This window comes from Eptatretus burgeri, chromosome 2 (assembly GCF_056783735.1).
Source record: "Eptatretus burgeri isolate ZD-2024b chromosome 2, Ebu_testis_v1, whole genome shotgun sequence".
Lineage (NCBI taxonomy): Eukaryota > Metazoa > Chordata > Myxini > Myxiniformes > Myxinidae > Eptatretus > Eptatretus burgeri.
Genome location: NC_140962.1, coordinates 153,038,583 through 153,182,761, shown reverse-complemented (window position 1 = coordinate 153,182,761; position 144,179 = coordinate 153,038,583). Strand labels below are relative to the sequence as shown.

At 44.5% G+C, this 144,179-nt stretch overlaps 6 protein-coding genes and 1 long non-coding RNA gene across 9 annotated transcripts in view; 6 read left to right on the top strand and 1 right to left on the bottom strand.

The window, feature by feature from the left end:
- The window catches only part of LOC147033596 (uncharacterized), a 24,230-nt gene extending 13,785 nt beyond the window's left edge, over positions 1-10,445 (top strand). Inside the window, exons 4-5 of the mRNA XM_085851734.1 lie at positions 790-957; positions 1,336-10,445. Coding sequence (XP_085707860.1) covers positions 790-957; positions 1,336-1,510 — 343 coding nt within the window. The 3' untranslated portion in view covers positions 1,511-10,445. The remainder of the gene's footprint in view (positions 1-789; positions 958-1,335) is intronic.
- A 7,110-nt stretch (positions 10,446-17,555) lies between these two features.
- Positions 17,556-32,704, top strand: LOC147033595 (uncharacterized). 2 transcript variants are annotated; one of them, XR_015051676.1, is made up of 3 exons: positions 17,556-17,979; positions 28,986-30,858; positions 32,214-32,704. XR_015051676.1 is itself a non-coding variant. In XM_085857030.1 (2 exons), the coding sequence occupies exons 1-2, from the start codon at positions 17,604-17,606 to the stop codon at positions 29,609-29,611; spliced, it is 1,002 nt and encodes a 333-aa protein (XP_085713156.1). In that variant the 5' UTR covers positions 17,556-17,603; the 3' UTR covers positions 29,612-32,704. The 2 variants fall into 2 exon arrangements, 1 of the variants encoding a protein (XP_085713156.1); XM_085857030.1 differs by having other exon boundaries at positions 28,986-32,704.
- Positions 32,705-43,156: 10,452 nt separating this feature from the next.
- LOC147033594 (uncharacterized) lies at positions 43,157-58,281 on the top strand. The gene is made up of 2 exons (XM_085857057.1): positions 43,157-43,653; positions 56,069-58,281. Exons 1-2 carry the CDS (start codon positions 43,278-43,280, stop codon positions 56,686-56,688), a joined length of 996 nt encoding a protein of 331 aa, XP_085713183.1. The 5' UTR covers positions 43,157-43,277; the 3' UTR covers positions 56,689-58,281.
- Positions 50,006-95,674, bottom strand: LOC147033591 (uncharacterized). Of its 2 annotated transcripts, none has more exons than XR_015051697.1 (4): positions 95,574-95,674; positions 94,019-94,123; positions 91,928-92,035; positions 50,006-50,135 (listed from the first exon to the last, which is right to left on the bottom strand). It is a non-coding gene; the product is annotated as an uncharacterized LOC147033591 (long non-coding RNA). The 2 variants fall into 2 exon arrangements; XR_015051696.1 differs by lacking the exon at positions 50,006-50,135 and adding an exon at positions 79,609-79,908.
- On the top strand, positions 64,471-84,658 carry LOC147033593 (zinc finger BED domain-containing protein 4-like). Its single transcript, XM_085856479.1, has 3 exons — positions 64,471-64,920; positions 76,459-76,625; positions 80,811-84,658. Exons 1-3 carry the CDS (start codon positions 64,545-64,547, stop codon positions 82,656-82,658), a joined length of 2,391 nt encoding a protein of 796 aa, XP_085712605.1. The 5' UTR covers positions 64,471-64,544; the 3' UTR covers positions 82,659-84,658.
- On the top strand, positions 88,631-91,875 carry LOC147033592 (uncharacterized). The gene is made up of 2 exons (XM_085857016.1): positions 88,631-89,579; positions 91,593-91,875. Exons 1-2 carry the CDS (start codon positions 88,631-88,633, stop codon positions 91,664-91,666), a joined length of 1,023 nt encoding a protein of 340 aa, XP_085713142.1. The 3' UTR covers positions 91,667-91,875.
- Positions 95,675-95,883: 209 nt separating the features above from the next.
- Positions 95,884-117,992, top strand: LOC147033590 (uncharacterized). Its single transcript, XM_085857044.1, has 2 exons — positions 95,884-96,294; positions 115,960-117,992. Exons 1-2 carry the CDS (start codon positions 95,916-95,918, stop codon positions 116,574-116,576), a joined length of 996 nt encoding a protein of 331 aa, XP_085713170.1. The 5' UTR covers positions 95,884-95,915; the 3' UTR covers positions 116,577-117,992.
- Positions 117,993-144,179: the final 26,187 nt, after the last annotated feature.

The window sequence follows — 144,179 nt, the reverse complement described above, 5'->3', positions numbered from 1 at the left end:
TACTGGGCTAGCTTCAATCTCTTTCTCACAAACAAACAAACAAACATACACTCTTCAACATACACTTTCCTTACTCGTTTCCACTCCATCCCTATACGAGCAGATTTTTACTTTCCTAAAAACCTTTTAAACTATTCTCTCTTCACTTTTCTATCTATGCAGTTCTTTTTTATTTAAAGCCTGGCCTCGATGAGGACGATATATTCCGTGTTTGGAGCCTTTAACATTAAAACAAGGACAAATGAGTCCAAGAGCCGTGTCTTTAAGGTTTTGTCTTCACCAGAAGAGGAAGAAGAAGAAGAAAGAAAAAAACAACAACAACAACAACAACTTCCAATATTTCATCACGTGCCTTGATTGAGCCAATAGCGACACCCGTCATGGACGATTGACGTTCATGACGAGAAAATAGTGTATTTACGAAATTACAATACATTAAATGGAATAATCTTTAAATAGTAACGTGAACTTTTCGAAACTTTAAAGCAAATGTCCGAATACATTAAAAAAAGTTCATGATAGACGCTCTCAAACGGCACCGTCAATGTGAGGATGTGTACAAGTGTTTAGTATTAAAGGAGAACCGGATCCTGTATATAAAAGAGCCGAGTCCTAAAGGTTTTGTCTTCACAAGAAGAAGAACAACAACAACAACAACGCCGAGCTCTCTTGGAGCCACGTTCGCTACGAGCGAGACGCGGCTAAAAACGTTTCACTTTATGTTGTCAGCTATGTTTTGTGTCGGAGTACCGTCCTTGGCATGCATTTTTTTTTGTTTTTGTTCTTCAGACTCCCAAAATCTGTGAAGGAATTCTTCAGTTCATCCTTCGATGTATTTTGTGAGCAAGTCATCCAACGAGAACTCATCAATAACCAGAAAATTCTTCGTCTCAATGATTTGTTGTTGAAATTCATTCAAATCGCCAATGCAACAGGCTTGGATGCATCTGCATACAGGTATGTGTTGAGACTTTAACCCTCGTCCTCCCAAATATGGCTCACCTTTACATTCAGAGGGTGGCTTGCATTGAGAGACTCCTTATCTCACTGAATATGCTCAAGCAAATGCAAAGTACTGATTTGTATAAAACTAAGGGAGGTAACATGAGTCACCAAAGACCTTTGTGCTGATGTCAATGATGGAGTAGATTGAGTTGAAGAGACAAGCTTGGTACTAATATCATGGAAATTAAGCTGTCAAACATGTGCCATTCAACCTATTAGAATTGCTTCTTGGTTATTATTGATTTTTGTAGATGTCTGTGTTTTTATTGCTTCATGGTAGTGGCATGCATACATATTTTTTTTTTCAATGTTTTTCCCATCTTTTTTCAGGAGCGGAAAGTTGAAGAAGAGGCTCCAAAAACGATATCCTCACCTGTCATTTGTCCCGCACAGGCAACGTTCAAAAAGTGAATTTGTTTTCTGGTGTGGAACGAGTGAGACGAAGAAACTTGAAATGGCAGCAGCAACTTTGTTGTCAGAGTGTTGTCCAGCGACGACAGCTTGACGGAATCTGTTGTGGGTCACGTATGAAGTCCCCCGAACACCTCGTGATACGCACTCGTTGGCAACTCTTTTCCACGCTGCAATGATTCTGCAGGAATTGATCAGAATGAATCGGGCGAACGCGACGGCATTTGTTCCAACAACAATCGACAACGTTCCAGCTTGGATTGTCGGTGACTCAGGTGAACCAACGCTCGACCATCGTGTGGAGGTTCCTGACTCGCATCAATGTAAACTCCTGTCACTATTGCAAGGTGTCATTTACCTCGAGTTGAATGGTCATCGCCAAATTCCAAAATCATTGTGCCTCGGACTGACACGCGGGCATTTGACGGGCTCCTCACGAGGGCTTGGATCTCTTGAATAAGCTCGGCCATTGCGCATCCTACACATCGATAATAAATTATGATGTAGCACTAGCACAGGTTCAGCAGAACATAGGGCTCGTTTCTGTCCCTGTTGGATCCCAAACGTAGACTTTTTTGCTCCGAGTGTGGGACAACATTGACTTCAATGAGGAGACTTTATCGGGGATGGGCGCAATGCCCCCACACCAATGGAATACTCATTCAGAAAGCGACAAGCGAGGATGACGGAATCCTCTGTGAAGAAGCAGAGCACACGGTCAACAAGAAAAGAATAAAAATAACACAACCGGACACAAATTTTCTTGCGTGTACCCTTCCATGAAGATGGTAGGACCACTCGTCTTTGAGCCCAGTGCTCAGCGAGGTACAGATTCCCTTGGTTGCTCCATTCAAGCTGCAAAATGCATTGGCTACGCTTTCTTCATGGTGAAGTTTTGCGACAACGGTAGGCACAGAATTCCAATCCGGACAGGTTTTAATATCCAGCTTCAATTGAACACATCATCGACAGCCTATAAAATTGCGTGTTCACCTGGCCTTGACGCTGCTCGCACAAAAAAAATGGGACACGGTAAACACAGTTCTCGCAAGGAGCATTGAGATGGCTGACAAACTTGAGCTTGACTCGATCGTCGTAGTATTTGACCAAAACACTTACGCAAAGGCACGACTATCAGGTGGAGCGATGTCACTCGTTACAAAGGCTCGTGATTCACTTGGACGAGTTTCATCCTGCGTTGTCGTCCCTATCAATAATTGGTAAATTCTTTGGTTCGGCACAGGATTGTCAGATATCCGAGTGGAATCACAGATTGTGGCTTCCGGATCATTACAATTTAGCTCATTGAGGGAAAGCACTATGATAGAGCAATCTGAGCTCACAAACTGACGGTGGAAGCCCTCGATTGCCTACGACTGAAGGCTTTCGTCGAGTCGATTTCCTTCAGATCACAGTGAACAGTTCATGAAGCTGATGAAACACTTGGTGGAAACCTATCCCAGCACACTCTTCAAGAAGGAGTGTCGTTCCGATTTATCCCTGGAAGTTGCGAATCGATACGACGTTGGGTTGAAGAACCAAACTTGAGAAACCCCACATTTGCGTTTTGCTCTTCAGACACAGAATTTGTCGAGATGCTGTTGAAATTTCTCTGGGCGACGTGGGAATCTGACTTTGAAGGTCATTTGGAAGCTTTGCTGTTCATGATGCCTTGGTAATTTGCTTATGGAGAGACAAATTACTCAAGGTACCTACCTGCTTACTACCTGGAGATGAAAAAGCCTTCCGAATACACATCCAGCTGTCCATGAAAGCATGTCGAAGGATGACCGAACTGTCCAACAACAAGACGGATATGGATTTTTCTGCAACTGGCTGTGACCAGGTTATTGAACAAACGCTAAAGCGTGACTCAAAGATGTCTGGCGGTATCTCTGGTTTCACTCTGAACAGGGGTGGTCCGTCGCTGGATCCTGTCACAAGCTGAATGCTCTGCTATCACCAGAGTCAGTGCGAAACTTTAGCAGGCTGAAGCCACCAAGACAGATATAAGAAAGACCTCGCTTCGTCGACAGTCGTTGATGATGAAAAGGCGATAATGGACTGCATTGAACATGTGGTGTACCTTTCTCCCTCACCTAATGATGAGCTAAACCAGCATTACTTCTGGGACAATCACCCCACCACTTATCAGGGATGATCTGATAAATGCCAAAAGTGTGGGTTAACAGGATTTAGAGAGTTTTATAAATGATCGGTTGTACAGCAACAAGGTTGGCTTCCATGAGCCAATCAAACAGCTGAAGTTGAAAACATTCGCTGACCAAACCATGGTTAAGATGTCGAAAGGCGGCGAGGAAGTGCTGCTCAGAGCTGGACGACATATTCTCAGTCGGATATTGATCATTGCACAGCAGAAATCTGTTGATTTTAAATGTATATGTTGATGATGTTTTCCTTGAGCCTGGTATCCTTCCCTCTTGCAGCTGCTGATGTATCACCGGCAAACACTGAAGGATCCTAACCTCCACCACCTTGAAGGAAAATATCCATCTTCAGTCGAAGAAGTGGTGCCTTCATTTTGGATGGAACGGCCATCATTCATTCCCAATCAACGACTCTGCTTGAACGTTCAGTGACATGAATAAAATGTCTGTCTGTCTGTCTGTCTGTCTGTCTGTCTGTCTGTCTGTCTGTCTGTCTGTCTGTCTGTGTGTCTCTCTCTCTCTCTCTCTCTCTCTCTCTCTCTCTCTCTCTCTCTCTCTCTCTCTCTCTCTCTCTCTCTCTCTCTCTCTCGTAAAAACGACCATTTGAACTGATGTTTGTGGCGTATTGGCATACGCGTGCGGGGCGCAATGCGGAGAGCGTTGTGGGGGCGTGGAGGAGTGGTGTTGGTCGTCACGTGTCCGCAATGCATATAGTTGTTCGCGCCGCTAGAGGCGTGTGGTAGTCTACAGTGGTGTACATCCGGACACGCAATAAACAGAGTTACGGCAACCCTCACGACTCTACGTGCCTCACTGCCCTCCGGACACCACACTTGGCGACGAGTCTGTTTCGGATCGACGCGTGCAGAGTGCCTGGTTTTCCTTGGTATTGACTTTGAGTCTTTGGCCGGAGCAATTGGATTGTAGGGCGCACGGAGCGCCGGGAAAATCAGCGCAGTTCGCGCGGCACGAGTTCGATCACCTGGCGAGGAGCCCAGGGAAGCGCATCGTGAGTTTTTGCGCGCCCGCGGCCACACGCACAGTCTTCGGTGCGGGTCGAGTCCTGCAGCCAGACATCTCGCCGTCGCCTGCGAATTCGCGTCAAGTGAATGGCAGGACGGCTCGAGGATGGTGGAAGGTCAGGGCACGGCGCACGGACGAGTGCCTGTGTTCGTCGGAGACTACTTCGAATTGTTTTAGGAACAATTGGGGTGCTATTTCCATGCGAATGATGTGGTCGACGAGAGCAAACAGAAGTCGATCTTGCTCGCCTCGCTGTCGGCGGAGCATTATCGACTGCTGAGTGATTTGGTGGCACCAGACAAGCCCAGTGATGACGGGCTGTTGTTTCAGGACGTGGTAGAGAAGATGAAAGCCCACATGGCGCCGGAGAAGTCAGTGCAGCTGGTTCGATACCAGTTCGATCACCTCGCGAAGGGTGCGGAGGAGCGCGTCGCAGATTTCGTGGCGCGGATGAAGCATTCGGCCGTGGCTTGCATGTTCACGGCAGAGGAGCGTCCAGCTCGACTCGGAGATCGCTTTATTTTTGGGTTGCAAGATGCGAAGATGGTGTCGGTGATTCTGCGAATGCGAGGTGTCGACATTACATTCCACTCGGCGGTCGAGACTGCTTCAGCTGTCGAGCAGACACTCACAGATGTCCGCGCCATTGCCGGCCAGGGCGTGACGGGTGATTCCAGCTGGGGCATGTCGGGTGACCCCGGGGTCCACGCGATGACCCAGGTTCTCCAGGCCACGCGCACGCCTTTCGGTGCGGGCCGGCGACGCGCGCCGCAGCGCGGCCGCATGGCCAGCGAGATGAACACACAGGGCTGCTGGGGGTGTGGAGGACAGCACCTGCGGCAGGTGTGCCCGTATAAAAACACCATGTGTTTGCATTGTCACAAGGTGGGACATCTGAAGCGTGTGTGTTGAATGGCGGGGGCCGCCGTTAAGGTCTTGGATAGCGAGGTGCGGGACGACCCCAGTGACCTGGAGCGCGGCCTGTAGCCTGGGCATAGCGATCCCGGCGGCCCAGAGCAGGAAATGCAGCCGATGTTGAGCCTATTTTCAATTGGTCCGGAGGTAACAAGACCAATGACAGTGGAGGTCGAGGTGAACGGGGCACCGATCGTGTTTCAAGTTGATACCGGGGCCGCGGTGTCGGTCATGGGCGAACAGACCGCTCGTGGCCTCCGCGGTATTCACCTGATCAAGACGACCTTTTCGCTGTACACGTACACCGGTGAAGCGATTGCACCACTTGCTGTGACAGACGTCTCGGTGGTCTACCAAAGGTCAAAGCGCCCTCCTCTCATTGTTTGTGGTTCGAGGGGAGGGGCCCGCCCTTTTGGGCCGGGACTGGCTGGCTAGCCTCAGGCTAGACTGGTTGGCGCCAGCCAGTGACCTTGGACGTCCCGTGCCGGGCCGATTAGAGGTTCCTGTTTCGGAGTTTGTTCCTCCAGCTGCACCTGTCTCCTTCGAGCCCCGTACCTCCGTTTGGGCCCGGGCCTCCCTCGAGACCCGAGGGCGAGGTCCCGGCGGCAGGAGCCGCGACGATGCAACATGGGTTTCCGTTCATTGCTTCCTGCAACTACGATATACGGTTCTGGAGCAACGGGGGCCATGCCAGCTGCGACGGACTCTCGCGCTTCCGCTGCGCTCATGATACAGTGCACACCCGTGTCGTTCAGGCGATTTCAATGGGGGAGTGGAGCGAGCCGGTCGCATTCAAGAAGTTTGCGGAACGCGAACATCGACAGTGCCCTCTTCGACGTTCAGATGGGGACCGGCACGCAAGTCGCCTCGACATCGTGGCAACCAAGAGGCGCGCGCGCAGCGTGGTTCATAAATTGTTAATTGTTGTGTGTTTGATTCTCGCGGCACGAGTGATTCAGCATGGCATTGTTAAAGCAAATGCCGACAGTCCGCGTGTGAGCAAGATGTGTTTGATTGGGATCAATGCTTTCTTTGATCGGAAGAGTTCGCGGACGATCATTGCGAATAAAGAGGTCTTTCAGATCTCGATCGGCGATGACAGTCCGCAGTTCGCTGCAGCCTCATGTGTTAACGTTATACTGTGGGAACGCGCTGTACGTGAAGGGAAGTTCGCATCTGCGCAGACGATGTTTTTGCTGCTTTATGACGTGGCTGTGCATGCAGTGTACGCTGATCGTCCGTGTGAACGTGCATGGAGATCTCGACTGGATTTGATGCGTGGTTTTGTAAGGGATTGCTGGTATGCAGCCACCTAATTGCCGGTTCGACTTGCACGTGGGACTCCGGCGCTGTTCAGCGTCACCCCTCCCGTTACTCTCGCGGGGGCCGGGCCGTTATCTTCCCAAGGCTGCCCCACCCGCTGCTCTCGCTAGCGACGGCGCCCTCATGTCTGGCGGACTCAGCGTGTTTACCTGTTTCTGTCTGTGGGGGACGAGCAAGCTTGTCAGCCGGGGGCGCGGGTGGTTCGGCTAATCAAGTCACCTCGACCTCGCCGGATGGTGTGTAAGCATGGGCCGCCTGGGGGCGCTTCTGCTGCATAGTGTTACTGTGCTCCCAAACTTTCCTCTTTATATCTTTAACGCGGCCATGGTTATTGTGGTCTGCAGACATCATTGGCTTTGTCGTGCAACTCAGTACTCGAGCACCAGTCCACTGCATTTGGGATTCAACTCACTCGCACCGACACGATATATGTTGTGATGGGGATAGTAGGCTGTATTATGGGCCAGATTATAACGACGGCATTATTGTGACAGGGTGTGCAGATGATGCACGTTTTCTTTTGTGCCGTCTCGTCTGGGTGATTCACAGCCCGACCATCACCCCAGGGTTGGATCGAGCGACGTGGTACTTAGAGGATTTTACGTGGTTGATGTCATTTTATTCCTCTTTATTTTTTATGTCGTAGTATGCTTTGCCTATTATGCTTATCATTATAATTGTCATTTTATAATCATGCTTTTCGGAGGGAGGAATGTGGCGTTTTGGCATACGCGTGCGGGGCGCAATGCAGAGAGCGTTGTGGGGGCGTGGAGGAGTGGTGTTGGTAGTCACGTGTCCGCAATGCATATAGTTGTTTGCGCCGCTAGAGGCGTGTGGTAGTCTACAGTGGTGTTCATCCGGACACGCAATAAACAGAGTTACGGCAACCCTCACGACTCTACGTGCCTCACTGCCCTCCGGACACCAAAATGTTGACCTCTCCGGCATATCTTGAAGTATTCACAGGGCTTGGGCAAAGTTTCGCTCTGCCAACTCATTCGAGGGAGTCGCTTGAATGCTTCACCTGTGAACTGTTTGGGGAGTAGTGTCTGTCCTTCGACCAAGCTCGGTATTGCTTGTTCTGCCTCGGGTCAAATGATGAGTTCAAACTGCCCCCCACTTTGTGATGCTCTGTGTTTCTACAGTCTGTGGTCTAATTAATCAAGCGGCAGTGCACCGGCGGGCCTTACTACAGAGAATTGACACACCCAGTCCTCATGGCCATGGATGCAAGGTGGAGGGAACTACACTAAACCTGGTTTGGATGAAGAAGTATCCCATTCCCCAAACAATGATTCATGGTGTGCATTGTAAATGTGTGAAAACAGGGTGAAAAACAAAACCAATGTTCATGCAAGTGCTACGGCATCCCATGCATTGACGTTTGTGACGGTGCAGATTGCGGTAACATGGACAAGTTGGTGCTTTTGCCAAGCGAATTGCCCGACATCGACCAAAACTAGTCAATCGGTCTCGATACCGTACTTTTGGTCTGCCCAGAGGAGTCAGCCATGGTGTCGGCCACCCGTTGTGTGTGTCGTGGTACCTGCCCCGTGCCCGCATCGCCCTCCCCTCACCTTCACTTTGTGATGAGGTGCGGTGGGTGCGTTTTGATGATCGCGGTCAACGCATGGGCATGCCTTGCTCCGCGGCGGATGCGGTCGCTGCCTGGTACACTTTCTCCACGTGCAGTGCGCCTTGACTGATCCCAGAGGCGGCCAGGAGCCCCTGGGATTTCGACAGAAAGTTTGGCAATTTGTCGAGGTGGTGTGGCATTTTGTGTCCAACGAGCGGTTGCTGAGAGAGACTCGGATGAGATTTGTTACCTGCATAGTCCGTGAGCGTTAGTTGCGGCTGTATGGACATGTGGCTCGTTTTCCTGATGCTGATCCTGCTCACCAGATTCTCTCAGCAAGGGAGTCTCGTGAGTGGAGGATGCCAATGGGCCGACCACGTGCCTCGTGGTTGCAGCAGTTTGACCGGCATCTCAAGGACATGGGGATGGGCCTGGCATCTGCCTGGGGGATGGCCAGAAGGAGGCCCCTGGAGTACCGGTGGAAAGTGGACGCAGTGACGCGCTGCTCTGGCGCATGCTCCCATACCTGACCTGACCTGTGGCAGGGCCTGTGACCGGCGCTCTCCCCCTGTGCCACACTCCGTATTGCGTACTTCGTGTGTGCATTGGAGGGGACCCGGCCACGCCTATCGTGGGGACCTAGCGAGAGCGTTCGCTCGCCACGGGACCGAGGGTAATGAGACGGAAACGGAAGACCGGTTTAGTTGTCTATTTGCATTCGATATTTTTCAGTTCTCCATCTTCAAGAATGAAATTATTTTAAGTTCAATAAACTGAGCAACTGTTTCAATAAAGTTTATTTAAATAAAGTTCAGTTATGGTTTGAGGAAAGTTTACTTACCAACTAAGCAATAAACTTGTAAAAAAGCTGGGTGTGTGCATTTACTTATTTATTTTGTGCAAATTTATAGTTACAAATCAAGTTTACTTTGTTACTCTCTCAGCACATAATTTGTATGAATTTCGATCTTTATAATTGCAGAAACGATCAGGACAAAATCCACCATGAATCTGTGTGTGCTGCAATCCCCCATCAGGGCATATCGATTGAAGGTAAATTATATCACGTTTGGCATGGAATATCACTTGTGCGAGTTCAGATTCATACTCAGTGCATCATTTTCATGAAGGAACACCAATCATAATTTAATTCCCTTCCTGGTGCCACAAAAGTTGATTTCTAAGCATCTTTTGGTTAATGGCCCCGGAAATTAAATATGTGAATACGCGTCCATGCACTTCTCCCCCTGCCCCTCTCTCCCATCTCCTTCCACTCTCTCCTCCCTCCCACACTCTCTCCTTTCTCTCTGCTCTTTCTCTTCTCCCACCTCATCATGCACACTGCACAGGGGAGAGGAGGGAGAGGGCATGGAGAGTCTTACTTCTGCCTTGACTTGATCGACTTGAAAGGGGAGAGTATCACGCACAATGGAGAGGAGGAAGGTAGTGGGTGAGGGGTGGTGGAGGGTGTGGAGCGCATACCTCTGCCACATCATGCCTGATCCACGAGAACGTCTTGGACCCAATCCATGTTTGAAATATCTTGCAATACAGCACTGTATCGTTTTTTTGGCCCGATCTCTCAATGGTGAAGAATCACTTTTAAAATTAAATAATTCTCGTATCCAGATCCGGATCTGGATCTTCACCAAAAATCGAATCAGTTCGTCCTTGTCATACAAAATTTCATCCGAATCCGTCCACAACTTTTTGAGATATCCTGTACACAAACAAACAAACAGACAGAAAGGGGTGAAAACATAACCTCCTTCACCTTCGGTGGCCGAGGTAATCATTTGATTTTGATGCCCCTCCCTGAACTGGGAAACCCCTCGCTGAACGGACAGACTGACGACTGGCAGAGATTATATACATATATTATCGGATGAAATGAATGGAAATATACTTTGCATTTTCAAGTAATATATTCATTGCTATCATTTTCTGTGTAGGATTTCGTTGTATTGTCATGTGAGCAGTACTGTGGCTGGCTGTACCTGTCAACACAGCACAGATTGAGGCCATGCGTCGATCATGCGATCAATTTACATATGCTTGATTCCAGCTCCTCCAAGAGCCTTGATCATGTAAAAAATAAATAAATAAAAAATAAGTACTTTTTTATTTTTTGCAAACTTATTTGTGTTCCGAGCCAATCCGGGCTCCTGGAAATTTTTCTCCAAAATTACCGAGCCAGATCTGAACTGAGTTTTTGCTTCCGAGTCCCAGCACGAGGCACGAGGACATGACCGCTCAACTTGACAGCATTGATTGGGAAGGGAAGATGGTTGACTGTAACTGCATCGAAGCCTGAGACCTCTTCGAAAGTGAGCTACAGCAAGTAATATTGCTGTTCATCCCACAAAAATTAGGAAAAAGACAAGGATAAGTATCAACATGGCAAGGAATCCACTATCCTGAAGCCAGAAAAAAAAGCACATGGCGTGGAGTGAATATGTCACGACAAAGACAAATGCAGCCTATTCGAAATGCAAACACCACCACGTCAAAACATCACACGTCGTCGCTTGAATAGAGATTTCTGAAGAAAGCTTATCCATAATTTGAAAAGAAATCCAAAGGACTTCTGGCAGTATGCAAATAACATACGGCAAGTGAGAAGAGGAATGAGTGACCCAATCAAAGGTGAGGGCACTGTCACTTCTTCTGATGAAGAAAAAGTATTAGTTTTAAATTGGGCCTTCAGCAAGTTTTTCACTGAGAAAAACCTGAACGACATTCCTGATATCAATATCCAGTGTGGTGGCCCGAAGAAAACTGATGTCAAAACAACCCCAGAACAAGTGCAGAATAAACTCTCTCTGCTGAATGCTAATAAATCAACTCGGCCAGATGGTATACATTCCCGAGATTTGAAACAATAGAACCCAAAACAAGGTCAATTACTTCCAATCATCAGCAAAGTCATGGAATCCATTATCACAGTTGATATTAAATCTTTCCTTTCCTCCAACAACCTCATCTCAGATCAACAATTTGGTTTCAGACCAGATCACTCCACCTTGGACATGCTGCTTCAACTCACCCAACAATAGATAGAGGCCCTCAATGTCAGGCATGAGATCAGGGCCATCTCTGGACATATATCAGGTTTTTGATACAGTTTGGCATCCTGCCTTACTCCCCAAACTATCTGCCGATGGCATTCAAGGCCAGCTCCACAAATGGCTTATTGACTTTCTCTACTCTCGAATGCAATGTGTGGCTCTCGATGGAATCCTAAGCCTGGTGTTGGCTTAGTGGTTAGGGTGGCGGATTGGGATCCTAGGGTCCTGAGTTCAAGCCCCGTTGGCCGCTGAAGTAATACACACCAGGAGGTTGACTCAGCCTGTCATCCTTCTGAGGTCGGCAAAATGAGTACCAGTGTACTGGTAAGGGGGACACTGCATCAGCGGCATAGCCACGTCCCAACCAATGATGCAACCAGCAGCCACAGGCTGCACTCAATAGAGAGAATGGAATCCTTTCATCTCCACTGCCAATCAAGGCTGGAGTACCCCAAGGCAGTATTTTGGACACAGCCCTATTCCTGATTTTCATAAATGATCTATTTGACTCTCTGGAAAATCTTCTTTCTTGATTTGCTGATGACTCCACTCTCTGTCATGGCATCCCTCACCCTTCAGACTGGCAGGCTGTAGCCTCTTCCCTCTCTCCAGACCTTGAGAAAATCACAAACGAGTCAAACACTTTGAATATGTTTTTCAATCCTGACTAATCTCACACTCACTATCTCTCTCGGAAAGGACCATCTGGCAAACCGTCCCATCTATATTCTTTAAATCCTCTTGAGGAAGCTCAATCATTCAAACTCCTGGTTCTCACTATCAGCCGCAATCTTTGTTGCTTCATGAAATCCTTCTTCCATGCCGTTTTAAAATAAATATAACTGGGTTCAGGGTTGGATTCTGCTTCGTGTGGTTGCCTCATGTGGTGATTAGGGTGATTTTAGTGTCACTCAATAAGCCGGTTCAAACAGGACCAGGCGTCATTCGTGGCCAAAGGTTGCTCGGCCAAATTAGATTGGTCGTGAGTGCCTATCACGCGGTTCGTTCTACAGTCCCAACAAGTATTGTAATGGGACAAACAGGCCTGAAAACTTGCTCAGAGCTGTGAACTTAGCTGGAGGTTGCGGTCATTTTGAAACGACCCGTGGGACTCCAACTGGGTAACTGGAATGGACCGTGGCTATAACAATATATTTATAATGGTCCCCACAGCCCATTCCACCCCAAGTGCTACCTCTCCTCCTTAACATGATTATTAGTAAATATCGTCATTTTAAACTTACCCTGTGCATTTACAAGCCTCAGATATGACCTTCCCATCAGTGTGAAGAAGCACGAAGGTTTGGGTAGAGTGCACACATCCACAAAACTTCGAGCGTTGCACCGGTTCACGTCCCCAGGAGGTGCAAGGTACCAGCCTTTTGGGCAAGTTCAGAAAGTTTCTCCGAATCCTTTGTTGTGAAAAGGCACACCGCTTTCTCGCAGGTTCGTTTCCAAGTATTTTCGGCTTCTTTTCAAAGCTTCGTGAGCCATTTCAAGTAACAATCGTTGTCTCGCACACACACAGTGTACTTCATGGTGCTTGGAATGTTTTGTGGGGTTTCTGCAAATGTGCATCGAGCATTCTGGGGCAGATTACATCATTTGGAAAGTCTCGTAATGACAGCAGAACATCACTGTGGGTGCATTCCCATAAAACGAGCTCAATTATGCAATATCCTTGAACATTGATGAACAAGAAAGTAGAAGCCATGGAAACCTCACCATCAGCAAGGAACAACTTCCACTTGTGAGCTTTCACCAGTTTGTTGCTCACAAAGCTACTGGTATATATTTGTCTTCCAGTTCGGGCTTACCCCAAGTGTAAGTCGAATCTGCAGCTGATCCTTCCCCCTCAATCAAAGCCAAGTTTTCCGAACAGTATCCATCGTATTTTTCTGTTATATTATTATGCCTCCACTGATGAAGTCGCCATTGGAATTATGTTTTCAGGTTGTCCGTCCATCCGTCTGTCCATCTGTGCTAATTTTCTGTTTTGTCTGCAACCACTTTTTTTTTCACAAAATTTTCAGACAATTTTTCACCAAAGCTGCGACTACTCATGTGGAATGTTTTAATGATAATTATGTCATCGGTCACATTGTATGGCAGCCATGTTGGAAAAAAGGAAAACCTTTGGACCTACCGTATCTCTGAAACCATTCCATGGAAAAAATTCAAACTTGGCACATGTGAAGTACTCCCCATGGAAAACAAGTGTGATTTGTTTTGATGAAGTCATAGGTGGATTCGTTATGACGTCATAATTGCATACGTCGAACGCTTTATGTGATCAGTATGAAAAATTTTGAGGGTCATCTTGGGCTAAATCGTACACGGTGGAGGGGAAATTGATGATGTCATCGGTCACATGGTTTGGAAGCCATATTTTTAACAAAAATCTTCTCCAGAATGGCTTGAGAGATTGATGGGAAACTTCACTCACATGTTGTCCAAGCCTTGGGGATACCAGGGTGTTCACAAATCATTAATAGGTCACGTGGTCTGGCAGCCATATTGGATTGGACGAAAATCTTTCAAAAAATTCTTTCTCTTCAACCGCTAGATCAATCGTGGTGAAATGTCAGTGTTATGATCTCGTAGTCAAGGGGAATATATGTTTTAAATTTCAACCTGATCGGATGTGTGGTCTGGCAGGCAGAATTATTTAATATTTTGAATCGAGGTTCAGGGATTTAAATCTAACTAGGTACAAGTATGTATAATGATGTAGTAATGTGGACAGAGACATACTGTATGTGGAGACGTCGTGATGTTGAAGAGTGCCCATCTAGTTGTCTCTGTGTTGCCATTTGTGTTTTTGCCAAATTTTCGATGTTTAAATCGTACGTTGTTGTGTTGTGTTGTCTAATCCGTTTTTGTGGAGTTCAGGCCTATTCCTGGAATAGCCAGAGAGCAAAACCCATATCGGTTTTGACGTCGCTTCTTATTCCGCTTGTTTCCCCCCCCCCCCCCCAAAGTTACTTGCTTTCTGCCTCTTCAACGTTATCCATTGCCCTCTCCTCGCTTCAATTTTTAAAAAAATAAACAAACAAACAAAATCAGTACCTGAGTAAACTGACTAGTTAAGGTTCAAGGAACCTCAGGGACAGATTGGAAGGTGGTAGGAGAAATTGCAGCAGTTCAGTTTCAGTGTGGCCCATAGAACCGGGAAGGCTCATGGGAATGCCGATGCACTCCCTCGATGACCCTGTCTGGAAGAAGACTGTAAATTCTGAACGAGGCAAGAGGGTAGGGACCAATTGGCAGACCCCTCGCATACGATCCAAGAACGTGCAGCCCAGCTGACAGGGCCAGTTTTTCCACTAAACATTGTGCTTCCATTTTGTGAAGACTCACCACCTGTAAGCCATTGTTGTTCCCCCCCCCCCCCCCCGGCTGAAAATTCACCACCTGTGAGCCATTGTTGTATGACAACCAGAGGGAGGATTGTACATCATGTAAAATGTTTGAGCCCAACCTGTTTGTGATAGTAATTGAATTTGGAACTGTGTAGACACATACGTGCGTCGGATGATTGTGTACAATGCATTAGGTTTCATTATTTTCTTTAATGGGGACATGTATGGGGAATGAGTCTTGGAGCGAATGAAGAGTTCGTTCTAAACATAACATGTAAAGTATATACGTTAAGAGAAAGAGCAAAATGAAGAAGAAGAAACTTTGAAGAAGAAGAAACTTTGTAGGTATCACGTGAACACGATGACGTCAGAGTGGAGGCCGCCATATTTGTCCAGAAAGTAATTGCATTGTGGGTCCAATCGGCAAAATAAAAGGAAAAACAATTTCCATTGACCGATATATTTTGTAGACGAGAAACAAATTAAGACAACTAGGATAACAAACTGAAGATAAAAATTACTTTGCTTTAACCCACGCTTCAGGCAATCCCGGAACACAAATGAAGAAGTATAAACTGTCGACCCACCGTGTTTCGTTCTGTTCTCGGCTTTGCCGATTTCATATTACTAGTGCATGGCCGTACGTGCAAAAAAAACAAACTTTCAAACCACGTGCCAGAAACAACAACCACAAAGGCCGTTCCTTCACTCTCGCGTGGCCGTACGTGCAAAAACAAACAAAAAAAACCTTTCAAACAACCACACAGGCCGTTCCTTCGCTCTCGTAAATGACGACTGGATTGGGGCATTGTGTTTATCGATAAACGCGCATAAGAAATCGAGAAATTATTGTAATACAGTAAGTCATCACTATCCGGAAGTCCGTAAGTTGTAACCCGTAATGGGGAACGTGCTCTAACTTGGCCATAACTTGGGAACCACTTATCCGATTAATTTCAAACCTTGAAAAGGCAAACAAACAGAGATTGCTGTATTTATAGAAAGAAGACAGAAGATAGATAGTGTGGGTGCAAAACGCCAAGCAACGTGTCCTGTCATTGGCAACTGAGGATCTCTTCCCCAATGGCCACGCCTACGCAGCAACGTGTCCTGTCATTGGTAACTAAATGGCGCCCTTTCCCCAACGGTCACACCGACGCAGCAACGTGTCCTGCCATTGGTAACTAAATGGCGCCCTTTCCCCAACGGTCACACCGACGCAGCAACGTGTCCTGCCATTGGTAACTAAATGGCGCCCTTTCCCCATCAGCAACGCCTACGCAGCAAAGTGTCCTGTCATTGGTTTGGTAAATAAATGGCCATAACTTGGGAAGCACTTGTCTCATTAATATCAAACCTTGAAAAGGCACATACTCAGGTCCCCAGCAATACACCTGGAAAGTTTCAATTATATCGGACCAGTGGTTGTCGAGAAACAGCGGTCACAGACAGACAGACACACATATTGCTGGAATTATGGATAGGCCAGTGCATGCCTGTAGGTGCTTGCCCGTACGTGCGTGGCCGTACGTGCAAACAAAAGAAAACTTTCAAACCGTGTGCCAGAAACAACCACACAGGCCGTTCCTTCGCTCTCACGTGCCTGTACGTGCGTGGCCGTACGTGCAAAAAAAACAAAAAACTTTCAAACCGCGAGCCAGAAACGACAACCACACAGGCCGTTCCTTCGCTCTCGCGTTCTCGCGACAACCACACTTCCACACACAGAGTTAATTGAAATCCAAATTAAAATCAAGTTTACCTCCCTGTCTTTGCTTGCCATGACATTCACTGCCATGTAACTGGCACGGCCCGTGACGTCATCGTCGGCCGGCCGCGCACCGGTCTACGCAGCCACGCCTACGCAGCAACGTGTCCTGTCATTGGTTGGTAAATAAATGGCCATAACTTGGGAACCACTTGTCCGATTAATATCAAACCTTGAAAAGGCACATCCTCAGGTCCCCAGCAATATACCTGGCAAGTTTCAATTAGATCGGACCAGTTATTGTCGAGAAACAGCGGTCACAGACACACACACACACACACACACACACACACACACACACACACACACACACACACACACACACACACACACACACACACACACACACCTGGAATTATAGATAGATAAACAAAATGTCGCCACTCAGGGATCCAGAGGTAATTGAGTTAACGGGAGGAGCCTTTTGAAGATTGTCCTACAGAAGAACAACAAGAATCCTAATGAGGTAGCGAATGGTCCGTGAACCCCCGAGGATTTGTTGAGGACACACCGGATCGATCACATGACATTCACACGGAATTTCACCACACACGTCATAAAGGGATGTATTATTCTACATCGTTCGACAATGAATCTCCTGAAAACGGATCACCAAAAAAACAACAACAACAACAACAACAACCCAGTAACCGAGCAACCACAATGTCAATAACCGGAACAGGAAACCCGGAAATCGATTTTTAAATCTCCATCGTACATTGAAGTGTAAATCGTGAAGAAAATGTTGAATTTCCTGTCAGAAAGTGTTTGCTGATCGGAGACGATGATGATGATGATGATGTGTCTGAAAATATCGAAAGAAAATAAATAAATAAAAGAAACGAACTAAACACGTGTTAGTTAGTTAGTAATTTAGTTATTTATTTATTTATTTATTTATTTATTTATTTATTTATTCATTTATTCATTCATTCAATCATTCATTCATTGAATGAATCTAGCGGCACGTGTTCTTGACGGACAATGGACCAGACGAGAGCTCGTGGTGGACCCGGTCCCGTCCCGACATGGATGGAGATCCAGGGTTTACCGGAGGAGTCTCTCCGAGCCACCGTTACGGGTCTCGGGATCGAGATCCTCGGAGCTCTGTGTGCCCGGGCCGAGCCCCCGACCGTGAGGGTTCGACTGTGTTCTTTGTCCGCACGAAAGTTCACCTACACCATGTACGCCGAGCTCTGTCAGTACATGGAGTCGTGTCGTGCGGGGCGAGGATCGGAACGGACCGTCGTGGCCGGACGTGGGAAGACCGCAGAGGGACGACCTGGTGGGGTCGTGCGGATCAAGGTGAAGGAGGAGGAGGGTTCCCTTGGTCCTCCAGAGGGAAGGGACCCGGAGCACGGTGAGTGGTGGAAACATGGACGGGATTGTCATCAAGTGAAGCGTTGAGTCGTGAGGTCATATATCGTTTCTCTGAAAGTTTTTAAAGAGTAAAACAATTCAGAAACCTTCACTCCATTGTGCTCGGGATAAGGACGTGAACGGTGAGTTCAGGTATCATTTACTTGGTGTAAATTTATTTGGAGTGCCATGAAGCACGAGATATTGATTTGGTTTAACATGAGAGGGGTTTTGTTGTTTTTAACGAGGGTTTTAAAAAAGAATGTGAAATGTGTAAAGTACATGTTATGAAGGAGGTTTATAAGTGTAAAATGTGTAAAGTACATGTGATGAAGGAGGTTTATAAGTGTAAAATGTGTAAAGTACATGTTATGAAGGAGGTTTATAAGTGTAAAATGTGTAAAGGGCTGAAGTGCTTAGTGCATGTAAGTGGTCACCACCCCTATTTTAGGGCATACCCTGACTTGAGTGGCATTTTTGAAAGTCACAAAGACGACTACTGGTCATGCAATTTGGTTCATTGCACAGACAGTGTTCCATTGGACCTTAAAATATATAGGTTCATGGGTCTATGATGTATATTACTGAATATACAGGATTTTTATTGAATATACATGTCCAATATTGGCCTTTTTTCTTGTTTCACCTTAAAATATGACATATATATTCGACCATGCAAAACTACAACATCTAAAACATTCTAAATGAAATTTCTCATCTAATCAAAAGGTTGTCACCCACGTCTGAGAAAATCAGCATTTGTGTCGGTCAGTAGTGGATTTGCATGATATATGCACATTCTGGCATATTTTTATTTTTTCTTGTTTTATTGCCCTTTTAGAGCCTGGGAATATGAAATCCCCTTTCAAAATGACTAGTTTATCAATAACTCATATTTATGCGTCTTAAATTATTCAACTTATTACCAATAATAAATAATCAATGTAAAAAAAATTGAGATGATCCGGGTGGATACTTAATTACAGCGGCTTGACCGAACTTTCCAATGGTGTCCGACTGCATGTCACGTTTTAAAAAAAGATGCTTTTATTCTTCTGTGCATCAGATTCTTTTCACTAAAATTTATTTACAAATGTGGCACAGTGATAAAGATATAATAGTATAAAAAATATTGAAAACATGCATGGCTTTGGTTTAGAGTAATTTTGCATTTTTGTCCGACTGCACGTCACACTTTTTAAATTTTATTTAAAAAGAAATTTTAAAAAAATCTATTTCCAGGTATTTAAAAAATATTTTATAAATTTAGAAGGCAGTTAAAACAGTTTTGGAGAATTTAGAGAGCTTTTTGTTACTTCGAGAATTGAATGAATTGAAAATTTACGTCCAAAAATTTGTTCGATAAATCTCTCAATGAGTGCTTTTCAGCATCTGACAGTCACTGAATCGAGCAGTAATAAAAAAGTTATGTATTATTTCTTAATAATCCCAGAAATTGGTATTTTGATTATGAGATTAGTTGCGAGAATAGGTTACATACTATCTTCTTCTTCTTTCGACTACTCCCATTCGGGGTCGCCACAGCGGATCATCCGTATGATCCGCATAGTGATTTGGCACACGTTTTACGCCGGATGCCCTTCCTGACACAACCCTGGTTGCCTCTTACGACACATAGATATGGTACACCTATTTAACCGGGGTATACACCGGCCCAGTATACTGGTACTCATTTCGCCAACCTCGGAAGGATGACAGGCTGAGTCAACCCCCTGGTGTATTAATTCAGTGGCCCAACGGGGCTTGAACTCAGGACCTTTTGGATCCCAAGCCGCTGCCCTAACCACTGTGCCAACACCAGGCTCAATAGGTTACATACTATGACCTTCATTTATTTTGCCAAAAAAGAAAAAAAAAGAAAAATTAGGTAATTTCATTGAAAACTCGCAAAACCATCAGAATAGGTACCCCTTCTTCAAAGTATCATATTTCGCTATATATATATATATATATATATATATATATATATATATATATATATATATATATATATATATATATATATATATATATATGTAATTAAGCTATATGGTTTTTTGTTCTGAACTCAGTAAGACTTGCACTTTCAGGAAAATGTAGCGAGAAGGCAATGGAACAAACTTCATTTTTTGACATTTTTGAAACAGAGTGGTAACTACTTACATGCGCTTAGCCAAAGTACATGTTATGAAGGAGGTGTATAAGTGTAAAATGTGTAAAGTACATGTTATGAAGGAAGTTTATAAGTATGAAATGTTTAAAGTTCATGTTATGAAGGAGGTTTATATGTGTAAAATGTGTAAAGTACTTGTTATGTAGGAGGTTCATAAGTGTCAAATGCGTGAAGGGCTAAGCACATGTAAGTGGTTACCACCCCAATTTTAGGGCATACCCTGACTTGAGTGGCATTTTTGAAAGTCACAAAGACTACTTACTGCTGGTCATGAAATTTGGTTCATTGCACAGACAGTGTTCCATAGCACCTTAAAATATATAGGTTCATGGGTCTATGATGTGTATTACTGAATCTACAGGATTTTTATTGAATATACATGTCCAGTATTGGCCTTTTTTCTTGTTTCACCTTAAAATATGAGATATATTAGACCATGCAAAAATACAACATAAAAAACATTCTATCTGAAATTTCTCATCAAATCAAAAGGTTGTCACCCACCGTCTGAGAAAATCAGCATTTGTGTCAGGCAGTGGTGCATTCGCATGATTTATGCACATTCTGGCATATTTTTATTTTTTCTTGTTTTATTGCCCTTTTAGAGCCTGGGACTATGAAATCCCCTCACAAATGACTAGTTTATCAATAACTCATATTTACGTGTCTTAATTTATTCAACTTATTACCAATAATCAATGTCAAAAAAATTTAGATGATCCGGGTGGATACTTAATTACAGCGGCTTGACCGAACTTTCCAACCCAAATGTCCGACTGCATGTCACGTTTTTAAAAAAATGCTTTAATTCTCTTGTGCATCAGATTATTTTCACTAAAATTTATTTACAAATGGGGCACAGTGATAAAGAGATCATAGTAGAAAAAAATATTGAAAACATGCATGGCTTTGGTTTTGAGTAATTTTGCATTTTTGTCCGACTGAATTTGATTAAAAAATAAATTTTCTTAAAATTTTAAAAAAATATATTTCCAGGTATTTAAAAAATATTTTATAAATTTAGAAGGCAGTTAAAACAGTTTTGGAGAATTTAGACAGCTTTTTGTTACTCCCAGAATTTAATAAATTGAAAATTTATGTCCAAAAATTTGATCGATAAATCTCTCTATGAGTGCCTTTCAGCATCTGACAGTCAGTCACTGAATAGAGCAATAATAAAAAAAGGTATGTATTATTTCTTAATAATCCCAGGAATTGGTATTTTGATTATTAGATTAGTTGCAAGAATAGGTTACATACTATGACCTTCATTTATTTTGCCAAAAAGAAAAAAAAAAAGAAAAATTAGGTAATTTCATTGGAAACTCGAAAAACCATCAGAATAGGTACCCCTTCTTCAAAGTATCATATTTCGGTATATATGTATATATATATATACACATGTGTGTATATGTAATTAAGCTTGATGTTTTTTTTGTTCTGAACTCAGTTAGATTTGAACTTTCAGGAAAATGTAGTGAGAAGGCAATGGAACAAACTTCATTTTTTGACATTTTTGAAACAGAGTGGTAAGTACTTACATGCGCTTAGCCAAAGTACATATTATGAAGGAGGTTTATAAGTGTAAAATGTGTAATGTACATGTTATGAAGGAGGTTTATAAGTGTAAAATGTGTAAAGTACATGTTATGAAGGAAATTTATAAGTGTGAAATGTGTAAAGTACATGTTATAAAGGAGGTTTATAAGTGTAAAATGTGTAAAGTACATTTTATGAAGGCGCTTTATAAGTGTAAAATGTATAAAGTACATTATAAAGGAGGTTTATAAGTGTAAAATGTGTAAAGTACATGTTATGAAGGAGGTGTATAAGTGTAAAATGTTGAAAGTACATGTTATAAAGGAGGTTTATGAGTGGTGAAATGTGTACAGTACTTGTTATGAAGGAGGTTTATAAGTGTAAAATGTGTAAAATACATGTTATGAAGGAGGTGTATAAGTGTAAAATATTGAAAGTACATGTTATAAAGGAGATTTATGAGTGGTAAAATGTGTACAGTACTTGTTATGAAGGAGGTTTATAAGTGTAAAATGTGTAAAGTACATGTTATGACGGAGGTTTATAAGTGTGAAATGTGTGAAGTACATGTTATAAAGGAGGGTTATAAGTGTAAAATGTGTAAAGTACTTGTTATGAAGGAGGTTTATAAGTGTAAAATGTGCAAAAGTACATGTTATGAAGGAGGTTTATAAGTGTAAAATGTGTAAAGGGCTGAAGTGCTTAGTGCATGTAAGTGGTCACCACCCCTATTTTAGGGCATACCCTGACTTGAGTGGCATTTTTGAAAGTCACAAAGACGACTACTCGTCATGAAATTTGGTTCATTGCACAGTGTTCCATAGCACCTTAAAATATATAGGTTCATGGGTCTATGATGTATATTACTGAATCTGCAGGATTTTTATTGAATATACATGTCCAGTCTTGGCCTTTTTTTTTGTTTCACCTTAAAATATGACATATATTAGACCATGCAAAAATACAACATATAAAACATTCTATATGAAATTTCTCATCCAATCAAAAGGTTGTCACCTACCATCTGAGAAAATCAGCATTTGTGTCGGTCAGTGGTGGATTCACATGATATATGCACATTCTGGCATATTTTTATTTTTTCTTATTTTATTGCCCTTTTAGAGCCTGGGACTATGAAATCCCCTCACAAAATGACTAATTTATCAATAACTCATATTTACGTGTCTTAAATTATTCAACTTATTTCCAATAATCGATGTAAAAAAAAATTGAGATGATCCGGGTGGATACTTAATAACAGCGGCTTGACCAAACTTTCCAACTCAAATGTCCGACTGCATGTCACGTTTTAAAATAAAATGCTTTTATTCTTCTGTGCATCAGATTCTTTTCACTAAAATGTATTTACAAATGGGGCACAGTGATAAAGATATAATTTAATAAAAAAAATATTGAAAACGCATGACTTTGGTTATGAAGTCATGTTATGTTATGTTATGAAAACATGTTATGAAGGAGGTTTATAAGTGTGAAATGTGTAAAGTACATGTTATGAGATGGGTGGGCTGTCTGGAAGGTGTGTGGGGTCTTTCGGCGGGGGGGGGGGGGTTCTTTTGGGGCTTTATATTCACTACCGGTCAAAAGTTTTAGAACACCCAGATTTTTCCAGTTTTTACTGAAATTTAAGCAGTTTAATCTTTCAATGTACTCTGAAATTAAAGCATAGAACAAATAAACAATTTCAGATAAAATAGAAATCATAGAATTGTTTTGTTGAACAAAATTTAATCGAAATTTTTGACTCATTAAAGTCGCCACCTTTTGCAGATGTAACAGCCGAGCATACTCGTGGCATTCTTTCTCCAATGGAAATCAAATATTGTTCGGAAAGTTCTTCGCAACACTGTTGCAGAAGTTCCCACAAATGTGTTGCACTTGTAGGTTGCTTTGCTTTCACCCATCTGTCCAGTTCATCCCAAACCAGCTCGATGGGGTTGAAGTCTGGAGACTGTGCTGGCCATTCCATGATTTGAAGCCTACCGTCTGGTTCTTTTCTTCTAAGGTAGTTCTGACATAGCCTGGAGGTATGTTTTGGGTCCTTATCTTGCTGTAGGATGAACCCCTAACCAACTAGGCATAGACCAGAGGGTATTGCATGGTGCTGCAAAATTCTGTGGTAGCCCTTTTGGTTCAGGGTGCCAGTCACTCTGTGCAAGTCACCGACTGGATCCAGCAAAAGAGCCCCAGATCATCACGCATCCTCCTCCATGTTTGACAGTTGGTGTCATACACTAAGGAACCATCCTTTCGCCTACTCGAGGGCGTACATAAACCCTGCATAATGAACCGAAGATTTCAAGTTTTGATTCATCGGTCCATAAGACCTTCTTCCAATTTTCAATAATCCACTGGCGGTGCTTCATGACCTAGGCAAGCCTCTTTTTCTTATTTTGCCATCTTAGCAATGGCTTTCTTACTGCCACTTGACCTGTCAAACATGTAGCTCGAAGTCTTCTCTTCACAGTTGAAACTGAGACTTCCTTACTTTGACCAGTGTTAAGCTGTGCTTGAAGCTGCTGTCCTGTGAGCCACCTATCACACAAGCTGTTGACTGCCAGAAACTTGTCTTCTGATTATGTTGTGGCTTTGGGTCTGCCAGACCTCTTCCTGTCAGAGTTTCCTCCAGTTTCCAAGTGCCTTTTGATGGTGTAGGAAACTGTACTCACTGATACCTTAGCTTACTTTGCAATTTCTCTAAAGGAAAGACCAACACTTTTAAGGGTTATAATGGTCTGTCTGTCTTCCTTTGTAAATTACCTTTTTCTCGCCATTATGAAAGCAATATACTACTTCCTGCAGTGCAATATTGTCCAAATAATGCTTCAGAAGGTGTAGCAACACAGTCTGTTCCAACACTGCTTCTATACAGACAGAGGGTTTGTAACGAATCAACAAAAGTTGGGACACCTGAAGGAATTGTTTGCATCAACTTTCAAGGCTTAATTTACTTCCCCCAGATCATATAAGTTTTATACTTATAAACCTGCAGAACAGCTGCAGTTGCTAACCCATTACTTGTTTCCTGAAAAGGGCCTTTTTTAACAATTCTGAAATTTACATTATTTTTCAGTTTTTGGTAACCTAAACTTTTTTTAAACCTCTGGCAGTTTACCACTTAGCTTTGTATCATTTCAGGTTATTCACTGGACTTGAACTGCTTAAATTTCAGTAAAAACTGAAAAATGGGGGTGTTCTCAAACTTTTTACCAGTGGTGTAGCCTGGTGTTGGCTTCGTAGTTAGGGTGGTGGGCTTGGGATTGAAGGATCCTGAGTTCAAACCCTGCTTGGCCATTGAATTAATACCAGGTTGGGTTGACTCAGCCTGTCATCCTTCCGAGGTCAGCAAAATGAGTGCCAGCATATTGGCAACCTGTGTGGGAGTGGCGACCCGTCCAGTATTGTGCGCAGTGGCCAAGGAGACTGCTTCGGCAGCACTAATGCTCTGCCCAATGGATGGATGGATGGATGGATGAACCCATTGAGGAGTTCGAAGGGCACTCGGTGGAGCGCATACCTCTGCCACGTCATACCTGATCCACGAGAATATATCGGGCCCAATACATTTTTGAGATATCATTCTGTATTTCGTTTTTGGCTCCATCTCTCAATGATGAAGAATCACTTTGAAATTTAAATAATTCTCATATCCAGATCCAGATCCAGATCCGGATCTTCACCAAAATAGAATCCATTCTTTGTCACACACCCAACATGTCCACCAAGTTTTACCCAAATCCGTCCAAAACTTTTTGAGATATCGTGCTATATATTTCCTTTTTGAGCCCTATCTCTCAATGGTAAAGAATCGATTAAAAAAAACTTCTAGAAGTCGGATCCGGATCTTCACCAAAATCGAATCCATTCGTCCTTTGTCACACACCGAACCTGTCCACAAAATTTCATCCGAATCCGTCCACAACTTTTTGAGATATCCTGTACACAGACAAACAGAAAGAGGTGAAAACATAACGTCCTTCACCTTCGGTGCCGGAGGTAATAACACAAGGACGTTAGTAATGGCGATGACATTGAGATGGCAGGATGATTAAATAGTTTAGTTCATGAAATGTTTTGTGTAAAATTCATATATTTCCTCGTTTTTTGTTGTTGTTTTTTTAATGTTCGTTAGTACGTGTGTTCTCATTTTCTTCACAACTTGAACACAAACTACACGCAGAAAAACGGACGAATCTTTGTCTGTTTTGTAAAGAATGACACGAGAAGCTTTTGAGATAACTTTTTGAACAAATGAACGGAGGATTCTCGATGGATGAAGTGAGATCACCCATAGTGGGAATCGACTCCGGATAATTGGATCCGTTAAAAGCAGGTAATCGGCTCGAGTATTTCAGGTTCGATTCCTGGTTCTGATGGAGGGAATCAATTCCAATGGGGTAATCAATCATTTCGCTCAAGCCTACCGCCAACCTTCCCGAACACCCTCCACCATTCCCCACGACACATCTACCCCCTTCGCTCCACAATTTTCCCCTCGCTTCCCTCTTCCCTCCATCTCCCACCCTCCCCCTTTTTCATCGCTCACCAACCCCCCCACCTTTTCCATCATTCAACAAACCGGCCCCGCTCACCACACCGCCCCCTTTTCCACCGCTCACCGAACCGCCCCCCTTTTCAATCGCTCACCGAACCACCCCCCTTTTCAATCGCTCACCGAACCGCCCCCCTTTTCATTCTGGCACTAAACCGCCCCCTTTTCCATCGGTTACAAAACTGCCCCCCTTTTCCATCTGTCACCAAGCTGCCCCCCTTTTCCATCGGTCACCAAACTGCCCCCCTTTTCCATCGCTCACTCACCTGCCCCCATTTTCCATCGCTCACCCACCTGCCCCCCTTTTCCTTCGCTCACCCACCCGCCTCCCCCCTTTGCCAAACTTTTCCAAACAGACAAACCCCCGTCCAGACATAAATACCGCCCGGACACAAACACCGCGCGGACGCGTCCAGAGATCAACTCCTGTCCAGACATGAATGCTGCTCGGACCGAACATATCTGGAGATAAACTCCTGTCCAGACATAAACACCACCCAGACCGAACACGTCTGGAGACAAGCTGCCATCTGGACACGTCCGGAGACAAACCCCACCTGGACATAACCACCATCCAGACATAACGACCGTCCAGATACGTCGAGAGACAGACAGACAGACAGATGGACAGGTAGATGAGGGGTAGGAGAGTTATCAGAGAGAATGTTATGCTTTGTGAACACACACACACACACACACACACACACACACACACACACACACACACACACACACACACACACACACACACACACACACACACACACACACACACACACACACACACACACACACACACACACACACACACACACACACACATACCGGCAGGTTAGAGTCCGTGTAATTACCAACTACAATACTTACTGTACACAATCCAGAAATCTTGAGTAGTTTTCACCGAATAACAATGTTACATTTATATTGACGTTTCAGGGATATGTTCACAAACATTAATCTTTATAAACAGCTGCATGTGACGGGTGGAAAAAAATTGGCTCGGTAATTTAGAAAACGTGTTAATACGGCAAACGGCTCAGAAATCGGGCGTTATCAAACATATTTTGCTTTATCCTTTGTCAAACATTAATCCTTTGTAAAAGCAAATCTGATCACCAAATGCTTTAGAAACGGGCGTGAGGGCAGGAAAACCTGATAGAACCTCCATAACATGATACGGGATGAAACTTTACCACCACGGCACCCGCAACAGGCATGGCATGTCCACACACCCACGGAGAGTCCGTACAGATTCAAATCTACCCATATGTACCACGTCCGTGTGTGCTGTATAGTACCTCTACGTTGTAGTAACTGTCGGCTGTACGTCCCAATCAGGACATGAACTGTACTGTACAGCTCGGTAAGTGGCTTAAGCACTCAATCAAGCACTGCAGCGGAACGCCTGGATTGGCAAGCGATTAGCAATTGCTGTGATACAACTATTTACCTGGAAACGCCCGTGCAATGTCTGAATTGGACAAATCAACACTTTTTGGGGGAGTCGGAACAGCTGATGCTTTCAAATCTGGAGCTTGCATTTTGTAATTCCGCTTAGTTTAAGAGATTCTCTCAGTTATTCATGTGCGCAAATGAAATAAAGCCACGAACACTGGCATCTCCAGGCGATTATAAGCATTGCAATGTACCCAACGATTCGAATCTATGATGAACAAGCATTCGATAATATAAGTGAGGAAAGTGGAAAAAAAAAACTTTATCGTTAAGAAATCGCTGCGGTCTGTTCCAACTCAAAGTATGGTTGAGCAGGCCAAAAAAGATGGCGGCTTCAAACCCCGGCAAGGTTATCCAGGAAACTCCTTTAGACTCCAGACAGCGAGGTGGCCGAGGATTGCCTGATGAAGGATGTAATTAAATAAGGCCGTTAATTATCTTCAAAAGGTGTGTTTTAATTAACCCAAACATCCTATTTTCACTCTTGCACTTCCTTGGAGTTTTTTTTAGTATGCTTGCAAAGTTTCAGGCTGCGAGGTTTTATAGTTTGAGTTATGGAGGAGACACACACACACACACACACACACACACACACACACACACACACACACACACACACACACACACACACACACACACACACACACACACACACACACACACCCGCACTGACACGCATGCACTGACACACACCCACACGCTGACACACACTGACACACGCTGACGCGCACTGACGCACTGAGACACACGCTGACACGCACAGACACACACGCACTGACACACACGCACAGACACACACGCACTGACACACACGCACAGACACACACGCACTGGCACACACACACACACACGCACTGACACACACACACACACACACACACTGACACACGCTGACACGCACTGAGACACACGCACTGAGACACACGCACTGAGACACACGCACTGAGACACACGCACTGAGATGCACGCACTGAGACGCACGCAGACACACACAGACACACACGCACAGACACACATGCACTGACACGCACAAACACACACGCACGCACTGACACACGCACGCACTCACACACACACACACATACACCCTTTTATTAATATAGATTGAAATGCAGAGCAGATTTAGATTTATTGATTATTTTGTCCAAGCTCGTGTGATATACAAATGACCCATTCGCTAACTGCTTATGAGATCAGCTTGATGTTGTACCTTCAACCTCTTTCTAATGTACCAGGTGCTGAGGTTCTTTTTCTTCTTCTGTCTTCTCAGAGATACGTGACAATCAGATCGAGAGGTTCCCCTGCAGCTCGTGCTCTCACAGCTTCGCCACTCAGACTGCTTTGAAGACGCACACGGAGAAGCACCGACGAGATTCCAGGGAAAAAGAATACAAGGGCACTGAATATCCTTTTCATGCACATAATCAAAGCCATTTGGTTAGACACGCTGAAATCCCGACAAAGATGTCTTATGCCTGCACTGAGTGTGGCAAAGAATTTGATTATGCATCACACCGTAATCGACACATGTTAATTCACAACGGGATTCGACCATTCAAATGTTCTCTTTGTGGAAAAGCATTCATCCAGTCATCACCCTATCGGATCCACATGCGATGTCACACGGGAGAGCGTCCGTACAGTTGTGAACTTTGTCCAAAAACATTCTCTAATCGATCGAGTTTAATAAGGCACTTGCGCGTTCATACAGGAGAGAAACCCTATCCCTGCAGTGTTTGCGGCAAGGGCTTCAATCAGTCAACATACCAACAGATACACATGAGAATTCATACGGGAGAGCGCCCCTACATGTGTTCTGAATGTGGAAAGGCATTTGGTCATCCGAGTAGCTTTCGGAAACATTTGAAAACCCACTCGGGAGAGTTGACCATGTAATTGTGACATCTGTGTTAAGTTGTTCTCGTGTTGATCGGTTTTAATGAGACACGTGTGTATTCACATGACGACGCCGAAGCTGTTTGCATTCACACGAGGCTCATTGAAGTGGTTAAGAAGAAGTGGGCTTAATTTGGATGAAGAACGAGCCAATACAACCTCCGCCATAAACACCGAACACGTGGGATTGATATTGTAATTGTTGAAGGACTTTTTTCAGCGTTCATTCAAAGTACCTTTTTGGCACGAGGGATCTGCAGAACACCTGATTGCAAGTTTCCACTTAACGTTATGGCCTCACGCAATAATCATTCAGCACGTTCAACTCGTGCACCCTAATGTTTTTAGAGGTAACATGAGGCAATTTGAGCAAATTCGAAATAGTCTTTCTGAGACACCAGCATGTCAATCATCCCAAAAAAACAAACAAAACACACTGATTACATTCTTTATTTAAAATGGCGCTCGTAAGAGCACATGGTCTCGCATTGTGCACGCATTCTGAATAAAAATACCACCGTTAACAGAACACGCCACTGTTACAGCCCACTGTGATTGATGGCCCGTGCACCCTATTATGTCGCACACATTGCCATGATCGGTAGCTTTATTAATTAATAGGATATTTAACAACCAGGTGTGCACATTAAATTGTGTCAATGAAGGTGAATTTGAAAAAAAACATTCAACATATTTTCCCCATGGCTAGTTGATATGTATGAAGTTTCGGATTTATCTGTTGAGCGGTTCTGGAGAATAAGATTTTTTTGTGTGTGTTTGTATTTTCAATCCAATATGGCTGCTGGACCACGTGGCCAATGACGTCATAAATTAAATTATTCACGCACGTGGAGTCGGAGATCAGATATCTACGTACCGTGGTGCCCCCAGAAACTGAACGCCCCATTGTTTGAAAAAATTGGAATCTGAAGTTTTTTCGAGAAAATTTTGCCCTAAAAACCGAACGCAACGTAGCGTTCATGTTTGTTCACGTGCGTCTCCCCCGCCTGTTCGACCCGCATCTTCGCGCTTTGTTCATTCAGTTCGTCGGTGGAAGTACTCGTGAAAGCATCTCTCGTGTGTCGATCGCTACTTTACCTCATGTTTTCACCTTGATTTGTGCTGTTTTGTTTTTTTCAATTATCACCCTTGTGCATTCACCATGGCACCCAAGAAGAGCAGTGAAGCAAATAGGAGTAAGAGGAAGTCCATGAGAACGACAATTGAGTTGAAGAAAGAACTTATCGGTAAGCATGAGAGCGGTACGCGTGTGTCTGATCTCGCTGCCATGTTCGAGCTGCCGCAATCGACCGTGTGTACGATTCTGAAAAATAAAGCAGCGATAAAAGCAGCTGATGTGGCAAAAGGCGTTACGACTCTGACCTCTAAGAGATCGAAGTTTATGGAGGAGATGGAAAAACTCCTCTTCGTGTGGATAAACGAAAAACAGTTGGTTGGTGATCCCATCTCTGAGGTCATAATTTGTGAGAAAGCCAAGCGCCTGCATGCTGACCTTATAAAAGGCCTGCCTGGAAGTAGTGCTGATAGTGAGGAGTTTAAGGCTAGTAGGGGATGGTTCAAAAACTTTAAGAGAAGAACTGGGATCCACAGTGTTGTTATGCATGGAGAGGCTGCTCGTTCGAATGTGGATGCAGCAGCAAAGTTTGTGAAGAAATTTAGTGAGTTTGTGAACACTGAGGGGTATGTGGCACAACAGGTGTTCAATTGTGATGAAACAGGCTTCTTCTGGAAAAAGATGCCAAGGAGGACCTATATTACTAAGGAAGAGAAGTCTTTACCAGGCCATAAGCCAATGAAAGACAGGCTTACTCTGTAATTGTGTGGTAATACTCGTGGAGACTGCAAGATAAAGCCTTTGTTTGTGTACCACTCAGAGAATCCACGTGTGTTCAAAAAGAACAATGTTATGAAGAGCAAGCTTAATGTTATGTGGAGGGCAAACATGAAAGCATGGGCTACCAGGCAGTTCTTCTCCGAGTGGATTCATGAGGAGTTTGTGAACTATACCGCTGAGGTTGTTTGCATTAATCAAACTCTCCCGAAGAGAACTTGACTGAATCGGGAATTGATTTTTTAAATAATTTTTTCGTTGCCCGATTTGAACGACACTTGATACTGCACACCATTGGAGAATGGTGAGTAAGGTGGCCCTAAAATTTTTGCGCTATCGTGTACCGTTTTGGCTGTATTTCGGGAACATACTTTCATACAAGATGAGAGTTTTAGTAATATATAGATAGCTGGCATACCACTTCACTGATGTCATCATTATCACCTTATACACCACATAGAGTTTATGACTTGTGTCAAGGTTTAATCCAATATGGCTGCCATACCATGTGACCCATGATGTCAGAGTTATCAATAAAATATTCTCCACAGGGAGTCCCTCTAATGTTTAAAGTTTCGCATTGATCTGCCAAGCGGTTGCAGAAAAAAAAATGACGGTGATGATATGTAGACGTGGACACACCATCTCTGAGATGTCACTGATCATCAAACGTTGCTTGCCAAGACAGCCATATACCCTTGATGAGCTGGACCAGGATTTGATTTTGGGCTTGGAATGCCATTCCCCCAGGAGCAGATTCGGGAGTGCTCATACGGTCAATGTGATGGCGGTGCGATGCAGTGATTGCTGTGGGATGTGTACATACCGGGTATTGAGATTACTTCCACGTTTGATCCCAGTGTGAAAACATTCGCCACAACGCAGCATTATTTGATAAGGCCACAACGAAATGCAAATGGAATTATTTGCAATTATCTCTGTTTGGAGATTGCACATCATCTGTGATCCATGACATCACATTAATAAATCGCATCAATAACAAATCGCACGTTTCGTGTTTTTATGGCAGAGAGTGTATTTTCTTCGTCTCTTTTGTGAGCAAAATCTTGGGCAAGTTTTGTCATACACTTTTCTGTTTTGTTGGTTGCGCATGCTATCGTGCGATCGCATGTCCTAAACATGATGATGTGCTTTGCCAATATGACTAGTTTCTCCCTTTGGTGAAGTTGATCGGACACATCCACCCCCGCTGTTTGATATAATAAAGGCATGAAGAGAAATGTCGTTAATGTCGTCGTTTGTTGGGTGAAATCACAATGGCTAGGGGTAGCCTCAACATGGGATCATTTAGTTGATCTTTTGAAATGGTTTATTTGTACAGAATGTTTGTTGGAATGAAGAAACCATTGGATATGAAAGTGTATCAATACTTGTTTATTGACTGTTATCCCTTGATTATTTACGAAGGATGGTGCAAAATTTATTCACGTTTTCACATGGATTTTGCCAATGTGAGGCAATGGGATAAGGGAGACGAAGGGAAGAGGAAATTGGAGAGACAGAGAGGAAAACCAATGGGAGCGGGAGATGCAAAGAGCAAGAGGCGGCAAATGTTTTTTTTCTTTCACCAAAGCAGGATCGAGGATGTAAGAATGTATCAATTTGCGAGAAGGTCCCACCATTCCTGAGCCTTCAAGAGAGATATCAATCACGCTATTTTATCGTGTTCGCCGATTTCCCACAACTACCCAGATGATATGCGGTGTCTTTATTGTGAATGAGAAGCCTGGTGTTGGCTTCGTGGTTAAGGTGGCTGGCTTAAGATCTTGAGTTTGGACCCCCTTTTTCGGTTAAATTAACACCAGGTGGGGTTGACTCAGCCTGTCGTGCTTCTGAGGTCAGCAAAATTTGTACCGGTAATAGAGGGCACTGCATCAGCGGCACACCCGTGCCCCCAGATAATGATGCAAGCAGCAGCCACAAGCTGCACACGATAGTTCTGATTGAGAACCACAGAAAACTAAATGGTATCCATTGAATACATACCCTGCGCAGTCTTCATGAGGACTTGGTGCGAGCTAATTCTTTTGGTGGCAAATTTGTAATTGTATGTATCTGCATTTCTGACGTAAATGTGTACAAATTATACTTTGAAAAGTCTGCAACAGAGTGCATTCATAAGCTTTTACGAAGTAGCTTTTATTCTCGTCCGAGTGCTTTCACAACTACCAACGCTGATAAAGACACCAGATTAGATTGCTAAAGTATAAATCGGGAGTTCGTTGAAACGCCAAATTGTATATCTTCTTCGCTTTTGTCACCAGCTGAGCACAATGAAGGCTGAAGCAATTACACCAAGCAAAAAGCAAAGATGAAGTCATCAGGAGGAACCTGGATAGGACTCGAGTTTCAAGCGCTACTCCTCCACCGTCAAAACTCATCCAGGCATGGCCAAGTGAGCCTTTTTCAAGATAAATAAATAAACCCAGATTAAAAAAAAAAAAATCTGGCTGCCAGAACACGTGTCTGATCAGGATGACATTGAAAACATATTGTCGTGTCCACGCCGGTAAAGTTAATTATCCCGATCCAATTGGCGTGGATGAGGCGGTTAACATCGACCTGGATGGATAGCCGAACGGTTCTACCTTGGAGATTATAGTGCGCGCGGGATGGAGAGTGGCAAAGGCGTGTACCAGACGGAGGCACAAGGGTGTATACTCGAACCCACGACAAATAGACAGACACAAGCAAATTCAATAAACCGGGGTTTAATGAACATAAATCGAGTATTTATAATGGAAATAAATCAAAGCGTGATGAAGAAACGTGAGTTAAACTAAAACTAATTTTGAGACGTTTCCATACAGGCAAGGGGAAAGATAAAATAAAAGAAAATCCTTCCCTTTATTCTGGCACTCAGCTTTGTCCAGAGATTTTTTTCGGAGCTTGGGGATTGAACCGCATCATCCTTCGTAGGAAACCGCATCTGAAATGGTACCAAGCCACTCTCTGCGTGGGAAGCGTACATGAGGTAATTAGTGTGGCAGTATCCAACACCAGGGCTCACCAACCACCGTACAGCTTCTTCTCACGATCGAAATCGCAACACCGTTCCTCTCAACACCAGATCCGTTCACAACCATGGGCCACCTTATTCCTCGAACATACACCGGGATAATGCTGAATTGGGATTATGCCGGCGATTAAACCGTCTCCCCCACCAGGTTTTCTGGTGAGGAGGGTGTATGATATGGACACCCAGCAAGATTAAAAACAAAACCTGTGAAAGGGGCGGAGGAGCTCCATGTGAGCCAACGGCCATCTATATCTAGTGCCAAAGTGTCTGTGGACATCCTCCTGCAGTTACGTTACTTTTTTTAGGAGGTTGGTGGCAGGATTTGCACTCAAGCAACAGTAAAACCCTTCATTCCACAAAACACAATTATCTGAGCTCAAGCCTTTGAACATCGGTATTGCTGCACTCTGAGGTTCGGAGACCGGATAGTGGCGAGATCGTGGTGGGTGGTTACACCAACTATTGGTCTGGTCGCTCTGATGGTTACCATGCCCAAGGCGTTGCTGTTGCTGTGTCCAATAAACTGACTCCAATGATAATTGAGGTAACATCGGTCAACGTGCGTCTTATGAGACTAAGGATTTGTCACTCCTTGGGTGTCATTTTCCTTGTCTCTAAATATGCTCCGACCGAGGCAAGTGATCTCACTGTGAAGAATGCATTCAATGCCACGCTCGAGACTGGTTCATCAGTGCCCCAAGCGATATACTCTTCTAGTCTTGGGGGATTTCAATACATTAACTGGAAATGATAGGGATGGTGATGAGACATGTGTTGGTTGCCATAGGTCTGGAACTGTGAACCAGAATAGCACTAAATTCCTTTACTTTGCAAGAAGTCATGGACTTAGGGTGGCTGGTTCATGGTTTCAGCACACACAGACTCCGCTGGACGTAGTATGGCGAAGGCGATTCACCATGTGCTCGTTGATTGTCACTGGAGGATGATCCAGAACTGCAGGGTCTACCAGAGTGCTCAGTTCATCAATACCAACCACAGGCTTGTGGTCGCAACTCTGAAGTTGCAGCTTAAATCTGGGAGAATGGTACCATCCCAGCCTCGGCTGGATGTTGGCAAGCTCAAGGATGAGAGGGTATCTGAGGAGTTTGCGAACAGGCTGAATGGGAATTTGGGTGTTTGGTTGCTTTGGGGAATCCTGAAGAGTTGTGGAGTGCCTTCAAGACCACCATACTTGATGTTGCCAGTGGATGTCTTGAAACTCACCGCAGGGTTAAAGAAGTATTTTGTGTCTCAAGGGTCACTGGATACGATTGAGCAGTCGCAGGGCCAGGCTGAATGGCAGAGCTGAGCTGTTCAGGGAGGATTTACAAGGAATTGACATGCAGGAGGAGGCCAATCGGCCCATCATGCTTGCGCCACACCAATACCAGATAAAATCAATCCGTTGATACCCCTTCCCTTCATGTGCAACCTTTTTGGCTGCTACACTGGTACTCATGTCACCAACCTCAGAAGGATGACAGGCTGAGTCAACCCCATGGTATTAATTCAGCAGGAAACAGGTCTTGAACTCAGGACCCTGGGATCCCAAGCCACTACCCTTACTGAGAAGCCAACACCAGGAATATTCAGAGGGAATGCTTCTTGCTCCATTGTCCTGAGCGAGCGGTCCTTGCTCCGCCGTCCTGAGCGAGCGGTCCTTGCTCCGCCGTCCTGAGCGAGCGGTCCTTGCTCCGCCGTCCTGAGCGAGCGGTCCTTGCTCCGCCGTCCTGAGCGAGCGGTCCTTGCTCCGCCGTCCTGAGCGAGCGGTCCTTGCTCCGCCGTCCTGAGCGAGCGGTCCTTGCTCCGCCGTCCTGAGCGAGCGGTCCTTGCTCCGCCGTCCTGAGCGAGCGGTCCTTGCTCCGCCGTCCTGAGCGAGCGGTCCTTGCTCCGCCGTCCTGAGCGAGCGGTCCTTGCTCCGCCGTCCTGAGCGAGCGGTCCTTGCTCCGCCGTCCTGAGCGAGCGGTCCTTGCTCCGCCGTCCTGAGCGAGCGGTCCTTGCTCCGCCGTCCTGAGCGAGCGGTCCGTGCTCCGCCGTCCTGAGCGAGCGGTCCGTGCTCCGCCGTCCTGAGCGAGCGCTCTGTGATGAGCATGATCCCTTGCATGAAAAGTTCCAAGGTGCACCTGGAGATGGATAATGTCCTGAAGTGTTTTAAGGTCTACGAAAAGAAAATGAAATCATCCACTCAAGTCTCCATTTCATCTTCTGAGCCTTCATCCTCAACTGGACAGCCTGCCACACAGCAATATGTACGATATTCAACCCCAATCATGACAACACTTATTAAAAAGGAATTCATTTTAATGTTTTTATTTGTTATATACTGCTGTTTTGCTCCTCCTCACTCCCCCCCCTCACCCACTCCTCACTTCCCCACCCCTTCTCACTCCTCCCTGCTTCAATCCCTCCTGTTTAATTGTTCCCCCACCCCTCCTCACTCACTCCTGCTTCCTCCCCCCCCCACCCCTTCTCGGTCTCCCTACCTCCTTTGCTCCTCCACTCCTCTCTCTTCCTCCTCTTTTTCTCCCCTTCCCCCAGTATAATACTCATCTGGACGTTGGTTATGTCCGATCTGACCCTCCTCTCACGCTGCCTTCCCTTTCCGCACCCCTCCTTGCTCCCCCCTCCTCCTTGCTTCCGCACCCCATCTTGATGGTGGTCGTATGGCAGCTTAGCTGCCGGGGTAGCTATCATTTCTTGAAGCGTGACTGTGTCACTGATGCAGTGCCCCTCTACCAGTACACACACTGGAACTGGTACTCATTTCGCCGACCTTGGAAGGATGACAGGCTGAGTCAACCCCCTGGTGTATTTAATTCAGCGGCTGACAGGGCTTGAACTCAGGACCCTAGGATCCCAAGCCACCACCTTAACCACTGAGCCAACACCAGGCTCACACCCCATCTTGATATCCCCCCTCCTTGTTCCCCTCCCTTTTCACCCTAACCTCACTTTTCTCTGCCTCCTCTCCCCTCCTTACTCCATTCCACCCCTCTTAATATTCCCGTCAGCGAAGCGACAGGTTGTATTTGCTAATATATATATATATATACACGTGTGTGTGTGTGTCTTCATAAAGCATAACATTCTCTCTGCTAACTTCCCTACACATTATATATATCTACCTATTTGGTCTTTCATTTGATTTTAATTTAATTTATTTTAATTCCATTCTGAATTCAATTGAATAATTATAATAAATGTCATGGCTCAGGGTCAGGTGTCTGATCAAAGTGGGACGTCTTCGTACTAATTAGATTTTGGTTCAGGTCTGAATCCAGATCCGGCCTATCAGTGGTTCAGCTTGCCGGTGGTATGCGTGCTCCACTGAGGTGCTGTTCTAGTTTACTACAAGAATTACAGAGAAGTGTTACATCAAAATACCACTAAACTGCACATTTACCACGTTCGAGCTCGATGACTGTGACGTCATCACGATTGTTATGAACGCCAAGTGTTTCATGACCTCGGGCTGACAGAACCTTCTATGTCATGATTTTGACTGTCGTCGTAATCCGAGGATCGCTGTTTATTAAAATTATTTGTTGAATTCACTTTTTGACGAGTCTTAAGCGAGTTGTACGACCAGGATGCTTTGTGTGTGAAGATAATAGTCATAGTGGCGATGACGTCATACGTCATGACTGAAATGAATGAGAGAGAGAGAAAGGCCTTCGGTTTGAATTAGGCTTTAATTCGCTTGATTGAAGCTATCTCTACAAACACAAACAAAAAGGTACATCAACAATCGATTACAGCGAAGTATAATGATAATTAACCAGCAAACACACAGAGCTAGGTACACTCTCAACTCTCACCGTTTAAGCCTCAGTGGACTACTCCAGTAAACGACAAGAACCGAGGGACCATCCTTTCTTCAGAGCAGTTTGTCAGTCATTGCTTCACAAGTAAGTCACACGTCACGTGGTGTGGCTTTGTCTTCTTCTTCTTCTTTAATTTCACCACATTCTCCCCATCTTTAAAATTTAACTCGATGTTCAGCTCATACATCATGATTTCTTTAAAGCTATAGACTATAGAAACATACATTTCAAGCAGTGAGAATTATTATGGGCATAATAATGTGGTAGGCAAGTTATCATGGGATACCGATATTCCTCCTTTTTACAGATCGAGTCGTCGAGGAGCTATTATCGGTCGCCGTCTCCGAGAGTAAATGGTGGTTTCACTCGAGGGAGATTTCTGAACCCCTTGAGAAGCCTCGGTTGGTGTCGGGGATGACTCCACGTTCGCTCTCGGGTAATATGTTGTAGCTTTGTCTGCATCAAGCCCGACATTACCCTTTTCGGGTGAAGTATCAGAAGGAGAAGCACCTGAGGGAGATGCACCAGTGGGAGCCAGATGGTGAACCGACACAGGAACTCCCTACCATGTTAGACTCCATACCATCAGGAAGTCTAACATGAGCATACTCAGGATTAGTATCGATGAGTTCGACCTTATCCACCATTGGTTCATACTTGCTTTGTCGTACCGGGCGCTTCATGAACACAGTACCAGGATAAGTTAGCCAGTTGGGCACCGATTGACCGCCGGTGTATCGTCGTTGGTGGGTAAACATTCGTTCATGCGGAGTAGTATTGATGGACGTACAGAGCAAAGAGCGTATGGAATTCAAGGCATCGGGGAGGATAATCTCCCACTGCTCAATCCCCAGTCCTCTCGATTTCAGCGCCAGGGTTACGGCTTTCCAAATAACTCCGTTATACCGTTCCACCAGTCCATTACCTTGTGGGTTGTCACTCGTCGTTCGACGAGTTGCAATGCCGTGTTCATGTAGGAACTGTTTGAGTTCATCCGACATGGAACATGGACCTCTGTCAGAATGTATGTACGATGGTTTCCCAAACATGGCAAAGAGTTCAGAGAGACATTTCACGACGGTGCTCGAGGTCATATCCGAACACGGGAATGCAAACGGGAACCTTGAGTATTCGTCAACAACAGTGAGTATGTATCTGTTATTTGTCTCAGTCGGCAAGGGCCCTTTGAAGTCGAAATTTAGTCTCTCGAAGGGTGAAGTAGCCTTCATCAACTTGCCTGGAGCTGCGCCATTGAATCTGGGTTTTAGTTCAGCACAAACAGGGCAAGAAGCACTCATTTGTTTAATATATTCGATAAAATAGGGAAGGTTTTGTCGACGCACAAAGTGTTCCTTTCTGGTTACTCCTGGGTGGCATAGAGAGACATGAAGGTCTTGCAATGCCCGACCTGATGTCGCCGAACAGTGGATCCGTGAAAAGGTGTCTGCAACAGGGTTGTCCCTCCCAGGCCGATAAACAATGTCATAACTATAACAAGATAGATCGATGCGCCATCTCATTATTTTGTCATTTTTAATTTTTCCGTTATTTTCTCCATCAAACATAAAAGCAACGGATCGCTGGTCCGTGATGAGCGTGAAGTGGTTGCCCAGTAAATAATGTCTCCATTTACGTAGGGCTTCGACAATAGCGTACGCCTCCTTCTCTATTGCTGAGTGTCTCTGCTCGCTTCCAGAGAGGATTCTCGAGAAGAACGCGACGGGTCGGCCGGACTGATTGAGCGTTGCGGCGATCGCGTGGTCGGAAGCGTCCGTTTCCACCATGATTGGTACCGTGCTATCGATTGACAATACCACGGAGTTGCTGATGTCGTCTTTGAGGCTGTTGAAAGCATTTAAAACAGCAGTGTCTAGCGGGAAGTTCTTGCAATGCACTAGAGGATGAATTTTCTCAGAATATTGGGGAATCCATTTAGCGTAGTACGCGAACATCCCAATCACCTGACGCAATGACTAAAGGTCATGAGGAGGGGGAAGTTCGCGGAGCGGGCGCAAACGTTCAGGATCGGGCTTGATCGCGCCGTCGGCTATCGTGTGTCCGAGTAGATCGATTGACTTTACCGAGAATACACATTTGTCATAGTTCAGTGTCAGATTATATTTTCTTGCAATATTCAAGAATCTGTCCAGATTTGCATCATGTTCTTCCAGATTCTTTCCGCACACCGTGACAATATCCACGTAAACAAAAGTGTCTTTTAGGTTTTCGTCTGAGATGATATTATCCACGACTCGTTGAAAACGAGCTACTCCATTAGTGACACCGAATGGGATTCCCCTGAATTGATAGAGTCGCCTACCTGCCTCAAACGCGGTGTAAGGTTTGTCTTCCTCTCGAATGGGAATCTGATGATACGCGCTTCGCAAATCGATGGTGCTGAATATTTTGTAATTGGCCAAGCGTTCGACCATCTTGTCTATGCGTGGCAATGGGTAGGCATCGAGGTGAGTGTAGCGATTGATCGTTTGAGAATAATCGACAACCATTCGTTTCTTATGGTTCTGGTTGGTGGTCACCAATACTTGCGCGCACCATGGCGAATCGCTCGGTTCTATAATACCTTCTTCCAGTAATCGCTTAGTCACAGAAGCGATGAAGTTCATATCGGCAGCGGTATATCGTCGCGATTTGATCTCTATCGGTTTGCAGTCCAAAGATAAGTTTGCAAACAGCAGGGGGGAGGGGGGGTGGGCGATACTTCTGCGGTGGTCAGAGCATTTATAATTAGATGAGGTTTTTCCCCGCCAAAGGGTATTTCGACACGAGTGTGCTGCTTGAGGACGTTATGACCCAAGATGACATCTGCACATAAATCACGAAGTACGAGTACCTTTACATCACGATACGTGTAGCCTTTTATGTCCAGCTCAACGTCACAGTATCCTCGTGCGCTAGACTGCAGTGATGTCGAAGCCATGCATACCGTAGTGTCGGGAGGGTAGATCTTCTATTTTCTGTCTCTCGCTAGTGAGCCGTTGACGAAACTTTCAGTGCTACCGGTATCGATCAACGCCTCAGCCATATGCCCGTTGATTCGTACTTCAATGATAGCTTTCGATAGACGACCCGGCGAAGCAGCGGTTACCTTCTTTTGAGAGTAGAGGGCAGCTGAAGTAGGTTTATTTCTTTTAAGAGTAGATTTGCATACCTTGGCATAATGTCCTTTCTTGTCACAGTTCATACAGGTGGCATACCTGGCCGGGCATTTGCTTCGTGGGTGTCTTTTATACCCACAAAAGAAACATTTACCAGCCGAAGTGGTTGCAGAGGAGTTTGATGAGGTCGGGGTGTCTGCTTTCCTGGAATTATCTCCATCTTCGGTTTCGGGAGTAACTCGGGGAGTTCCTTGAGTTTCCGTGGTAGCAGCATTCATTGAAAAGACCGGTGACCCATACGACTCAGATTGTTGCTGGGCCACGTCCATAGCTCGGGCTTGGTCGACGGCCGATTCAAAATCTAGTCGTGCATTTTCCAGCAAGCGTTGCCGTATGGGGGCAGACCGTAGCCCCTGTACGACGCCTCTTGAGTTGCTTCATCTCGACGTTTCTCGGCAGTTACAGCCTGGAAATTGCAGTCTTTGCCGAACTGTCTCAGAGCTTGCACGTACTGATCGATTGTCTCACCAGCCTCTTGCCCGCGTATGGTGAGAAGATGTCTTGTGTGTACCTCGTTCTTGCGTTTCACGAAGAACGCCCGCAGCACGTCGATCGCATCTTCATAAGTGTTACACTCCGAGAAAAAAGTCTATATACACTCGGCGAGACATGATTTATAAGGGCGGCCAGTTTGTCCACATGAAGTTCTTCAATGATCGTCAGATAGTTCGAGAAGGTGTGATGCCAATGCAGGGGCAGATGTCAGGCTTAGGTAAGGGGGGATTTACATTTTTGGCTTTGAGGCAAGGTGGGTGGGTGGGAATATACCCATGCGGGTGGGTTGAGGGGGGGAGGGATGGTTGATGGAAGGAGGGGTTGAGTGAGGGGTACTCAGCAGCTGAAGGGGGGGGGGCGTTGCAACCCCCCACAACCCCCCTCGAGATCCGCCACTGCAATGACACCACCTCATCTCTGCGTCGCTGGCGTTTGGTTCCGCATCGAACTTCTCCGGTTTGAAGATCTTGTCCATGGTCGATTGAAGCAATCGAAGGAATCAAGCGAATTAAATTGAAATGAATGAGAGAGAGAGAGAGAGAAAGGCCTTCGGTTTGAATTCGGCTTCAATTCGCTTGATTGAAGCCATCTCTACAAACACAAACAAAAAGCTACATCAACAATCGATTACAGCGAAGTATAATAACAATAACCAGCAAACACACAGAGCTAGGTGCAACCTCAACTCTCACCGTTTAGGCCTCAGTGGACTACTCCAGTAAACGACAAGGCCCGAGGTACCGACCTTTCGTCAGAGAAGTTTGTCAGTCATTGCTTCACAAACTTGTCACACGTCACGTGGTAAAGCTTGGTCTTCTTCTTCTTCTTCGTCGCCTACTTCTTCTTCTTCGTCGCCTACTTCTTCTTCTTCTTCTTCATCTTCTTCTTCGTCGCCTACTTCTTCTTCTTCGTCGCCTACTTCTTTTCTTCCTCTTATTCTTCTTCTTCTTCGTCGCCTACTTCTTCTTCTTCGTCGCCTACTTCTTTTCTTCTTCTTCAATTCACCACAATGACAACAAAGGTGAATCTGGAATTTTTTTATTGGCAGGACCAGGCATGTTGAATTTTAACTCCAAACGAAACACCTCCAAAAATTATTGAAAATTAAAAAAAAAACCGCCACGTTCGGTTATTCCTTTATTATTTAGAAATCAAATTTTAAAATTCTCTTATCCTGTGGATCTTTAACCCCCCCCCCCCGATAAAGTGAAACGGACCGAACACGTGCCATTTGTTGATTTATTTGTTTGAATCTCGCGGCACGTGTTCTTATCGGACAATGGCCCGGACGATTGATCGTGGTGGACCCGGTCCCGTCCCGACATGGATGGAGATCCAGGGTTTACCGGAGGAGTCTCTCCGAGCCGCCGTTACGGGTCTCGGGATCGAGATCCTCGGAGCTCTGTGTGCCCGGGCCGAGCCCCCGACCGTGAGGGTTCGACTGTGTTCTTTGTCCGCACGAAAGTTCACGTACACCATGTACGTGGAGCTCTGTCGGTACATGGAGTCGTGCCGTGCGGGTAGAAGATCGGAACGGACCGTCGTGGCCGGACGTGGGAAGACCGCAGAGGGAGGACCTGGTGGGGTCGTGCGGATCAAGGTGAAGGAGGAGGAGGGTTCCCTTGGTCCTCCAGAGGGAAGGGACCCGGAGCACGGTGAGTGGTGTCAGCATGGACGGGTCGTGATCTCAAGTTAATTTATTGTCCACGTGGTGCAACCGAGTCATGGAAAGTGAAGAGGAGAATGAGACTCGGATCAATACCTGAGAAAACAGAGACGAGTTAATAACATAACGAGGTGAGGTAAAAGTGATTGTGAGAAGGACAGGTCAAGAATATCAAACATCTTATGAAGGAGGTTTATAAGTGTAAAATGTGTAAAGTACATGTTATGAAGGTTTATTTGTGTAAAATGTGTAAAGTACATGTTATGAAGGAGGTTTATTTGTGTAAAATGTGTGAAGTACATGTTATGAAGGAGGTTTATAAGTGTAAAATGTGTAAAGTACATGTTATGAAGGAGGTTTATAAGTGTAAAATGTGTAAAGTACATGTTATGAAGGAGGTTTATTTGTGTAAAATGTGTAAAGTACATGTTATGAAGGAGGTTTATAAGTGTGAAATGTGTAAAGTACATGTTATGAAGGAGGTTTATTTGTGTGAAATGTGTAAAGTACATGTTATGAAGGAGGTTTATTTGTGTAAAATGTGTGAAGTACATGTTATGAAGGAGGTTTATAAGTGTGAAATGTGTAAAGTACATGTTATGAAGGAGGTTTATAAGTGTAAAATGTGTAAAGTACATGTTATGAAGGAGGTTTATATGTGTAAAATGTGTAAAGTACATGTTATGAAGGAGGTTTATAAGTGTGAAATGTGTAAAGTACATGTTATGAAGGAGGTTTATTTGTGTAAAATGTGTAAAGTACATGTTATGAAGGAGGTTTATTTGTGTAAAATGTGTGAAGTACATGTTATGAAGGAGGTTTATAAGTGTGAAATGTGTAAAGTACATGTTATGAAGGAGGTTTATAAGTGTAAAATGTGTAAAGTACATGTTATGAAGGAGGTTTATATGTGTAAAATGTGTAAAGTACATGTTATGAAGGAGGTTTATAAGTGTGAAATGTGTAAAGTACATGTTATGAAGGAGGTTTATTTGTGTAAAATGTGTAAAGTACATGTTATGAAGGAGGTTTATTTGTGTAAAATGTGTGAAGTACATGTTATGAAGGAGGTTTATAAGTGTGAAATGTGTAAAGTACATGTTATGAAGGAGGTTTATAAGTGTAAAATGTGTAAAGTACATGTTATGAAGGAGGTTTATAAGTGTAAAATGTGAAAAGTACATGTTATGCAGGAGGTTTATAAGTGTAAAATGTGTAAAGTACATGTTATGAAGGAGGTTTATAAGTGTAAAATGTGTAAAGTACATGTTATGAAGGAGGTTTATATGTGTAAAATGTGTAAAGTACATGTTATGAAGGAGGTTTATAAGTGTGAAATGTGTAAAGTACATGTTATGAAGGAGGTTTATTTGTGTAAAATGTGTAAAGTACATGTTATGAAGGAGGTTTATAAGTGTGAAATGTGTAAAGTACATGTTATGAAGGAGGTTTATAAGTGTAAAATGTGTAAAGTACATGTTATGAAGGAGGTTTATAAGTGTAAAATGTGAAAAGTACATGTTACGCAGGAGGTTTATAAGTGTAAAATGTGTAAAGTACATGTTATGAAGGAGGTTTATAAGTGTAAAATGTGTAAAGTGCATGTTATGAAGGAGGTTTATAAGTGTAAAATGTGTAAAGTACATGTGATGAAGGAGGTTTATAAGTGTAAAATGTGTAAAGTACATGTGATGAAGGAGGTTTATAAGTGTAAAATGTGTAAAGTACATGTGATGAAGGAGGTTTGTAAGTGTAAAATGTGTAAAGTGCATGTTATGAAGGAGGTTTGTAAGTGTAAAATGTGTAAAGTGCATGTTATGAAGGAGGTTTATTAGTGTAAAATGTGTAAAGTACATGTGATGAAGGAGGTTTATAAGTGTAAAATGTGTAAAGTACATGTTATGAATGAGGTTTATTTGTGTAAAATGTGTAAAGTACATGTTATGAAGGAGGTTTATAAGTGTAAAATGTGTAAAGTGCATGTTCTGAAGGAGGTTTATTAGTGTAAAATGTGTAAAGTACATGTGATGGAGGTTTATAAGTGTAAAATGTGTAAAGTGCATGTTCTGAAGGAGGTTTATTAGTGTAAAATGTGTAAAGTACATGTGATGAAGGAGGTTTATAAGTGTAAAATGTGTAAAGTGCATGTTATGAAGGAGGTTTATTAGTGTAAAATGTGTAAAGTGCATGTTATGAAGGAGGTTTATTAGTGTAAAATGTGTAAAGTGCATGTTATGAAGGAGGTTTATTAGTGTAAAATGTGTAAAGTACATGTGATGAAGGAGGTTTATAAGTGTAAAATGTGTAAAGTACATGTTATGAATGAGGTTTATTTGTGTAAAATGTGTAAAGTACATGTTATGAAGGAGGTTTATGTGTAAAATGTGTAAAGTGCATGTTATGAAGGAGGTTTACAAGTGTAAAATGTGTAAAGTACATGTTATGAAGGAGGTTTACAAGTGCGAAATGTGTAAAGTACATGTTATGAAGGAGGTTTATAAGTTTAAATGTGTAAAGTGCATGTTATGAAGGAGGTTTATAAGTGTAAAATGTGTAAAGTACATGTTATGAAGGAGGTTTATAAGTGTAAAATGTGTAAAGTACATGTTATGAAGGAGGTTTAGTTGTGTAAAGTACATGTTATGAAGGAGGTTTATAAGTGTAAAATGTGTAAAGTACATGTTATGAAGGAGGTTTATAAGTGTAAAATGTGTAAAGTACATATTATGAAGGAGGTTTATAAGTGTAAAATGTGTAAAGTGCATGTTGTGAAGGAGGTTTATAAGTGTAAAATGTGTAAAGTACATGTGATGTAGGAGGTTTATAAGTGTAAAATGTGTAAAGTACATGTGATGAAGGAGGTTTATAAGTGTAAAATGTGTAAAGTACATGTTATGAGACGTGTGGACCCATCTATGACTTGGACCCACCTAAACATGGGGATATTGGTGATGGTGATGACATTGAGATGGAAGGATGATTATATGGTTTAGTTCATCATGAACACAAGAACACTGCACGATAACCAATAGCTGAGGGTATGGGGAGGGAGGTGGAGGAGGTGCAGGGGGAGGTGGAGGAGGTGCAGGGGGAGGTGGAGGAGGTGCAGGGGAGGTGGAGGATGCGGAGGGGAGGGAGGTGGAGGAGGCAGAGTGAGAGGTGGAGGAGGCAGAGGGAGAGGTGGAGGAGGCGCAGGGAGAGTTGGAGGAGGGGCAGGGAGAGTTGGAGGAGGTGCAGGGGGAGGTGGAGGATGTGGAGGGGGGGGGAGTGGGAGGGTGAGGAAGGGCTTTTAGAGGAGTTCCAGGTCGGATCGGAGTGCAGGAAGTCGGGAAACAACCAGAATACTGGAATGGCACTTGGTGGAGAGCATTCCTCCGACAAGCTGATTTGTTTATGTTTTGTATCCCACTAATAGGTTGGATCTGGAGTCGGACCTCAACCAAAATCGAATCGGCTTGTTATTACCACCAAAACAACGAATCCACTAAATCTTTTCATCATCCATCCACAACTTTTTTTAAATATTGTGCTATGCAGGACTGTGCATCATTTTTAGCAGGATCTCTCAGTGGTGAAGAATCACTGACAAAAATTCCAGTTTCCGGATCCAGATGTTCCCCAAGATTTAATGAATTTGTCTGTATCACACACCCAACCTCTCCACCAAATTTCGTCCGAATATCCGTCCACACGTTCTTTGAGATCCTGCACACAAATAAACAAACAAACAGACAGGGGTGAAATCATACCCTCCTTCCACCTTTGGTGATGGAGGGAGTACATACAATCATTCAGATGTGTGTGTGTATATATATATATATATATATATATATATATATATATATATACATATATATATATAGATATATATATATATATATAGATATATATATATATATATATATATATATATATATATATATATATATATATATAGATATATATAGATATATATATATATATATATATATATATATATAGATATATATATAGATATATATATAGATATATATATAGATATATATAGATATATATATATAGATATATATATATATATATATATATATATATAGATATATATATATATAGATATATATATATATATAGATATATATATATATAGATATATATATAGATATATATATATATAGATATATATATATATATAGATATATATATATATAGATATATATATAGATATATATATATATATATATATATATATATATATATATATACATATATGAGCAGGGTGTAAGCACACCCCTCTTTCAAGTTCGTATGTTGTCGACAATCGTAAAGACGGCATACGAACCGTGCTTCTCCATTGTCTCGGGTTGCTCACCTGCATTTGATTTTTCATTTATTTATTTTTATTTTTATTTATTTATTTATTTACATTTTCATTTCCAGACACTTTCTGATGGTTCCATGATTTTTCTTGGTGGATAAGCTTCGATGTCCATTGGCATGCAAAATTACCATGCTTCCCCATTGTCTCAGGTCGCTCATCTGCATTTCCCATTATTTTTTGCCATTTATTTATTTTCATTTATTTTTCCCCCCATTTATTTATATTTTCATTTACGGATGCTTTCCAATGGTTCTGTGATTTTTTTTCCGGTGTAATGCATTCGATGTCTGTTAGCTCGCAAAATCTCAGCTTTCTACATCATCCGGAAAGTACCGATCTTTAATATCAGACAGACAGCACCTCTCACTTATGGAGAATGCAGTGAATCGGGGAAGAAGGAAATTCTGCCATTTTTGCTTACGTAATAAATAGATGGTACAGTGTTTTGACTGACAGGTTTTAAGAGGAAATAAATAAAAGTTAACTTTCACCATTTAAAAATAATGTGAATAAATTATTGAAATGTCAGCTGCTTTTTTGTTTCTTTCCTTTTTACCTCCACCACCAAAGGTGAAGGAGGTTATGTTTTCACCCCTTTCTGTCTGTCTGTCTGTTTGTTTGTTTGTTTGTTTGTTTGTTTACAGGATATCTCAAAAAGTTGTGCACGGATCTGGATGAAATCTCGTGGACAGGTTGGGTGTGACAAAGACGAACTGATTAGATTTTTGTGACGATCCGAATCCGGATCTGACTACTAGAATTTTTTAAGTGATTCTTCACCGTTGAGAGATAATGCCAAAAACGATGTATAGCACGATATCTCAAAAGGTTTTGGACAGATTCGGATGAAGCTTGGTGGACAGGTTGGGTGTATCGCAACGACAAATTGACTCAATTTTGGTGAAGATCCAAATCAGGATCTGGCTACGAGAACTATTGAATTTTTAAAGTGATTCTTCACCAATTAGAGCTAGGGCCAAAAACGATATATAGCATATTTCAAAAATGTATTGAGTCAGATATGTTCACTTGGATCAGGCATTGCATGGCAGAGGTATGCGCTCTACTGAGTGCCCCTCTCGCTCCCCATGAGGAGTTTAAAAATATTTTGTGGACCATTTTATCCCTCGATGACTCAAAAATTTTCATACTGATCAGATGTAGTGTTCTACATATGCAACTATGATGTCATAATGCAGGCACCTATGACATCACAAAAATATCACTCTCATTCTCCATGAGGAGTACTTGCTGTGTGCCAAGTTTCATTTTTTTCCTTGGTGCGGTTTCAGAGATACAGAGGTCCAAAGTTTTTCTGTTTTTTGTTTTTTTTTGCAATATGGTTGCCACACCACGTGACCTATGACATCATAATTATCAGTAAAACATTCTACATGAGTCGTCGCTCCTCTGATGAAAGTTTTGTGCGGACAAACAGACAAACAGACAAACGGACCCTCTCCTCCGGTGAGGGTAATAACAGCAGCTGCTGTTTCCGATTTTTATTTAAGATATGACGCAACTTTTGAAATGATGATGATGAGTTAGAATCCAGTGAACTCCTCTGAAGAGGACACAGGTGAGGGTGCTGATGAGTCATGCACGAAGGAGATGCAGGTGAGGGTTAGGGTTAACGGGTCAAGGTAGTGGGACAAGAAGAAATAATTTTTATAGGTTTTAGGGTAAACGCTGCACATAAGTAGCCATGCAGAGGGTTGTGGGTCGATGGAGGAGAGGTGGTTAGTGTGACAATTGCTTGTGGGGGATGGTGGTGAGGGATGGTTTATGCATGCATATAGCTTCTTTATGCGTGATTGGTGGGAGATGGTTTTAGAATTGTTTTTTGTGCGCCGCTGGTGAGAAATGGTTTATGCGTCCGCAAAAAATGTGAATACGTGAAGCACAGGGCCACGAATGTAGGAGTAGGTCACATTTTATGAACCACGAATATGCGGAGGCCATGAATGTCAAATACGAGAATGTTGGGGTTTCACAGTACATGTAATTTTTATTGGCAAGTCATCACATCCCACGATACTTGCCTAACGGAGTACATCAAAGCTCAGTCCTCTCCCCCACACTTTCTTGTTTTTTCATGCACGACATTCCGCAACCACCTGAGAACACAACCACAAATAGTCTCTTATGTGAACAAAATAACTATTATTTCTACCCATAGCAACATCAACACAACCACAGCACAACTTCAACCCTTCCTCATCACCCTACAAACCTGGCTCACCATCAACAGACTAAAAGTCACCCCCTCAAAAATCACCAATCACTCTTTTAACAAATTACTCCAAGGAACGTAGTGGTGCACCACGCATCACATTGAACAACTTCCCTATCTCTCACACACACACACACACACACACACACACACACACACACACACACACACACACACACACACACACACACACACACACACACACACACACACACACACACACACACACCAAACAAAAATAATAGGTGTCACTTTTAACACATCCATGTCATCTTCAGATCACATCACAAACATTAACAAGAAAAAGAGCAATCAGACATTGCAGACCCTCGCCAGGACTTGTTTTGTGTAGTTTTGTGTGGTGTATTTTGTGTGACATTTGTGTATTGGTGTGTTATGTAATAAATAAGAGACATAACCAGAACTGCCACTTTTATAACTGCTGGCAGTGATGACCGGGTACCAAGACGTCCCGCTTTGATGTTCGAACATCACGTGACCTATGATATTGGCAGGTCAATTGTCAGGTCAGTGCCAGGTGGGGAACGTTTGTGTGAAGTTTCCTCTCGTTCTGTCCAGCCGTTCTGGAGAAGAAGGTTTTTTTTTTTACTGGTTTTAGGGTAAATCCAATGACTGCCAAACCATGTGACCCATGACATCATATGTGTGAACCTTTTTTTTTTTTTGTATACCTTGGTCGAGGCTCGTATGAGAGCTAACACACAACTCACAGCAAGGAGGCATGAGACAAGAGGGGCGGGAGTGGAAGGGGCAAAACAGTGGGGAACAGACACATTAGGTGAACTGTGGAAGGGAGAGGGATGGGGATGGGACGGGGAACATGGCGAAGAGAAGATGGACATTTCAGGGACTTTCAGGAAGGAAAGTAGGAGAAATGAAGGAAGTGGGCTTGGGTGGATTATCGGGGGTAGAAAAGATCGAGGATTTGGATGGGGGAAGATAAGAGGTGGTGGTGAACAGCTGTTTTGAAAGCCTGGAGGGAAGAATGGGAAAGAATAGAGTGAGGAAGTTTATTCCAAAGGCGGGAAAAAAGAGGAATGAAAGAGTGAAGATGAGCAGTGATTCGTGATTTTGGTAGTTTTACCAGAAGGGGGTTGTTGGCGGACCTTGAGCGCCCTGTGGAAATGTGGTGGGGACAAATCGCAGAGAGAGCAGGGGGGCAAGGCTGGAGAGGAGTCGGTAGAAGACAGAAAGACCACTGACCAACCTGCGGTGATTGAGTGAGAGGCCCAAAGACTCAGCTTCATTGCGGGAGATGCCGATGATCTTAAATGCCCTGGTTTCGACAGCGTGAAGCCGAGAAAGGTGGGAGGCAGGAGCACCAGCCCAGAGGGGAGAGCAGTACTCCATCAGGCTACGGATAAAAGCTTTGTAAGTGGTCAGGAGCTCAAGAGGGCCGAGGAAGGACTTAGCACGACGGAGGATTCCCAGTCGGCGACTGGCTTTTGAGGCGAGGTTGGAAATGTGACTTTCCCAGGAAAGGTCATGGCAGATAGTGAGACCTAGAAGCTTGAAAGAAAAGACTTCTTCCAGAGGATTGTTGAGAAAGTGGATGGGGGGTTTTGTAAACGGTCCTTTCGAAGAGACATAGTGAGAGTGTGAGATTTGTCTGGATTGAAAGACATGTTCCACGTGTTGGACCAGTTTGTGATTTTATCCAGATCTGCAGTGAGTGAAGAAGCTGCTGCTTGCCGGTCTGAGGGATGACAGATGGTACGGCAGAGGGTGGAGTCGTCGGCAAAGAGAAATAGAGGATTTTCCAGAGAGTCCGAGAGATCATTGATGAAAACCAGAAAAAGAACAGGGCCCAGAACGCTACCTTGAGGAACTCCAGCCTGCACAGGAAGAGGGGATGAAAGAACTCCATTTAGGGCCACACGTTGACTGCGACAGGAGAGGAAGTCTGCGAGCCATGAGTGGAGATGGCCTTGAATACCATGGGAAGAGAGTTTGGTGAGTAGGGCAGGGTGCCAGACTGTGTCAAAAGCACGTGATATGTCCAGGGATACGGCTCGGATTTCCTGTCTGGCATTGAGGACCTCCATCCATTGATGGGAGAGCAGAAGCAGCATATCCAGGGTAGAGTGACCTGGTCTGAAACCAAATTGATGATTGGAAATCAAGCCATTGGAGAAGAGGAAGGATTTCATATCTGAGGTGATGATGGATTCCATCACCTTGCTGATGATTGGGAGAAGGCTGATTGGTCTGTAGTTATAGGGATCTGTTTTTGCACCTTTTTTATGCAGGGCAGTGGTGTTAGCAGATTTCCAAGCAGATGGCAGATGACCTTGGGCAAATGAGAGGGTGAATAGAACAGAGAGAGGGTGAGCAAGAGCAGAAGAGCAGGCTTTGAGGACATGTGGGCTGATGCCGTCTGGACCGGTTGCAGAATCTGACTCGAGGTTTGAAAGCAAGCTCTCCACCTTGTCAGGAGAAAAGGATACAGAGTCCAGGGACAGTTGGGTGCGACTGGGTAAAGTGGGTAGAGATAGTGATGGGTTTGGGACACAAGATTTAGCTGCAAACACCGAGTTTAGACATTCAGCTTTATCACGTGTGGAATCAGCAGTGCGGCCATTTGAGCCAAGGGAGGGGATGGAGGGGGAACATACACCAGAAACAGATTTGATTAAACGCCACCAGGATTTTGAGGAGGGAGAGAGGTTTGAGAGTTCAGACTTGAGATGAGAAAGATGTTGTTTTCTGGCTCTCCTGAGGGTAGATACACACTTGTTCCGAGCTTTGTGGAAAGAACTGAGATTGCCCTCAGTTGGGTTTGCTTTCCATGAGGCAAAGGCAAGTTGTTTCAGGACAACTGCCTCGCCACAAGCTTCAGTAAACCAAGGGCGGGAGGAAGGGTAGGACAACTGAACACGAGAGGGGATAAATCTGTGCATGAGGGAGAGCAAGTTTCTTTGAAAGAATTCCCAGGATGAGTTGATGTTTGAGAAAGTAGTGATAGGAGACCAGTCTGTCAGTTTGATGGCTGCTCGGAGACCCTGCCAGTCGGCTTGAGTGAAATGCCAGACTCGACGGCGGTGAGGTGGTTCTCTGATAACAGCCAGAGAGATGTCCACTTTAACAAGGACGTGGTCAGAAGAACCAATTGGAGCGAAGGAAGAGCAGCAGATATTGTCAGGGAAATTTGTCAAAATCAGATCCAGAAGAGATGGAGTACCATTGGTTGAGATCCGGGTCGGGAAGTTGACCGATTGAGTCAGTCCCAATGAGTCGCAGAAAGCTTTTGCTGAGGTGCCATGGCAGGTGAGAGAGGTATCCACACCTAGCCAACTGGCGTGATGACAATTGAAGTCACCACATAAGAGGAAGAGAGAGTTTGGATGAGAAGATAGAAGATGGTCCATGTTTTCGGATAGTGAGGTGTAGATGGAGTCATCACTGTTCGGTGGACGGTACAGTACACATATAAACATGAGGTGGGAGTGGAGGGGAAGCCGAAGCCAGAGGTATTCCTGGGGGTGTGGGGGAGTGAGAGCAGTGCATGGAGAGTGAGGAATAGAGTCTTTGATGAAGAGAGCAACACCTCCACCAGGACGAGGCTCAGGTCTGTCATACCGTAAGAGGGAGTAGCCAGGGAGAGATACTTGGGAGTCAGACACGTCTTGGGAGAGGAAAGTTTCTGTTAGGCAGATAATGTCTGGTTTGTCAGTGGCAACCTGTATGGAAAGATCTGAAAGGTTTGAGCGAAGGCCCCGGATATTTGAGGTCCACACTTTTAATGAAGAGGAAGGGGAGGAGGCTTTGGGTGCAGGAGGTGGAGGGGAGGGGGAGGGTAGGACAAGGGACGAGGGGGCAGGTAAGGAGGGTTGCTGAAGGAGTGTGGGGTATTGCAGAACAGCGAGGGGAGGGGGCCGAATGAGGAGGAGAAAAGGCTCTGTGGTGCTGGGGGAGAGGGGGGACAAGAGAGGGGGAAGAAGGCAGTTGAGGATTTGAGGAGGTGGAGTGAAGAGATGGAGGTGAGAGGGCAGTGGAGGGAGGCAGGTTGGTGGATGAGAGGGGGGCAACTTTGAGAAGGAAGAGTGAGGGGGATGAAAGGTGGGAGAAAGGTGAGGGGGGGATTTTTGAGAGAGGTGAGAGGGAGGCTTGGAGGGAGAAGAGTGGGATGGTTGCTTTGAGAGTGAGAGTGAGGGGTGAGGGGGGTGAGTTGGCACTGAAGTTGGAAAAAAAGAATGGTTGATGGAAAGTGAGCATGGATTTTGTTCCTCATGGATAGGCGGTTATGCGTGTAAAATTTCGCCTCATTCTGTTCAACCACTTCAGAGAAGATTTTTGAAGGTTTAAAACAAACAAACAATATGGCTGCCGAATCACATGACCGACGACGTCGTCAATGTTTTTTTTTTTTTTTTAATGGCATGAACAAACTTTGGTACATCATGGTTGATGAAGGTCGTGGTCAAGTTTCATCAGAATTGCATGTGTAGTTTCTGAGAAGAAATAAAATACCTATTTTTTGGAGGGGGGGGGCAACCCCCGTAGATACCCTTAGAGCCCGATATTTTAATTTTTATTTTTTAATGCCATGAACAAACTTTGGTACATACATGGTGATGAACGTTATGGTAAAATTTCATCGAAATCGTCGGTGTAGTTTCAGAGAGGAAGTTGCAAATATATACGGACGGACGGACTGATGACGCGCCATCCCATACGCTCCCCAGATCTACATTCCAGGTGGACTAAAAAGCTTGCACACCCAGGCTGAAGAAACTTATGGCAGTCACGGCACCGACTTCAGACACCACAAAGAGACAACATCATTAATATACAAACAGTACATTAGATCATTCATTGACTACTCATACTGGGACTTCAGCCTATCAAACACATCTCCACACCCAACAGACTATACAAAACAAAGCGCCTCTCATCATACAGGTTGCACACCAGCAATGCCCATCAAGCACTAACACACGGGCAAAAATGTTAAAAAAAAAAAAAAATCAAAGGCCACTTGGACATGAGAGGTGTGCAGTTCTTTGCAGCTTCAAGTGCCAACCTTTTCTACCGCTCCTCATAGTGTAGTTTAGCTAGACCCTGAATCTCTCTAATTGCTCGATCCATCCATCCATCTATTGGGACCTTGCTCTGCGCAGAGCATTGGTGCTGCCTAAGCAGTCTCCTTGGCTCTTGGGCACAATACTGGACCGGTCACCATTCTGACGCAGGATACCAGCAAGCTGGCACTCATTTTTATTTACCGACTCCGGAAGGATGACAGGCAGTCAACCCCCACCTGGTATTAATTCAACAGCCGAGTGGGATTTGAACTCAGGATCCTAGGATCCAAAGCCCACCACCCTAACCATTAAGCCAACACCAGGCATAATTGCTCGAGGTTGAACCCCATACATGGCAGCTACGGCCCTCTGCAAATGTTGCGACCAAAACCGTACACAATATTCCAGATGACGCCTCACTAAATTCCTCCGTAGTGTTAACACTACCTGTTTTTTTTATTTTATTTTATTTTATTTTAATTGATCCTCCTATGAAAACAACCATCCCGTTTACTTTACTTGTGGCTGCCTGGCACTGTGTACCACCCGTATCTACTACCATCCCCCGAGACCCTTCTGTGTGACACAATTCAAGCCTGCTTGCTTCATCACGTCATCGATATTTTCTTTGTTATTTCCCATCTCCAGGATCTTATATTTCTTTTTGTTAAACTGCATATGTCATTATTTTGCTCAATCAATGAAAGTATCTCGATTTTCCTGAAACTGATCATCCCCCCCCCTCCCCCTTCTGTTTCTTCTATCCTCTCAGCGATACATGACAATCGGATCAGGAACTTCCCCCGCAGCTCATGCTCACAGAGCTTCACCGCCGAGGCTGCTTTGAAGACGCACACGAAGAAGCACCGACCAGATTCCAGGGAAAAAGAAGACAAGTGCACTGAATATCCTTTTTGTGTCCATAATCGGAGCCATTTGGTTCGACACGCTGAAATCCCAACAAAGATGTCGGATGCCTGCACTGTGTGTGGCGGTGAAGAATTTGATCAATCATCACACTGCAATAGATGCATGTTAATTCACAACGGGGATCGACCGTACACGTGTTCTCTTTGTGGGAAGGTATTCGATCAGTCATCGCCCTATCGCATCCACATGCAACGTCACACGGGAGAGCAGCCGTACAGTTGTAAAGTTTGTCTGCAACCATTCTCGAATCGATCGACTTTAATAAGGCACTTGTGCCTTCATAGAGGGGAGAAACCTTATACCTGCAATGTTTGCGGCAAGGGCTTCAATCTGTTGCCATATCGACAGATGCACATGAATCTTCATAAGGGAGAGTATCCATACACCTGTACTAAATGTGGGAAGGTATTTGGTCATCCAGATCACTTTCAGAAACACATGAAAATCCACTCAGGGGAGTGACCATACAATTGTGAGATCTGTGCCAAGTCGTTCTCGTATTGATCGGTTTTCAGAAGACACGTGTGCGTTCACAGGAGAGAGACGAGGCTCATTGCATTCACATGAGGATCACTTGAGTGGTTAAGAAAAGGTCAGCTTGCCTGGGATGAAGCAGATGAAGAACGAGTCGTAATACAATCTCCGCCATAACACATCGAACATGTGGGATTATTAGTGTAATTTTTGAAGGACTTTTTTCAGCTTTCATTCCAAAGTGCCTTTTTGGCACGAGGGATCTGCGGAACACTTGATTGTAAGGTTCCACGTAATGTAATAGCTTCACGCAATAATCATTCGACACGTGCAACTCATGCAGCCTTTGGTTTTTAGAGGTGACACGAGGCACTCTGAGCACATTCAAAACGGTCTATCTGAAAGACAGGGAAAAAAAGCCACCCACTGATTCCATTCTTTAACAATATATTACGATGCCACGTTTGTCAGGAAATGAAAGGAATCGAATCATTGGACACCTTCAAGCATGGTATTCCATTAGCCATGTTGTGAGGCTCTACAACGTGAGGAGAGGAACTGTTTGACCTCAGAAGATATCGAGCAACTGGATCAACAAAAGATATGCCAAGAAGTCGACGTCCCAGGATAACGACTCCCGCTCAGAACTGATACATTCGCTAGACCCTTCTAAGCAATCGGTTTCAAACTGCGCAGAGTAGTGCAATCGCACTCCCTCGACCTCACAGGATAAGTGTCAACACTGTTTGAAGGAGTGTCCGTGATGCAGAGATCTGTGCTCATCATCCTGTTCAGCATCCAAGACTTGCACTGTGACGCAGGCTTGCAGTGGTCAAATCTGCACGTGAGATGGAGGACAATGGGCAACTGTTATGTTCAGTGACAAATCCAGGTTTCTCCTTGAAGGGCATGGTGGCCGTGCATGGGTCTTCAGAAGACGCAATTAGCGATATTCCCAAGTCTGTGTCCATGAAGCCACAAATTTTGGAGAAGGAAGTGTCATGATGTGGGGAAGTATTGCCGAAACCTTTCACACAAACTTCATCCATATTTAATCCCAACTTGATCACAAACTTGATCCAACAACATGGTCGAGAAATCATCTTTACGCACGGAAATAATCACTGGGCCATTCAAACGAGGAACGTTCTTGTCAATACCAATGTTAATGTCATGACACCCTAGCCTGCCACCTCGCCAGATCTTAATCCATTGACCATCTCTGCGATATCATTGATCGTCACGTTCAAACCTTGCCAAGACAGATGAGCTTGAACAGGAGCTGATTCGGGCATGGAATGCCATTCCCCAGGCTTAAATATGAATGCTCATTCGGTCAATGTAATGGTGTTGCGACGCAGTGATTGCTGCCCGATGTGGACATAACTTGTATTGAGATTAGACTTGTTTCTCCCTTTGGTAAAAGTGTCATGGACATCCACCCCCCCCCCCCACTGTATGATATAATAAAGCCATGAAGAGAAATGTAATTAATGTTGTCGTTTGTTGGGTTAAATCACAATGGTTGGGATAGCCTCAACATGGGATCATTATGTAGTTCTTTTGAAATGGTTGATTTGACCAGGATGTTTATCCTTTGATGGATTGAATAAAGCAATAGAAATGAAAGTGTATCAATACTTGTAACCTCCGCCACCGAAGGTGAAGGGTATTTTTTTTGCATTTCTACATGTTTTAAGTCATTTCCAACCCCCCCACAAAAAATTTACCCCCCCCCCCAAAAAGAGAAAAAAAAAGTTTTTTTTGCATTTCTACATGTTTTAAGTGATTTCCAACCCCCCCAAAAAAATTGTTACCCCCCCCCCCAAAAAAAAAATTGTTAGAGAAAAACAATTTTTTTGCATTTCTACATATTTTAAGTGATTTCCAACCCCCTCCCCCAAAAAAAAAATTGGTAGAGAAAAAAATATATATTTTTTGCATTTCTACATGTTTAAAGTGATTTCCAACCCCCCAAAAAATTGTTTGAGAAAAAAATTTTTTTTTTGCATTTCTACATGATTTCCACCCCCCCAAAAAAAATTTAGAGAAAAAAATTTTTTGCAACTTTTTTTTTCAACAAAATTTCGATTTTTTTTTTTTGCATTTTTACATGTTTTAAGTGATTTCCAACCCCCCCCCCCCCCCCCCCCAAAAAAAGAGAAAAATTTTGCAAATTTTTTTTCAACAAAATTTCGAATTTTTTTTTTTGCATTTTTACATGTTTTAAGTGATTTCCAACCCCCCCCCCCCCAAAAAAAAAATTTTGGAGAAAAGAACTATAACTCTCAGCACTGTTGACATCATATTTAATGAATAAGATATAAGGTTCACTTGAGTGACCCAGCAGTATTGGCGGCGGAGGTTTTGCACTCTCCTGAGTGCTCCCCTCTAGTTTATTAACTGTTATTCCTTGATTTTGATTTACAAAGGATGTGGTAACATTTTTCCACACGTTTTGACTTGGATTTTGCCAAGGAGAGGCAATGGCACAAGGGAGCCCGACCAGGGAAAGGGGCCATGGCAAGGGGAGAGTCAGAGTGGGATAAGCAATGGGAGTGGGAGATGTAGAGAGTGGGAAGCAGGAAAAAAAAAAAGATAAAAGAATATATTAATTTGCGACAAGGTTCCACGCTTTCTGAGCCCTTTAAAGGAGAGATATCAACCACCATATTTTATCATGTTCGCTAATTGCCCACAACTACACAGATAACTCTGGTGTTGGCTTAGTGGTTCGGATGGTGGCTTGGGATCCTCGGGTCCTGAGTTCAAGCCCCGTTATCCCGCTGAATTAACACCAGGGGGTTGACTCAGCCTGTCATCCTTCCGAGGTCGGTGAAATAAGTACCAGTGTAGCAGCCAAAAAAGGCTGCACCTGAAGGGAAGGGGTATCAACTGATTGATTAAATCTGGTATTGGTGTGGTGCAGGCATGATGGGCCAAATGGCCTCCTACTGCACCTTAATTCCTTGTAAATCCTTGTCAATCATGTGCTGTGTCTGTTCTGAACGAGAATTACAAAAAATATGCTAAATTCAGTAACAGAACTTCAAAGCTTATATACAATGATGATTATTAGGATGTTTTTTTGTTGAATTAAGTCCTGTCAGTGAACAAGTTCTTAGTGAAATCAAAATAAAGACCAATTACTGCACTGTTTTGCCAAGAATACATAATACATGCAATATATATATATATATATATATATATATATATATATATATATATATATATATATATATATATATATGTATATATATGTATATGTGCACACATACACACACACATACATTATGTACTGGTAAGTACTTACAAAAGTTATTTTATTTGAAGTTATAACCTTAACTTATAAACACTTGACTGATTTCCCAACTGCCCGGATCATCAGCTGGGCACCGTTCTTCATCGAGGTTTCGATCCTTTCAGCCCAGAACCTCTCCAAACGGCGGATCCACAACCCCGGTCACAGGTCCACATCAGTAGATTACTCAATTACCCAACATCAATGGACCCACAACCTCAAAGTTGTGTTCAGACAGTCAGTCAACACAGCAATGCAATATCCTTATTAAAACTTATTTAATTAATACTTTTATTTAAAGTACAGGGTGGTGCATTTATATCTGACTGTTTTATTATCCTTAGAACTTTTTTGTTTCTAAACCAAATAAAATAAAATTTCTGCATAGCATAGGCACATACTTCAAGTTTTTAAATGAATTTTGATTCTTTATTTCTTAAAAATTACATCAGACAAATTGGCCCCTTTCGAATTTGTGCATTCACAACAGCGGATCATCGTATTGTTCATTACCGCAAGCAATGTCTCTTGATCAATCGAGCAGATGGTTGGTTACAGTGATGTTTGTCTTCAATTCATCGATCGATGTTGGATGTTCCTTATAAACTTTGCCCTTCAGAAATCCCCATAGGAAGAAATCTGGTGGAGTTAAATCTGCCAAATCAGTGTTCCTCATCCATCATGATGAACTTGTTTGTGAAATTGGCGTACTCATTGCATTAAAAACCAGAGAGTTGGTGTCAAAGCCACCCAATGCTCGCCCGTTTATACATTTATCGTTTTTCAAAGACGTCTAATAATATTTTTTATAAAGCATTGCAGTGAAGTCTGATCCAAATAATTTTAAAGCAATATATGTATTTGTATATTGTTATAAGTAAAAAATAGTGTGGAAGATAAAAACATGAGAAAGGAAATAACTTGCACCAAAAACTTAAACATTTTCACGCTGACGCTCACGCTCACGCCGGGGGTATCGCTATAGCTCTCTGTTCTTCGAACAGGTGAGCTAAAAATTAAAAAAAAATAACAAATGCTCTTTGCATTTAAAGTGCTCCATCATTAAAAACGTTCAAGTATTATCTGTAAAACAAAAAAAAAAAAAAAAATTACTTATGCCAAGACTGCTTCTGGCTGGAAAGATTGCAAATGTGTCAGATATAAATGCCCCACCCTGTATTACTACATTTGAATAACTTTCATCATACATCACTTTATATGATAATATATTAAGCGATAAACATTTTACCTTGCAGACATGTCCATTACACCGCACCTCCTTCCAACCTCAGAACCTCAGAAAGACTCAAACTTTCATTAAGAACCGATTTTAACATGCTGCACTGCATATCTCAGCAACCACCAATAGATTATATTAATGCTTATTTATAATGTATTTAATAAATAATGTTTATTGTATGTTTATGCCTGGAGTTGGCTGAATGGTGAAGGTGGTGAGGGTTTTTTCTTCTTTTTTTTCATCTTTTTTGTATACCTTGTTGAGGCTCGTATGAGAGCTAACACACTACGCGCAGCAAGGGGGGGGGGCATGAGACAAGAGGGGAGGGAGTGGGAAGGACAAAACAGTGGGGAGCAGAGACATTAGGAGATCTGTGGAAGGGAGAGGGATGAGACGGGGAACATGGGGAATACAAGATGGACATTACAGGGACTTTCAGGAAGGAAAGCAGGAAATTTGAAGGAGGTGGGCTTGGGGTGGATTAACGGGGTAGAAAAGATCGAGGATTTGGATGGGGGATGATAAGAGGTGGTGGTGAACAGCTGTTTTGAAGGCCTGGAGGGAAGAATGGGATTGAATAGAGTGAGGGAGTTTATTCCAACGGTGGGGAAAAAAGAGGAATGAAAGAGTGAAGGTGAGCAGTGATTCGTGATTTTGGCAGTTTTACCAGAAGGGGGTTGTTGGCGGACCTTGAGCGCCCTGCGGAAATGTGGTGGGGACAAATCGCAGATAGAGCGGGGGGGGGCAAGGCTGGAGAGGAGACGGTAGAAGACAGAAAGACCACTGACCAGCCTGTGGTGAGAGAGTGAGAGGCCCAAAGACTCAGCTTCAACGCGGGAGATACCAATGATCCGAAACGCCTTGGTTTCCACAGCGTGAAGCTGAGAAAGGTGGCAGGAGCACCAGCCCAGAGGGGAGAGCAGTACTCCATCAGGCTGTGGACGAAAGCTTTGTAAGTGGTCAGGAGCTCAGGTAGGCTGAGGAAGGACTTTGCACGACGGAGGATTCCCAGTCGGCGACTGGCTTTGGAGGCCAGGTTTGAAATGTGGCTTTCCCAGGAAAGATCATGGCAGATCGTGAGACCCAGAAGCTTGAAATAATGGACTTCAATAGGATTGTTGAGAAAGTGGATGGGGGGGTTTCTAAACGGTCCTTTCATAGAGAGGGCTTGGGATCCAAGGATCCTCAGTTCAAATCCTGCTCAGCTGTTGAATTAATACCAGCTGGGGTTGACTCTGCCTGTCATCCTTCCGAGGTCAGCAAAATGAGTGCCAGCATGTTGGTATCCTGTGTCGGAGTGGCGACCTGTCCAGGATTGTGTCCAATAGCCAAGGCGACTGCTTCGATAGCACCAACTCTCTGCACAGAGTATGGTCCCAATGGATGGATGGATGGATTGTATATTTAACACTGATATTTGAACTTGTACTTTACGAGGCGATAACCTGGTTCCACCGAGCCGTTTTAAGGGAATTTGTTTCCAATACAGAGAATGGAATATTTCACGTAATGTAAAATGTCACTTCAGTTTCTCAACCCCTTTATTCTTCTAAAAATCCCCAATCCCAGCGTCAAGTCTTCAAGCCCCACTCCCAAACCCCAAGTCCTCAACCTACCCCTCCCGACCTAAAAGCTTCAATCCCACTCCTGCCTTCCACACTTCAGGCCTTCAAGCCTCCTCCCCACCGCAACTGCTCAACCCCTCCACCTCCACCACAATACCTCAACTTACCCCCGAAAGTCCTCAACTTCTCCCTCCGAACTCTGTCCCACCTTTTCTCTCCTCATCCCTTCTGAACCCAAACTCCCTATCCCTCATCGCAGCAAAAGTGCATTCTTGCATCGATCACACATTCTTACATCAGGTGTATAGATAGACAGGTAGACAGACAATACAAAATTACATTACCCAGACATTACATAAGGGGCATTCTTACAACAGATAGATAGATGGACCACAATGCAGGGATAGGTGGACTGCCACGCACAGATCGATGGATCGATGCGCATCTCCAAAGGTGGTGGTTTCTCTAAATCCTAAAGGGGGAGGTACTAGAGCCCAGTATTAGTGTGGAGCAAAATGATTGGTTAGAAATTAGGATTTTTTTTTTTAGATCCTCGTGGAGGATCTCAAAGTCTCATTCACGTTGTTGTTCTTCATCTTCTTCTTGTGGACTTTTTTGTTTCACAGCCTCCAGTTTTCATCGAAACTTCCTGAAACTTGGCATGTATGTGTAAAAATACCCTGTGCAGACAGTAACCATCTCCGATTTTGAAAATTCCTCCTAGAAAAAAAAAAGTTATGACGTCAAAATATCTCCGCTAATGGAAATCGCCGAAAAAAATTCTCTCCGAAACTCGGCAAGCTTTTTGAATTCTGTTTGCGTTAATCGAACGGGGCATAAGCAGAGATGAATTACCGCACATATGATATATCACCATGACGTCGTATCAATTTTTATGACGTCATTCCTATTTTTTTTTTACATTTTTTGTTTCACAACCCAGAGTTTTCATCGGATCTTCGTGAAACTTACCATGTATATGCAGAAAGCCCACGCGCAGGCAGTAACCATCTCTGATTTTGGAAATTCTTACTTAAAAAAAAAGTTGACGTCATAATATCGCCGCTAATGGAAATCGCCTCTACCATTATCTCCGAAACTAGGCAAGCTATTTGAATTTTGTTTGCGGGAATCAAGCCGGGCATTAGCACAGATAATTTATCGCAAACCTGATGCATCACAATGACGTCATATTCGTGTTTATGACGTCATCGTTAAGAGGACGAGGATCTTAGCTCATTCGAGCTTGTTTTTAAAACATGCCGACACTGCTGCCATTGGTTGGACAAGTAAATAGAACAAAGTTCATGATGTGAAAATATTTCCGAGTTGGCACCATGAAAAGTACACCAATTACAAAGCCAACTAATGAGGTAGCGAATGGTCCGTGAACCCCCGAGGATTTGTTGAGGATACACCGGATCGATCACATGACATTCACACGGAATTTCACCACACACGTCATAAAGGGATGTATTGTTCTATATTGCCGGAACAGGAAACCCGGAAATCGATGTTACATCTCCATCGTACATTGAAGTGTAAATCGTGAAGAAAATGTTGAATTTCCTGTCAGAAAGTGTTTGGTGGTTGAAGATGATGATGATGATGATGATGATGATGATGATGTGTCTGAAAATATCGAAAGAAAGAAAATAAATAAATAAATAAAATAAACGGACCAAACGTGTGATTTATTTATTTATTTGAATCTAGCAGCACGTGTTCTTGACAGACAATGGACTGGACGAGAGATCGTGGTGGACCCGGCCTCGTCCCGGCCTGGCTGGAGATCCAGGGTCTATCGGAGGAGTCTCTCCGAGCCGCCGTTACGGGTCTCGGGGTCGAGATCCTCGGAGCTCTCTGTGCTCGGGCTGAGCCCCCGACCGTGAGGGTTCGACTGTGTTCTTTGTCCGCACGAAGGTTCACGTACACCATGTACGTGGAGCTCTGTCGGTACATGGAGTCGTGCCGTGCGGGGAGAGGATCGGAACGGACCGTGGTGCCCGGACGTGGGAAGACCGCAGAGGGCCGACCTGGTGGAGTCGTGCGGATCAAGGTGAAGGAGGAGGAGGGTTCCCTCGGTCCTCCAGAGGGAAGGGACCCGGAGCACAGTGAGTGGTGTGATCAAGTGAAGCGTTGAGTTGTGATGTCATAAATCGTTTCGCTGAAAGATAAGGACGTGAACAGTGACGTCATGAGCGCTATTAATTAATTTAAAGGTATTTATTTGGTGTAAAACGTTCGGACTGTAATCAGACTCGGCAACAGCACCTCAGTAAATGGAGGTGAGTAAAGAATATAACGAGCAAATTGAATGACGATATATATGAAGGATGTGAGCCATTCATATCAAGCGGAATGGGTGGACGCAAGTTTGGATTACTTCTGATTAGCAACGGCCTCCTCCATTTTAGCGAGGTGAAAACAACTCCTTAGCAACGGTTTGAACACCATTCCTTTATTGGGTGGTCGCTAGACAACCGTTACTCTCAGGTTTTCCGTCTGTCTGTCTGTTTGTTTGTAATGGACAGCTCTGGAGGCCAGAGGAGTCGACCGATTTTGATGAAACTTGACTGGTAGGTTCATACCAGGATCTAGTTGTATCACTGATCTCTACACCCGGATTGGTCACGACGGCTCCGTGCGTGAAGCCACCGACAGTGCACTGTCCGCCATCTTGTCTCCCCCAAAAGAGGCAAACTGCAGTAACACAACACGCAACGTTCAACCGGGCCCGGCCGATTTTGCAAAATATATTTCTTCAAATATATTTCAACTTCTGTCTAATATTTTATTGGATTTTGGAAGTAAATTACTGTTTCTATTACTCGATCGAATTCCGGAAAATTCCCTTGGAGCTCCTTGGCAATTGCAAGGAGGCGATCAATGCATATTATGAGGCCCGACACGGTTGGGTCGGGAAACAAACATAGGCCTAACATCCAAGTTACATTAGGCTCCAGGTCACTTCATCAATAACAAAACAAAACTAAAGTCATGTTGTTATCTTGCCAAAACGAAGTTTTTGCAAGATATGTTAGTCAGCTTGTATGTTTTTTTTATTTTTATTTTTTGTTTTTGTTTGTCTGTAATCACGTATCGATCACTCTGCAGAGCACAGTTATCATTGGAAATTTTTGTAACTTCGCATATCAGAGGCCTATAGAGGTCCCTTTCAGCGCATAAAATTTTCAAGGTCAAGGTTAAAGGTCAAGGTCACTTTGTCGCAAATCAGGGGAGTCGACGAAACCCTTATTTTTTGAGTAATTTTGATCATATCGTCTTCAAACTTCATGGGAATATAGTTCATGGTCTGGCGCTCAGCTGATTAATTTTTGGTGGCGATCGGCCTTGACCTTCATGGTTAGCGCTGGAGGTCGAAAGTTTTTGACCCCAAGGTCAAATTTTCAAGTTTTAGGAACCATATCGTGTAATACCTCAAATTGAACACCTCGATGAGTGCTTTCTAGATATGTCAAGCTTGAGACATTATGACGTCATTTGGTGATGTTATGAGGCAAACGCATATTTTTCATGGTTACTCTGTAGAACGATTCTCATTGGAATCTCTCGGAGGCAGATATTCCTCAAGGAGTCGCTCCTGGTGGATAGCAGCTCTGTTCACCTCAGTGTGACCTTAAAGAAGTCACACGTGGTCACCTTTTGGCAAGATACGGGTCACCTTGCGGGTGACATTGGTTTTTTATGTTATTTAAAATATGTTTTGTTATTTTAGGCAATTTTGTTATTCTACGTTTCTTAATGTTTTAAAGGATTTTTTAAAGTTTCAACTTTCTTACGTTTTTTTAAGGGATTTTTAAAAATTCTTTTTTTTTTTTTTGCTGTTTTTACTGTTTTTTAAGGTTAAGTTTTCCTTGACATTTTTTTATAGCAGGGGAGGGCAAAAATGGTTGGGGGGGGGAATTTTGGTTCAACATAAGTGGGAGGGTCAAAACTTTTAATGTACAAAAGAGAGTGCAGGGGAAATGATTTTTTTTGTGGGGAAAATTTGTTTTCGCATAGGCGAGCGATTTTGGGGAAGGCATATGTGAATAAATTTCCAAACTTAAAGGGTTTAATTTGTTGGTTTTTAATCTGTCACTCTCCAAAATAAGAGGTGAACCATGAGATTCTCAGGGGGGCATGGAAGTTTTTATGGTTAAAAAAAAAAAAATCTTCGCCCGCTAGTCGAGACCCCCCCCCCCCCCCAAAAAAATAAATCCTCACCCAATTCTGCATAAAGGTATACATATAAAAACTTATTCTGCCTGACCCAAACTTCCATCCCCACCCCCAATAGGCTTACATATTATTTCATTGCCCTTAACATTTACAGAACACTTTCAAAGAAGTGAATTGCAAAACATGCATGTAAATAATGAGATGAAAATCACATAAAAGCTTGATGAGTTAAATTGCTTTAATTTCAAGATGCAGTACCTCTTACAACAAATATCAAAAAGACAACATTTACATAGTACACGATGTAGATTCATTCGAAAACTTTACCACATACGTACATGTAAACCAGCAAACAAAACATTTTTCCAAAGAGTTTTTAAAATGTTTAAATGATATAAAATATTGAGTCTAGATAAGACTATGAAAACGTTTTAAAATAAATATTATCAAAGGATGTAGTCTAAATGTTAGTGTAAACATTTTTGTCAAATATTGATTAAAAAATATTTTGTCAACTTTGTAATATTATGAACAAAGATTTTTGAAACCATTTTGAAAACATTGTAAAATATTGTAAAAACGTTTTATAACCTTCACTAAACTCAGCATTTAAGGGAAGGCGTCTTTCAGATCAATGAAACATGCCGGTCACCACTTAAATTCAGGTGAGTGCAACATCCCAAGCTAAGCAATTTCACCCCGCATAATCTCATTGAACTTGGAACTTTTTGAATTGCACCAATCTTCACAAACTCGTCAGGATCTAGCGGATTTCTAACAATTTGCTTTTGTCACAAGTAACAATATTCTTCATATGTTCATATTAATTTTAGTTTCTTTAATTGATTGTATTAAGAATTATGACACTCAAACAAGTGTGAACTTTCTTTTTGTGCAGTGATAATATTTTTTTTTTTGGTGTGTTGCCCGGTCATCACAAATGGTGCATCCAATTGCTGCACAGGATGGCATTGCTGGATTGCTTAGGGTAAACCTATGTTATGTTACAAACAAACAAAACAAGTGATTTCATTAAGTACTGTGAGGGGTCGTTCAACATTTTCGCCATTTTCACAGACGTACAAAGCTTTTGCATTTTTTCAAAACCCTCCCTCGCTAGAATTTGCTCAAAAAATTGACACCATCCATGAGATTGCTACGCTACGGTGAAATGCATGAATGGCAAAAGTGGTTCTTGCAGAGTGCTCTCGTAAACGTAGAACACATGACTTTTTTTTTTTACCCTGTAATGAAAAAGATTTTTTTTTTTGCCCGAAAAGATCAATTCGTTTTCAATAATTTCGGCATGCAGGAATAGCATGACAATGATTGAACAAGTTACGATCATATAGTTCAGGACTTGAGTTAGTAAGCTTACCGGTGCGGTGCGGTCTGTAAATCTGTAATCCCTGTCAGCGCACAGACGTAAAAGGTGATTAAACCATGCAAAGTGACATTCTCTCATGGTCACATGAGGTCTGTGATTTCCACAAGTTCATTACACCAACTAATAAAACTTTGCATGAGTTACATGAAAAGTTTATTGCTTGCATTTGGAGATTTCTTACTGCCAGTCTGCTGTTTTCGTACTTTGCTGCAGTGATGTTTTGGGGGAGACAAGATGGCGGAAAGTGAACTTCCGGTGACTTCACTCCTTGGTATACAATCGCTGTGGACGCGACTAATCCAGGTGTAGAGATCAGTGAGTTGTATGCTTTTGAGCACCGTTGCTATGGACGCCACCGTTGCTAAGCAAACGGGACTGAAATTTTTGAAAAAATCCAAAAAAATATTTTTCCCCGAAAATCAAAAATCAGCTTCCGCGCTTTTATGCGCACTGTAATCAACTTCTTTGTCAAAGAACTTCAGCCCGATCCGTCAAAAACTGTATGACTAGTATACAATTGTATAGCGACCACCCATGTCTCCTTCCGGCTTGTGTGATACTGTTGGTAATTTTTGTTGTGTAGTCCGCTCAAACGTCGTTCAATCACCTGGAAAATCTTAGTAGCGATGCTAAACATCGCCATGAGGTGAAATTAGATGTGATTGGGTGAGTAAAGTGTCCGAATAAGCATCTATCAGGTGTTTGGATTGATTATTCCAAGTCATGGCCACGCATTCACTCTATTGGCATGTATTGCTACCTGGTTGAAAGCCATGATGAACGATGTTGGTGATGTCAGAGTTACTGAAATAATTTCCTTCTGCGTAATTGTAATAGTACTGATATTCTATCATATCTGTCTTATAATGCTCAGGTTGTGTTTCAGAGGAGTGAGCGCTGTGTGAGAATGGGGCTACAAGAGGTCCTCGTAACATCGTGCCCATTGAGAAAGGCTCCCGAGAGCTTATGTATTAGGAATGAGCGCTTGTAGGATGACTTCATTGCACATCGGATAGCATTACGTAAACTTTGACGACGTTACTGTGGAATTACACAAGTAAAAATAAATAAATAAATAAAAATAACTTTGTGATGCGTTAACTGAGACACGCAGCGTGTGCAGTACTGGACTATACCTATCTCTGCATTGACAATGCACTCCATGCAATTATAATAAATTCCTTTGTTTTCAGTTAATATTGCCTTTTATGTTTTTGAATCATTTCGTCACGTTGAAAATGACCCCTTAGCCACGATTTGAACGCCATTGCTTTTTGTGATATGGTTCGTTAAAAATCATGAACGGCAATAATAACCCAGGAGTTTGAATGACTGAACTTCCTCATTCGAATTGGAAAGTAGACAGGATGTGGGACACGGGGTTGCCAGACAGTCCTTTCAGAGAGAGAAAGATGGTGAGGGTGTGAGATTTGTCAGGATTGAAAGAAGTGCATATATAAATGATCTGGTGGATTTAAAGACATTGTATATATATATATTATATGTATATATATTATATATATATATATATATATATATATATATATATATATATATATATATATATATATATGACCCACCTACATCTCTCACCTGTGAATGGAGGGAATAGCCAACCAGCTCTCATTTAATCAACTAAACTCAGGTGGCTAGGATTATACAAATGATTGACCCCTTCCACACTCCTCTAGCCGAATAAGCTGCATAAAGCAACCCAAGAAGACTTGCTCAAGGTAACTGCTACGCTGTTTCGAACTCTTCCCAAAGCCACAACACAATCAGAAGACAAGTTTCTGAGAGTCAACAGCTTGCGTGATAGGCGGCTCACAGGACAGCAGCTTCAAGCACAGATTAACACTGGTCGAAGTCAGGAAGTCTCAGTTTCAACTGTGAAGAGAAGACTTCGAGCTGCAGGTCTGACAGGTCGAGTGGCAGTAAGAAAGCCATTGCTAAGATGGCAAAATGAGAAAAAGAGGCTTGCCTGGGCCATGAAGCACCACCAGTGGACTACTGAAAACTGGAAGGTCTTCTGGACTGATGAATCAAAATTTGAAATCTTCGGTTCATCACGCAGGGTTTTTGTACGATGTCGAGTAGGTGAAAGGATGGTTCCTCAGTGTGTGACACCAACTGTCAAACATGGAGGAGGAAGCGTGATGATCTGGGGCTCTTTTGCTGGATCCAGAGTCGGCGACTTGCACAGAGTGACTGGCACCCTGAACCAAAAGGTCTCCCACAGCATTTAGCAGCGCCATGCAATACCCTCTGGTCTACGCCTAGTTGGTCAGGGGTTCATCGTACATCAAGATAATGACCCAAAATATACCTCCAGGCTATGTCAGAACTACCTTAGAAGAAAAGAACAAGACGGTAGGCTTCAAATCATGGAATGGCCAGCTCAGTCTCCAGACTTAAACCCCATCGAGCTGGTTTGGGATGAACTGGACAGAACGGTGAAAGCAAAGCAACCTACAAGTGCAACACATTTGTGGGAACTTCTGCAACGGTGTTGGGAAGAACTTTCCGAACAATATTTAGTTTCCATTGTTGAAATAATGCCACGAGTATGTTCAGCTGTTATATCTGAAAAAGGTGGCTACTTTGATGAGTCAAAAATTTAGATTAAATTTTGTTCAACTAAACGATTCCATGATTTCGTTTTTATCTGCAATTGTTTATTTGTTCTCTGCTTTAATTTCAGAGCACATTGAAACATTAAACTGCTTAAATTTCAGTAAAAACTGGAAAAATGGGGGTGTTCTACAACTTTTGACCGGGAGTGTGTGTATATATATATATATATATATATATATATATATATATATATATATATATATATATATATATATATATATATATATATATATATATATATATATATATTTGGTTGAAAGTCTGGTACTGATCTTATCAGCAACACTGCATATAAAAGCCTGAATAACATTGAGTCTATCAATAGCCGTATGATGGTAGTAACCTTCAACAGTAATCCTGAAGCAACAATGATATCATGCCCAACGTATCGTCGGAGGAAGATGCATTAGCATTGTACGGTCAGCTGGCGGAACTCGTAAATAATGTCCCGAAACATAACATAATCATAGTCGGAGGGAATATGAACGCAAAACTCCGTCCAGCTGAGTGTTTGATCTCATATTACAGTGTCACATTAGGAATGGTAGATATCTATTATATCTCATGGCAAAATATGAAATTATCTGAGTAATATGTTCCAAAAACGTAAACATAAACTCTGGACTTTCACTTATGCCACCCAGCATAGACCACATATGGATTACATTCCTATCAACAAAAAGTGGAAAAACAGTGCCATGAACTGCGGATCGTACGGCAGGTTCCACTTGGTGGGTTCAGATCATTGGGTAGTAACCGCTAAAGTAAGATTAAATTTGCGAGCAAGTATCAAAAGTAAAAAGTACCCCAGTTTGACTGGAGCAAACTGTAAAAATAGAATCTATCCTTCATGCATACTAGGCTCCATCGGTATCAATTTTTCCCGATATCGATATTCTGGTGGGCTCCTATGCCTGGTGTTGGCTTAATAGTTCGGGTGGTGGGCTTGGGTTCCTACGTTCCCGAGTTCAAATCCTGCTCATCCATTGAATTAATACCAGGTGGGGTTGACTCAGCCTGTCATCCTTCTGAGATTGGCAAAGTGAGTACCAGCTTGCTGGGATGATCGAGCCATTCGAGTATCCTGCGCCGGAGTGGCGACCCGTCCAGGATTGTGCCCAATAGCACAGGAGACTGCTTAACGATGAAGAGACCACTGAGGACACCCAGGAGACAGGATACTCGAATGGCTCAATCATTCCCTGCAAGCTGGTACTAATTCTAAAGCACACCTGATTCAAGTAAATAACCAATTGACAATTGGTTTAAAAACTGCCACGAGGGCAAAGAAAAATGCAGTCGCTTGTCCGGTGCTCGGGTGCTGGGGTTAACCGTGAAAACCTACTGTACTTGCTTCCTGGTACACCTTCATGTCATACGTTTCACAGTTCCAAGGGTTGCCTAGACATGGAGTACATCAAAGCTTTTGAAATCATGTACGGTATTTAAGAATTGTAAACACCTTTCTTTGATTTGTTGGTGATGTTCCGGGGTTTTTTTTGTTTTTGTTTTTTTTCCGTGTACCGGTTGCAAGCAGCAACCGGGGAAAACTTAGAGCTTGCAATTCTGCCAAAAGGATTGCAAAATGGAAGGACTTCTTCGCAAACCTTCTGGGACAGCCCGCAGCTATCATCATAGCTCCTACTCTTACTGTTGTGAATGAGATACTGCCAGTTGATACAGGAAACTTCACAATGAAATAATTAATAATAGTAATAAAATCAATGGCTAACAACAAAGCATCGGGTATTGACGGAGTTCCACCATAATCCTGGTGTTGGTTTTTTGTGGTTAGGGTGGCTGGCTTGGGATCTTAGGGTCCCGAGTTTGAGTCCCTTTTTTGCCATTGAATTAGTACCAGGTGGGGTTGACTCAGCCTGTCGTCCTTCGGAGGTCAGTAAAATGAGTACCTGTGTACTGGTAATAGGGGTATTGCATCAGTGGCACAGCCGAGCTCTCAGCCTTGTGCTGCATGAGGAGTAGGAGGAGTCGGAGGAATTCCACCAGAGATTTGACAAGTGGCGCACTTGCTGAACAGCTACTCAAAATCTGCAACAAAGCCCTGACTGGGGATAAACCAATTCAGTGGTGGAACAGTGAAATCGTACCATTCCTGAAGAAAGAGATTCTAGGTGTTGCAAAGAATTATCGTGGAATCGGCCTAACTTGTATCTCGGGCAAGATCTACAACAAATTGTTCCAATACAGGATAAGGCCGCACATTGAGCCAATACTGTGCAACAATCAAAACGGGTTTTGCCGAAACTGATCAACACCGGAACAAATCCTTACACTTCTTCGGAGAATCCACATCGAAGCCCATTACGTAATGGATTACCATTACGCTGGTACTCATTTTGCCGACCTCGGAAGGATGACAGACTGGATCAACCCCCTGGTGTCAATTCAGCGGCCAACGGGGCTTGAACTCAGGACCCTAGGATCCCAAGCCACCACCAGGCCACTAGATCTCGCTAAATCTCACAACACCAGGCTTAAGATCCTGATTGCATACAGCATTCCTCAACAACTCGTGAACGTCATAGGTGTTATGTATTGGGGGAAACAACAGCTCGCGTGTGCTCACCCGACGACGAAACGGACTTCTTCCAGATACTGGCCGGAATCCTCGAAGGCGACACCCTTGCCCACTACCTCTATCACTCACAACTTTGCTTTATGATCAGCAATCAACGGGTATGAGCAGCGAGGATGCACTCTAAATGAGAGGCGCAGCAGTCGTTAACCAGCTATCACCATCACAGACACCGATTTCACCGACGATATCAGCCTTCTCTCTGACATGCCAGCTGAAGCGCAACAACGACTACACAGGGTTGAGTGTGCAGCTGCAGAAGTCGGTCTCAGCAACGTTCGTGATCTTGTTTCTCTGAGAGGTAACAAATTGAAGTGTGTCGCAGATTTCCAATATCTGGGATCATACGTTGACAATGCTGTTAAAGACATGGAGGTCTGGATTATGAAAGCCTGGGCAGCATCGGCAAAGATGAATTTTATTTGGAGGAGTGACCTATGCAGAGAACTGAAGGAACACTTCTTCCGCGCCGCAGTCGAGAATGTTCTCCTGTACGGAGCATAAACTTGCACAATGGCCAACACACAGTCCGAACGGCTTGACCGTGTATACATACACCAGACTTTTGAGAGTGTCGCTCAATGTTTCATGGAGAGCACACTCGACGAAGGAACAACAGTATGGAAATATCCCTAGAGTATCGGAGTCACTACTCCAGAAATTTCTTGGGTTCAGTGAACACTGCTGGAGAAGTGACTGAGAGATGGCCAAGATGGTACTCTTCTGGGAACCTTCTCATGGTCATCGCTCAAGAGGATGTCGTGCTACTACCTATGTCGATACACTGGAACGCGACTCCAAAATCAACAGACGTGACCTCCCTGAAGCAAACCCGATACCTGCAGTGTTTGTGGCAAGAGCTTAAACAAGCCTTCACCTGACTGAACAGCCTTCTCTATGGTGCCTTATCATATGCCTTCTGAAAGTCAATAAAACTACATGCACTGCACGTCTCTCATCCACCAAACCAGGAATTGCTTCATAGAAAATGGATTGAGGTCCTCAATGCCCGACATGAAATTAGAGCCGTATCCCTCGACATGTCACGTGCTTTTGACACGGTCTGGCACCCTGCCCTGCTCACCAAACTCTCTTTCTATGGTATCCAAGGCCATCTCCACTCATGGCTCGCAGACTTCCTCTCCTGTCGCAGTCAACGTGTGGCCCTAAATGGAGTTCTTTCATCCCCCTTCCTATCCAGGCTGGAGTTCCTCAAGGCAGCGTTCTGGGCCCTGTTTTTTTCTGGTTTTCATCAATGATCTCTCCGACTCTCTGGAAAATCCTCTTTATCTCTTTGCTGATGACTCTACCCTCTGCCGTACCATCTGTCATCCCTCAGACCGGCAAGCAGCAATGTCTCTCCGAAAGGACTGTTTGGAACCCCCCCTCCCCATCTACTTTCTCAACAATCCTCTGGAAGAAGTCCTTTCTTTCAAGCTTCTGGGTCTCACTATCTGCCATGATCTTTCCTGGGAAAGCCACATTTCCAACCTCGCCTCCAAAGCCAATCATCGACTGGGAATCCTCCGTTGTGTAAAGTCCTTCCTCGGCCCACCTGTGCTCCTGACCACATACAAAGCTTTTGTCTGCAGCCTGATGGAGTACTGCTCTCCCCTCTGGGCTGGTGCTCCTGCCTCCCCCCTATCTCGGCTTCACGCTGTGGAAACCAAGGCATTTCCCGCGATGAGGCTGAGTCTTTGGGCCTCTCACCCAATCACCGCAGGCAGGTTGGTGGTCTTTCTGTCTTCTACCATCTGCTCTCCATTCTCGTCCCCCCCCCCCCCGCTCTCTCTGCGATTTGTCCCCACCATATTTCCGCAGGGTGCTCGAGGTCCGCCAACAACCCCCTTCTGGTAAAACTACCAAAATCACAAATCACTGCTGACTTTCACTCTTTCATTCCTCTTTTTTGCTGTCTTTGGAATAAACTCCCTCACTCTGCTGAATCCCATTCTTCCCTCCAGGCCTTCAAAACAGCTGTTCACCACCACCTCTTATCGTCCCACATCCAAATCCTTGATCTTTTCAACCACCGTTAATCCACCCCATACCCACCTCCTTCAAATTCCCTGCTTTCCTTCCCGAAAGTCCCTGTAATGTCCATCTTTTATACCCCATGTTCCCCGTGCCATCCCTCTCCCTTCCACAGATCTCCTAATGTCTGTTCCCCACTGTTTTGTCCTTCCCACTCCCGCCCCTCCTGTCTCATGGCCCCCTTGCTGTGCGTTATGTGTTGGCTCTCATACGAGCCTCAACAAGGCATACAAAAAAAAAACTGCAATAAATTGTTAAACATGACCTCCCTTTTGTAAATCCATCATGACGACCTTTAATTTGTGCATATTTATCTAAATGGTTCCCCCATCTGATCCCTAATTAGTCTCCAACACCTTCCCCACTACTGCTACTCACAACCACTTGCTGCATCCAAAAGAAGAAGTAGAATCACGAGTTCCAGCAGAACCCCTAGATTTCTTCCTTCCTCTCCAGCGATAATGGCTGGGAGATTATTTTCCTGCTTATCAGTCTCTCTGCGACGATACACTTTTGTCACTGTACGTGCCATTGCAGTGAAGTGAAAATTGTTGCACACATTGACAAATGTGTACAAAGCTAAACGGTGTTTTTACATTCTGAAAACTCAATGAAGATGATGACACTTGTTAATAGGTTGAACTGCAGGGCAGGTTTAGATTTATTGATCATTTTGTCCTGGCTTGTGTGATATACAAATGACACATTGTCGAACTGCATGCGAGATCAGTTGACTGTTGTACCTCCGACCTCTTTCTAATGTACCAGGTGCTGAACTCCTTTATTCTTTGGGGGGTTTTTTTTCTATCTTCTCAGCGATACGTGACAATCGGATCAGGAAGTTCACCTGCAGCTCGTGCTCTCACAGCTTCACTGCTGAGACTGCTTTGAAGACTCACATGGAGAAGCACCGACCAGATTCCTGGGAAAAAGAATACAAGTGCACTGAATATCCTTTTCATGTACATAATGAAACCCATTTGGTAAGACATGCTGAAATCCCTACAAAGATATCTTATGTCTGTACTGTGTGTGACCAACAATTTGTTCAACCTCCTCACCGCAATATGTACATGCACATGCATTCACACCAGGGATCCACCATGCACGTGTTTTTTTTGTGGGAAGACATTACGTCAGTCATCTCACCATCGGATCCACATGCAAAGTCATGTGGAAGAGTAGCCGTGCAGGTGCACTTTCCTCCAGGAGAGAAATCCCATACCTGCAATGTTTGCAGCAAGGGCTTCAGGTCCTTGGTGCTTCCAGTCTTGCTCTATGGATGTGAGACTTGGACTCTGACCAGGGATCTGAGACAGAGACTTAATTCCTTTGGTACCAGGTCTCTTCGGAGAATCCTTGGCTATCGCTGGTCGGACTTAGTGTCCAACGAGCGGTTGCTGAGAGAGACTCAAATGAGATTTGTTAACTGCATAGTCCGTGAGCGTCAGCTGTGGCTGTAATGGATCTCAAGCAGATGGGGATGGGCCAGGCATCTGCCTGGGGGATGGCCGTACGGAAGCCCCTGGAGTACCGGCGGAAAGTGGACGTAGCGACGTACTGCTCTGGCTCATGCTCCCATACCTGACCTGACCTGCTTCAGTCGGTCGACATCCCGACAGATGCGCGTTTAAAGCACGCGTTCGAAAAGCATGACTGTAACTCATCGTCTATGGCAGGGGTCTCCAACCTTTTTGGGCGGAGGGCCACAAAACCAAAGTGGTGAGGGGCGGAGGGCTGTAACCCCAAAAAAAGGACGCTAAATTCCGGAAAAAAAAATACAATTAATATGCGGAAATTTAAACAAAAATTAGTGCTGAATATATTTTTCTTGCCAACGAATATGATAAATGAATAATCGTGTTAAAAACACATGTGTCTAATATGAATCAAAATCATAATAAAAATTACAGAACGCTTTGATCATTGACCCTGACAAATTGGCAGTATCGCGGGCCGCATTGTAATGTAAACTTAATATGGCACCGCGGGCCGCATAAATCCGTCTAAGGGACCGCATGTGGCCCGCGGGCCGCAGGTTGGAGACCCCTGGTCTATGGTAACGTAGCCATCCAGCTACCGGTACTTGCATTTACTTGGTTAAAAACTGAGGCTGTATCAATAACGTTGTATGTCGAGTGTGTCGTCATGTCCGTTAATATTGTATCATAGTTATAAGTGTTGTAAAATGAGGCGAGCTAGCCAGTAAAGACCCAAAAAATAAAATTCTAACATTGACCATTTGAAGCCACGTTATGTTGCCTTTTCGTGAGATGACGAGAGAGAGGGACGAGAGAGAACATAATGTGGCTTCAAATGGTCTACGTTAGAATTATTTTTTTGGTCTTTACTGGCAAGCTCACCTCATTTTACAACCCTTATAACTATGATACAATATTAACGGACACTTGTAGCTATGTTCGTTGTGTTTGCTGTTGGGAAAGCGGATCGATTTAGAATGAGCTGTCAACCTCCATGAGAGCACATTGCATTTCACCATCGGCTTCTCAGGGGCACGGATAAACAAACCATACATTACTCTCTATTTACAATCTTTGGGATAAATCACACATTTCATTTTCATCCATAGCTGTGCAAAAATCTGATTTGCTCATTCTCTAGCTTGATAGTCACTGAGATTATGTATTCAGGAAAAAAATAAGAACTATAATTAATTTCATGAGAATAGATAATGAACAATAATATCATAATAATAATTATTATTATTACACAAACAAATAAAACCTGTCGCTTCACTGGCAGGAATTTTTACGGGGTGGGAGAGGAGGAGGAAGGAGGGGAGGGAGGAAGGGGATAGCAACGCTCCACCACACGTCGCTATACACTCCAGGAGGTAGTGGGTGGGAGCAAAGAGGATGGGGAAGCAAGAAGTGGGAAATGGGGAGGGGAAGGGGGTGTTTTAGACTTGTGTTTGGTTGTGTAACTTGAGGACAGAAAGAGAAAGCGTGGGGTGCGGGGGGGGTTGCATTTGGAAGGGGGTACTTGAGGGGAAGCACAGGGGATGGTCCCGTTTGCCAGCATTGATACAGGATTGAACAAAATGGGGTACATTCAAATAGGATAGCAAAACCACTCGTCACTTTCAAACAGCACGTACCATTTTAAAAGAGATTATAACATAGGTTTCCCTTGAGGTATGCGACTCGAACTGTGGCTGCCACCCTGTTTACCCTCTCTGGAACTGGATCTCTCCGAGGGGGTCACCCACTACTCAGAGATGCCCGGAGTGCCATCGAATGCATGAACCGGAAAAACGAACACCCCTCCAGCAGCCGGACATGCCGTCAAGCTCAACCCCACAGTCTAAAACCCAGCTCAGGCCAAGAGACCCTGGAGCCCATCATACCCGAGCTGCAATGCTTATAGACACCTGGAGACACTAGTGTTTTTATCAGCCTTTATTTAATTTCAGCACACGTTTTACAACCAAAATGCGATCAAGCCCCAGAATCTCTCAACCTGAGCCGAATCCCAAAATTCAAACTGTGGAATCCAACCTGGCAGCTGCTCCAACCACCAATAATAGTGCCCATCTTCCCAACCCTCACACTCCCTGACACTCCGGGGTCAAAACACAACACAAATACCATACGCCAACATAACCACCTGTGGGAACTTATCACAACCACCTATTGTTTATCACTTCATGAAAGTTGGAAGAGGGAGTGAGAGAGGAAGGAGGGGTGAGGGAGCAAGGACAAACAGAGATGGGATTGCTGGATGGAAAGTGGATTCACAACAAGTTCCGCAGTTGTTCATGAACACACAATACTCCAATCTCCAGAGTGAATATGAGGTGTAAGGAATGAATGAAAGAATGAGTTCCCACCTGCTGTTCCTTCATCTGCAATTACATTCCCTATGGAATCTGTAATGAGCTTGGGTTTTGGAAACAACGCTCACCTAGTAACCTCCGAAGTACTCCCAGGGGGTGCATCTCCGGGTGGTGCTCAGCATGACCGCTCCGAGTTGAAGTTACATTTTAAACTCTTGTCCGATTTAACTAAGACAATGGAACACATTTATTTATGTACTTCATTTTACAATATCATCTAACGTTGCTTCAAATGTAAATTGATAATTTTATTTTCAAAAACGACAACAGCTGTGATTAAAAAGTCATTTACACCACCGTCGTCTGTCTCATCATGGCTTGCAAACATCAGTTTGGTCCATCCATCCATCCTGAGCTTCATCCTTTCTTTCCCTCCATCTATCCGTTGATGAGGAATGGCAGGCTTGGCACTGTCAGGCGCAACACAGGCAGGTGGTCGATCAATGTATTTTTGATTGTGTTTATCAGTGACAGTGCAGAGGGACAACGTGGGTACTTTTGCCGTGTATCGCCAAAGCTTGTGCTTGACAAGCGATTAGCAATTGCCAATCGATCATATTAAACACCCTTTGGAGACACCTGGAGTGTCAAACAATGTCCGAATTGGAGAAATGAACAAGTTTTTTTGTTGTTGTTGTTAGCAGTTGGAACTGCTGCTAACGTCAATACAGCAGTTTAAATTTTGTGAAATTTGGCTCCGGTTAAGAGATTCCAGAGGTTATGGCAAGTGCGGAAATGAAATAAATCCACAAAAACGCTGGTGTCTCCATGCGTTTATAAGCATTGCAATGTATCCAGCGATTCGTAGATGTGATGATCAGGCATTCAAAAATATGAGTGAGGAAAGTGGAAAAAAAATATAAAATACTTTATCGTTAAGAAATCATTGCGGCCTGTTCCAAGTCAAGGCATTGTTGAGCAGGCCAAAAAATAAATGGCGAATTTAGGCCCTCATGAGGGACAGCGAGGTGACCAAGGATGACACCTTGTTAAAGGATAATTAAATAAGGCCGTTAATTATGTTCAAAAATTCCAAAACAATTAATGTTCCAAGCCCCAATTTTCATTTCTGCACTTCCTTGGAGTTCCCTTGGTGTGCTTGTAAAGTTTCAGGCCATTAGGTTTCATGGTTTTGGAGTTATGGAGGAGACACACTGACACTGACACACGCACACGCACATGCACACACAAACATTTATTATTATAGATTCATAAAATACTTGAATGCTTCAATTGGAAAACTGAAATAATTTAAAAATAAGTCGAGCTGATATTTATGATCATTTTTTTCCTCGTTGGCATTTTTTAATAGATGGCTGACAAAGAAAGTAGAAATAAGAGCATGGCGTGGAGTTATTTCACATCAATGGAAGATGGCACAGCAGCGCAATGCAACATCTGTGCAGTAATGGTGAGCCAGGGTGCAAGAAAAGCTTCCCAAAGAAACACCAGCAATTTGTGGGGACACCTGAAAGCGCACCATAAAAAAGCCTATGAAGAGGCACTAAAAGAAAGAGTGGTGCACGAGAGCACCAAACCGACCGCATCAAGCCAGTCCACTTTGCAGCAAGTGTTCGATAGACAAGCCAAATGGTCAGCAGCTGACGCTCGTTCAAGAACCTTTGATCGGCTTATCTTGGAAATGATCGCCACTGACGTCCAGCCTTTTACCATGGTGTCCAATGTTGGGTTCCAGAGGTTGTTGGCTGCAGCAGAGCCCAGGTACACTATAAAGAGTGAAAAATTCTACCGCACTGAAATGCTGAAACAAGTTCACCAAAAAGTGGTCGAGAAAATACGGAGCCTCATTTCAAAGGAAAACGCAGGTGACAGCATTTCCTTCACCACTGATTGCTGGTCAGGCTCCACTGAGTCCCTGATGAGCATGACTGCTCACTTCATTGACAGCAACTGGAAGAGAATACAAGTGGTCCTCAATGTCAAGGAGATGGCAGATTCCCACAATGGGGATTACATTGGCCCCATGTTTGTGGAAATGCTGGAGCACTGGGGTATTGACAAAGAGCACGTGCTACTGGTGCTGCGAGATAGTGGGGCCAACATGATTAGAAGCATGAGACTGGTGGATGTGCCCTATCTGAGCTGCAGTGCTCACACTCTGCAGCTGGTCATTAATGATGGCCTTGAAGCCGAAAGAATTGTTGGGGTCCTTCTGGAAAAGTTGAAGCGGTGTGCCACGCACTTTAACCATTCAGTCCTCAGCAAGCAAAGGCTTCATGCAATTCAAGAGGAAGTTGGGCTTCCTGCACATACAATACTGCAAGCAGTGCCAACCCAATGGAATTCATATCTCTACATGCTCCAGAGGATGTTGGAGCAAAAACGTGCACTCATTGTTTACTCAAGTGAGCGTGAGGATTTTGTATGTCCAAGTGCTGAAGAGTGGGGCATTGTCTCAAACCTGGTTGAGACTTTGACCCCGTTCGAAGAGGTAACCTTGGAAATGAGCAAAGCTGAGGCCTCTGCTTCATCCATCATTCCAAGTCTGGCAGTGCTCAAGCGGCTGCTTCAGTCACAGGGACCCAACACCAGGGGCATTCGGACCCTAAGAAGCACCATGTTGCTGAGCCTGAGGAACAGGTTTGCAAAAGTTGAGGATACTAAAGTAGTGGTGTTGGCATGCTTGCTTGATCCTCGCTTCAAAGAGCGTCCATTCTCATCTGAAGTGACATTGAGCAAAGCCAAAGAATGGCTCAGGGAGGAGTCCGACATTGAGAGGCAAAGGACCAGCACACCAGAGACGACCACAGAGGAAAGAGACCCGAAAAGGCCAAGGTTGGTGGAAGAGTCTCTCAGTCTTCTGGATAACATTTATGCCAGTGTGCTGTGTTCCCAAACTGTACCACCAGTAGCCGAAGGAATAAGTGAGGAGATCGAATGCTATCTCAGAGAGCCCGTTATTGATCGGAGAAGTGGCAACCCACTTGAGTGGTGGAAGCAGAACAGTGCTCGGTACAAAGCGCTCTCTCCAATGGCCAGAAGATATCTCTGTGCACCCCCCTCATCAGTTCCCAGTGAGAGGATATTCAGTACAGTTCGGAACATTTACGAAAAAAGAAGGACCTCCCTTAGTGGTGAAAATGCAGAGAAGTTGTGTTTTCTTCACTACAATCTACCACTGCTTGAGTGGCAGTACTAGAGAACTGAACTCTGATGTCTGAGCACTGCCAGACTCTGCTAAGATAGTTTAGACTCGATTTGCAAGGATTTTGTACTTTAAAAAAAAAAAAAAGTTGAATCTGTTAACACTACGAAAGGCAGAAATATTTCCGACCAAGAACCATTTCAGCAGTCATTTTGACTGTTACATCTTTATTTTAAAGTTATTAATATTTATATAATAATTAATATTTGAAGTCATGAAACAACTTTGTACTTTTCAAACACAGGAAGCAAGAGGAATTAAAAAACAAAAAACAAAAAGTCAAAACTGGAAGGGCACTCGGTAGAGCGCATACCACCGCCACACAATGCCTGATCCGCAAGAACATGTCGGGCCCAATACATTGTTGAAACATCATGCTCCATATCGTTTTTGGCCCTATCTCTCAATGGTGAAGAATCACTTAAAAAATTCTCGTATCTGGATCCGGATCTTCACCAAAATCTAATCATTTTGTCCTTGTCACACATCGAAGCTGTCCATAACTTTTTGAGATATCCTGCGCACACACACACACACACACACACACACACACACACACACACACACACACACACACACACACACACACACACACACACACACACACACACACACACACACACACACACACACACACACACACGAAAACATAACGTCCTTCACCTTCAGTGGTGGAGGCAACGAGAAGGACACTTGGTAGAGCGCACACCTCCACCAGGATGATTAGTTCACATTTTGTATCCCACTGATAGGCCGGATCTGGATTCAGAACTGAGCTAAAATTTAATCGGCTTGTTCTTATCACCTAACCAACTCGTTCACCAAGTTTCGTCCACGTAACTTTTTGAGATATTTTGTTCACAATCAAACAAACAAACAGACAGACAGACAGACAAGGATGAAAATATAACCTCCGTCCACCTTCGGTGGTGGAGGTAATGACTGTTTGGCCTTCATGGTGTTAAGTTCTTGATGTGTGTGTATTTTTATTTATTTGTTTGCTTGGTCATAGTATAATTTAAGTTAAATGTTCTCAAATGTTGAGTTTTTAAGAAAATAGAAGTTTTTTTTTTGAAATTGATATAAAATTTTAGAATTCCCCCCCCCCCCCCCCACAAAATATCGGTCGCTACATCGGAAATCGGTGGACTAGGTCCCTCCAAAATCGGGATCAGCATTGGACCCAAAAATCTGGCATCGGTCGTGCTCTACATGCATACAAGCATGCTTGCATTGGTCAAATCAACATGTCCAATGGGCAAGTGCTATGTTCAGTGATTAATCCAGATTTCTCCTTGAAAGGCATGATGGCGGTGCATATATCTTCAGATGACACAATTAGCAATGTGCACAAGTCTGTGTCCAGGAACCCACAAATTTTGCAAAAGGAAGCGTCATGCTGTAGGATGGTATTCCATCCGTCCAGCCATTGGGACTATTCTCTGTGCAGAGCGTTGGTGCTGCTTAAGCAGTCTCCTTGGCTATTGGACACAATCCTGGACGGGACGCCACTCCGACACAGGATACCAGCAAGCCGGCACTCATTTTGCCGACCTCGGAAGGATGACAGGCAGAGTCAGCCCCACCTGATATTAATTCAATAGATGAGTGGGATTTGAACTCAGGATCCTAAGATCCCAAGCCCACCACCCTAACCATTAAGCCAACACTAGGCATATTCTATTCATTAAACCAAACATGAATTTCTGATTCTGTGGACGAGGGGAGAAAAGATCCCCTTGGGCCTCAACTCAGAAGATGGCATGGCAAAGGACTGAGATGCAAGTTGTATTGTTCAGCACAGTGTAAGAAAGGTCGTTGACCTTCTCTTCGAAACCACGTTATAACCGACACCTCAAGAGAAAAACCGTGTTTTTTGAGAAATCGTGTTCTTTCAGTGAGGATCTACTGTAATATGACAAAAACATTACGCTGTATATTTAAAATTGGAAAACCATGTTTTTTGTGTTTTATATCCTTTTTATTTTATTTTATTTTATTTTATTTTTTTTTGGGGGGGGGGACCATGGGAATAAGATCAGGATTGAACAAACACACAGAACAATCACTTTCTGACGAGACCTCATAGACATCGTAATCATTACACCGATGCTATGCAGTCATAAGTAATTTTTATCAGCAAGGCATCACACCCACGATGCTTTCCTTACTGAGTCCCTCAAGGCTCAATCCTATCCCGTTCATTCTTTCATCTTCTCATGCACAACACTCCACCACCACCACCCAAAAACGTACAAATAACCTCGTACGCAGAAGACAACCGTTACCGCTACCCATAGCAACGTCAACCCTTCCTCAGCACCCTACAAACCTGGCTCACCATCAATAGAATAAAAGTAGCCCCTTCAAAATCAGCAGTCACTCTTTTCACAAATTACACCAAGGAACATAGCAGTACACCACACATCACACTGAACAACATCCCTATCCCTCACACACACACACACACACACACACACACACACACACACACACACACACACACACACACACACACACACACACACACACACACACACACACACACACACACACACACACACACACAAACACACATACACATACACATACACATACACATACACATACACATACACATACACATACACATACACATACACATACACATACACATACACATACACATACACATACACATACACATACACATACACATACACATATACATACACACACACCAAACTCAACATTGACACAGGATACCAGCATGCTGGCACTCATTTTGCTCAAGCAAGTGTCAGTAAACCACTTCCACTACTGTGTGTGTGTGTGTGTGTGTGTGTGTGTGTGTGTGTGTGTGTGTGTGTGTGTGTGTGTGTGTGTGTGTGTGTGTGGAGGGATTGTGCCATGACCACAGCTCTGGGTATCACTAGCACGTATGCAAAATTTGGTAGAAATTGGCCCAGCCGTTTTTATTTATTTATTTCTACGATATTTAAATGCATGCACACGCACGCGCACACACACACACACACACACACACACACACACACACACACACACACACACACACACACACACACACACACACACACACACACCTTGCCTTATCTTGTATGTAGTGATCAAAACCTTCGATAAGTTTTATCATGGACTTTTTTCTATGTTGATTGTGTGTGCCATTCATGTCCCATACTCTGTACATGATCATTTGTTTTCCAACTGGAAACACCCACAAATTACACTTGTTTCTCTCTTCGTTAAGTGTTTCATATACATCCACCCTCACTGTATGATATCAGAAAGCCATGAAAAGGAAATATATTGAATGTTAATGTTTGTTGAGCGAAATCACAATGGTAAGGGTATCCTCAACATGGGGGTAATTGTGCTGTTCTTTTGAAATGATTGCCCTTAATCATGACCTCCAAGCTGAAAGCGAGTGCTGGTAGTGAATCTAATGGAAAGAGGCAGAAAAAAGTGATGTCTTTGAGCCAAAAGGTGGAGTTATTGGACAGATTGGCTGGAGGGGAGAGTGTGGCATCGGTGGGTCGACATTATGGCATCAACGAGTCCACCGTACGCTCAATAAAGAAAAATGAAGTGGGCATAAGGGCGAGTGTGGCTGCAAGCATTCCTAAAAGTGCAAAAGTGTCATTTATAACACGTGATCCAAACTTGGAAAAAATGGAGAAAACCTTGAATCTGTGGATAGAAGACCAGACACAAAAGCAAGTTCCCCTGAGTGGCTCAATCATACGCGAGGAAGCCAAACGCTTGTACGAACATCGAATGAAGGCCGCTGGTGGTGAAGGCAGTAGTAGCAGTTCCTTTCTTGCCAGTAAGGGCTGGTTTGAAAATTTCAAAAAGCGGTACGGCCTGCATAACATGAAATTTGTGGTGGAATCGGCATCTACAGACCACGAAGCAGCACAGAATTTTCCTCCACAGCTAAAGAAGATTGTAGAGGAGAAGGGTTACAGGCCAGAACAGGTGTTTAATGCGGATGAGACTGGCTTGTTCTGGAAGAGGATGCCTTCCAGAAAGTTCCTCTCCAAGGAGGAAAGATTGCCTCCCGGCTTTAAGGCAGCTCGGGATCGGTTGACCCTACTCCTCTGCGCCAATGCATCGGGGGACTTCATGGTTAAGCCCATGTTGCTGTACCGTGCGTTGAACCCCCGTGTGTTAAAGGGAAAAAACAAGAACGACTTGCCTGTTTTTTGGCCATCAAACAGAGGGGCCTGTGTCACAGCAACAGTTTTCATGGACTGGTTCCTCAACTGCTTCGTCCACGAAGTGCAAAAGTACCTGGCCTCCAAATCGTTAGCCTTCAAAGTCCTCCTCATCCTCGACAATGCACCCAGTCACCCGGAGAACATCCAATTTGCACATCCAAATGTGGAGGTTCTTTTCCTGCCTCCCAACACAACTACTCTCCTGCAGCCCTTGAACCAAGGTGTGATAGCAGCCTTCAAAACGTACTACACCAGACGCACTTTCCGTCATATTTTACGTGTGATGAAAAGTGATCCCACACTGAAAATCAGCCGGAGTTGGAAGGATTACAACATCGCCGACTGCATTACCAACATCAAGTATTCGCTCAAGGAGGTCAAGCAATCAACTATCAATGCCTGTTGGGGGAAGTTGTGGAAGGAGGTAGTGAATGAATTTGATGGTTTCCCCTCTGTTGATGATGAAGTGAGGATTGCGAAAATTGCATGCGATGTTGGAGAGAAGGGATTTGAATATCTGGAGTCCACAGAGATGAAGGAAGTGATTATCAAGTCCCACACCGAGGAGGTGACAGAAGAGCAGCCAGAGGAGCTCAAGTCCAGTGAGAGTGATGAGGACGGTGAAGAGGCGGTCGTAAAGCCTCAGTTCAATTTGAAATCATTGTCTGAGATTCTGCAACTTGCAAAAGCTCTTTCTGATCGAGTTTTTGAGGTAGACCCCTTTATGGCAAGGAGCATTAAATTCAAAAGAGAGGTGGAGGATTTGATCCATCCCTATAAGAAAGTCTACAAAGACCTTCAGAAAAAAGCAAATCAGGTGCCCATCACGAGTTTTTCTCATCCAGTCTCAGACAAAACCTCTTTGGTTGCGGTCTCGAGCGACACCTCTTCCACTGGGGTCTCGAGCAACACGTCTTCCGCTGCTGTCTCTGGCAACACCTCTCCCGCTGCGGTCTTCGGCAACACCTCTTCCGCTGCGGTCTCAGGCAACACCTCTTCCGCTGCAGTCTTGGGCAACACCTCTTCGTTGCGGTCTCGGGCAACCCCTCTTCCGTTGCGATCTCGGGCAACACCTCTTCCGTTGCGGTCTCGAGCAACACCTCTTCCGTTGCGGTCTCGGGCAACACCTCTTCCGCTGCGGTCTCGAGCAACACCTCTTCCGCTGCGGTCTCCGGCAACACCTCTTCCGTTGCGGTCTCGAGTAACACCTCTTCCGTTGCGGTCTCGGGCAACACCTCTTTCACTGCGGTGTCGGCAGGGCCGGCGCTACCATAAGGCCAACGAGGCAGCCGCCTCGGGCGCTGACCTCAGAGGTGTGCATTACTGACCTTTAAGGGTCACAGTTTTATGCAAATTTTTTTTTTAAATAAAACACATAATAAAAGGAAAATATAATATTTCATTGTTCGTCATAGGTTGGAGTTCATAACTGGTAAATTTGCAAAGGAAAAGGCATGTAAAGTGAGATTTTGATGTGTCTGAAATTGAAACTTTTATGAGATGTTTTTAACTGTGTTTGTCTGTTTTTTGTTTGTTTCTCTGTTTGACTTTAGGCAAAATATTGTGGCAAAAGAAATTTAGCAGTTTCAAGTTTTGTGTTTTTTATTTCTTCCACAAAACATCTGTTTTTAAAAATCTAAGTTGGCAATTTTTTGGGGGAGGATGCAAGTAGCTGGCCTTGAGGGCGCAAAATAGTCTGTCGCCGGCCCTGGGTGTCGGGCAACACCTCTTCCGCTGCGGTGTCGGGCAATGCCTCCTCCACTACGGTGTCGGGCAACACCTCTTCCGCTGCGGTCTCAGGCAACACCATTTCCGCTGCGGTGTCAGGCAACACCTCTTCCGCTGTGGTCTTGGGCAACACCTCTTCCGCTGCGGTCTCAGGCAACACCATTTCCGCTGCGGTGTCAGGCAACACCTCTTCCGCTGTGGTCTTGGGCAACACCTCTTCCGCTGTGGTCTCGGGCAACACCTCTTCCGCTGCGGTCTCAGGCAACACCACTTTCGCTGCGGTGTCGGGCAACACCTCTTCCGATGCGGTCTCAGGCAACACCACTTCCGCTGCGGTGTCAGGCAACACCTCTTCCGCTGTGGTCTCGGGCAACACCTCTTCCGCTGTGGGCTCGGGCAACACCTCTTCCGCTGCGGTCTCAGGCAACACCTCTTCCGCTGTGGTGTCGGGCAACACCTCTTCCGCTGCGGTCTCGGGCAACACCACTTCCGCTGTGGTGTCGGGCAACACCTCTTCCGCTGTGGTCTCAGGCAACACCTCTTCCGCTGTGGTCTCGGGCAACACCTCTTCCGCTGCGGTCTCAGGCAACACCTCTTCCACTGTGGTGTCGGGCAACACCTCTTCCATTGCGGTCTCTGGCAACACCTCTTCCGCTGTGGTCTCGGGCAACACCTCTTCCACTGCGGTCTCGGGCAACACCACTTCCGCTGCGGTGTCGGGCAACACCACTTCCACTGTGGTCTCGGGCAACACCACTTCCGCTGCGGTCTCGGGCAACACCACTTCCACTGCGGTCTCGGGCAACACCACTTCCGCTGCGGTGTCGGGCAACACCACCCCAAGTTCTTCTCACCTCTCCACATCCTCTGTGGGGTTCTCACTCAATGATCTTCAAGAGGAACCCTCATCCTTCTGAACACCACGAATCCCTCCAACACCATCATCATTCTCATCATATCTTCATGAAAGGTATGTTTCATTGGTACTGCAATGTGTTTATTCTTGGGAACCAGGAACCAACCCATGCTTCTCTGTATGAGCCTTGCACACAAACGCCAATTTTTACCACAGGCCTTTAGTTTTGGAAATCACAGATTTGATATTTGTGGCGTTTTCCAGGAACTGTAACCCTCACAAACATGAAGGGTTTTATTGTGGTTTATTTGTCCAGAACGATATCGGGGAATACAACCATCAGGCACACACAATTCTCACACACACACACACACACACACACACACACACACACACACACACACACACACACACACACACACACACACACACACACACACACACACACACACACACCACATTGCTCTAAACTTTTATTATCGATCCAGGAGGTCGTTCTGTACATACGCGTTCAACATTATCAATATGAATGTTCAAGGCACCACAATGAGGTTGCCCGACCAGGCAACCAAGTCAATGGTTTGCTTTCCCGACACCAAATTTTGGGGTTTCCCAGGCAACCATTAATGTCGAGCCTTGCATTTAGGGATGCATGCAAAAGGTAATGAAGAGATGTGGTCGAACATAGGTCATGGCATCTTGAGTTGGTTCATGCATGTAACGCGGTCCCTCGGTGAATAAAGATGGTAGAATTATCATTTGGCCAACGTGTGTATTCCCATCATCGACAACAACAACTAAAAAGAAAAGAAAAAAAACATTATCCTTTTGGTTCAAAAACAACAAATGAAAAGCAACCGTTCACTTTCCATTTTTGCATCAATATCCACCACAAACTGATGGAAATGCTGTCGACGTCGAAGCAGATTGTTCGATTGATTGGCTTGCAATGTCATCCCGCGTGCATAGAAATCCATTGCAGAAATCGTATTTTCAGTGACATTGTCGGTGGTTGGATCAATTTGAAAAATGACAAACTTGTAAGTTGAAACCATCTTCACCTTGCCAGAACACGAGTGGATGTTGCAGAGAGTCGCAAGCTCCGTGTTCATGCTGTCCGCTGAAGTTGGTTGGTTCTTTGTTGCAGAACTGTCTCTTTTGAAATTCTTGGCCACGTCATGACAGATGGCAACTCCATTTGAAAGTGGGGCATTGAATTGCCGCTCAAGTTCTCCAACAGGTGTTTTGCCTGCTTTGACTGCTTTCACGTCTTCAAAAGTTATTTGTTCTATTGCGGTTTTGAACATTTTGATGCTTTTCACTTTCACGCAGCATTTCTTGTAAAATCAGGACAATATGGGGGCTTGGTACCAAATATATACCTGGTGTTGGCTTAATGGTTTGGGTGGTGGGCTTGGGATCTGAGGATTCTGAGTTCAAATCCCATTCGGCTGTTGAATTAATACCAGGTGGGGTTGACTCTGCCTGTCGTCCTCCCGAGGTCGGCAAAATGAGTGCCAGCTTGCTGCTATCCTGCGTCGGAGTGGCGATCCGTCCAGCATTGTGCCAAATAGCCAAGGAGACTTCTTTAGCAGCACCAATGCTCTGCACAGAGTATGGTCCCAATGGATGGATGGATGGATACCAAGTATGTTGCTTCATCGTTGCTCAGTTTGACTTTCATGATGTCGCATAAAATATATTTTAAGAAACTTGTGTTCTTCATTTGGAAGATAAAACGATGAGCCAGCACGAAGGTAAAACCTGCCCTCTGAACCATGAAAGTTGGCATGTATCCCGGTAAGCATATTTAATTTGAACCAAAGGAAGCCATTTGAAAATAAGAATTGTATTTCTGTATATTGCACAAGAAATGTTTCGAATCCCTCATTTCTCCAAGCAGGAAAGACTTTGGCAGTTCAGGGAGGGCCTTGAAGTGGATTACGATGCACCTTGCCATTTGACCTTTCCATTGATCTTTTCAATTCCATTAAGAACAAACTTTTGACTTTTTTTTTTCTCTCCAATGGATATTATAGGTTGTGCATCATATAACGTACAGTATATCTTTCCTGTAATTGAAAGCAGCATTCTTCATTTCAATGCATTTAGCCTGTTCCTTTTTAGCTCCCAGGCGGGCAACTCTTCGTGAACGTGACCCGGAGGACCTCGAGGACCCCATTTCTCTGGACCTCGAGTGAAGCATTCTATCTGCCTCCAAGCACGCTTCGTTTTGGATGGGAGATTCCATTTCTCGCGACTTTGAATGTTGTGTCCTCATTGCATTCAGACGGCCCTTCTCTTTGGGCTGCTGGTTATTTTTGTCTTGTCAGTTATTTATTTATTTATTTATTTATTTTTTCCCTGCTATTTGTGTGATCATCCTTGTTCATCATTTAAAAAAAAAATACTCTAAAACTTTTTAGAAAAAAAACTGCTGATTCTTGAAGTTGTACATTTACCTGAGAGCAACAATGCAGACAGACATTGTGTGAAAAACTGAAAAGTTTTATGTTTTCGTTTCCAGTGTCTCTGTGCTGTGCATTTTCGAATGGAGATGTTCACATCTTCTGCAAAAGATCAACACCACAGACACTAAATATCTCGATATGTATCCCAATATTCTTTTTCCATCAGTACATCTATCTCATTGATGCATATTTTTGTATGACTGTCTGATTGCAAACACTCAAATGTATATATTTCTATAATAAATGCTATTTATTCGACTTTGTTTTTTGATATTCTCTGGAATAGGCATTGAAATGTCATGTAATCCGGTTCCTCGTGGGACATCTAATAAATGGGAAACAATTCTAATTTGGCTCAAACATGCGCAATAGGAGTTTCCCATCCTATCCATCGATGGTCCTTGGTCTCGGAGTAATTCACGGAAAATCTGTGTCATATCTGTATCAGTGCATTGTTGTGCTGTATCGTATCAAAATGGCGGATGGTTTTGAAAATATGGAGTTTCTCGCATTTCGGAACGCATCATCCTCACATTATATACCTTATTATACCAGCAACAATTTGTAATTTTACACACAGATGCTTGGTGGTATGATTCACGAGGAGTCGGATGCAGCAATTTCTGCGATCGAAGACTGCGATTTGGATGACCCTCATGGCGAATGCCTTCATCGAAGTAGCGGCGTACAATCGAAGGATGTTCCAAATCCAGCAAGTTTCCCTCCGCCATTATTTCCACGCAACAACAAGTGGCGACAACGAGTCCAATTTTATGAGTTGGAAAAAAAACAAAAAAAACTGGAAGCAACAAGCAAAATTTAATGTCCAAATTGTGATGAAAGCTTAGTAAAGTCAGAGCAGGCCTTCACCGAAATCCAGACCACCGAAATCTAATCGGCTTGCACATCCCCAACTCGTCCGCAACGTTTTTGAAATAACGATAAATCATGCTACATGTCGTTTTCTTTGAAGAATCACTTAAATAATTTTTTTAAAATTCTCGGATCGGGATATTCTGTTTTGAGATATTCTGCTCACAGGCAAATAGACAAACGGGTGAAAACATACCCCCACCCCCCCCCCAATGCACCTTTGGTTTTGGATGTAATCAGTGGACAAAATATCTATCTAATAATTAATTTTTAATCTCTTGATGCTGCGAGGGCAGGGTATACGCCTATCAAATCAAAGGAGACAATTATGGCCAGGGAGAGACACTCGGAGTTGGGGACTTCCTGTTGGAGGAAGGATTTTGTTAAACTGAAGATGTCCTGTTTGTCAGCCGCAGCCTGGATTGAGAGATCTGTCAAATTGGCATGAAGACCTCGAATGTTTGAGGTCCACACAGTGAGGAACATGGGAGGAGGAACTGCTGGTGGGATGCAGGAATGTGGAAATGAGCAAGAAAAGGGAGTGGGGTGGGAAGCTCGGAGGGTGTGGTGCGGGTGGAAGCCAGTAGGGAAAGGGGAGAGGGGGGAGAAACTGAGAGGGGGAGGGACGGGGGAAATCCGAGAGGGGACAGGATTAGGGGAAAGCTGAGAAGGGGTGGGACATGGGGGGGTGGGCGAGGGGTGCTGACATGGACTGGGTTGACACCATGAATGTACGTGAAGTGGAATCGATTGTCGTGTGCACGCAACCTCTGCAAAATTTATTTCTCAAGAGTCCCAGAGAGTATATACAATGACAGACTTCATGGGTGGGGTGGAGTGGGGTGGGGTGGGGTGGGGTGGGGTGGTGTGGGGTGGGGTGGGGTGGGGTGGGGTGGGTGGGGTGGGGTGGGGTGGAGTGGGGTGGGGTGATTAAAAATGTTTTCAGTTGAAGGTATGGAAATGGAGCTGTCGGTACGAGGAGACTGGATTAACTGAGTTTCAGAGAGACAAGATTTTGCAAAATAAGCCTTGTGAAAATAAAGAGGAAGAATGCATTGGTTGTTACTGAGAGGGTGGGTAAGGTCTTGGTCTTGCACCCTCTGCCCTCTCGATGCAGTCTCCCCCCACCCCCAGGTTTCTGCAGGGCACATGTGGTCCACCATCAACCCCCTTCTGGTGAAACTAGGACAATCCAGAATCGTTGCTCACCTCCACTCATTCGTTTCCTCTTTTTCCCACCTGTGGAATCAACTTCCACATTCTCTTCATTCTCTCTCTCCCCTCCAGGTCTTCTAGACGGCTGTTCGCCACCATCTATCATCCCGCATCCAAAACCATGATCTTTCCTATCCCCGGTAAGCCACCCCACTCCACTCTACTCCACCCCACTCCACTCTACTCCACCCCACTCCACTCTACTCCACTCCACACCACTCCACTCTACTCCACCCCACTCCACTCTACTCTACTCCACCCCACTCCACTCCACACCACACCACTCCACACCACTCGACTCCACCCCACTCCACTCTACTCTACTCTACTCCACTCCACACCACCCCACTCCCCCACCACTCTACTCCACCCCACCCCACTCCACTCCACCCCACACCACTCCACACCACCCAACCCCACTCCACCCCACCACACACCACTCCACCCCACTCCACTCCACTCCACTCCACTCCATCGCACTCCACACCACACCACCCCACTTCACCCCCCTCCACCCCACCCCACTTCACCCCCTCCACCCCACCCCACACCACCCCACTCCACCCCACACCACTCCACCCACCACTCCACTCCACCCCACTCCACTTCACTCCACACCACCCCACTCTACTCTACTCCACCCCACACCACTCCACTCTACTCCACTCGACTCAACTCCACCCCACTCCACTCTACTCCACACCATCCCACTCCACCCACCACTCTACTCCACCCCACTCCACTTCACTCCACACCACCCCACTCCACACCACCCCACTCCACTCCACTCCACACCACCCAACCCCACTCCACACCACACCACCCCACTTCACCCCCTCCACCCCACCCCACTTCACCCCCTCCACCCCACCCCACTTCACTCCCTCCACCCCACCCCACTCCACCCCACCCCACTCCACCCCACACCACTCCACCCCACTCCACCCCACCCCACTCCACCCCACACCACTCCACACCACCCCACCACACACCACTCCACTCCACTCCATCGCACTCCCCTCCACACCACCCCACTTCACCCCCTCCACCCCACCCCACTTCACCCCCTCCACCCCACCCCACTTCACCCCCTCCACCCCACCCCACTTCACCCCTCCACCCCACCCCACTTCACCCCTCCACCCCACCCCACTCCACCCCACACCACTCCACCCCACTCCACCCCACCCCACCCCACACCACTCCACACCACCCCACCACACACCACTCCACTCCACTCCATCGCACCCCCTCCACACCACCCCACTTCACCCCTCCACCCCACCCCACTTCACCCCCTCCACCCCACCCCACTTCACCCCCTCCACCCCACCCCACTTCACCCCCTCCACCCCACTTCACCCCTCCACCCCACCCCACTTCACCCCACTCCACCCCACCCCACTTCACCCCACACCACCCCACTTCACCCCACACCACCCCACTTCACCCCACACCACCCCACTTCACCCCACACCACCCCACTTCACCCCACTCCACCCCACTTCACCCCACTCCACCCCACAAGGACGGAGCACGGACAAACAACCTTAGGTTGCAATCCTAGAGTAGGCTTGATTGGCGGATGGGCCTCGAGATCTCCCGTGTCTCGAAGTTCCTTGAAAGGGAACTCAGACGTGTTGCCGTTGCCGAGCAACCACAATTGGCGTGACCGGAAAAGGAAACGTTGAAATCGTTTTTAAATGTGCATCGTACGTTGAAGTACAAATAATGGAGGAAATGTGAATTCCGCGACGTAAAGTGTTTGGTCGTTGTCGGTGATGCTGTGTGTGAAAAATGTCGAAAGAAAAAGAATGACCAATCGGGACGGAGGAAACACGTGAGATTTATTGATTTGAATCGACGAGGGGCCACGTGTTGTCAACGGAAAATGGTCTCGAGGAGAGGAGATCGTGGTGGACCCGGTCTCGTCCCGGCCTGGATGGAGATCCAGGGTCTATCGGAGGAGTCTCTCCGAGCCGCCGTTACGGGTCTCGGGGTCGAGATCCTCGGAGCTCTCTGTGCCCGGGCTGAGCCCCCGACCGTGAGGGTTCGACTGTGTTCTTTGTCCGCACGAAGGTTCACGTACACCATGTACGTGGAGCTCTGTCGGTACATGGAGTCGTGCCGTGCGGGGAGAGGATCGGAACGGACCGTGGTGCCCGGACGTGGGAAGACCGCAGAGGGAGGACCTGGTGGGGTCGTGCGGATCAAGGTGAAGGAGGAGGAGGGTTCCCTTGGTCCTCCAGAGGGAAGGGACCCGGAGCACGGTGAGTGGTGTTAACATGGAAGGGGTCGTGATCTCAAGTTAATTTATTGTCCACGTGGTGCAACCGAGTCATGGAAAGTCAACTCCTTCAGTCATCAACTAATTTAGTTTAACATGAACACAGACAGGTACACTCAGGTGCTGAGGGCATCTGAGAAGGGGCCGAGGAAGGAATTTTGGAGGAGTTCCAGGTCGGAGTGGAGGAAACTTTGAAGCAACTTTGAAAACGGTGAATGTAAAGCTCTGGGTCCATTGAATATCGGAGAGAATCGAACGTTGTGGCAGAGTTGTTGTATTATTGTGGGCCGTGGTTCGGCGGTGATAAACGACCGCGAGGTGGAGCAGTGGAGTCGTCTCCCACCGAACACCCGGAATTTAGGTCGTGACTCTCGGACAACTCCGAAAGGTCACGGGTCACTTAGAGGACCGTGGTCGCCAATATTTTGACGGCGTGAGGTAGGGTCCACTTGTCTAATTCCAATTTACCTAAGTACTCACGCCGTCCAACGACCAGGGAAACCACACCTTCAGCCGACTTTGTCCGAATCGGGTCGCTATCACCGACTCGGATCCGGCGTAACCGAGCGGAAGTTTCCAAAGCCGCGCCGGACCAAATGAACAATTTACGGCACGAACAGCTTTACTATTTCTCAATACGCACCTTGCTAGGCCAATGGGAGAAAGCACAGAAAACGAGCTGGTACATTCAAAAATTGGTGTTTTATTTTACATTAATCGGGGGGGGGGGGGGAGACACAGAGCAGAGTTATCATGAATAAAGAAATGTAATGTACAATTAACAAGGCACTTAACGATTCTACTTACAGATGGGGCCCATGGACACACACACACACACCCAACATAAACTGGACCCCGTGGGTCTTTATTCGATAGAGCCGGGCCGGGATACCTGCCCGCCTCGTGCGGTCACACCGACTCCAAACCACCACGGTGGGACTCGAACCCACGACCCAAAATCCACGGCCCACGTCCCCGGCAGCTCGGCTGCCACTACCACGAGAATCCACTGCAAAGGGCCGCAGACGACGACTGAGACCAAGCCACCACGACTGCAGACGCTCAGCAGTCGCCACGATCACTGCTCTTTGGTCACCACCACCACCACGGTGAGCCACCGCAAAGGACCTCAGACCGCTCGAACCATGACCGCAGACCAAGCCAATCGCCACAATCACTGCTCTACTCTCTTGCGGCGGGAGGGGTTTCTTTCCTCACCACTCGCCTCCTAATTAGATGGTTCCATCGCGCGATCTGCTGGCTGTTCCTCATTGGACAGGCCCACGGTAGGCGGGGAAACTCCCACCTCTCTGGGGCAGAGTCGGATCTGAGGTGATGGAGGCCAAAAACACGTGGGCAATGGTGACCGGATTGAGTGAGGGTGGTGTCGTTGTAGTTTTTGTAGTTGTAGTTGTTGTAATATGGAAGAGGCAAAGCCATGAAGGGAACTCAGAATTATTCTTACATTTGCTTCTTAAATGTATCAAATTAAAGTCTTTTTGCTATGAAAAAATAAATATTACCTTAACATTACCTTCACAATAACAACTACACTGCCGAGAACAGGATCTCATCGAAAAAAATCAATATTACCTCAACATTATACCTCAATATTACCTTCACAACAACAACTACACTGCCAAGAACAGGATCTCATCTAAAAAAATTAATATTACCTTGACAACAACAACTACACCACTGAGAACAGGATCTCATCTGAAAAAAAAAAATCAACATTACCTTCACAATGACAACTACACCGCCAAGAACAGGATCTCATCTGAAAAAAATCAATATTACCTCAACATTATACCTCAACATTACCTTCACAACAACAACTGCACAGCCTAGAACAGGATCTCATCTAAAAAAATTAATATTACCTTGACAACAACAACTACACCACTGAGAACAGGATCTCATCTGAAAAAAAAAAAATCCTCAACATTACCTTCACAATGACAACTACACCGCCAAGAACAGGATCGCATCTGAAAAAAATCGATATTACCTCAACATTACCTTCACAACAACAACTACACAGCCTAGAACAGGATCTCATCTAAAAAAAATTAATTATTTCCTTCACAACAACAACTACACCGCTTAGAACAGGATCTCATCTGAAATTTTTTTTTCCTCAACATTACCTTCACAACGACAACGACACCACCAAGAACATGATCTCATCTAAAAAAATAAATACCAGAAGCGAACGTAGTATTCTTCTTGCATTCGCTTCTGACTTTACCTATAAACTTGTTCACAACTGTATACACAATTTCCGGTTAATTCGGCTTGGATTCGGGATCAGTGATCAAATAATGTAAATCATGATTAAAAATCATTTTTTGATGATGCGGGAGATATCTTTATTAAAATTAGTGGAGGAAATAGACACCATGTCTGATATTATTTGGGTCTTTCATGTCTCTGACGATGCCTTTATCTCCTGGCATGCATCATTCCCCATGACAAAAAAAAAAAAACCAGAAGCAAAAAAAAAAAAAACCAGAAGCAAAAAAAAAAAAAAAAAGGAAGCAAAAAAAAAAAAAAACGGAAGCAAAAAAAAAAAAAACGGAAGCAAAAGCGCAGGCAACGACACGGATTCCAAATTGCCATGGTATTGTGGTGTTGTTGTTGTTGTTGTTTCCTATTCTCTTATGTGCACGTGTTAAGTAATATTCACAAGATAGAAATAAAACCCAATCGTGTTTCTACACCGCACAGCGTTTAAAAACAACTGGAAGTAAAAGGGTCACAGCCAACGACACGGATTCCAAATCATCAGGGGTATTGTGTTGTTGTTGTCGTTGTTGTTGTTGTTTCCTATTCTCTCATGTGCACGCATTAAGTATGAAGCTCACTGCGTTCGCAATAAAAACCTAACTACAAAACAAGTAGTCATAGACTGGTACTAACGAAATCGTCAACTTGACCTCTGACCTTGTCTAATAAAAGCTGTCTCTTGAGAAGGTAGCGACGCAAACTAGAAGTTTCTACGATTATTCTGTTCCAAACCATCAAAAAATCGAATGTTTGACCTCACTGTGACCTTGACCTTTGACCAATTTTGACCAAAATCTAATGAGCACAAGCCATCACCCTCCTGAATCATGTGGTGTAATTTGACATTGGTAGCTTCTTCCGTTCTCGAGTTATCGTGCCTACAAACAAACAAACAAACAAACAAGCAGTCATAGACTGGTACTTACGAAATCGTCAACTTGACCTCTGACCTTGTCTAGTAAAAGCTGTCTCTTGAGAAGGTAGCGACACAAACCAGAAGTTTCTACGATGATTCTGTACCAAACCATCAAAAATCAAATGTTTTGGATGTTTGACCTCACTGTGACCTTGACCTTTGACCGATTTTGACCAAAATATAATCAGCACTAGCCACCACCCTCCTGAATCAGGTGGTGTAATTTGACATTGGAAGCTTCTTCCGTTCTCGAGTTATCATTTTTTGGATGTTTGACCTCACTGTGACCTTGACCTTTGACCGATTTGACCAAAATCTAATCAGCACTAGCCATCAGCCTCCTGAATCACATGGTGTAATTTGACATTGGTTGCTTCTTCCGTTCTCGAGTTATCTGTACCAAACCATCAAAAATCGAATATTTGACCTCACCGTGACCTTGACCTTTGACCGATTTTGACCAAAATCTAATCAGCACGAGCCATCACCATCCTGAATCACGTGGTGTAATTTGACATTGGTAGCTTCTTCCGTTCTCGAGTTATTGTGCCTACAAAAAAACAAACAAACAAATAGAAACCAAATTCATCAATATACTTACGAAATCTTTAGATTTCTTAAGTAACAACCAGTCATAGACTGGTACTTATGAAATCATCAACTTGACCTCTGACCTTGTCTAATAAAAGCTGTCTCTTGAGAAGGTAGCGACACAAACCAGAAGTTTCTACGATGATTCTGTACCAAACCATCAAAAATCGAATGTTTTGGATGTTTGACCTCACTGTGACCTTGACCTTTGACCGATTTTGACCAAAATCTAATCAGCGCTAGCCACCACCCTCCTGAATCACGTGGTGTAATTTGTCATTGGAAGCTTCTTCTGTTCTCGAGTTATCATTTTTTGGATGTTTGACCTCACTGTGACCTTGACCTTTGACCGATTTTGACCAAAATCTAATCAGCACTAGCCATCACCTCCTGAATCACGTGCTGTAATTTGACCTTGGTAGCTTCTTCCGTTCTCGAGTTATCTGTACCAAACCATCAAAAATCGAATATTTGACCTCACTCTGACCTTGACCTTTGACAGATTTTGACCAAAATCTAATCACCACGAGCCATCTCCCTCCTGAATCACGTGGTGTAATTTGACATTGGTAGCTTCTTCCGTTCTCGAGTTATCGTGCCTACAAACAAACAAACAAACAAACATACTAACAAACAAACAACCAGTCATAGACTGGTACTTATGAAATCGTCAACTTGACCTCTAACCTTGTCTGATAAAAGCTGTCTCTTGAGAAGGTAGCGACACAAACCAGAAGTTTCTACGATGATTCTGTACCAAACCATCAAAAATCGAATGCTTTGGATGTTTGACCTCATTGTGACCTTGACCTTTGACCAATTTTGACCAAAATCTAATCAGCGCTAGCCACCACCCTCCTGAATCACGTGGTGTAATTTGTCATTGGAAGCTTCTTCTGTTCTCGAGTTATCTGCACCAAACCATCAAAAATCGAATATTTGACCTCACTCTGACCTTGACCTTTGGCCGATTTTGACCAAAATCTAATCATCACGAGCCATCACCCTCCTGAATCACGTGGTGTAATTTGACATTGGTAGCTTCTTCCGTTCTCGAGTTATCTGTACCAAACCATCAAAAATCGAATATTTGACCTTGCTGTGACCTTGACCTTTGACCGATTTTGACCAAAATCTAATCGGCACTAGCCATCACCCTCCTGAATCACGAGGTGTAATTTGACATTGGTAGCTTCTTCTGTTCTCAAGTTATCGTGCCTACAAACAAACAAACAAACAAACAAGCAGTCATAGACTGGTACTTATGAAATCGTCAACTTGACCTCTGACCTTGTCTCATAAATGCTGTCTCTGGAGAAGGCAGCGACGCAAACCAGAAGTTTCTACGATGATTCTTTCCCAAACCATCAAAAATAGAATATTTTGGATGTGTGACCTTGACCTTTGACCGATTTTGATCAAAATCTAATCAGCACTATCCATCACTCTCCTGAATCACGTGCTGTAATTTGACCTTGGTAGCTTCTTCCGTTCTCGAGTTATTTGCACCAAACCATCAAAAATCGAATATTTGACCTCATTCTGACCTTGACCTTTGGCCGATTTTGACCAAAATCTAATCATCACGAGCCATCACCCTCCTGAATCACGTGGTGTAATTTGACATTGGTAGCTTCTTCCGTTCTCGAGTTATCTGTACCAAACCATCAATAATCGAATATTTGACCTTGCTGTGACCTTGACCTTTGACCGATTCTGACCAAAATCTAATCAGCACTAGCCATCACCCTCCTGAATCACGAGGTGAATTTTGACATTGGTAGCTTCTTCTGTTCTCAAGTTATTGTGCCTACAAACAAACAAACAAACAAACAAACATACAAACAAACAAACAAGCAGTCATAGACTGGTACTTATGAAATCGTCAACTTGACCTCTGACCTTGTCTCATAAATGCTGTCTCTGGAGAAGGCAGCGACGCAAACCAGAAGTTTCTACGATGATTCTTTCCCAAACCATCAAAAATCGAATATTTTGGATGTTTGACCTCACTGTGACCTTGACCTTTGACCGATTTTGATCAAAATCGAATCAGCACTACCCATCACCCTCCTGAATCACTTGGTGTAATTTGACCTTGGTAGCTTCTTCCATTCTCGAGTTATCGTGCCTACAAACAAACAAACAAACAGAAACGGAAGTCATCAATATACTAACGAAATCTATAGATTTCGTAAGTAACAACCAGTCATAGACTGGTCCTTACGAAATCGTCAACTTGACCTCTGACCTTGTCGAATAAAAGCTGTCTCTTGAGAAGGTAGCGACACAAACCAGAAGTTTCTACGATGATTGTGTACCAAACCATCAAAAATTGAATGTTTTGGATGTTTGACCTCACTGTGACCTTGACCTTTGACCGATTTTGATCAAAATCTAAGCAGCGCTAGCCACCACCCTCCTGAATCAGGTGGTGTAATTTGACATTGGAAGCTTCTTCTGTTCTTGAGTTATCATTTTTTGGATGTTTGACCTCACTGTGACCTTGACCTTTTACCGATTTTGACCAAAATCTAATCAGCACTAGCCAGCACTCTCCTGAATCACGTGGTGTAATTTGACATTGGTAGCTTCTTACGTTCTCGAGTTATCTGCACCAAACCATCAAAAGTCGAATATTTGACCTAACTGTGACCTTGACCTTTGACCGATTTTGACCAAAATCTAATCAGCACTAGCCATCACCCTCCTGAATCACTTGGTGTAATTTGACATTGGTAGCTTCTTCCGTTCTCGAGTTATCGTGCCTCCAAACAAACAAACAAGCAGTCATAGACTGGTACTTACGAAATCGTCAACTTGACCTCTGAACTTGTCGAATAAAAGCTGTCTCCCGAGAAAGTAGCGACGCAAACGAGAAGTTTCTCCGATGATTCTGTACCAAACGATCAAAAATCGAATGTTTTGGATATTTGACGTCACCTTGACCTTTGACCGATTTCGACCAAAATCTAATCAGCACTTGCCATCACCCTTCTAAATCACGTGGTGTAATTTGACATTGGTATCTTCTTCCGTTCTCGAGTTATCATTTTTTGGATGTTTGACCTCACTGTGACCTTGAGCTTTGAGCGATTTTGACCAAAATCTAATCGGCACTCGCCATCACCCTCATGAATCACTTGGTGTAATTTGACATTGGTAGCTTCTTCCGTTCTCGAGTTATCGTGCCTACAAACAAACATACGAACAAACAAACACCAGTCATAGGCTGGTACTTATGAAATTGTCAACTTGACCTCTGACCTTGTCTAATAAAAGCTGTCTCTTGAGAAGGTAGTGACACAAACCAGAAGTTTCTACGATGATTCTGTACCAAACCATCAAAAATCGAATGTTTTGGATGTTTGACCTCTGTGAGCTTGACCTTTGACCAATTTTGACCAATATCTAATCAGCGCTAGCCACCACCCTCCTGAATCACGTGGTGTAATTTGTCATTGGAAGCTTCTTCTGCTCTCGAGTTATCATTTTTTGGATGTTTGACCTCACTGTGACCTTGACCTTTGACCGATTTTGACCAAAATCTAATCACCACGAGCCATCACCCTCCTGAATCACGTGGTGTAATTTGACATTGGTAGCTTCTTCCGTTCTCGAGTTATCTGTACCAAACCATCAAAAATCTAATATTTGACCTCACTCTGACCTTGACCTTTGACCGATTTTGACCAAAATCTAATCACCACGAGCCATCACCCTCCTGAATCACGTGGTGTAATTTGACATTGGTAGCTTCTTCCGTTCTCAAGTTATCTGTACCAAACCATTAAAAATCGAATATTTGACCTTGCTGTGTCCTTGACCTTTGACCGATTTTGACCAAAATCTAATCAACACTAGCCATCACCCTCCTGAATCACGAGGTTTAATTTGACATTGGTAGCTTCTTCTGTTCTCAAGTTATCGTCCCTACAAACAAACAAACAAACAGCAGTCATAGACTGGTACTTATGAAATCGTCAACTTGACCTCTGACCTTGTCTCATAAATGCTTTCTCTGGAGAAGGCAGCGACGCAAACCATAAGTTTCTACGATGATTCTTTCCCAAACCATCAAAAATCGAATATTTTGGATGTTTGACCTCACTGTGACCTTGACCTTTGACCGATTTTGATCAAAATCTTATCAGCACTATCCATCACTCTCCTGAATCACGTGGTATAATTTGACATTGGTAGCTTCGTCCCTTCTCGAGTTATCTGTACCAAACCATCAAAGGTCGAATATTTGACCTCACTGTGATCTTGACCTTCGACCGATTTTGACCAAAATCGAATCAGCACTACCCATCACCCTCCTGAATCACTTGGTGTAATTTGACCTTTGTAGCTTCTTCCCTTCTCGAGTTATCGTGCCTACAAACAAACAAACAAACAGAAACGGAAGTCATCAATATACTTATGAAATCTATAGATTTCGTAAGTAACAACCAGTCATAGACTGGTACTTACGAAATCGTCAACTTGACCTCTGACCTTGTCTAATAAAAGCTGTCTCTTGAGAAGGTAGCGACACAAACCAGAAGTTTCTACGATGATTGTGTATCAAACCATCAAAAATTGAATGTTTTGGATGTTTGACCTCACTGTGACCTTGACCTTTGACCGATTTTGATCAAAATCTAATCAGCGCTAGCCACCACCCTCCTGAATCACGTGGTGTAATTTGACATTGGAAGCTTCTTCTGTTCTTGAGTTATCATTTTTTGGATGTGTGACCTCACTGTGACCTTGACCTTTGACCGATTTTGACCAAAATCTAATCAGCACGAGCCATCACGCTCCTGAATCACGTGGTGTACTTTGACATTGGTAGCTTCTTCTGTTCTCGAGTTATCTGTACCAAACCATCAAAAATCGAATATTTGACCTCACTGTGACCTTGACCTTTGACCGATTTTGACCAAAATCTAATCACCACTAGCCATCACCCTCCTGAATCATGTAGTGTAATTTGACATTGGTAGCTTCTTCCGTTCTCGAGTTATCTGTACCAAACCATCAAAAATCGAATATTTGAGCTTGCTGTGACCTTGACCTTTGACCGATTTTGACCAAAATCTAATCAGCACTAGCCATCACCCTCCTGAATCACTTGGTGTAATTTGACATTGGTAGCTTCTTCCGTTCTCGAGTTATCGTGCCTCCAAACAAACAAACAAGCAGTCATAGACTGGTACTTACGAAATCGTCAACTTGACCTCTGAACTTGTCGAATAAAAGCTGTCTCCCGAGAAAGTAGCGACGCAAACGAGAAGTTTCTCCGATGATTCTGTACCAAACGATCAAAAATCGAATGTTTTGGATATTTGACGTCACCTTGACCTTTGACCGATTTCGACCAAAATCTAATCAGCACTTGCCATCACCCTTCTAAATCACGTGGTGTAATTTGACATTGGTATCTTCTTCCGTTCTCGAGTTATCATTTTTTGGATGTTTGACCTCACTGTGACCTTGAGCTTTGAGCGATTTTGACCAAAATCTAATCGGCACTCGCCATCACCCTCATGAATCACTTGGTGTAATTTGACATTGGTAGCTTCTTCCGTTCTCGAGTTATCGTGCCTACAAACAAACAAATAAACAAGCAGTCATAGACTGGTACTTACGAAATCGTCAACTTGACCTCTGACCTTGTCTAATAAAAGCTGTCTCTCGAGAAGGTAGCGACGCAAACCAGAATTTTCTACGATGATTCTGTACCAAACCATCAAAAATCGAATGTTTTGGATGTTTGACCTCACTGTGACCTTGACCTTTGACCGATTTTGACCAAAATCTAATCAGCACTAGCCATCACTCTCCTGAATCACGTGGTGTAATTTGACATTGGAAGCTTCTTCCGTTCTCGAGTTATCTGTACCAAACCATCAAAAATCGAATATTTGACCTCACCATGACCTTGACCTTTGACCGATTTTGACCAAAATCTAATCAGCACTAGCCATCACCCTCCTGAATCACGTGGTGTAATTTGACATTGGTAGCTTCTTCCGTTCTCGAGTTAACGTGCCTAACAAACAAACAAACAGAAACGGAAGGCATCAATATACTTACGAAATCTTTAGATTTCGTAGTAACAACCAGTCATAGACTGGTACTTACGAAATCGTCAACTTGACCTCTGACCTTGTCTAATAAAAGCTGTCTCTTGAGAAGGTAGCGACACAAACCAGAAGTTTCTACGATGATTGTGTATCAAACCATCAAAAATTGAATGTTTTGGATGTTTGACCTCACTGTGACCTTGACCTTTGACCGATTTTGATCAAAATCTAATCAGCGCTAGCCACCACCCTCCTGAATCACGTGGTGTAATTTGACATTGGAAGCTTCTTCTGTTCTTGAGTTATCATTTTTTGGATGTGTGACCTCACTGTGACCTTGACCTTTGACCGATTTTGACCAAAATCTAATCAGCACGAGCCATCACGCTCCTGAATCACGTGGTGTACTTTGACATTGGTAGCTTCTTCTGTTCTCGAGTTATCTGTACCAAACCATCAAAAATCGAATATTTGACCTCACTGTGACCTTGACCTTTGACCGATTTTGACCAAAATCTAATCACCACTAGCCATCACCCTCCTGAATCATGTAGTGTAATTTGACATTGGTAGCTTCTTCCGTTCTCGAGTTATCTGTACCAAACCATCAAAAATCGAATATTTGACCTTGCTGTGACCTTGACCTTTGACCGATTTTGACCAAAATCTAATCAGCACTAGCTATCACCATCCTGAATCACGTGGTGTAATTTGACATTGGAAGCTTCTTCCGTTCTCGAGTTATCGTGCCTACAAACAAACAAAAAACATACTAACAAACAAACAAACAAGCAGTCATAGACTGGTACTTACGAAATCGTCAACTTGACCTCTGACCTTGTCTCATCAATGCTGTCTCTGGAGAAGGTAGCGATGCAAACCAGAAGTTTCTACGATGATTCTTTACCAAACCATCAAAAATCGAATATTTTGGATGTTTGACCTCACTGTGACCTTGACCTTTTACCGATTTTGACCAAAATCTAATCAGCACTAGCCAGCACTCTCCTGAATCACGTGGTGTAATTTGACATTGGTAGCTTCTTCCGTTCTCGAGTTATCTGCACCAAACCATCAAAAGTCGAATATTTGACCTAACTGTGACCGTGACCTTTGACCGATTTTGACCAAAATCTAATCAGCACTAGCCATCACCCTCCTGAATCACTTGGTGTAATTTGACATTGGTAGCTTCTTCCGTTCTCGAGTTATCGTGCCTCCAAACAAACAAACAAGCAGTCATAGACTGGTACTTACGAAATCGTCAACTTGACCTCTGACCTTGTCGAATAAAAGCTGTCTCTCGAGAAGGTAGCGACGCAAACGAGAAGTTTCTCCGATGATTCTGTACCAAACCATCAAAAATCGAATGTTTTGGATATTTGACGTCACCGTGACCTTGACCTTTGACCGATTTTGATCAAAATCTAATCAGTGCTTGCCACCACCCTCCTGAATCACGTGGTGTAATTTGACATTGGTAGCTTCTTCCCTTCTCGAGTTATCATTTTTTTGGATGTTTGACCTCACTGTGACCTTGACCTTTGACCGATTTTGACCAAAATATAATCAGCACGAGCCATCACCCTCTTGAATCACGTGGTGTAATTTGACATTGGTAGCTTCTTCTGTTCTCGAGTTATCGTGCCGACAAACAAACAAACAAACAAACAAGCAGTCATAGACTGGTACTTATGAAATCGTCAACTTGACCTCTGACATTGTCTCATAAATTCTGTCTCTGGAGAAGGTAGCGACGCAAACCAGAAGTTTCTACGATGATTCTCTACCAAACCATCAAAAATCGAATATTTTGGATGTTTGACCTCACTGTGACCTTGACCTTTGACCGATTTTGATCAAAATCTAATCCGCACTTTCCATCACTCTCCTGAATCACGTGGTATAATTTGACATTGGCAGCTTCTTCCCTTCTCGAGTTATCTGTACCAAACCATCAAAAATCGAATATTTGACCTCACTGTGACCTTGACCTTTGACCGATTTCAACCAAAATCTAATCAGCACTTGCCATCACCCTTCTGAATCACGTGGTGTAATTTGACATTGGTATCTTCTTCCATTCTCGAGTTATTGTGCCTACAAACAAACAGAAACGGAAGTCATCAATATACTTCCGAAATCTTTAGATTTCGTAAGTAACAAACAAACAAGCAGTCAGAGACTGGTACTTACGAAATCGTCAATTTGACCTCTGACCTTGTCTTATAAAAGCTGTCTCTTGAGAAGGTAGCGACGCAAACCAGAAGTTTCTAAGATGATTCTGTACCAAACCATCAAAAATCGAATGTTTTGGATGTTTGACCTCACTGTGACCTTGACCTTTGACCGATTTTGACCAAAATCTAATCAGCACGAGCCATCACCCTCCTGAATCATGTGGTGTAATTTGACATTGGTAGTTTCTTCCGTTCTCGAGTTATCGTGCCTACAAACAAACAAACAAACAAACAAACAAACAAACAAACAGAAACGGAAGTCATCAATATACTTACGAAATCTTTAGATTTCCGAAGTAATAACTTGAAGCACATACACGAAATTCCCATTAGACAGAAGGAGGGATTCTAACTATAAACACATACTTATCGAAATAACTAAGCTACGGGGCCCGCCATCTCTTTGTGTGTAAATGGATTCCCAATCCGTAACAATATCGCCAAGGTGTAGTGCAGGACAGTTTGCTTGAACAAGCCTGCGGCGTGGAGACAGCCGATCGATCTCCCAGGAATGATCCAGAGATCCCCCACATCCAGGATGGTGTACCGTACCCCCACCTTCATGAAGTCAGGGCAGCATCAGAGTTGGAGAGAGATGAGAGACAGAGACGAGGTCCATGGGGACCGATCGGCACTCTGACCGTGACCACGCTGCCCTGACGAATCGGGACAGCAGGGAAGGATTTGGCCACCGACTTGCGTTGGAGGGGAAGAGGCGTCCCTCATAGTTGCCGTGTCCGAGTAGTTGAGTGTGGTGTTGTTCGCGTATATCTTTATCAGCTCATCGGAGGATTGGAGAGTACCAAAGGTAACACCACGATTAAAGAAAGGATTGAGAGAGAGGAATCCTAGAACTCTCGACAAGTCACTTTAATTGACCTCCGCCATCGAAGATGGACAGAGGTTACTGTTTTCACCTCTGTCTGTTTGTTTGTTTGTGAACAGTATTACGGAAAAACTCAACGGATTTCGACGAAACTTGGTGGGGGGATTAGGTATGGTCCAAGGATCATGCCATTAGATTTTGGACTTGGTCCAAAGTCCAATATGGCCGCTATAGCGGCCATTTTGATAAAAATATTTGAATTTTTGTTTTTGCATTTCTACATGTTTTAAGTGATTTCCAACCCCCCCCAAAAAAAAACAAACTGTTAGAGAAAAAAAACCAGAAATTTTTGCAATTTTTTTTCAACAAAATTTCGATTTTTTTTTTTTTTTTTTTTTTTTTTTGCATTTCTACATGTTATAAGTGATTTCCAACAAAAAAAACATGCCAAAATTATAATTGCGGCCCATTTTGGAACTTCAGGTGGATATACCCACGTAAAATCAATTTCTGTCTCAAGGAATCTCGTTATGACGAATGAATTGAGTTTGTAAAAGGGAAAGTTGCAAACTATAACTCTGTGAGCACTGTTGACGTCAAATTGAATGAATAGGATATCAGGTTCACTTGAGTGACCTAGCAGTATTGGCGGCGGAGGTTTTGCACTCTACCGAGTGCTCCCCCTCTAGTTTTATTGTGTGGAAGACGATGAATGTGTGAAAATGCATGAGGAGACCATTTGGCCCATGAAATCTGCACTACATCTCCACCACTTTTACACCAATCTGACAGTTTATCAACTTAACTTCACTCAGGGTGGGGATGGAGGAATGGGGATGAAAACAGTGGGGCAAGCGCAGACATCACCATGGTGTTTTGCAAACATGTATATCCAGTATAATACTCGAGGGGTATGCTTACACATTGTGAGCAATAACGAACCATGTGTGCTTCCCCATTGTCTCTGGTCGCTCATCTGCATTTATTTATTTACTCCCCCCCGCCCCCCTTTATGGATGTTTTCTAACGATTCTGTGATTGTTTTTTATTTTATTTTTTTAATGCCTTGAACAAACCTTGGTGCATTATGGGTGATTGAGGTTGTGGTCAGGTTTCATATAAATTGTGTGTGTGGTTTCTAAGAAGAAAGGAAACACCTATTTTGGGGGGGTCAACCCCCCCACCTGTAAACCCCCTCAATGAGCGCAGATTGTGATGCGGTTGATACACTTTAGTACATCACGAGTGATGAAGGTTGTGGTAAAGTTTTATCAAAATTGTGTGTGTAGTTTCAAGCGATAATAACTGAAATTTTACAGACTCACTCACTCGTCACTGCTCGATCACATGAGTTCACCGGACTAAAGTCGAGGTGAGCTAAAAGTTGTACCAGTGGAAAGCTAATAAATCGAGTTACTTGAAACAAAAATTTGTGTTCGTTTAATCAAAAAGACACCCGTTTCAAAAAAGTTTGAATCCCGACTCAGCTATTAACTGTCATCTTCATGGGCAGGGTGATTCATGAATGTGTGTGCCGTCCCTCGGATGGACGTTAAGCTGGGCGTTCTGTCTGCTGGCATTAGTTGGTGGATGTGAAGGATCTCACGGTGTCGTTTGCGAAGAGTAGGTGAGCTATCACCAGCACCATGGCCCAAAAATTCCAAAATTCCTGCCATGACCTCGAAGAAGCGTGCGTAATAGAAGCTGTGCATAATGTCCATAAGTACAACATATTTTTAAAAATCCGATTTGATTTGGTCAATTTTGACGGAAGAGATAGGTTTTTACGGTAGGGCTTCCTCAAAAGCTTCCACTAACTCAATTGTACCTATCGTGGCATTGTTCAATAATTCCCACGAACCATCGTCGTCCCCCGGCTAGTTTCTTATTATTTTGTTTCCAGGATTGAGGAGGAATAAATGGGGCATCAAGCTTTAATGTAGAGCTTTCACCAATAGCATTTCTAATTCGACCACACCAGGAACCCATGAGAAGGACATGAGTGGAGCAGACATAAGGAAATCTATAATAATAAATGTCAGTGTGTGTCATTTAGTTAGTTAGTCGATCTCCTCCATAAATCCAAAACCATGAAACCTAGCAGCCCCAAACTTTTCATGCAGAGTAAGTGATCTCCAACGTAGTGCATGAATGAAAACTGGGTATTTGGGTTCATTAAAAAAAACCCTTTTGAGGCTAATTTATGGTCTTGTTTAATTATCCTTTAACAAGACGTTATCCTTGTTCAGCTCACTTTCCCTCGCAGGGGGTCTTGATTTTCTTCGTGAAAGACTCAGTATCTTGCAACTGTCATAACTCTCCTCTTCTTTATTCTGAAACTCTGGCCCTTGGTCCTGTCACTGTCCATTCTGCTGAAAAACTCTTCCGCACTTACTTTGTGTACTCCTTTCATTGCCTTAAACATCTCCTTCAAATCGCCTCCTTTGTAATGTAAAAAGGCTCGTCGCCTTCTGGCACTCCTCCTAGTATGGTCTCGCGAGACCCGGAATCGATGTGGTTGCTCTGTGGAGCTCTATCTATGGCAACTGCATCGTTTCTCAGATGTTGTGAACAAAACTGTCCACAATATTTCCAGATGAAGCCTCAAATTCCTATATTGTGCTTACTTGGTCTGATTCTGCAACTCGACTGGACAGCATCAGCTTACGTCTCCAAAGTACACACTCTGCTGCTCATGCACTTTCTCTCGCCCCACGCACTAATTCTGACCAAAAATACCATCAACTGAACACGCTACTATGATGGCCCACTGCGATTATTGTCTTTATACCCATGTGATCCATGCATTCTATGATGTCACATAGATTGCCATTATCCGTAGCTTTTATGAGTGTACTTCTGATTTCACCGGAGGGGACTAAAAGTTTGCTCTCCATTTGTCCGTCCGTCCGTCCGTCCCACCTGTGGTTTTTCAGACTTTTTCCGCCATACCCTTAAAACCTATTCAACTAAAACTTGGTGCATAGCTTTATTATGATAAGTTACAAAACAAGTTCGAGTTTCAGAAAGTTTCGTCAATTATTCAGTTTTGCCCTTTTTTGGATTCAGAAGATGTCACGTCGGTTGGGACATGTATTGTGCAGCAATTCTCACTCTCGTTGATCATTGATCAATTATTGGGATATTAACCACTTTGGTGCACATTAAGGTTAAATTGCATAAATGAAGGTGAACATGAAAAGAAGAATTCAAACTATATTTCCCATGGTGAGTCGATCATATGTATGAAGTTTCGGATTGATCCGTTAAACGGTTCTGGAGAAGAAGATTTGATTATGTTTTTATTTATGGCCGCAAAACCACATGACCAATGACATCATAAATTTAATTTGGGTCGCATATCAGATATATATTGTTGTGGATTTCACAATTGGATCCGAGTAATGCACACAGCATCCAGGTCCTCAGACAGTTATTTCCATAAATGCATGTTCAGAATAGACCCATCCCCTTGTCTGGTGGGATTCTAACTCTTTGATACGTTGAAGAAGGGTAGAGAACAAGTTCCATTTCTTTCTCATGGGATAACTTTTTCCTCTTTACAACATGTTCATGACGTATGATTTTATGTCGGTTTTAATTTCTGCATGAGCGATATTCACCGTTTGTGCACGCGACAGATCGATAGCCGTTAACCCAACGGAGACTCATTCTATTCCCCTTTCATCAAGATGCATTGGCTTGGAAATACACTTATTTATACATTATATTTTGGTTATCATTTCCACATTGGACTTACAGGTAATTTGAGACATTAATCACATCGCGGGCTTTTCCTGAACAGTTCATTCTGACAGTTAAACATGGTTGTGGTCTTGGATCATTTACCTCAGGCACCCACCTTTTCCCATCAGCGATCGACACCCCCTTCAGCAGCTCTATGTACGCGAACTGGCTCTTGTTTGTGTCGGGCTGAACAAAGAGGTGATAATTGCCCGTTGACATTTTATGGGCACTTAATGTTGTTGCTCGGTTGTTCCGGCAAATGGCTGCTTTCTGGCATTCGTCCAGCGCGATCCTGATGGGGGTCGGTGCGAGATCCTGATGGGGGTCGGTGCGAGATCCTCATGGGGGTCGGTGGGAGATCCTCATGGGAGTCGGTGGGAGATCCTCATGGGAGTCGGTGGGAGATCCTGATGGGGGTCGGTGCGAGATCCTGATGGGGGTCGGTGCGAGATCCTGATGGGGGTCGGTGCGAGATCCTGATGGGGGTCGGTGCGAGATCCTGATGGGGGTCGGTGCGAGATCCTGATGGGGGTCGGTGCGAGATCCTCATGGGGGTCGGTGGGAGATCCTCATGGGAGTCGGTGGGAGATCCTCATGGGAGTCGGTGGGAGATCCTCATGGGACTTGGTGGGAGATCCTCATGGTAGTTGGTGGGAGATCCTGCTTATGGTTGGTGACAGTTGGACTGTTCTTGCTGGTTCTGCTCGGTACCTGGCTCTTGGCGTTCCTGGTTCCTGGGGGTGATGACATGACATTGATTGGTGTTTGAGCCTGTTTTGCTGGTGGGTACATGGCAAGGCAGGGCACTGGCAGCGGAAATGAGCCAAGCTGTGGAGAGCTCGTTTGGAGAGGTAGACCAAGGCACGCTCATACATTTTGGTATATTTTAGTAGATGCGCGATGACTTCTTCCTTCAAAAGCCGAGACCAGATTTCTTTCCCCCCTGAATGATTAGCTGGGTACCCACGTCTCATGTTTAATTGTTAAGTAAGACATAGTGAGAAGCATCTGCTCTTTGTCCATTTTTCTATAAATGCTTGTTGAATTCTTTATTTGTTTGAGATTATTTTATTGATTGAACATTTCATTGATTTGAATTAATCCATTTAATCGACAAGGAAATAAGTCCTTCGGTTTATTTATTTTTCTTAATAATAAATTCCTTGTTGACGTTTCAACCTGTCCGTGATTGTTATTTCCTTCCATTGATCCAGCATTGGCCGAACCTAGATAGACTGGGAGATTATAATTCCCAAATGAATTAACCTGTCATAGTCAACATGCACCAGCGGTAAATGCTCGGCCGCATTACTTAAGATATAATCAAGATAAGATTGGTGCATCACCGATGGCGCATTCCCTGGTCATGAGGCCACGTGACTTCTAGTGAAATGGCAAATGAGACGGTGGACTTTGGAACTTGTGGTTAACTGATTGGCGTTCATGGTTGGTAAGCAGCCCACCACACCAAAAAGTTATTTGTGAGCGGTGGTCCCAGGTCCGGTCCTTCCGAAAAGAAACGAGGATGAACACCCTCCTAAAACATTCGGTACTCGTGGCCGTAACAATATGAAGTTTCAGATATTTTGGATTCTGCTTTCAATTCAACCAGAAAAAGATGTCCAAATTATTTCTTTTAATCCAATATGGCTGCCATACCATGTGACCTGTGACATCAGAGTTGTCAAAAAAATATTTTCTATGGGGAGTCCCTCCGATGTTTCAAGGTTTCGCATCAATCGGGCAAGCGGTTGCAGGGAAAAAATTTTAAACGAAAATATATACACTTGGACACACACACACACACACACACACACACACACACACACACACACACACACACACACACACACACACACACACACACACACACACTTGTACAGGATCGGCTATTCCTGAAATGTAATATAATTTAAAGGATTGCTGTAAATGATGTTAACCTCAAAACATAGTTCCCTTACGTTAAGTAAGAATCTTAACTTGTAAGAAAATGAATGGTTTTCCCACTGCATGGATCATCAGCTCGGCACCGTTCTTTCTTGAGGTTAAAAAAACAAACGATTTGTATGCATTGTTGAGACTCATATGAGAGCTAACACACGGAACGTATAACAAAGGAAGCAGGAGACAAGAGGGGTGGGAGAGGGAAGCACAAAACCGTGGGGAGGACATTACAGGGACTTTCAGGAAGGAAAGCAGGGAATTTGAACGAGGTGGGTATGGGATGGATTAACAAGCATAGAAAAGATAGTGGTTTTGGATGGGGGAAGATGGTGGTGAACAGCTGTTTTGAATACTTGGAGGGAAGAGTGGGACTGAAGAGAATGTGGGAGTTTGTTCCAGAGGTGGGGAAAAAGCGGAATGAAAGAGTGAAGGAGAGTAGTGATTCTTGATTTTGGTAGTTTCACCAGAAGGGGGTTGCTGGAGGACCTTGAGCGCCCTGCGGAAATTTTGGAGGTTCAGAGCGGGAGTGGGGGGGGGCGAGGCCAGAAAGGAGGCAGTGGAAGACAAACAGACCACTGACCAACCTGCAGTGAGTGAGAGGCCCAAAGACTCGGCCTCATCGTGGGAGATACCAGTGATCCTAAATGCCTTGGTTTCCACAGGGTGAAGCCGAGAAAGGTGAGAGGCGGGAGCACCAGCCCAGAGGGGAGAGCATTACTCCATCAGGCAGCAGACAGACGCTTTGTATGTGGTCAGGAGCTCAGGTGTGCCAAGGAAGGACTTTGCACGATGGAGGATGCCCAGTTAGTAACTGGCTTTGGAGGCCAGCTTGGAAATGTGGCTTTCCCAGGAAAGATCATGGCAAATCTACTCCGCATTATCAATCAGTTTAACTGCAGAGCAGGTTTAGATTTATTGATAATTTTGGCCAAGCTTGTGTGATACACAAATGACACATTCTCTAACTGTTTACAATAGAGTTTTTAATGTACTTTTTTCTCTCTCTTTTCTATCTTGTCAGCGATACGTGGCAATCAGATCAGGAACTTCACCTGCAGCTTGTGCTCTCAGAGCTTCACCACTGAGGCTGCTTTGAAGACCCACACGGAGAAGCACCGACCAGATTCCAGGGGAAAAGAATACAAGTGCACTGAATATCCTTTTCATGTGCATAATGAAAACCATTTGGTTCAACACGCTGAAATCCCTACAAAGATGTCATATGCCTGCACTGTTTGTTGCAAAGAATTTGATCATTCGTCACACCGCAATAGACACATGTTGATTCACAACGGGGATCGACCGTACACGTGTTATCTTTGTGGGAAGACATTCAATCAGTTATCACACCAACAGATCCACATGCGAAGTCACACGGGAGAGCGTCCGTACAGATGTAAAGTTTGTCCCAAAACATTCTCTAATCGATCGGGTTTAATAAGGCACTTGCGCCTTCATACAGGAGAGAAACCCTATACCTGCACTGTTTGCGGCAAGGACTTCAGTCAGTCATCAAACCAACAGATACACATGACGATCCATACGGGAAAGTTTCCATACGCCTGTAGTGAATGTGGGAAGGAATTTAGTCATCCAAGTAACTTTCGGAGACACAAGCTTTTACACTCGTCAGACTGACCATACAATTGCGAAATCTGTGCTAAATTGTTCTCATGTCGAGAACAATTTACCACATCGGTTTTACGAAGTCGCATGTGTTCACACGAGGCTCGTTGCAGTGGCAAAGAAGAGATCTGCTTAACTGCAATGAAGAACGAGTCATAACACTCTCTCCGCCATAAACACCGAACACATGGAATTAATAATGTAATTGTTGAAGGAGACACTTTTTCCAAATCCTCGATCTTTTCTACCCCCGTTAATCCACCCCAAGCCCACCTCCTTCAAATTCCCTGCTTTCCTTCCTGAAAGTCCCTGTAATGTCCATCTTATGTTCCCCGCTCCATCCCCCTCCCTTTCACAGATCTCCTAATGTCTCTGTTCTCCACTGTACTATCCTTCCCACTCCCATTCCTCTTGTCTCATGCCCCCCTTGCTGTGCGTTGTGTGTTGGCTGTCATATGAGCATCGACAAGGTGTACAAAAAAAAAAGAAAATAAAATAAAAAGGACTTCTTTTTTCGGCATTCATTCCAAGTGCGTTTTTGGCACGAGGGATCTGCAGAACACATGATTGCAAGTTTCCATGTAGCATAACAGCAATGATCGTTCCTCACGCAATAATCGTTCAGCACGTGCAACTCGTGCACCCGAATGTTTTTAGAGGTAACACTAGGCATTCTGAGACACCAGCGTGTGAATCGTCCAAAAATGTTTTTTTTTTAAACGCACTGATTACATTCTTTGACAAAACATTACAATACCACATCCGTCAAAAAAATAAGAGGAATCAAATCATTGGACACCTTCAAGCAGAGTCTTTCAACGGGGATGATACCCGGAACTGAGATCGTTACTTCCACAGTGGATCCAAATGTGAAAACATTCGGCGTAACGCAGCATTACGCGATTAGGTCACAATGAAATGGACGTGTAATTATTCAGCTTTCATCTCTGTCAGAAGATTGCACCTCATCTGTGTTCCGCGATGTCACAAATAAATCACATCAACAACAATCTCATGTTTTATTTTATTTTTATGGCATAGTGTATTTTAGAGCATTTTCTCTATCTCCTCTCTTTTTGTGACCAAAACCTTGGACAAGTTTTTGTCATGCACTTTTGTCTTTGTTGGTTGTGTGTGCGATCATGTCACGTGTTCTGAACATGATTGAGTGGTTGTTTTTGGGGGGGTTTTTTGCCAATTAAATTTATTTCTCCCTTTGGTAAAAGTGTCATGCAGATACACCACCACTGCATGATATCAGAAAGCCATGAAGTGAAATGTGTTGAATGTTATTCTCTGTTAAGCAAATCGCAATGGTTACATGACCAAAACCTTGGACGTGGGATGATTGTGCTGTTGTTTTTTCAAATGGTTCACAGTAAAACTTCTTCCAATGTGGTTTCCAATATACACGCTGAATTAAACACAAAACTCCCAAACGCAAGGGTGTGTTTTCCCAAAAATTTATATTATTCTTATTCCTTGTTTCTGTACTGTATCGCGATCGCAGTTACAATTTACCTTCTGGATTAATTGCGACAAAAATGGCCTGTGTTTTCCCAAAGATTTTATTCTTTTTCCTTATTCCTTATTACTTTACTTAATTACGATTTCATTTATATACACGCGCGGCATGAGCTGCCACCTGTCGCCATCTCCGAACCTGCCACCATTAAGTGAACTTAAGTCGACCATTATTGCTCCCAAAAGACCCAATTTGAACCAACCAGACAAGAAGAGGAGGAAAACAATGACCATGAAAGTCAAACTTGATATCCTGAATAAATTATCATCAGTTTCTGCTTCATCTTTGGCCAGGCAATATGGCGTGAACGAATCCACCATTCGGACGGTACGGAAGGCCGAAGATAAAATCCGTGTCAGCGTCCGTGCAGGAGCCTCCATCGCAACATCATACGTTAGCAGGAGAGACACCCTTGTTGAAAAAATGGAGAAAAGATTGAGTGTCTGGATCGAAGATCAGAACCAGAAAACTGCTCCAGTTGATGGGCCCATGATAAGAAGAAAGGCCATTAGCATCTACAATGACCTGAAGAAGGAAGCCCAACCTGATGAAGAAACAGAAGAAACGGAGTCTTCTCCAGCACCATCATCATCCTTTCAAGCAAGCAGGGGCTGGTTTGACAAATTCAAAATTAGATATAACCTCCGTAATGTCAAGCTGGCGAGAGAGGCTGCTTCTGCTGATGTAGAAGCAGCTGCAGAATACCCAAAAGAGGTTCAGAAGCTGATAGAGGAGAAAGGTTATCTGCCAGAACAAGTCTTCAATGCAGATGAGACAGGTCTATTCTGGAAGAAAATGCCCGATAGGACCCGGATTTCCAAAAAAGAACGAACTGTCTCAGGGTTTAAAGCTGCAAAAGACAGATGTACCCTTCTCTTTTGTAGCAATGCTGCTGCAGACTTCAAATGCAAGCCAATGCTTGTCTACAGAGCAGAGAACCCCAGAGCTCTGAAAGGCAAGACAAAGTCCATGTTGCCAGTCTTTTGGAGATCAAACAAAAAAGCCTGGGTTACTGCTAAAGTGTTTGAAGACTGGTTTGAAAACAGCTTCATTCGTGAGGTGAAGGGTTATCTGGCAAAGAAAAACTTGGCTTTCAAGGTGCTTCTTATACTGGATAATGCACCAGGACATCCATCATCCTTAACTGAGTGCCATCCTAATGTTAAGGTGATATTCCTGCCTCCGAACACCACATCATTGTTGCAGCCCATGGACCAGGGTGTGATAGCAACATTTAAGTCTTACTATACCAGGAGGAGTTTTGCACACATCCTGTCCATGATGGAGAGAGATTCAGCTCTTACAGTCAGTGATTGTTGGAAAAGTTTCAACATTTTTGATGCCATTGTAATAAGCAAACACGCTTGGGAAGAAGTGAGAAGTGAGACCCTCAGCTGTTGCTGGAAAAAGCTATGGCCTGGGATTGCCCATGATTTTAGAGGCTTCTCGAGTTCGAAAGAAGAAGTGAAGAGGATCATTGATGTTGCAAAACATATTGGAGGGGAAGGATTTGATGACATGGAAGAAAAAGAAGAAGAAGAACTGTTAAAGTCCCATGGAGAAGAACTTGAAGAACTTGTGACTCAGACTTCTCATGAAGAGCCAGAGAAGGCAGAATTAACCACCAAACTGCTGGAGGAGCTCTTCAAGGCAACAAAAACTGCCCAAGAAATTGCTGCAAGGATAGATCCTTTTGTGGAAAGAAGCCTGAAGTTCAAGTGGGCCATAGAGTCAGCTTTAAATCCTTACACAAAACTTCACAGGGAGTTAAAACAGAAGGCAAAGGAAGTGCCTATAACACAATTCGTTAGGCCTACTTCAACACCATCCACCAGCAAATCAACACTCAAACCTCCAACAACCACCTCACAATAAGGTGAGTTATTTTCCAATAATGCAGTACTATTATGATAATAACACTTATTTTAATGTATATTTAATAATGCTGCACCACTCCATACAAAGAAACATGTAAAAAAAAAAAATCAAGAAAGGCTGTTAGGATCACTTTTTGGGAGCCTGGAACGTATCCCCAATTTCCCCATACGTTTAATGATTCCTCCAACGCGAATTCCTCCAACATGAGTTATCCCAGAATGTTGGAGGAAGCTTTACTGTATTTGTACAGAACAATTGTTGTTCGATGGATTGAAGAAACCAGCGGATATTAAAGTGTATCAATACTACTTTTTGTTTATCTCGAGATTTTGATTCACCAAGGATTGTGCAAAGTTTTACTCACCTTTTCACTTGTATTTTTCCAAGGAGAGGCAATGGGAGAGTGGGATTGAGGCAATGGCATTGGGACACTGATGCTGAGGCAATGGCACAGGGACAAGGAGACGATTTGTCTGTTTGTCTTATCTGTTTGTCACTTACAGGTCGCAATTTCAAACCGATCTTCATGAAACTTCATCACCTGGTAGAGTTCATCATAAGCAAAAAGCCTATTGTTTTTGAGGTCAAAAGGTCAACAACTTTGTCAAATTTCTGAAATCTGCAATTTTAATCGGATCGAATTGAAATTTGAAGAGGATTTGCATTTCAGGTCAATTAATTCAACGGACCAGTATTTTTGAGGTCAACATGGGCTAAAAGGTCGACGTAGGCGAAATTTCAAAAATCAATTTTCATCCGATTGACTTGAAATTTGAAGATTTGTAGATGAGGTCACTGAATTCAGCCATCAATTATTTTTGAGGTAAAACACCAACCAAAAGGTTGACATAGGCCAAGTTTCTAAAATTGTCAATTTTCATCTGATCAACTTAAAATTTGAAAAGGATTTGCATATTTGGTCATGCAATTCAAGCACCAATTATTTCGTATGAACAAGTACAACCAGTCGCTTTGCTGGAGGGGTGGGGGGCTTTTAAGGGGGTGAGGGTGAAAAGGTGAGGAGGGGTGGGGAAGGGAAGGCAGCATGAGGGGGGGGAGGGGTACATTCATAACAACTGAAAACATTTTTTTACTCGTTGTGATCATGTTATTTATTTTGACTTCTTATCTCCGGTATCGAACCATGGTATTGCCATTGAAACTCAAAGAATGTGTGCCTTCACCAAGTACTCCACGAACAGTTGAGGAAACTTCAAAAAATGAAATGTTTAATTTTTATTTGTATTTATCTATGCCAAAGTGACAGGTGATACACTGGAAGAACAAAAAGGTAAGACGTCATGGAAAATAAAATTTCACATTTTCAGTGACCCAGCCACCGCCTGTTGCACCGCAGGACAACACGTGGCCAAAGCCGGCGAGTAGCCCTGACCTTTGTTCAAGTCGATCGATATGCAGCATGAGGTCAGTGACAGTGCGAATAATGTGGAGTCCTCACTAGGTGGCTTAAGCACTCCAACTAAACGGTTGATGAGGAACAGCTGGCTCGGCAAGCATTGATCCATCAATTTTAAAACACCTCCCGTAGATGTCCAAGCAATGTTCTGAATTTGACAAATGAACACTTTTTTTTAGCAGTTGGAGCTGCTGCTAAGTTCAATTCTGAAGCTTAAATTTTGTAATTTGGCTTAGTTTTAGAGATTATTGTGGTTATGGCATTTGCAGAAATGAAATAAAGCCATGAACGCTGGCGTCTCTGGGCATTTATAAGCATTGCAATGTATCCAGTGATGCATAGGTATCGATAATATGAGTGAGGAGAGTGGAAAAAAAAACTTCACCGTTAATAAATCGTTGCGGCCTGTTCCAAGTCGGGGCATGGTTGAGCAGGCCAAAAAAAAGTGGCAGCTTCAGATCCCAGCGAGGTTTCCCAGGATAAGCCTTTAGACCCCCAGAGACATGGCAAGGTGGCCGAGGATGCGCCCGATAAAGGATATAATAAAATAAGGCCATCAATTCTCTTCAAAATGGGTGTTTTAATCAACCCAAACACCCAATTTTCACTCATGCACTGCCTTTGAGGTCCCTTAGGATGATGCATGCAAAGTTTCAGGCTGCTAGGTTTCATGGTTTTGGAGTTATGGAGGACGGACACCAACACACACACACACATACACTTATTGGTAATGATGGTTAATCAAAATAAAGACCAAAAGGTCAACATTGGCCAAAGGTCATCAACTTAGGTGAAGTTGCTAAAATCCTGAATTTTCAGCCGATTGACTTAAAATTTGAACAAGATTTTTTTTTTATATCATGTCACTGAATTCAACCACCCATTATTTTTAGGTCAACATATTTTATTAAAAATGAAATTTCTATTTTTATAAAAAAACAAACAAATAAAAATTCATTATTTAAAAACTTTTTTTTTGCATTTTCTTCCTTGGATCTTGTGTAGCTGGGTTGGTGTGGTGTTCACGCAGGCATGATGGGCTGAATGGCCTCCACCTGTGTCGGATTTCCTTGCTATTCCTTGTTGACATTGGCCTAAAGGTAAACATCTGAGGTTGAATTTCTAAAATCCTCAATTTTTCATTCAATTGACTTGAAATTTGAAGAGGATTTGCACATCAGGTTAGTAAATTCAACCACCAATTATTTTTGAGGTCAACATAGGCCAATAGGTCAACATAAGTCAAAGGTCAACAACTTAGTTGCATTTTCTAAAATCCATTAATTTTCATCCGAGTGACTTGAAATTTGAAGAGGATTTGCACATCAGGTTAGTAAATTCAACCAATTATTTTTTGAGGTCAACATAAGTCAAAGGTCAACAACTTGGGTACTATTTCTAAAACCATTAATTTTCATCCGATTGACTTGAAATTTGAAGAGGATTTGCACATCAGGTTAGTAAATTCAACCACCAATTATTTTTGAGGTCAACATAGGCCAATAGGTCAACATAAGTCAAAGGTCAACAACTTAGGTGCATTTTCTAAAATCCATTAATTTTCATCCGAGTGACTTGAAATTTGAAGAGGATTTGCACATCAGGTTAGTAAATTCAACCAATTATTTTTGAGGTCAACATAAGTCAAAGGTCAACAACTTGGATGAAATTTCTAAAATCCATTAATTTTCATCTGATTGACTTGAAATTTGAAGAGGATTTGCATATTTGGTCGTCGAGTTCAACCACCAGTTCTTTTTAGGCACGACATATATCTTGTTTTATTCATTTACCGGATGTGATCAGAAGTGTCGTGATGGTGCATGCGGAATCCTGGAGGGTCATGAAGTGGCCTTCGGTGAGGGAAAGCTCATGACGTCACACAGCCTTGCATACTGCCCAAATACCCAAAATAATTGGGGGGGCATTGAGAGAATAAAATGAATGAAAGTAATGAAAAACTGTAAACCAATATAGACAAAAAAATGATGAAAAACGAAGTCCAGTGATGATGAAAACCTCACATCTTGTCTCGAGGTCGCTCCATCTATAAGCCTGTGTATCAATCCTTGCGAGTGGAATGGAAGCCATCTATGGACCAGGCAGTATTTTGTATTTTGAAACCCAAATCTATCTGGACCAATTGGAATTTTCTCATATAATTAGGAGTCAGATTTTATTTATTTATTTTAAAGGCTCTTTCAGTGGGAGACCTCCACCAAGAAAGAGAGAGAGTCTGCTGAAAGGTACACGTACACCCTTTGGTTGAATCCTCCGTCCGGCTTCCTCAGCTTTCTCGATGTGACTTGGGGTATGTTCATTTACCGAGTTCCTTGTCGAGCATGATCGCCAAGCGGCTTAAGCACTCAAGCAAGCACTCTACGCTTGCCAAGCCAGCCGTTTCGTATCAACTGCTTTGCAAGTCGCTTGCGGACAAGCGATCGAGGGAGCTGCTTGGCGAGCGGTAAGCAAGCCGCTTGCTAACGGAACACACCCCGGATGTATTATGCTGGTTGAACTCGAAGCACCCTCGACTGCACAAATCGTTTTTTGAAATTTGTCAAAAAAAACACAGCAACAAATATATATATATATATATATATATATATATATATATATATATATATATATATATATATATATATATATATATATATATATATATATATATATATATATATATATTATGAAGTCGACCAAAACTTGTTGGTTCCCGCCAAAAAATATTTAGACGGTGGTGGCATATATAGAGTCTCGCGGCTCTGGAAAGCCATTTAAACTGAAAACCGGAAAACTGTGATAATAATCATCGTGGTTAAAAGTTTATATAACGTCAACTTAAATCGCGGCCAAAGACCGAATTAATTAATTTTCCAAACACACGTGCTCTATTTATTTGAATCTCGGGGCACCACGTGTTCTCGACCGATAATGGACGGGACGAGAGCTCGTGGTGGCGGCGGTGGTCTCGTCCCGGCCTGGCTGGAGATCCAGGGATTACCGGAGGAGTCTCTCCGAGCCGCGATCACCGAGCTCGGGATCGAGATATTCGGAGCTCTGTGTGCCCGGGCCGAGCCCCCGACCGTGAGGGACCAACTGTGTTCCTTGTCCGCACGGAAATTCACCTTCACCATGTACGCCGAGCTCTGTCGGTACATGGAGACGTGCCGTGCGCGGAGAAGATCGGAACGGACCGTCGTGCCTGGACGGGGAAAGACCGCCGAGGAGACCGGAGGACCTGGTGGGGTCGTGCGGATCAAGGTGAAGGAGGAGGGTTCCCTCGGTCCTCCAGAGGGAAGGGACCCGGAGCACGGTGAGTGGTGGAAACATGGACGGGGTCGTGATCTCGAGGTAATTTATTCTCCGTGGTGGAACCGAGTCGTGGGAAGTCGAGTCTGGAATCGTGAGATCGTAATGTTGAAGATTCGACGGCACTTAACAGCACCGCCGTCTGGTTTGGCACAGGTCTCGGGTCACGTGCCTCAAATCACGATACCAACGTACACCTGGGTCTTGCCAGTTGGGGATATAGACCCCGGCTACAGACTGGGTTTGTCAGAGACCGAGCGAAGTCTGCCGCAGTCCGTAACCAGTTTGGTTTTAAATACAAATCGAGCGATTGTTCCTCAGCGCGGCACGAATAAATTCAAGGCGGCAAATCTCGTATGAATCGGTCGGATTTATTGGGGACACATCGGGGAACACGACGCAAGGAAAGCATTCGCGACAATGTTGTAATTAATCGATAACCCACTCTTATCTAGGGGGATACGGGTTTCGAAGGGGGGCCCTAGCAAAATACACCTTGGGCCTGGAAAACATGTAGACAAGACGCGGAGTACTTGGTGGTGCCTCATGGACGAGAGGAAAAGTGTCGAAGGCACGAATACGGCTCGTGACAAGCCGATGGTGTCGATTCGAGCACCCAGCTCGAGCATGCAGCGTGGCAAGATGGCGCTCATACTCCTATCGGCACCGCTCACGCATGCCCTGTGGCAAGATGGCGACTATGTCCTTTTGTCGGTACTGCCCACGCACCAGCCTCGGCGCGTCCAGCCCCTGTAAGGTCGACGGCACAAGAGCGAAAGATCTATGGTGTGTTCCAGCTGGCTCCTCACAAGGTCCAGTATGCGAATGCAGGCCTGGCCTGTACACCAGACCAGGCCAAATTCGGGTGTTGGACTCCGCAGATGGATCGACGGGGTCAAAAGACGTGGTCCAGCCGCGCAGGGAGTAAGGACAGTCAGAAGTCAGAGGCTCCGTGGTTGATGAACCTGTGGATGACCCACAGGCTGGATCCATGGCCGCGGAGGAACAGCCGACCAAGCCACTCCTCATAACGCAGATCGCAGACTGCCCAAAGCAGTTCCTCCCTTGCCTTTCGGGGCGGGCCTTTTCGGACCACCTCCGGGGACACGTGATTGGTCCATCGTTCGAGTTTTCAGCAGCTCTCCGCCAATGGGTTGCTGGCACGTCTTGCTGACTGACTGTCAGGGTGCTGGGTGGGGGCTCGTTAGAATGGGGGAAGGAAAAAAGAAGGCTCCTCTCGGTACACCACCACTGTATGAACACCGGACAGCCTGCTACACCTACCGACACACATGTAACGTCTGATTACCAAACAACCTAGCTAAACATGCATTTAAGGGGGGATCTGGGCTAATCCTATATTTAATAACCCACTAACGGCCCATTTCCACAACAGTAAATCGTTTCTCTTAAAGTATTTAAAGACTAACACGATTCAGAAAAATTTGCTTGGGATATCATCTATGGTGACATAGCAGTGACGTCACAGTGATGTCGGAAGTGCAATTAACCATCAGGTGTTTACTTGGTGTAAAACGATGCCTCTCAGGGAGAGTCGAGGAGTCTTTTACCAGTTTACGGGATGGATCCGTCCATTGAAATTGATGACATCAGGATCCATTTAGCGGGACGGGGTCTTGGTCAATACCACCTTGGTGGTTTTGTCCTTCGGCAACCCAGTCCTACCCGCAAAAGTTTTCCCTTGGTATCGTGCCTTCACTGTACGGGGATACATTCCAGCCCCCTGAAGATGTTCCAAGTGCCAATAGTTCGGCCAAACTGCTCCAACCTGCAGGGATAAACAATGCTGCAGCAGATGTAACTGAGAGCATGAATACGGAAGCTTCATTGGTGAAGAAACATCTTGTGCTAATTGTGGTGGGGACCACAGCTTGCAGCCTTCAGAGGATGTCCCGAATTCCAAAGAGCTGCTCAGATCCAACGGGTGAAGACTCAGGGGAAACTGTCTCATGCTGAGGCTATCCGGATGGTCCCCAAAATTTAGATCCCAGTAAACATGGTTGGAAGCAAGACCAAAACTGAGGGTCCGGTTAAAGTACTAACTAAATCGGTAGGAGTTCAGCTCGAGATGAAATGTTTGAGGATGCCAAACTGAGAGTGCAATCACCTACGTGGATATGAATATTACAAAAATGGGGTTCATTGGTTTTATCACTGAAGTAGTGAATTGTGCAGCTCAAGCAAAAATCAGATCGGAGGATATCGATGATATTACCGCTGCAGCCATCAAACATTTGGGCTGGGTGCGGTTTTCTACCAAGACTATAAATAAAATTTTCAGCAAATCAGGCCAAAAACGCAGAGGGGCAGACTCCAAACAGTCCCAGGATTTGCCGCTCAGTTCAGGGTGTGGGTGGGGGAGGATCAACAGGGGTATAAAATATCATGTTTTTTTTTGGTGGGGGATGATCTGGGATTGTGGTGAGCAATCTGTCTTGAAGACTTGGAGGGAAGAATTGTACCGAAGAGGATGTGGAAGTTGGTTCTGGGGCGGGGAAGGGTGGGGAAAGAGGATTGAATGAATGTAGGTGAGCAGTGATCCTCTATTTAGGTCGTTTCACCAGAAGGGGGTTGGATGGTGGACCGTGTGCACCCTCAGGAAACTTGTTGGGGACAAAGCACAGAAAGCACAGAGGGATAGAAGACCAGAAAGGAGGTGGAAGAAGACACAGACCACTGACCTGTCTGTGATGAGAAAGTGATAATCCCATAAACACAACCTCATTGCTGAAGATTCCAATGATCTCGAAAGCCTTGGTTTACATGGTGTCAAGCTGAGCAAAGTGCGAGGCAGGGGCATCAGCCAGCTCGGAGCCGAGAGCACTACTCCACCAAGGTGCGGATGAAGAGAGAAAGACAGAGAGAGTTTAGTAAAGAATATACTGTACATAATGTCGCAATTAATACTGTTATAAATTAGAACTATTAAAAAAAAATTTTTTTTTTCATTTGATTCTAATAATTTTTTGAGCTGTTACGGTTAAAAAAGCAAAACCCGTCGGGTGTCGCCCCTAAAAACTCCAGATAAACTGCCACGACATAATTGAGGGAAAGATTGTCAGCACGCAATGGATAATGGCCGCATAACTCGCTTCAGACACATCAGTGAATTAGATGAATAATTTCTGATCAAGAATACACAGATTACGATGATAGTCAAAATTATTATGTACAAGGTGCTGTCAGACCGTACATGCATGAACACAAGGTTGAGATGACATCATGAGAGGGGTGAGGCCAATCGAGTTTTTTTTTTTTTTATTACCATTATTTATTAGCAGAGCCGACCCGTCGCTTCACTGATGGACCAAGTTGTCGTCATGATTGCCAAAAATTTGGGTGAGAATGAGAATGAGAATGAAAGGAAGACAAATTTACCCATGCTTAGAGTGCTTTAACCCCTCACCCCCCCTTCCCCTCTCCGTCCCCCGTCCTCACATCCCGCTCCCCCCTCCTTTGCCCCGTTCATCTTGATCTCTCTTCCCGCTAGAAATGTCTCGTACACGATGACAGGCTTTGACAGGCCCCTCCATATTTTTTTTGGGGGGGGGGGTGGGGAGGGAAGGAGAACAAATTTACCTGTACGAAGAGAGTGCTTTAACCTCAGCATTGCTCAGGTAAAAAAGGAAATTGTAATACCCTCTGTCACCACCAGGTGACACTACATGGTATACATTTACATATAGAATTTATGCCCCTAACATCCCCGTGTGAGGCTGCGGCCATATAGCCGATGTTACCCCCTACACAGAGACAAAGACACAAAGCCGTTTTTATATGTTTTTTTTTTGTTTGTTTGTTTTAATAACCACGTTATAACCGGCACCTTCCGTGTTGTGCAAAAAGTGTTCCTCGAGGAAAAACTGTTTTAGCAAAATCACGTTTTATTGTTGAGGATCTACTGTAATATTGTTGTGGTGGCGAGGATGACCACAAAGCTGAGCAGTTGGGCCGTCTCCCACCGAACACCGGAATTGAAGGTCGTCACTCCGGACAACTCCGAAGTCGACGGGTCGCTTTATGGACCGTGGACGCCAATATTTCGACCGCGCGGTTAGGGTCTTTTTGTCTGATTCCAATTTACTGAAGTAGCCGCACAGTCTAGCTACCGGGGCAACCACACCCTCGGCGGGCTTTGTCCGAACCGAGTCTCTGTTACCGACTCGGGTCTGGCGTAACCGAGTGGAAATTACCAAAGCCGCGCCGGTCCAAATGACAATTTACGGCACAATCGGCCTCACTAGTTCTCAAGCCCGAACCATACTGGGTCAATGAAAGAAAGCACAGACAACGAACTGGAGCATTTAACAGTTATTTATTTACAAGGTAAGAGGGAGGGAAACAGAGCAGACTTAACCACAAATATGATGTTGGCAAATGTACAAGGGCAATCACTGAAACAATTTCTACTTATCAGACTGGACACACACACACACACACACACACACACACACACACACACACACACACACACACACACACACACACACACACACACACACACACACACACACACACACACACACACACACACACACACACACACACACACACACACACACACACACACTGACCTCGTGGGTCTTTATTCGGCTCTTCAGCTCGGGATGGGAGGTGAACTGAGGGTCAGAGTCTGGCCGGGTACGTGGCCGCCTCGTGCGGTTTTATATGCGAGTCGGAGTCCGTGGACGGGAACGGGGATCCCCAGCTCGAGCGCTCCAACACAACCCACCACGGTGGGACTTGAACCCACGACCCAGAATCCAACCAGCGATCCTGGCTGCCACGAATGACGATCGACGACACGAGCACCACGAAACACCTCCGCCACGACTACCACCACGAGGAGCACCAGCACAACCACCGACCACCAATGCACTCCGAAAAAAAGAAGACTAGACACACCACCAACCAAATCTGGATACAGCTCACAAGCCTTCTTATTCCTCCCCCCGGGCGGGTGGAGGGATCCGTTCTGAGGTAACTCGCCTCCGGATTGGTAGGGGGGCGTCGGGCGATCAGTGTCCTCCCCTCGGACGAGGAGAACATTCCATCTGGCTGGGGTGGAGTCGGCCCTGAGGTGATCTCACCCCCGCCTATGTCCGTGGCCTTGAACACGTGGGTTATGGCACCGTGGTGTGAAGAGAATTGATGAAGAAAACTAACTAGAAAGAAACTCGCAGCGCACACATGAAATTAACCCATTAGACATAGGGGAGGCATTCTAACTATCCACATATACTTAATGAGATAACTCAACTATGGGACTGCTGACTGTCTGAATGTGAATGGTTTCCAGATTCGTAACAATATAACCAAAAAATTACACTCTATATTTAAAGTTGGGAAAACCATGTTTTTATTTTTTTTCTATCTTTTCTTTTTTTTTTCTTTTTCTTTTTTCGGGGAGACCACGGGAATAAGGTGAGGATCGAACAAACACACAGAGCAATCACTTTCTGACGAGACCTCGCAGACATCACAATCATTGCAGTCACGCAGACAGTCATAAGTAATTTTTCATCAGCAAGTCATCACACCCACGATGCTTTCCTTACTGCGTCCCTCAAGGCTCAATCTTATCCCGTTCACTCTTCCATCTTCTTGTGCACAACATTCCACCACCACCCAAAAACTTACAAATAACCTCGTATGCAGACGACATACCCGTTAGCTCTACGCTCAGCAACGTCAATACAATCACAGCAAAGCTTCAACCCTTCCTCAGCACCCTACAAACCTGGCTCACCATCAATCGACTAAAAGTAGCCCCTTCAAAATCAGCATTCACTTTTTCAACAAATTACACCAAGGAATGTAGCAGTGCACCACACATCACACTGAACAACATCCCTAATGCACGCACGCACCCACACACACCAAAGAACAAGAAGCGAATACTTCGATATCGCGCGGCTGGGGGCAGTAAAAGTCTCGGTTAAGAATGATGAAACAATTTTGCAGTTATAAAATTTAAATGTGGACACAGTGAATTAGCATGCATGATGGGAAGAGTTGTGACGTTGGATAAATTTCTATTTATAGCCCTCAGATCAAAGGGACATACGCCGCCATAAGTGTGACAGACACAGGACAGAATAGCCAATTATATAACAGCGCGATGTCCCCGTGCTGTAAAAATAATAGGTGTCATTTTTAACACATGAACGTCTTTCTCAGATCGCATCACATCACAAACATTTGAAAAAAAAAAGCACTTCAAAACCTGAGAGCACTCACAGGCACCAACTTCAGGAACCACAAGGAAACAACATCACTAATATGCAAACGGCACACAAGATCAGTCATCCATTACGCCAGCTCATTCTGTGCCTTCAGCCCACCAAACGCACATCTCCATACCTTACAGACCATACAAAACAAAGCACTTCGCATCATCACAGGTATAACATTAACAACACCCATAGAGCATCAGCACACAGAGGCAAAAGTGTAAAAAAAAAAAATTAAAGACCACAAGTTTGGAGATGAGATGTGTGCAGTTCGTTGCAGCTGCAAGTGCCAACCCGAATCACCCATGCCAAGACATGTGCAACCACCCACAGACCCCTAGACACATAAAGACACCACGATGACATCTTTCAAAACGTCCTCCCACCAATCAACGATGACTACAAAAAACAAATCCATCCCCACATCAACAACCTGGGCCCAAATAGTATCCTGAGTTTGATCGTGTTCACCTTTCACGTCTCCACTGTGGACACCACCCACGGCTTTTACAGTAGAAACGTAGATAAGACTCGATGATGCCGCACTCTCTGCCAGGTCACCCCACACACAATAAATGCATTATAGAAGACTGTGCGATCTTGGTTCACGACGGCAAGAGCACGACATCTTAGATGGATCTCTGGGTCGCTCCCAGGAGATCAACGGCTATCTCCGTGCTGCTCACCTTACCTCTTTTTCAACCTCGTTTTCAATGTATCATGTGCTGAGATGCTGCTTTTGTTTTTTCTTTCTTTCTATCTTCTCAGAGATGTGTGACGATCACAGGAAGTTCCCCTGCAGCTCATGCTCTCGCAGCTTCACCCTCGAGGCTGCTTTGAAGATGCACATGAAAAAGCACCGACCAGATTACAGGGAAAAGGAACCCAAGCGCACTGAATATCCTTTTCTTATTTATATATTACTAAAATTCTCATCTTGTATGTATGTACAGCCATGCGCCGCATTACGACGTTTCGGTCAACGACGGACCACATATACGACGGTGGTCCCATAAGATTATAATGGAGCTGAAAAATTCCTATCGCCTCGTGATGTCGTAGCCGTCGTAGCGCTGCCAGTCGTATAAAAGTACAGTATAGCACGTACAATACAGTACAGTATAGCACATGTACAGTACATAACACTTGATAATGATAAACAACAATGTTACTGGTTTATGTATTTACTATACTGTACTTTTTATCGTTATTTTGGAGTGTACTCTTTCTACTTATAAAAAAAAAGTTCACTGTAAAGCAGCATTCTTCTACTGAACATCTCGTGTTTACCGAGTCTCTTGATTGCATCATTTTTTCCGTGTGCTTGATTTAATCTCGTGTTTTGTTCATCATGGCCCTTAAGCGTACAAAATCCACTGCTGATGTTGCCAGTAAGAGGCCACGTCGAGTGATTGACCTGGAAACAAAATTACAAGTGATTAAGGACTACGAAGGTGGAAAATCGGTGATGGTTATTGCTCGCCAGTCTGCCATGTCTCATTCCACCATAGCTACGATCTTGAAGAACAAGAACAAGGTGACTGAAGCTGTTAAAGGATCTGCTTCATTGAAAACAACAAGACTAACAAAAATTCGAGAAGGGCCTATATCAGATATGGAGAAACTTCTAATGACCTGGATTGAAGACCAGACACAGAAGCGTATCCCTCTCAGCACCATGACTATCACAGCCAAAGCAAAAAGTTTGTTTGCCATGTTGAAAGAAAAGGCTGGACCCGACTATGATGTTGAATTTACTGCTAGCTCTGGGTGGTTTAAACGATTCAAGAATCGTTATTCATTACATAATGTGAAAGTGAGTGGTGAGTCTGCGAGCGCTGATGTGAAGGCAGCCGAAGAATTTTTGGAAACTCTAGATAAGCTGATTGTGGAGGAAAATTACTTGCCAGAGCAAATCTTCAATATGGATGAAACCTCCCTATTCTGGAAGCGGATGCCTGAAAGGACTCTTATCCAGAAGGAGGCCAAGTCAATGCCAGGTTTCAAGGCTTTTAAGGACAGGATAACAGTCTTGCTTGGGGGCAATGTTGCAGGCTACAAATTGAAACCCTTTGTGATCTGGCACAGTGAGAACCCCAGGGCCTTCAAGCATATCAATAAGCACACACTGCCAGTGTACTACAGGAGTAATAAGAAGTCATGGATGACCCAGCTCCTCTTCCAAGATGCCCTCCTGAATTGCTGTGCCAGTGAAATGGAGAAGTACTGTTTGGAGAATAACATACCTTTCAAGATTTTGCTTATTGTTGATAATGCTCCCGGACATCCTCCTTTTATTGGTGATTTACATCCCAATATCAAAGTGGCGTTTCTCCCTCCAAACACCACCTCTTTGATTCAACCAATGGATCAAGGAGTTATGGCAGCTTTTAAGGCCTACTATCTGAGGAGGACCTTTGCCCAGGCTATTGCTGCATCTGAGGAAGACACTGAGAAGACACTAATGCAATTCTGGAAGGATTACAACATCTATGACTGCATCAAGAACCTTGCTTGTGCTTGGGGTGATGTCACCAAGGAGTGTATGAACGGCATCTGGAAGAAGACACTCAAGAGGTTCGTCCATGACTTCAAAGGATTTTCCAAGGATGAGGAGGTTGCAAATATCAACAAGGCTGTTGTTGAGATGGCAAACAACTTTAACCTGGGTGTGGATGAGGATGACATTGCGGAGCTCCTTGAGGTGGTTCCTGAGGAATTGACTAATGAGGAGTTGTTGGAACTGGAACAGGAACGCATAGCTGAAGAAGGAGCAAGAGAGAAGGAAACTGCAGGAGAAGAAAAAGAAGAAGAACCCCAAAGAAAATTCAGAGTGGAGGATTTAGCAGAAGCTTTTGCAGACCTCAACAAGCTCCTTAAAAAGTTTGAAAACATGGACCCCAACACCGAAAGGTTTTCATTAATAGAGAGGAATGTTCATGGTGCATTATCTGCTTACAAGCAAATCTATGATGAAAAAAAGAAACAAACCAAGCAAATCACCATGGACATATTTCTGAAAAGAGTTACACTTCCTCAAGAAGAGCCTCAGGCAGGTCTTTCAGGACGTATTCCAGAAGAAGCCATTGTTATCATCGGAGATGACAGCGCCCTGCAAGTTATTGCCCCTGATGACCCTCCAGTGGGACAAGATGTGGAGGTGGAAGACAGTGATATTGATGATCCTGACCCTGTATAGGCCTTGGCTAATGTGTGTGTGTGTGTGTTTGTGTCTTGGTTTTTATCAAAAAAAGTTTTAAAAGTTAAAAAAAAAAAAAAATTTTGTACAGCTGTACAATGTATTTTTGTGTTTTAGGGTTAGGGTTATTACAAGAAGAAAGAAAAAATATTTTTATAAATTTAGTGTGGCCTTTGTGTACAGTGTTTATAAAATCTACAGTGGTGTACAGTAATGTCCTAGGCCTTCACATTCACTCACCACTCACTCACTGACCCACCCAGAGCAACTTCCAGTCCTGCAAGCACCATTCATGGTAAGTGCCCTGTACAGGTGTACCATTTAAAAAAAAAAAATAATAATTTTATACCTTATTTTTACTGTACCTTTTCTATGTTTAGATACACAAATAATTACGATTGTGTGACAATTTCCTGCAGTATTCAGTACAGTAACATGCTGGACAGGTTTGTAGCCGAGGAGCAATAGGCTGTACCATATAGCCTAGATGTGTCATAGGCTATACCATATAGGTTTGTGTAAGTACACTGATGTTTGCACACTGACGAAATCGCTTAACGACACATTTCTCAGAACATATCCCTGTCGTTAAGTGGCTCATGACTATGTATGTGTGTATGTATGTGTGTGTGTGTATATATATATATATATATACAATTAAGCCCAAAATTATTCATACCCTGTGAAAAATCTGAGAGTTTTGCATTTATCTCATACCTACAAGCTGGAGTGGTGGAACTTTCACTTCACCCAAGGACATTTAGTTGGCATGTACAAATCCACATATATTTTGGCTCAACATTATTAGCACAACAATAGAAATGTTAATATTTCTGTTTTTATGCCTGTCCAAAATTATTCATACCCCAGACCAAGTCTCAGAATTGAGGCCATTGTTTGTGATGATGCACATGCTTTTGATATTCCTAAGATTCTTTATAATGTTGTGCAATTATTCCAAGATGTGTGCGTACAATCTGAATGCATTACAAATGTGGTCTATTGAATGTACAGTGAGGAATGTGATGGAACAACACTCTGCTTTTAGACTATAAATTAAGGGGAGCTGATGCAATCATTCTCAGGTCATTGTCAGCATGGTGAAGAAGAAAGAAGTCAGTGAGGACCTTCGGTTGTGCATTGTGAATGCTCACAAGGAGGGGAAAGGCTACAAAGCTATTTCGAAGCAGTTCCCAGTGCCAGTTGCCACCATACAAAGCATAATTAGGAAGTACAAGAAGTTCCACACTGTAAAAAACATTGAAGGACGTGGTCGGAAGCCAAAGGTGTCGCCTCATCTGGCAAGAAAAGTATGGCGAGAGGCCAACAACAATCCAAGGATCACTATTAAGGCTCTCCTGAACAACCTTGGCGAGTCTGGGACCAAGATATCAAGGCAGACACTCCAGCGGACGTTGCACAAGGAGGGTCTCCATGGACGTGGACCAAGAAAGACTCCACTCCTCCATCCCAGGCACAGAAATACTCGTCTAGCCTTTGCAAAAGCTCACCTGGACAAAGATCCAAGCTTTTGGTCCTCAGTTCTGTGGTCGAATGAGACGAAAATGGAGCTTTTTGGGCACAGAAATGTTGCTTTCATTTGGCGAAAGAAAGGTGAAGCATACAACCCGAAGAACACAGTCCCGACCGTCAAGCATGGAGGCGGGAGCATAATGCTTTGGGGATGTTTCTCAGCCAGTGGGCCCGGCAATCTCGTCAAAGTGGATGGCATCATGAAAAAGGAGCAGTACATCAAGATCCTTGAGGAAAACATCAAACAGTCTGCCGAGAAACTTCACCTTGGGGAGCATTGGATGTATCAGCAGGACAACGATCCAAAACACACCGCCAAGTCAGTCAAGAAATGGTTCCGGGATAATGATGTAGACGTTCTGGAGTGGCCAAGCCAAAGTCCGGACCTCAACCCAATCGAGAATCTGTGGAGGGAGCTCAAGACCAGAGTGATGGCAAGGAAGCCTTCCAACCTCAAAGACCTAGAGACCTTCGCGAAGGAGGAGTGGGCCAAAATCCCTGCAGAGACATGCAAAAACCTTGTGAGCAAGTATAAGAACCGTTTGGAGGCTGTAATCACAAACAGAGGCTTTTCCATTGATTACTGAATGTGACTGAACTGATCGAAGCAAGGATATGAGTAATTCTGGACATGACATTTTTTTGTTAAACTATCAATAAAATACCCTCAAAACAATGCATTTCTTGAAATGTCTCTTGCAGTGATTCTTTCAGCTGTTTGTCACATTCTTATGTAACTTAAGCCAGAAGAAACTCATTTCTCAAATGACACGATTCAAAATACTCCAAATTTGGTTAGGGTATGAATAATTTTGGGCTTAACTGTATGTATTGTTGCGAATTCGCGCCCGCCGGCGTGGGACAGCCATGTAACTCTGATCGCGGCACGTCGCCCACCGGACGGACAATTCAGTCGTGACCCTCCGGGAACTATCGCCTGGAGGATCCAGTCACGGGTGGGGGTTTAACCTCACCACGATCGTGCCAATCGCATACCCGCGCAGGATAGGGTCGCTCGCCAAATTCGATCTACCTAAGTACCTGCGCGAATGGTCGACCGGGCGATCGCACCTCGCCGCAAGTCGACTCCGGACATGGGCCGCTTGGGCGGCCCGTTCCGTGCTATCGGGATAACGGAGCGGTGTTATCGCCGACCTGGACGGTTCAGATTAATTACTGGGGGTATTAAGCCCACTACGAACCCTTTACGTGAAGTAGGATGGAGGGTTAATAAAGAAAAGACGAAGCGAAACGGGAAAACAGTTCACACAATGGACATTTATTACGCGACACACGGAAAGCACACATATACAGCCAAACAGTAAAAATGCACATATAGCGGTTAAAACAAAAGAAACAACGACGCAGAGTTACTACCGAATACGCGTACACACAGCAACACTTATACAGTTCTACTTTACAGATGGCACCAACACACATTTACTCAAAAGCAAAGGAAAGAAGCCACCCTCATAGACAAGGGGGCAGACAGGCCTGGAGGCCAATATGTGCGCCTGACCTGGAGGAGCGGCCAGGTCCGCGAGACCGGGGGGAGGGGGGGGTCCTACCCGCGTCCTCGTGACTCGTTGCCGGACGAGCCGCAGATGTGGCCGCGTGGCTGTGCCCCGACTCCGTGCTCCTTGGCGGGTTTCGTTGGCACGACATTTGGAGTGCGGTGGGAATGGGGCCCCCTTGTTGCACTATCTCAGCACGGGGGAAAGGGGGGAATTGTTGATTCCCTGCGGGAGGAGAATGGCTGGCTGGCTTGGGTCCCGCGACGAGCGATCTCACACCGCGACCTCGTCGCCGACCGCCGTCCTTCTCGCCTTGGACCCGAGCTCCTTTGCCTCTTCCCACAACTCTCCTCAGCCGACTGCAGAACCCAACTCGATGCCACACCGAGGACTTTGCCTCACTCTGCCCTGCCGACACACACTGCTACTGCCACACTCTGCCACGATTCGCCTTGCGCTCGCCGTTTTATAGGCAGGCAGGAGAAAACGATATGCAAATATCCGGATCAGGATGACCTCGGGGGCGGAGCCACGCTCCTCAATTGGACGGAGGAAAAGTGGGCGTGAACCTCTCCTGATCCTAGAATTTGCATATATCGATTTCACACAGACTCGCCTGGATGCGGGGCCAAGCCGCTCCGCGCTTGCTAATTGGACGGATCAGAAGTGGGCGTGTAGCGTTCCTGATCCGAATTCTCACTCGGAAAGGCCGCTATTTGCGCTCGCGGCTCGGTGCGTATCGCTGAACGAGCCCAAGACAGCCCGACGCTCAGTGTTCACAGGTGGTGCAGGAATGGCCGGAAAGGAGAGAGGTGAGGGTGGTGGAGGGTTTATCGGTGGTGATTTGATGGTTATGGTGCCGTTTGGGAATGATAGTGATGCGATGTTTGCGGGATTGAGTTGTGAAGGTAAAGGTCATGGCTGTTGGTGTTATTGTTGTCTGAGGGTTGGAGCGTGGTTGTAGTTGGTGACGATGGCTGGCGTGGTGGTTAAGGTGGTTGTTGTGTGATGGCGGTTGAGACGTGGTTGGTTCAAAATAAAGAGAACATAAAAACGGCTATCTCAAAGCTTCGCAGCCCGAATGAATCACATAAATTCCCTCTAGACAACGGATTTGGGGCTTACTACACATCTACTAAGAGATATCTCGCCTACGGGCCCTTCATGGTGTAATGCGAATTTCCACAGCCGTAACACCACCCCTCCCCTTTTTTACAGACTCGTCCCGAGTCGTCAAATTTTCGTGTGCCATCATGTGTAGTTCTCCCCAAGTACGTTTTACCTTTGGATCCCTGAGTGCGACATTCATGGTATTCGTGTCCCCAAAAAGAAATAACCTGAGGGCTGAGTAACTAACTAAACAAACCCACTCATACGGACGACTTAAAATTGCCAGCGCTAGACAGACATGCCGGGGGCGCACTCATATGTACAGTACTCTCTTCTTCTTCTTCCTCTTTCGGCTTGCTCCCGTTAGGGGTCGCCACAGCGGATCAACCGTCTCCATTTCGCTCTATCCTCCACATCTTCCATTGACACTCCAACCACCCGCATGGCCGCCCTCACCGCATCCATGAACCTCTTCTTTGGCCTTCCTCTTCTCCTCCTGCCTGGCGGCTCCATCTTCAGCATCCTTCTCCCGATATACTCCGTTTCCCTCCTGTGCACATGTCCAAACCATCTCAATCTCGCCTCTCTCACTTTGTCTCCAAACCGTCCTACCTGCGCTGTCCCTCTAATATACTCATTTCTTATCCTATCCATCCTCGTCACTCCCAACGAGAATCGCAGCATCTTTAACTCTGCCACCTCCAGCTCCGCTTCCTGTCTTTTTGTTAGCGCCACCGCCTCCAAACCATACAACATAGCTGGTCTCACAACCGTCTTATATACTTTCCCCTTCACTCTTGCAGCTACCCTTCTGTCACAAATCACTCCTGCAACTCTTCTCCACCCACTCCATCCTGCCTGCACTCTCTTTTTCACTTCTCTCCCACACTCTCCATTACTTTGGACAGTTGATCCCAAGTATTTAAACCAATCCACCTTCCCCACCTCAACTCCTTGCAACCGCAGCATACCACCACCCTCCCTCTCATTTACGCACATGTACTCCGTCTTACTCCGACTGACTATCATTCCCCTTCTTTCCAGTGTGTACCTCCACCTCTCAAGGCTCGCTTCAGCCTGCTCCCTACTCTCCCTACAGATCATGATGTCATCCGCGAACATCATCGTCCATGGAGAATCCAGTCTGATCTCGTCCGTCAACGTGTCCATCACCATTGCAAACAGGAAAGGGCTCAGAGTCGATCCTTGGTGCAATCCCACTTTAACCTAAAACCGGTCCGTCATTCCGACCGCACACCTCACCGCTGTCACACTGTCCTCATACATATCCTGCACGATCCTCACATACTTCTCCACCACTCCCGACTTCCTCATACAATACCACAGCTCCTCTCTTGGCACCCTATCATAAGCTTTCTCTAAATCCACAAACACACAATGTAACTCCTTCTGGCCTTCCCTATACTTCTCCATCAACATTCTCAAAGCAAACATCGCATCAGTGGTGCTCTTTCCTGGCATAAACCCATATTGCTGCTCACAGATCGTCACCTTTCCTCTCAACCGAGCTTCCACTACTCTTTCCCACAACTTCATGGTGTGGCTTAACAACTTTATCCCTCTGTAATTTCCACAGCTCTGCACATCACCCTTATTCTTGAAAATCGGAACCAGTACACTTAATCTCCACTCCTCCGGCATCCTCTCACTTTCCAAGACTTTATAAAACAATCTGGTTAACAACCCCACTGCCATCTCTCCTAAGCACTTCCATGCCTCCACTGGTATACCATCTGGGCCAACCGTCTTTACACTTTTCATCTTCGTCATAGCAGTCCTCACTTCATCCTTACTGATCCATCCATCTAACCCTATCCCACTCCTCTACCGCTGTAATTTTTCCGGGGTCGGTCTTCACCCCCACGCGGCCTATCACGTGTCCGAGATAGGCCACCTCTGTCGCGAGCAAAGTGCATTTCTCCGGGCTCAACTTTAGTCCTCCTGCCTGCCTGAGGCGCCCAAACACCTGGTCCAAATTGGCTATCTCCTGGGTGAATGTTTTTGCGTGTACCAGGACGTTATCCAGATACACCAGGCATGACTGCCACGGCATGCCGCCAAGTACACGTTCCATCAGTCGCAAAGGTGGCGAGGGCGTTACACAAACCGAACGGCATCACAGTGAACTGATACAGTCCCTTCCCTGTGGAAAATGCCGTTTTCTCCTTCCCCGTCTTATCCATCTCCACCTGCCAATACCCACTCTTGAGGTCCAAAGTTGAGAACCATTTAGAGCCTGCAACGGCGTCGAGGGTATCGTCAATTCTAGGCAGGGGATAGGAGTCTTTGAGTGTCACGTTGTTCAGCTGGCGATAGTCCACGCAGAAACTCGTGGTCCCATCCTTCTTTTTGACCAGCACAACCGGTGACATCCAAGGACTTCCGAGGGCTCAATGACACCTGCATTGAGCATCTTTTCAACCTGTTCATCAGCCTCCTCTCTTTTGCTCCATGAGAGCCTTCGAACAGGCTGAGCCCCATCGGTGTGGATCTGATGTTGCACCAGGCCCATACGTCCAATATCCTCAGGTGACAAGGAGAAGATCCCCATGTGTCGGTCGACCAGTTTGTATAAGGCCTCCCACTGGGCATCCTCCAAATCTGCACTACTCCGATTTACCATCTCGCAAATGGGACCGGGCCAATTCCTAATCAAGTCTGGAGACTCCCTCTGGGGCCGGTCTGGCTCGATGTTATCGTCCATCAGCTCTGCGACCTCTTTTACTGGGGTGCAATCTGCCACCTTCGTGCCCTTCCTGATAGTGCGTGGTTCCGTGCTAACATTTATCACCCGAACGGGCACTATTGGCCCGTTGGTGCATACCAGGGTGTGGCCCACGACTAAACCTGGGGTTGATGGCCCTGCCGGTAGTTCCGCCAGGCCGCAGGAGCCCTGCCACGTTGGGTGTGCTCGCCACCGGGCTGGGACCACCGCCTCGGCACCCGGGGGAATGACCACGGAGTCTGGAGCCTCCAGCTCCATCCTCTCATCCGTGCTCACACCCCCTAACGGCAACTCCTCACCACCCAACTGCATGACCCCCGGTCCAAGTCGATCTTACAACCACCGGCCATTAGCACATCCAACCCTATTGGACATGGGTCGCACACCTTCGCCACCCAAACCTCTATCCTTGTTTTCACGGTGCCCAATTTAAACGACACGAAACCACGTCCTATGATGGGGGCCGTTGCCCCGGTAGCTAGTTGCAAACTATGGTTTTGCAGACTGTGGATCTCATCCCAACCGTCGACACTCAAATGAAGGACCACAGGGCTGATGATCGTGGCGCTTGCTCCTGTGTCCACAACTTCGTCTACCCCGACAACTTGGCACCGAATTGTTAAGCTACCTTTGCCAATTTGGCCACAATTGATGACCTGTCACAGTTCTGAGGGCTCTTCTCCGTCCGAGTCTGCCGAACACGGCCCTACATGTTCGGCACTTCTTCGTTTCCCGGGGACTGGTGGGCGGGGGGTGATGGTTGGGCCTGGCTATCCCTATTGGCCCGGGGCGGAGTTGGTGGTCTGGGGGGCCGTGGCTCTTCCCTTCGCGGGGGCCTTTCCCTGTGTGCGGGGCGTTGCACTCCCGCTGCAGGTGGTCCCTTGCGCCACAATTATAACACCTCCTCTGGAAAGGTGTTTGCCTCCGGTACGCCTAATTATACCCCCCTCCGTTCCGAATTGGGGTACCCCCTGATGGCCCATCCCCCGCCCTTCCTGGGCCCGATCGCCTCTCCCCAGGTCTCCCGAACCGGCGGTCGAACATGCCCTGCACCATCTTTTCCATTCCCGCTTGCTCGCCCAGGGTTTCCCCAGCTCCCAGCGCACTGTCGTTCACGGGGCCCACCTGTCTGACTGCCACCGCATGCCGCCCAGCCCCTCCCAATGGCGTTCTGGCTGCCTCCCAGCAGGCGGCCGTATCAGCCGCTTTCTGGAGGTTGTCCGGGCGCCATACGGTCAGCAATGCTCCGACATCGGTGCCCCCTATCGCTCGGAGAAAATGGTCCAGGGCAATCTCCTCCCGGTACTCCGGCGGCATGCTGCTCTGCGCTATCCCCACCAAGTGGCAAATGTCGTGTGCCAATTCTCCCAGTGGTTCCTGGGAGCGTCGTTTGTGCCCGTTGAGCTGAGCTTTAACAAGCTCGCTCTGCTGGTCCATGCCAAATCGGTTTTTTAGGGCCGAATGGAGATCCTCCAGTGTCACCCCCTCACTGGGTACCGTGGTCAGGACTTCCAAGGCCGCGCCACGCAGGGCCGCCGTGAGTTGTGCCACACCCTGCACCTCGTTCCAGCCATTGTTTCTGGCAACACACTGGAACTGGGACATGTACGCCTTCAAGTCCGTCTTGCCATCGTACGGGCGTAGCGGCACCCTCGGTCCTTTCGAGGTCCCCCCTCCAGTTCCCCAGGGGCTCCTGGAGGGGTGTACCTCCCCAGTCCCAATGGTGCCTCACTCCCGCAGGGTCCAAGCCATTTGCCCAGGGTCTCTACCACCCCTGTCCGTGCCCTGCGTCGTCCTGCGTACTCCCCCAAGCCATTGGACTCGCACTCTGCACACCCACCGGAACAGTCATACTGGGTACTCCCCTTAGGCCAAAAGACCCCGCGGCCTCTACCCTCCCCAAGCTTGGCATGCTCACCCCCACATCGGGCAAGCCTACTCCTCCGCCCTGTGACACCGGCCCCACCTGGCCACGATCCACCTCGAGGGAGTATATCCTCTCCCCCTGTTCCCGAAGGAGGTCACCCTGCCTCTCACACCGGGCCTCCACACATTCCGTCAGTCTCCTCTCCATTTCCTCTATTTTCCCTTTTATTACTTCATTTAATTCCTCCCCTATCGTCCCTAACGATAGTTCCCCGACTTTCTCTCTTATTTGCTCCACTTCCCCTTTTACCTGTGTCTCCACTTTATTTGTCTTGGATATTTTCTCCCCCGTTGTCCTAAACTGCTCTTCCATCTCGCCCTTGTGTTCTTATATCCGTTTTCCCAGTTCCTCTGTCTTTTCTCCGGCTTTCCGCTCCATTTCATTAATTACTTCCTCATGTCTCTTTCTACATTCCTCCCCCACGGTCTTTAATCCTTTGTCTCCGCTTTTACCTCCTTTCGCAGGTCTTCAACTCTCTTCGTCATGTCTTTGTCTTTCCTCACAGTCCTTCTTCACGACTCCCACTCCGTCCTTTATTCTCCCTCGTTCTCTTTTTAATTCCTCTATCGCCGTCGTGTTCTTCCCTATTTCCTCCTTTATTTGGTCTTGTCCCTTTTTTACTTCTCCTACTTTGTCTATCTTTCCCACCACCGTCTTTATTTCGTTTGCCCTCTCTTTTTTGCTCTCTTCCATTGCGACCCCCACTCCTTTTACTTTCTCTTTTAACCCGGTCACCTCCGCTCGTATCGTGTCGACTTCCTTTTTCATTTCGTTTTTTAGTTTGTCCAAGCTTCCTTTTAGGCTCATTCCCATGTTCTGCGTCTCACCCCGCATTTCTCTCATTTCTTCCTTCATTTGTTGCGTATTTCCATCCATTTTTTTCGTTCATTTGTTGCATCATCCGCATCAACATTTCCCCCACTCTGATTTCAGCCGACTCCGAAGCCGAATCGCCTCGGTCGGTCGTGGTTTCACTGGGGCCCGGGGAGGGAACTTGACGGAGGTGGGGAGGGGGGTGTCGTACACCGCGGCCGCTGCCGCGCCCATTTCGGGCTCTGGGTTCGGTTGGGGGAGTTCTTGTTCCTGCACAACCAACATTTCCTGCTCGGGGTCTCCATCCTGGGCCATGGATTCTACACATTCTACATCCATTTATACTACCCCCGGCTCCCGCTCGCCTTGAGACGCCATCTTATTTCTCGT

Excerpts from the sequence above, each read along its gene's own strand:
- LOC147033595 (XM_085857030.1), top strand. The coding sequence starts at position 17,604 with ATGGACCAGACGAGAGCTCGTGGTGGACCCGGTCCCGTCCCGACATGG. Across the intron at positions 17,980-28,985 it reads GGGAAGGGACCCGGAGCACG|AGATACGTGACAATCAGATC; the intron begins GTGAGTGGTGGA and ends CTGTCTTCTCAG.
- LOC147033594 (XM_085857057.1), top strand. The coding sequence starts at position 43,278 with ATGGCCCGGACGATTGATCGTGGTGGACCCGGTCCCGTCCCGACATGG. Across the intron at positions 43,654-56,068 it reads GGGAAGGGACCCGGAGCACG|CGATACATGACAATCGGATC; the intron begins GTGAGTGGTGTC and ends CTATCCTCTCAG.
- LOC147033593 (XM_085856479.1), top strand. The coding sequence starts at position 64,545 with ATGGACTGGACGAGAGATCGTGGTGGACCCGGCCTCGTCCCGGCCTGG. Across the intron at positions 64,921-76,458 it reads GGGAAGGGACCCGGAGCACA|CGATACGTGACAATCGGATC; the intron begins GTGAGTGGTGTG and ends CTATCTTCTCAG. Across the intron at positions 76,626-80,810 it reads TACATAATGAAACCCATTTG|ATGGCTGACAAAGAAAGTAG; the intron begins GTAAGACATGCT and ends ATTTTTTAATAG.
- LOC147033592 (XM_085857016.1), top strand. The coding sequence starts at position 88,631 with ATGCCTCCTCCACTACGGTGTCGGGCAACACCTCTTCCGCTGCGGTCT. Across the intron at positions 89,580-91,592 it reads TCATCATATCTTCATGAAAG|CTCCCAGGCGGGCAACTCTT; the intron begins GTATGTTTCATT and ends GTTCCTTTTTAG.
- LOC147033590 (XM_085857044.1), top strand. The coding sequence starts at position 95,916 with ATGGTCTCGAGGAGAGGAGATCGTGGTGGACCCGGTCTCGTCCCGGCC. Across the intron at positions 96,295-115,959 it reads GGGAAGGGACCCGGAGCACG|CGATACGTGGCAATCAGATC; the intron begins GTGAGTGGTGTT and ends CTATCTTGTCAG.